This window comes from Aphelocoma coerulescens, chromosome 8, assembly GCF_041296385.1.
Source record: "Aphelocoma coerulescens isolate FSJ_1873_10779 chromosome 8, UR_Acoe_1.0, whole genome shotgun sequence".
Taxonomy (NCBI): Eukaryota; Metazoa; Chordata; class Aves; order Passeriformes; family Corvidae; genus Aphelocoma; species Aphelocoma coerulescens.
Window position 1 is genome coordinate 8978975 of NC_091022.1, and position 104175 is coordinate 9083149.

Below are 104175 nucleotides of genomic sequence, written 5' to 3' on the forward strand. Positions count from 1 at the left end.
TCCTTTTCGCCTGGCAGGAGTGCCTGACAAACAGGAAACTTGGTCTGCCATGTGGAGACAGGCTGGGGAAAATGGGGTGACAGGGACCTCATGCAGTTCAACACAGGGAAGGGCAGAGTCCTGCACCAGGGCAGAAACAGCCCGCACACCAGTATGTGCTGGGCCACCCAGCTGGAAAGCAACCTGTCAGAGAAGGCCCTGAGGGTGCTGGTAGGGAACAAACTGAACGGGAGCCAGGAACACCTTGGCAGGGAAGAAGGCAAATGGTGTCCTGGGTGCAATCAGATGAGGGCCGATAGCAGTCACAGGGGGGATCCTTCCCCTCTGCTCAGTGCTGCTCGGCCCACACCTGGAGGGCTGCATCCAGTGTGGGGCTGCCCAGCAACAGGAGAGACACTGGAGAGCTTCCAGTGGGGGGCCACTGCGATGGAGAAGACCCTGGAGCATCTCCTGAGAGGAAAGGTCGGGCGTGCTGGGGCTCGTCCCGCCTAGAGGAGGCTCGGGGGGTCGCGGGCAGGCCAGCACGGCTCGCTGGCCCCGGTAGGAAGCGTTTTAACTGCGAGGAGCTGTGAGGAGCAGCAGCCCCGAGCGCCCGGGTGTCCGGGCCGGGCGGTGCCGCGCGGGGGAGCTGCGCCCTCGCCAGCGGGACGGGGCCGCACCGGCCGGGAGAGCTGCCGGGCATCCCGGCGGGAGAGCTGCCGGGCACCTGCCGGGAGAGCTGCCGGGCACCCGCCGGGAGAGCTGCCGGGCATCCCGGCGGGAGAGCTGCCGGGCACCCGCCGGGAGAGCTGCCGGGCACCCGCCAGGAGAGCTGCCGGGCATCCCGGCGGGAGAGCTGCCGGGCACCTGCCGGGTCCGCCCGGGCACCCGCCCCCAGCCCCTGCATCCCTCGGGAGCGGTCTCCGGGCGAGGGCGGTCACCAGAGACCCCAGCTGTCCCCAAAGGGCAGGATGTGCCGCCGCCTGTGCTGTGTCTCTGCCCCGCCGATCTCAGCACGCCCTGACATCGCAGTGAATGGCTCCCCGCATCCAGTGCCGGGGGCATCCCGGGCCTTAAGCCTCCCACCGCCACACCCGTGGCCTGGTTTGACCCGCAGTGTCTCCCTGCTGCAGGGCCCCCGCACAAGGCTCTGCCCTCGAAGGGGCCCAGACAAGCACAGGAAGGTGAGGCACTAAGGACATGCTTTCAGGGGGCAGGTTTTTGCACTCACGGCTCCAGGCACAGACGTGCTCATTGCCTATCTAGAGACTGTTAAACTCCCTTTTCCCCATGGTGATGGTTTTTCTTGTAGCACTTTGTAGAGCACTGTCTACCTGCATTCTCGGGCAGCCCTGGCTTTGCTCAAGCCCAGTAACACAGAATGGGGTCAGGCATGGGGATACTGGGGCCTCCTGCTCAGAACAAAGTTTGGGCCAGCCTCCGTCAGCAAGACAGAAAAGCCAGAACCACACCTTCTTGTTCTGCTGTCCTCCTCAATTTGTGGATTTGTCTTGTTTTTTCTTGAAGGAGGAATGTTCAGACTCTAGAGATTACTGCTCTGAACCCAGAGTGTCTGTCACTTTCTCTCCTTGCCCCCAAAGGACAACCTTAACCCCATCTTTAGCCCAAACTAAATATCACCAGAAATGCTTTCTTCCCCTTAGAAAGAAAAGAAATCAACAGGGGATGTCAGTAATATATGAAATATTTCCTTTTAATTTTGAAATACTGTGGTTGATTTGTTTTCCATATTTCCAGCCTTTGAAAGTGATCATTAGGAAAAGGCCTCCACAGTTTTAGGCACTGTTTGCTGTGGCAGCTCTCAGGGCTGGTCTCACTGCCAGCCCTGGCAGTACCATGACTGCATGGGGGTCTGGTCCTCTGGGCCAGCTGGGCACAGGCTGGGGGCTCCAGAAGCCCTGGTCTGGCAGCCTCAGGACAGCCTGTGCTGACAGATGGAGTAGCTGCCCTCAGGCAAGTTGAGCCATGGAAACAGAAGTGAAGGAGCTGATGCTCAAGGGACCTATTGTCCTTGAGAGAGGCTGCTGGGGGGAGGCTTTTAGAAATGCCTTTTTCCTCCCACTGCTCTCCACTTGACCAAAGGTTGGCTGTCCTCCTCCCAGCCTCCCTGGTTGCTTCCCCTCCTGCTCTGCTCAGCTCAGCCTTGCTGCAGGAGCCCACACGGCCCTGCCCCCTTCTCTACAGGCTTCCCTTCCCAGGAAGGCCAGAGGAGAGGGAGGCACAGCGCCATCCCGCACGAATCCTGAGGTCAGCATCTTCTGCCATCTGCTGTGCCACAGCCGCTTCCTCTCTCACACAAGATGTTTTCTTCGTGTCTGGCAGCTCCATCCCCCCAGAGTGACCGTGGGAGACAGTGGTGGGATGGAGGAGCTGGAGTCCCCCTAAGGAGGGTGCCTGGTCCCAGGGCTGCAGGCACCAGGTTTGGGGTGGTTTTGGGACGTGGGTGCATTAGGGACTGGGGGTGCTTGGCTTGTGCACAGCCTTGCTTCAGCAAGAGCTTACGTGGCCTCTCGTGCCACTTGCTGTGTGTGTGACCTCTGCCTGTGACCCATGGGCATGTTCTGAGGAAAATGTGAGCCCATGCCATAGCTGGGACGTGGTGCTGGCCTGCATTGGTGTATTTATAGGAGCATCTCAGTCTTCCTTCCGCGTCAGAGAGGCCCAGCCATAGGCACGGCAGTGCAGACACCTCCGCAGCGGAAGATGCTGTGCCTGTGCTTTCCCTGGGAACAGCGTGTCCAGAACATTTCCGTTTGGCAGGAGGTGCAGAAGGATACAGGACTGCCAGAGCGCGGCCGCTTCCCGACGGCGTCAGCCTGAATTTCAGTGAGCACACAGAGGTCTGCACTCATGGCTGGGAGCCTGCCTTGGAATACGCTGCTTGTGTTACCCCTGTGTGTGCAGTGTGACTGGAGAGCCACGGTGTGCCGTGCCATGCCATCGGGAACACTTCCCTGTCACCCAGAGGATGGAGGGTGATAGAGAGGCTTTTCTGGAGATGGAAAAGGAGCCAGGCAGCCCCTAAGGATGGCTCTCCGTCCGCCCCCAGCTCGCTGGCACACAGCAGGAGGTGGGATGCACAGGTTGGCCGGCTGCTGACCGGCAGCGCAGGCCCTTTGGGGAAGTGGCTGGCGGCTCCCCAGAGCAGCCCCACGTGCGGGGGCTCCCCGCAGCCTGCTCCGGGCGGGCGATGCCCGAGTGCCCCGCAGGGCCAGCAGCGGGCTGGGGCCGCGAGGAGCCCCCGCCGCAGGTGGGAAGCGCCGCCCAGGGCAGCCCCGGTCCCGCCCCGCCGCCCGCTCGGCCCCGCCCGGGGCTCGTCCCGCCGCCGAAGGGGAAAGGACCGGGAGAGGAGCGGAGGGAGGATCGGAGGGTGGGAGGGAGGACCGGGAGGGACGGCAGGAGGAGGAGCGGGGCGGGAGCCCGGGCCGGCCCCGCCCGCCCCGCCGCTCCGCACCTGAGCGAGCAGCGGCGGCTCCGCGCCGGCCCCGGCCCCTCCGCCGCCCGCCCATGGCTCGGCCGCTGCCGCTGCTGCTCTGCTTGGCCGCGCTGGGCGCCGGCTGCCGGGCAGGGACCCCCCCCGCCGGCACGGCCGGGCCCTCCGCCGAGCCGCTGCAGGACGAGGCGGACAACCAGGAGAACATCCTCTCCCAGGTACCGCGGGGGCTGCGGGGCTGCGGGTACCTCGGGGGTGCTGCACCCGCGGCGTGGGGCTGGGCACTGCCGGGAGGTGCTGTGCGCACCCTGCGGGGTGCTGGGTGATGCTGGGTGTTGTACGTGCTCGACAGAGCTGGTGATGCTGAGTGTACGCTGCTGGCGGTGCTGGGCGATGCTGTGCTCGTCCTGGGTGGTGCTGGGTGTACACTCTCGGTGGGGCTGGGCGATGCTGTGCACTCACCCAGCACTACTGCTGAGCACTGGAGGAAGTTTATCACCCGGGGCGCAGTGAAATCACTGAAGCCCATCTGGGAGCACTTCACAGACTCCATCCTATCATTTTTCCGGGGAACTCAGAAAAAGGGGAACTCCTTGAGAGGAGAACTGGTGGAGCCTCTTTGTGTGCCGAGGGGAGGGATCCAGGCTCTTTCCCTGCCAGTGGGATGCGGTGGAGGTTTCTGTTAGATTTGGCTGATCAGGCTGTGTGTTATTATCTGCCCTCGGAAATGGCTAACTCAGAGACTATTGGAAACGTACCGCCAAAGTTATTTTTGTGCTTGGGCTTTCAGAAGCGCTGTCTGCAAATCTCCGTAAAGGAAATTCCTGGCATTGTATAGGGCTAATCAGAAGTCCTGCTTCACCACCAGGTTACGCTGCTTATATAGGGTGGCTTTCAGTCCCTCTTCCAATGTACCCTTACTCTGCTGGTAAAACAGTCTTGCTCTGGGTAGCAGGTGACTTATTTGGTCTTTTGGACACTGAGCATTAAAAGAAAGCAGGATGGGGGTTTGTATTTAAAATTATTGTATTTAAAATTGAAATTTTTCATTCTGCACATAGTGGAATAAAAAATACCCTGTTGGAAGAAGCCAGTTTTTATTCCCCTGGTAGGCAGTGATTAGCTCTGCGCTCTCTAGAAAGCTCCTTGGCTGGCAGATTCTGGAAAAGCTGGCCAGTTTCCTCAAGGTTCAGGGTATCCAGAGTGTCCTTGTTTGGACCTTGAGCTCTAGGCCGTGCTTGTCCCTGGCTGTGCAGGCAGAGGACGGCAGGTTTGCTAACTGCTGGTGACCTGTGCTCAGCTGTTAGGTGACTACGACAAGGTGAAGGCGGTGTCCGAAGGCTCCGACTGCCGGTGCAAATGCTTGGTCAGGCCCCTGGGCCGCGGCGCCTGCCAAAGGATTAACGAAGGCGCTTTCAGAGCCGAGGATTTTTACACGGTGGAAACCATCACGTCAGGACCCAGCTGCAAGTGTGCGTGCGTGGCCCCCCCCTCGGCCCTCAACCCTTGTGAGGGCGACTTCAGGCTGAAGAAGCTGCGAGAGGCAGACAGCAGCGACCTGAAGGTAGGAGAGCAGCTTGAGCTCCTGACCCTTTGGGGACAAGGAGATCTTCTGAAGCTTTTTCTTTCTGAGCTTTTTCTAAAAAAACCTTTATTTCCTAACATTTTTTTCCCTAAACCATCTCCTAGTTATATTTATATCTGTATGTTTGATATAAAAATCAAGCTCATCTTAAGGGATTGAGTCGAGCAGCTGCAGTGGATGATTCACTCAATTCATCCTGTGCTGCCTGGGGTTCACCGTGGCTTTCTGTGCTGAGAGCCCAGTAGGGACTGGGCTGCTCCCTGCCCTTTGTCCAGCTCCAAATGTCCCTGGAGGACAGCTCTGATCCGCTCAGCAGCTGCCAGGTCTTTTTTCTGTTGCAGAGAGGGATTCCCAAGGACCCACGCAAAAAAGCTGTTTTGGCTTCCATGGGCCAAAAGCTGCTGATGCGTCAGCATGAGGGTGTGATGCACAGCTGGCTGATGGCAGGATGGATTTGTTGTTTTAAATGCTGACACTTCTCTACTATTTAGTATTTTGTCTCTCTAGTAATGTATACCTCTTTTCCAAGCGTGACAGTGTTTGTTCTAAGTACTCCTGACTTTTACTGGATGCTGGTGTGGCAGCTGGCAGCAGACCCTGCTGAGTTTTCCAGTTTGCTACCAATGGAAGGCAGCAGAAAGTGCCACTGGCTTGGTCCAATCCTGGGGAGCCCCTAGAGCAGAAGGTTGAGTGCTGGTGGCACTGGCGGCCCCGGATCCCTCTCAGGTGGGAAGGCAGGCGGCACGCGAGGCGCTGTGGGGCAGCTGCCACCGGGGCCACCACGATGGGCTTGTTCTAATTAATTTGGAGCTTGATGATGTGTTTCATCTTGTCGGACTGCAGACAGTTAGCAGCTTCTTGTCCAAGCGCCCCTGCAGCTAGGGAAGATAAACAGACACAGGCAGACAATCCATCATTCCAGGGGAGGAGGAGTCCCAGTCTGGAGTTGTTTGGTGGTCCCTCGTCTGGGGAAAAGCCAGGAGGTCCCACGTGGCCTTAGATGAGAGTCGTGAGCTCTCTGCGGTTAGGGGAGGGACACCCCCCGAGGTGACAGAGGCACCGCTGTGGTCCCTTCCCGGAGGCAGGCAGAGCTCCTGCACCAGCAGCTCCCTGAGCTCTGCAGAGCCGGTCAGCCTGCAGGAGGAGCAGAGCGGTGTGCCTGGCTTCGCCCTTGGCTCCGGCTGCTCTTCCCACTGCGGAGCTGCTCACAGCCAGCTGTGGTGTGAAAGCCTGTCCTCTAGGAACTGGCCCCGGCTCCCCCGCTCATTTCGCAAGGACTCGTGGCCAGGCGATTTCACAAGGTTTATCCAAACACACACACATGAGGGTTTTGTTTTCTGTGCCACCAAGGTCCATCCCAGGAGCTGGGCAGCAGGACTGCTTTCCCTCCAAGCACAGAGCCCCTCCTGGGGTCGGGATCACTGGGAACAACTGCTTCTTGTAGGAGAAGCTGGGAAGTAGGAGAGGACACAGCTCCAGTTCTTACGCCACTCATGAGGAGCAGCTCCCACAACTCCTCAGTGAGGGGCTGGGTGAGGCTATTCCATAGCTCTGAGCAGTCCCAAAGGGTTTTACTTTCTTTGCTGGTCCAACCAGCATTGCTCTTGCCCAGTCCAGCAGCAGGAATGGCACAGGGTCATTTGTATGTTGTGTTTTACCAGACTTTCTTATGATCTGACACAAAAGCCCTGGGTACTCCACGTGTGGGAGAGCTGTGGGAAGTTCCCTCCCTTGGGTGGGCCAGAGGATGAGTCCCTGAGGGAATGGTGAGAAAGAGAGAAAAATCCAGGCAGCAGGAACATAGCCCTGGGCAACCAAACTCAGTTGAATGGCTGCACTGGTCTTCCCAGCTGAAGGTTTCAGTCCCTTTCAGACCTTTCGCAAGGTCCAGTGGGAATTCATGGACCATCAGACCACTGAGAGCCAAAGTCCACAGTGGGTGAAGGGAAGGCAGCAGTGAGTTGATAGGAACATCAGTGTGGTCTTTAGGGGAAGGTCAGCATGGTGCTGGCCGGGAGGAGCATAATCTCAGACCTATTTTTGTGAAATTGCAGCATGCTGCCTGTAGGCACAGCGGGTGTTGTGGGGGTCTTGGTGCAGAGTCAGTGCGAGGAGGCTGTGCTCAGGATCGTTTGGAAGGAGGTTAATGCAGTCTGCAACCTTTGTGCACTGATGGAAATTCTCCAGCCTGGAGGGAAAGTGCTGGTCTCCAGTGGCTGTCTGGCAGGCTCTGTGCATTGTATCGGTCGTCTCCATCCAGCTCTCAGTGGAAAGTGGATGCATAGCCATAAAACAGCTCTTGTCTCTTAATGCTGCCATTTTATCTGGCCCCAAAAAATCTTTCCTTTGCTGTCAGCTCCACAGGGAGACTGCAGAGGCCGGGGTGGAAACTCCAAGTGCTGCCAGCAGTGCTGCCTGTGATTCTCCCATATTTACGAAGCTCTGTTGATCAGTTTGTAGCTGCTGGGAGAAAATGTCACCGCCCTGTAGTAATTCCTATGCATTGAAAATCCTGCTCAGCCTTTGGGGTTGTGAAGTCTGCAGCACCACGCTGGACATGTGGGGACACATGGGACTAGGGGGAGGTGGCCCAGGAGCACTTCCCACCAGTCTTGCCATGCTCAGTGTTGTCCTCTGTGGAGCAGCACCAGAAACTGGACAAAACACAGAACAAGGGCATTGCTGTCCAGATCCCCAGGAATGGTGACCAAGGGCTGATGCTGGCAGGACACGGGCACAGGGCTGACTTAAATACAGAGTGTCTGTGAAATGGGTGGCTGCAGAAGAGGGCAGCATCCCTTTGATAAAATTGTTCTCCAGGAAGGGAACTGTTGCCAGGCTGGCACCGAATTTCTATTTCTTCACTCTTGCAATTTGGGAGTATTTTAAAATATTTTAACAAGTTTCTTCTTGTTCCAGGAAAAAGAGCACAGGATGGCACAAACTCAGAGTCTGATCTCAAACTGAGCTGCCTTTTTCTTGTTGCCTCTTTTGCTGGCAGTCACGTCACTGGTGGAGTAGTTAAGCCTTTGGGCTTGCAGGAGAGCCTGCCTAAAGCTGGCAAAGAGCAGCATTTTACCTTGCTCTGCTATTAATCCCCAGCACCCAAAGCGTGCTCCCGAAGCCCTGAGGCTCTGTAGAGGCGGCGTGCGTTGCTCTGCATGCCCTGTGTTGCTCTGCATGCTGTGCTCTGACCAGGGCAGCAATGCAACAGGGAAAACTTGCTTTCTAATCAAAAACCACTCAGATGGGTGCATCACCCTTGACTTTCCAGCTGAGGAAACTCTGTGGGGTGTGTTACAGCAAGTGCTGCCGCCTGACTGTGTTCTCTCCTTGCCTTGCAGCTCTCCTCCATCGTTGAGATGCTGGAAAGTGCCTTTTATGGCTTGGACCTTCTGAAGCTGCACTCAGTCACAACCAAGCTGGTGGGGCGGGTGGAGAAGCTCGAGGAGGTGGGTCCTGCTCTCCTTCAGTGTCCTTGCCCTTGGTGGGACAGGCCTCCTATCAAGTTCCTGCTGCCTTTGGTGCATTTAGAGCCGCGTTGCTTGGGAAGAAATGTTAATTAACCATTTGGCTGAAATTAAACCAGACCAGACTTGGATGTCTGAACTAGATCGGAGCACAGGCAGTGCCCAGTGCATCCCCACCGCGTCAGCCTCGCCTGACACTCTCCAGCTCCCCCAGTGCCTCAGGGCCCAGACTGGGAGCGGGATCCCAGCTGTGGCCTCACCAGGGGCAGCATCTCCTTTGGGTCAGAAGGCCCTGCTGTTCAGTTTTTCCTCCTCTCAGTTTTACTTGTGTGCTGGTGCGATGTTTGCTCTCAACCAGGAGCTTTTGTGCTGTTTGATGTGGGGGACGAGAGGTTCAGGACTGGTGCAGGGGTACACTCAGCAGGACTGTGGGGAGCCAAGGAGCTCAGATTCCTGAAGGACCAAGTTACGTCTTGGCCTGCGTTAAAAAAGAGCAGAACCCTCAACCTTCCATTTTATTTTAGAGCAGACTTCCAGTGAAATAATTTTCACTTCCATACAGTTTAATATTTCTTTGGCTAGCACAGCGTAGGGTTTGCAGTTTAAGCTGTGCTCAGCTATGTAGACACGGGTTGCCAGATTAAATACTGGAGTTTTCTCCCGTGGTCCGTATCTGGGACGGTAATTCCACATTCTTGTCGGAGTGGAGCAGTCCTGTTCATCTCCAGCCAGGAGGCGAGAGGCAATGATTTATAAAGCCAAAATTCCGCTTGCAAAGTGTTTTGGGAAGGCATGGCGTGCTCCATCCTGGGGTCAGGAAGGAGACAGCTGAGGGGAGCACGCTTGCCTGGGGGGCTCTGGATTTCCAAGCATGGAAATTGACCCAAAAGGGGTTTTGAGGTCTGAAAATAACAAAGCACCAATGTTCCCCTTTGCAATCCCACCCTCTTCCTGTGGTTCAGCGTGTTCTCCAGTTGTTACTTGGGTTTGCCAAGGGATTATTTCAGGTGGGGTTATCACTGCACTCTGCTACAGTACCACAGTGGCCCTGCCTACCAGCCAGTTTCTGCAGGGGGGTTCAGAGCCAGCAGTGCTGGTGGCACACTGGGCACGTGGAGTGACCTTTGCAGCTTGGTCACTCTGCTCACAGCCCGTTGCAGGGAGGCAGATGGGCAGAAAGCTCGGTGGGGCTGAAGTAGTTTGGCCAGAGATGGAGCTGTAGAGGTGTAGGAGCTGGGAATTCACAGGTTGGGATCTTTAATTTCCCAGAAGTGTGGCTGCAGGATCATATAAGAGCAGCTGAAGCTGCCTGCAGGCACTTGGATGGGATGCAGGAAGACAGGAAAGGCCTGGGTTAGAAGGAGATTGCCCAGTGCTCCTGGGCAGAGCCGAAGTGATGCAGGCAGCAGGTGTGAAATGCCTCCTGCTGCTGGCTTAGCATGGAAATTCCTGTTGGGAGGATGTGGAGGAGGATCACACCCTGCATCAGCCTTGGGGTCTGACACAGTGGACAGCTGAGATGCTGAACTGGAGCCTGGCATGGCTTCAAAGCATCGCCCTCCCAGGCGGGTGTGCTTTGGCAGCTGCTCCCCAGCGCAGCAGCTGAGCAGCCTCCAGCAGCATCACAGGCCAGGCTTTGGTGGTGCTTCTCCACTCAAGGGGAGGCAAATTCTATCCCTAAGCAGGTCATAAGCCAAACATTACACAGGAGAAGTGATAAGGGCACAAGGCTGTTGGAATCAGTCATCCTCTCCAAAGGAGGATGGTGTTGAAAGCTGCTCCTGCAGTGCTCCTGGGAGAGCATTGTAAGATCCCCTGTCGCTCTGCTTACTGAGGCAAAACGCTTGCTGAAGCATCCCTGCGTCATTGGACTCGGCCTCCAAATGTCCTGGTAAATCTGTGACTCATGACTCCTGGGTAAAGACTGGGAATTCAGATGCCTGTGGAGGGAGCTGGGGGTTAACCGCTCTGTTTTTGCAGAGATTAGAGGGTTTCATGAGTTCTATCCAGTATAACAAGGTATTTTAGACAGATGGTGTTGGTAGAGGGAAGGAACCCTCAATCCTTGGTCCATGGAGTGCCTTGTCTAGTGAGGCAGCTCCTCTGCTTTGTCTTTAGCTCACAGCTGTCACATCAGCTGGCAATTCTGAGGTCACAGATGGAGGTCACGGTGGGTTTTAGGAGAAATTAATGGCAAGACAGATTGTAAATGAAGGATCAGGGTAACCACCCCCAGTGTCTGTGATAAAGTGCTTTGACTGATGTGCCACTTATCTGAAGCAGTTGCTGTTTGATGTGTAGAAGCCCAAGGAGTGATGAGCAGAGACTGCAACAATCCTTTGGGTCCAGGGTGTGCCTGTACACCCTGCCTTGGGTCCAGGCTGGGGGACTGAGAAGGGCAAGGGGTTTTGCCTGCTGGATGAGCTGCAGCCAGCCCCAGCTCCCTCCTGGTCACTTGACAGCTCTCTGAGGGTCACTGGCTCTTGTCTTGTCCCTAGGTTCTCAGATTCTGTGGGAGCAGAGGGTGTTGAGGAGGAACAATCCCTGAGTGCAGGCACTGTGTGGCCAGGCCAGGAAATTGGGATTAATAAATGCAAGATGAACTTGCTGCCGCAGGCCAAGGACACCAGGATGACTTAAAGTGTTTCAGCTTATCTTTTCCTTCTGTGAGCTGGCGAATGTGGCTGAAGATGGGGGTTGAAGAACCTCAAGGCTACTCTCCTGCTCCATGGGAACCTGTAGCAAAGTGTGGATCTGGGATGTGCACACCAGGATGGAGTTCCTGAATCCCACTGGGGTCAGGGGCATCTTCTTAGCAGCTGAAGTGCCCAGCCCCGTGGAGAATCCCCAGCAGTGAGCCCAGGGTGGCAGCACAGAGCTCCAGAGCCGTGGTTGGGGGCCACAGAACATCCCTTGTGGTTAAGTGGGGTAAAGTCTCCTCTCTCGCTTTTCTAGGGCATGTCCAGGAACTTCACGCAGGAAGGCCAGCGGGCAGGAGCCAGCGGGGAGGAGGGTCTGCAGGATCCTGCTGGCAGGGAAAACTGTTCCAGCCTCCTCACCAACAGCCTGGCCGACATCGAGAGCTCTCTGCAGCGGGACGCTGAGGCTGCCTACACTCACTCAGAGGTACAGCCACGCAGGCACAGCTCGGTGTCACTGCTGCTGCTCAGGCCAGCCCTGGGCTGTCTCCTGGATGTGGCCACTAGCCCGGGGTGGTTTTCTCCGCGGCTAGAGCGACCCTGTTTGTGTGCCCCCGACTCCAGTCTGTGTGTCTCGGCACAGCCCAGCTGCTGCTGGGATGGGATGTAGGTGGAAGCAGAGGGAGGCTGCTCCCTCGGCCTCCCCCCTTCCCACGGGGCTGTTGGTTTTCGAGGTCAGCGGTGGCTGAGCTGCTTGGAAAGCGTGATGTCATTGCGGGGCCGGCTGGGAAGCGGTGGGAAACTCAGAGCCTTTGATTAGAAGGGCTTGGGGCTCGGTGGAGGGACAGCCTGTCGCCCGCCTTCCCTCCCTCCCTCCCTGCCAGGCAATTACCCCTCCACCGCCAGCCTCTGTGCCTGGCCGGCTCCGGGCAGAGGTTCGGGCATCCTCCTGGCCCTGGCATCCTCCTGGCTCGGGCACCCAGCACCAGCCCGTGGGGTGTGCCCAGCATGGGGACATCCTCTGCCTGCGGCAGCACTTTCTGTGCAGCCTCAGACAGGGGTGAGCGGGGTGTTTTGGGAAAAGTTCTGTCTAGGGTGTCCTGAAGTTCTTGCTGCTTCAGTGGTGCTATCTAGGATGGCCTGTGCTCCTCTGATCTCTGCTGGGCCGCTCCTGGAGCATCCTGCCCTCACCCCAGTGTCCCACTGCAGGGCAGTGGGAGGTGTCTGGCAGGGGGGGACAGTTAGTGTGTCATTTCCAGCTCAGACAGGGGTGCTCAGCTCCTGAGGATGGCAACCGCCTGCACTTGACCCCACCCCTGCACTGTGGATGCTGTGGGGATGGGCTCCCCGAGCCCTGGTGGGGTCAGGGCTGGGCTCCCACACGTGCACTGTGTGTCAGCAGGCAGGGAAGTGGCACCAGCCGTGCCATGCCGTGCCGTGCCAGTGCTCTCTGCCCCAGGGAGAGCTGTGCCCAGGCGGGGTGTCCGGCCATGCTCCCAGCCCCACTCCCCTGCTCCCCACGCCGTGAGCTGAGCAGCTGCTGCCTGCTGGAGAGGAGCCAGCCCCGGCCAGGCAGGGGAGCAGAGCGTGGGGCTTTTATTACCCCGAGTGACCTCATTTCCCAATATTCCCCTTTTCTCGCTGCTAATTGCAGCAGGGCCCATCTTCTCAGCCAAATGGGCACGGCTTCAACCCTCGGGCTGGCTTTCTGATTTCCTTTAATGAGATGAAATCCTTCAGACCTGAGCTGAGGCAGCTGGTCCCTGCCCCGGGGGCTTCCTGGTCCTTGCCTCGGGAGGTTCCCGCTCCTGCTGGGAAGGTGCCTTCAGCCTCTCTGCCCTGTGAGAGCTCAGTGCACATTGCACACTCTGCAGATCAGCTGCTGGAACTGGCCCCTGGCATGCCAGGGAGTGAGCCCTGCTCTGCCTGCCTGCCCTGCATCCCTGAATCCTACAGCCTGGGCCTTATGGACCCCTGAGTCCTGGAATGGCAGGGTGGCACCAAGGATATGGAGGAGCAGCTCTGCTGTCTCCTGGAGGGTTTCTCATGGCAGAATGGACTGAGGGAGACCCTGAGGAAGGAGGGAGCTCAGATCCTCCTACTCAGCATGGGGCTGCACAGCCTGACCTGCCCTGTCGCCAAAACGTGGCATTTCTGGTAACAACCTCCTGTGTCTCTTCCAGGGAAAATATGAAGAAAGATTCCTGAAGGATGAAACTATCTCCCAGCAGATCAACTCTGTAGAATCCCTCCCGGAGCTTCACCTCTCTCTGGAGGACAAGAAGCCTGAGCAGCTCTTGCAGAGGAAGCTGCGGGTGAGGAGCCGGCCTCCTTCCAAGCCCACCATTGTCCGAGGGGTCACCTACTACAAAGCCCAGTCCACCGAGTCAGAGAATGACATCGAGGAGCAACGTGAGTTGGGTATGCAGCCATGGTTGGTGGGATGGCTGGCTGCATCCCGCCACAAACCAGTGCCTCATCCCCTGGGAATGTGTGGGCAAAGCGAGTGGGAGCAGCAGGGGAAGGTGGGACAACTGGTACCTCACTGCTGTGCAGCCTTTGAGCTGTGTCTGTGGAGCAGTGCAGCATTGTTATTCCATGGAAAATCACTGCTAGCTAAGGAAATAGGTCACTGCTCTGGTTCAAAACACCCAGCATCAACACCTTTCCAGAAGTAAATGGAGGTTTATTAAATGTGTTCGTGTTTCAAATCCGCCTGCCCAATGGCATCCCGTGAGGTTTGTGCTGTGGAAGGCAGCTCGGAGCTCATAGCCCTGGCTGTGGTGGGAGCAGGGTCTGAGCCCTCAGGGACCAGCAGAGTGGGCAGCATGGGCAGAAGGACAAACGCCCTCGCTGTGCAAATTGACTTAGCAGCAAGGTCGTCCTGCCCTGCGGGGGGGGCTTTGTGAGCTCCTGGACATGAAGAGGAGCAAAGGGTGCCCGTCCTGGCTGGGGAGCCCCAGTGGTCCCCGTGGCCTGGCTGAGGTACCTGCTTTGGCATGTCGGGTTAGGTAGGTGGGATCTGGTTGGGAATGAAGCTGGGTCTCCATCCTGCCCAATCAGTCTCTGGGATGTGGCAAGGCAGAATTGCTCTCCATCACCTCCTGCTCTCCCAGCCTGAGGTGGTGGATGTGGCTGTGATGGTCTCGCTCACCTCCTGACATGGGAGCTGTCAGGCTGTGCAGTTCAGCCTTTCTCTGAGGGGACATGGAGAGGGATTTAGTACCAGACAGACTGCAGGGGTGGGCAAGGAGCCAGCTGGAGGGGCTGTGGGGGACTGGCTCCCCTCGCTGCGGGGCTGACCCCTGTGCCTGTGTTTGGCAGCGGACGAGCTGTTCAGCGGGGACAACACGGTGGACCTGCTGATCGAGGACCAGCTCCTGAGGCCCAGCAGCAGGGCGGGCGAGGCTGTGAGGAAGCCCTCCCCGGTGGGGTGGCCGCCCACCCCTGGCAGCACTCCCACCACCCTGCCAGCCGCTGGCACTGCTGTGACGGCCACAGTGCCCCCCTCCCCTGCCACACCGGACCCCACCGCTGTGAGCTGGCTGACCCCCACCCCAGAGACTGTGACTGCCCCGGCAGGGCTGGCGGAGGAGGGGACCCCACAGCTCGCAGCAGCCTTGGCCAGCACAGTGGTGGCCACAGCCACGGAGAACCTGCCCGTGGCCACCCCCCCTGGAGGCTGGAGTGACATGGAGAGCAGCCCAGGAGCTTGGGTACAGGCGAACACCCCCGTGACACCGGTCAGCCCGGCCATCCCTGCCACCCCAAAGGAGGGCCTGGAGGAGGAGGACATCAGGAACATCATTGGTGAGTGCTTGCAGGTCCTGCACCCATCCAGCTGTGTGTGGGGGGGCTGGCTGGTGCCCACAGTGTGTCCTGCTAAGCAAAGCATACCTGGATTTGGTTGCAGGTGGGAGGTGTCATGAAGATGGTGGCTGGGCAGCACTTCACTGGGGTGCCAGGTTTACTTATGAACTTTGGAACCTACTGGAGTTTCCTCCCACCTTTAGGGGCTGGGCTGGGCAGGGCAAAGAGACAGGACCTGAGGCAGGCAGCAGCCTCAGCTGGAGCAGGAACATGGCTGAGGCTGTGGGGAGATGTTTGCGGGGTCTGGCCACTGCTGCTGGGCCTCACGAAGCTGCACCAGGATGGCAGGGGGTACCTGCTGGGTGAGGAAGGGGCTGGAGGGGGGTGATGCCTCCAAGGTCAATGTGGCCACCCTGCCTCTGGCCTCACAAGCTGCCCACGCAGGGCGCTGCAAGGACACGCTGTCCACCATCTCGGGGCCCACCACCCAGAACACCTATGGGCGCAATGAGGGAGCCTGGATGAAGGACCCCCTGGCCCGGGAGGAGCGGATCTATGTCACCAACTACTACTACGGGAACACGCTGGTGGAGTTCAGGAACCTCGACAATTTCAAGCAAGGTGGGTTTGCACTGTCCCTGGCAGCATGCTAGCCACCGCTCAGCTGATCCAAGTAGCATGCTCATTCCTGGGGATGCTACATTGTGGGGGGATGATCTGCCTGGGGACCGTCCCCTCTAGGGTGCTGGCACCTGACATGGGGGGTTCAGAGCTGTGGCTGGTGGCCAGGGAGGGAGTGCAGGCAGAGCTGGGGGCAGAGGGTGCTGAGGCATGGCCACCTGCCCCACAGCAAAGGGAGGGTCTCACCAGCCAGTGTCTGCCCTGCAGGTCGCTGGAGCAACTCCTACAAGCTCCCGTACAGCTGGATTGGGACAGGGCACGTTGTCTACAACGGCTCCTTCTACTACAACCGGGCCTTCACACGCAACATCATCAAGTACGACCTGAAGCAGCGCTACGTGGCTGCCTGGGCCATGCTGCACGATGTGGCCTACGAGGAGTCCACCCCGTGGCGGTGGCGAGGCCACTCGGATGTGGACTTTGCTGTGGACGAGAATGGCCTGTGGGTTATCTACCCGGCCATCAGCTATGAGGGCTTCAACCAGGAGGTGATCGTGCTGAGCAAGCTGAACGCGGCTGACCTCAGCACCCAGAAGGAGACCACGTGGCGGACGGGGCTGCGGAAGAACTTCTACGGGAACTGCTTTGTCATCTGTGGGGTCCTTTATGCAGTCGACAGCTACAACAAGAGGAACGCCAACATCTCCTACGCCTTTGACACGCACACCAACACGCAGATCATCCCCAGGCTGCTCTTTGAGAACGAATACGCCTACACCACGCAGATAGACTATAACCCTAAGGACCGCCTGCTCTACGCCTGGGACAATGGCCACCAAGTCACCTACCATGTCATCTTTGCCTACTGAGACCCCCCACCACAGTGGGGCACTGCGAGCCAGGGGCCACCAGCACCTTTTATTATTATTTTTATTGTTATTATTGTTATTTTGTACAAATTGAAGAGTAAATGATGAGTTTTGTTTCAAGCTGGTTTTTCACGGCGGATTGTAGATCAATCCCCAGGCCAGAACCACCTCCTTCGTCTTTGCTGTATCCTTGCTTCTGATTTTCCTTCCCAGGGGAAGGAGGTTCTCCTTTGGAAGGGCAGCCCCAGCTCTCCTGCCCAGGGAAGAGGAGGTGGCCCAGCCACAGTCCTCCTGATGATGTTTTTAGCTAGAGATGATCAGCAAGACACCCTGAACCAGTGCAAAGCTGCACGCACCAGGTCCCAGCGGGATGCTGATGCCTGCCTGTCCTGGTGGAGGACCTGCATGTCCCATGGGAATGTCCCGTCTCTCAGGACCATCTTCCCAGCTGACAGCCAGCAGGCCCTTTGGAGATCCTGCTGTACAAGGGCCTGTGAGCACAGCTCCAGCAGCCCCTGGTGCTGTACTTACGCCAAGGACTGTCCCCTCCAGCCGGGGCTCTGCTCTTTGCAGGCCGCTCTGGGGGCCGGGTGCACCCCGAACCCTGACTCATGCCTGGAGGGAGCTGGTGGCGGGAGGGGGATGCTGTAAATACGTGTAGATGGCTTTTGTTTGTTCATTTTGTAACCCAAAATAGTCCCCCTTGGCATTTGCTGGATGAAGGCTCTACGCAGCTGGGTGCTGGGCTGCCTGGGCACGGGCTGGGGAGCCCTGGGGGCTGCTGGAGCCCTCGTTGTGCTGCTCCATCTCCTACATTCCCTCTCACATCCCTGCCCACCCTGGTCCTGGACCATCAGGATCCCCTCACCGGGGCACAGCCCTTGCCCTCCTGCCCAGCAGCATCTTGTATTTACCTGCTGTCAGTAATAAAGGATTCAGTACCTTCGCAGCTGTTCGGGGCGTTCTTTGGCTCTGGTTCACCCTCTGCGTGCATGAAAACACACAGGGCTTTTTGGGTGGGTTTTGGTTGGTTTGGGGAGAGCCAGTTTGCACACCAGATGGGGACAAACCCCAGAGGGCTTTAGGCTGCTTGGGACCGGCACTGGGGCAGGGTGACATGGCCATGTCCTGCCCTGAGCAGAGCTTGTCTCTGACACCTCAAGTTGTCCTCAGGTCACTCAGGCTGCAGTAAGACCCTCATGGGCTCCTCTGCCAGGCTCTGGGTGAGCAGCGTGTGTAGCGTGCCCCCTCTGCAGCAGCAGGAGGGGGACTGGGTACATGTGCCATGCACAGTGGTAACACTGCCAAGCAGAGCCACACTGCAGCCTAAGAGATGGCAGGCACAGGACAGGTGTCCTAGTAATTTGCCTAAGGAAAACAGCATTAACAAGCACAATAATAAATATTAATAATAAATAAAAGAAGGATTTTATTGCCTTCAGTACTAGGGACACAGAGAACAGAATTACACAGGATGAGAGATGCTCTCCACCACCAGAGCCCAAGGGTGCTGGCTGAGGATGTGGTGCCGCAGCAGTCCTGAGCCCCCAGCCCCACCAGCAGCCCTTCCCCAAATGCCAGGCTGTGCCACGCCCAGCCACCACCTCCAGCCCCTCCCCAGCTCCCTGGCAGCAAATGCCCTGCAGAGCAGCCAGCCGCCCCTACCCACGGCTGTGGGGGAGCTGCGTGCCTCTGGCTGGGGCACTGCTGGGGTTTTGGACTATTGTGTGAGCTGGCCCACAGTCAGGTGGGCTGGGGCCAGGAAAATGAACTGGTGCAAGGAGAGCAGCCAAACCCCTGGCCGAGCCCGGCTGCTTCCCAGCAGCGCGAGCGCCGAGAGGACGGGAGGCCTGCGCAGCCTGCGCCGAGGACGTGGCAAAGGGCACAGCTTTTCCATGGTGTTGCAAGGCACATACTTCACAGGGGTGTATTGCTCCTCATCCTCCTCCTCACTGCCCCTGGAGCTGTTTGTCTTGCTGCAGGATCAACCTTTATTTCCTAACAGCCACACATACACTAATAATAATAATAATAATTAAAAACCCCACATGAGCCAGTTAGTGCTCACACCATGAAGGAAAGGCAGCTGACTGGCAAACTGAAGCCCATCATATTCTGTGCAAACTGCAGAGGGGAAAAAAAATAATGTAACAACATGCTGAAGTCATTATGCAAGGCTGATCTCTGCTGGCGGCTCATCCCAGCTGAGCACCAGTGTGCTGGAGCTCCTGGGCCCAGCTCTGGCCTGGGGCTTGGCCAACAAACGTGGGATCAATGAACAGAGCTCCACAGACACTCTGGAATGGCAGCAGTTGGCTGCACTCAGTGTTTGGGGCAAATGGAATGTTGCCCCAGTGCCCAGCGGGTGGCTGTCAGTGCTGGCGAGGCAGAGAGGGGTGTGTGGGGCTTGAGTGTGTGACCTGTGTGGGGCTTCAGGAGAAGGTGCTGTGGCTGTGTCCCATGGAACTGAAGCAGCCCCTCTGCCCCAGCAGGGCCAGCGCTGCACCACAGGCTGTTGTTAGCGTGAAAAGTATTAAATAGCACAGACAAAAAACTCACTCAAACAAAAACCAGGAAGAAAAAAAAACAAACTCAAAAAACCTTAATTTCACAAATGCATCTGCTGTGTGAAATCACTTCCCTTGGGCCAAGCCTTCAGCCATGCAGCCACGAGGGCTGAGGCAGGCAGCAGCAGGATCCTGGAGAGCCAGGCAGGTGAGGGGTAGGCAGTGCCTCAGAGGCAGCCCAGGCCCCGGGGCAGTGCAGGTTGTTCTGTCTGTAGTGCTTTAGTGGTAAGTGCGGGCTCCCACTGCCCTCCTGGGTGGCTGGGGCTGGGCTGCCCCTCCACACCGCTGCATCCCAGGGCTTTCTGCTGAGGGAAGCTGCACAGGCAGGGATTTGGGCAGGGACTGACGAGGAGTGGGGCTGTCTGGTCAGGCCCAGCACCTGCAGGGGGGAGCTGGACACTGCTTCCTCCTGCTGCCAGGCACGCTGCAGTGAGAGAGGCCTGATCCGAAGCATGGGTATCTGCTGTGATGTCTCTGGCTCACCTCCGGCAGCCTAACAGGGACAAAAATTAAAAACAACCCACAATTTTGGACAGTGCATAAGTAGCAAGGATGGCCTGTGTCCCCCCATGCTGCATGGGGCCCCCAGGACTGTCCCTGGCAAGGAGCCAGATGAGCTGCATAATCCCAGGGCAGGATGTGGCCACTGGGGAGGGTGAGGCACAGGAATGGGCTAAAGGGGACTGTCCCTGCCGTGCCCACGTGCCAGGAGCCCCAGGACCTGCCAGGGAAGGGGCTCAGGCTGGCGGCAGGACCTGCTGCATGCCGGGTGCTCCCCTGTGCACTGTTACAGGAGCTACTGCAGGGATTTGACAATGGCCCTCAGGGCATGGGGCGTCTCTGGGACGGAGGGGGATGAGCTGTAGAAGGTGCCAGTGTGATTTCTGCGCTGCTCTCGGAGGTATGGAGGGACAGAGGAACTTTTGATGTGGAGGATCCTGGTGTCCATCACCTCGCAGTCAATCTGCATCATCACCTCGTAGTCCTGCCCATTGATCACGTTCTCTGCAAAAGTAAAGATTAAGAAAAAAGGTCAGAGGTAGCCCTGCAAGCCAGGGATCCAACAGCACTAAAAGCAGAGCTTTCTGGGCCTTTTTTCGTCTGGAGCAGGAGCTGCAGTGGGGGAACTCCCTTTCTGCAGCTGTGCACAGGGAGCTCCATCTCACACAGCAGAGCCCCAGACTGCTCGTGACATCTCAAAGATCCCAGACCACACTTAGCATGTGCAGTCACACCTAGAAATTAATCTTTTATTTCCCCTTCTTCATCTGCACATAATTACTGACGGAGTTTGCACTGTGTAACATTTATTACAGAACTGTTGTTCTTGAGCCACTAAAGTATGAGAGCGATTGAAGATACAGTTTATTTAAGAAAGCTGAATGTTTCACTTTCTGTAACCCTCTTGACACTGAGGATCTTGAGGAATTTCTTCACCAGTTTATTAATAAAAAAAAGCTAAAATGTGATCTCTCAAAAGAATTAACTGTGCCTCACTCCTGTCCTGACCTGGCTGTTGTACTTGAGTGATGTGGTGACATTGGGCAAGGCCATTCCCCTGACAGGCCGCTGGACACAGGAAGACCCAAACCAGCATGCGGGACCCCGGTGTGGCCCCAGGCCCGGCACATCTGCTGCCACAGGAGCTCCTGGGCTTACAGGCTGTGCACATGGCTAGCATCTGCTGCCTGGATTTAAAGGTGGGAGACTATTCCCTGCAAAGACAGTGTGCCCAGGAATGCAAGAGCTGAGATCGGATTTCCAGGCACGACCAATCCTTTCAGAGTCAGAAGACTGCCATTGGCAGGGTTTCCTTTCTGTGCAGAGGAGGATGGAAGATCACCTAATGGAAAGCGTATGGACTCGAGGAATGCAATATACATTACTAATTTTTACTGTTTTCCTGGATTAACTCTGACTCTGGATGACAGCTGACAACCGTGGCCGGACCCTCTTGTACCCCACGCCACCTGCAGAAGCCATTAGATCAACTATGTCTGGTATAGTAATGAAAAGCAGGAGCAAACCCTTGGTAAGGGGGCTGAGAGCCTGCAAGGGAAATCAAAGCTCCCACCTGCAAGAAATGAAATGGAAAAAGCTCTGTATGTGCCACAGAGAGATGGAAGCCAGGAGCAGCTGTGCAAGTCTCTGTGCCACTGACCCAAAACCCCTGACAAGCACCTCGTCCCTCCTGGATGCTGTGCTGCTGATAAAGCCCTGCTGTGACTTCAGGTGCCGTGTGCCCAGCCAGGACCCTTTTAGAGGCCATCCCTCCAGGTCACCCTTCCTCTCTGCCTTTGGATGTGCTCTTGCCTCCCATCCAACAGGCTCAGGACCAGTCAGCAGAGGGGGCTGGGCTGCTGGTGCCCCTCAGGAGAGGGGGGCTGGAAAGGGGAGCACAGGGGCACAAGGGGAAGCTGAGGGGCACAGAGCTTGGAGCCAGCAAATGGGCACACATGGGCTCCCTGTGACACAGCAAGCTGGAAACAGTTCCTCAGCCCTCATGCTGCAGTGATAGGACTCCAGCTATGTGAGAAACAGTGCTCCAAAGCCACAAGTGGGTGAGGTGGGATGGGATGGTGGCCAGGGCCAGGAAAACCTCTTGGAGTGAGTTTCCCTGACTGCCCGCAGCAGCCAGTACAGAGGGCTATCATCAGGTTCCTGGGCATTGCACAAGACAGAGGGAACAGCAATCCCAAGGGCTGCCCAGGCAAGGGAGGGAGCTGTGCTGTGTGGGTGGCACTGGGGAGCATGGGAACCAGCCCAGCCCATTCCGGCCAGCTGGGATCCCACTTCCCCCAGTGCTGACACAGCTCCCTCGCAACAAAGTGTGCCAGGATTAAGCAAGCCACAGCTCTGCTACCCCATGGCAAGAGGGGCTGTGTCTTCTGAGTCCACCACAGCAGAGGGAGCTGGGAGGAATCATGCTCACGATGAGCCTCTCTGGCCAGCAGGCACACAAGGGATGCACGCCCCCAAAGCAGACATTCACAAAAAGTACCCAAATCCTGCCCTGGGCCTCTGAGTTAGCCCAGGAATTAGAGGCAGGTTTAAAGCTGCCATCTGATTCTTTCCCTTTTTGGGGTGAGGGTATTGAACTGCTGCAGAAAGCCTCTGCAAAGGGATTGATCTCACAGGGGTGAGGTCAGTAGTGGGAATGGCTCAATGCCCACTACAGGCATTTCCAGCAGCCTTTCTCATTACCGTTAGCTCCCAGCTGACACAGGACAGGAGGTGGGATGTTCCCCAAAGACAGCAGTTACTGCTTGGTGCTGCTGCCAGGCACCTGGACCTGCTTCGTTGTAAGGAGGGGTCTGAAAGTGGTGACAGCCCCAGGACACCTGGTCCACCCCAGCCCAGGGAGGGGCTGATGCTCTGTGAACACCCAAAACAGCAGGCAAACGTGACCTGAGTGCAACTGGCACAATCCCCTGTTTGGGAAGACCAGCTCACTGTCATTGCAAAAAATGATTCCTCATGGCTCCATCCTGAGCTCCATGCCATTACACTGCTTCATGATCTGGATGAGCTGGATGAGGAATAGAGAGCATACTTAGAAGATTTCTGGAAGATACTAAACTGGAGAGATTTCAACCACCTTGGAGTGGCTAGATTGGATGAGACTGCAGTTTTGATAAAAGAGAGAAGCTGTCCAAAATCTTCAGAATGCATTTCAACCATGGCCAGAGCTGGAAAACATGAGTAAAAATGGGGCTGGGCAGAAGTACTACAGAAAAACCTTGAGGACTGCAGAGGATTGCTGTGGATAAGCCAGCAGAATGACAGGACTAGAAACAACAGCTCGACTTCAAGAGAAACATATTTAACTTTGACCGAGTTTGTAATGATAATGAAATACAAGCCCTGCATGAAAGTGCCTTGGGGAGATGAGAGGATCTCCATGATGGAGAGTTTTTAAGGAAAGGCTGGATGACCAGCTGCCCATCAGGCCCTCAGGTACCTTGCTCCACACAGGCATACTTGCATTCGCTCCTGGTCTCTCTGATCCTGCCCTTCTGTGAGTTCCAAGTGCCTGCTCATGACTACAGCTCCTGTCAGCACCTTCCCAAAACTCAGCACCTGCAGCTGTGGGCCCTCCACTGGACACCACGGTCTGATCTGATCCCCAGTACAAGCGAATGATTTTGCTTGGTGATTCCTGTGTCAGATCATTTAAAAACAGCCTTGTCAGGCTTTCTCTCCTCCCCCTCCCATGCAGTACCAATATCTGGGAGGCACCAGCGGGGCAGAGGGTGGGATTCCAGAGGGGGCCGTTCCCAGTTCCCAGCAGTGAGCTCAGCAGCCGTGTGTGGCTGATCCCTGGAGGGGTCAGTGTGTGCAACCAGTGCTCAGGCCAGCCTGCACTGCCCTGCCTGAGCACACACCCACCACCCTCCCAGGGAGGCACAGGTAGCAGGGTGTCTGTGAAGCAGGCCTGACAGCCCCAGGCTGCTGCCTGCTGCTCGTGCGCTGGCTGGAAGGTCAGCACGCATTACACAGGGCTGCCTAATGGCCCAGAGCAACGCTGACACCGACTGATTTCTAAAGTTTATTGTCTTGAATTACCTATGACTGATGTTTCGTGGGATTACGTAAGTGAAAACACAGGAACGGATCTCCTGTAGAGGTGTCTGGATTTATAAATAGATTTATTGCTCCTCTTTGAAGTTCAGAACATACAGTTTCTCACACAGTGCAGACTCAGGCTTAAAGAGCCATCCTTGCTGGACCAAGAGCCTGTGCCACAGTTAATTATTTGTTAACAGGTTTAAAAGTCATGCTTCAGATGATTGACTATTTCAAATTAATAGCAAAAGGTAATTGTGCCAAGCGTTGCTGCTCTGACTGCACTTTCCCAAAGAGCCTTGCTAGCTCCTGGGGGCTGTACCAAACTCCCAGCACAAGCCTGGTCTAGGGAACAGAAACCTAATTCCCAGTGCTGCTCTCCCCCTAAAAACAATCATGTTGCAATATCCAACAGATGAAAGCTGAAGTCTGCAGTCCAAACCAAAACCAAGTAAGGCTGAGGGTATTAACTACTGCTACAAATTACTGAGGATGACAGAAGATTGTCTTCATATTTGAAGCACTGGATTTTCAAAACTGTCTTACTGAAAAGGCCATAAAACCAAAATCCTCCTTCTTCCCTCAGCAGCACAGACATCCATCAATCAGCTGACTGTTCAAATGTCTGTCTGTGAGACTGAGCACCTACTTCTATGGGAGATGCTCTCTCAGAGAAAGGCAGAAGACAGGCAGAGGGCAGGCAATGAAACTTTTGTTCTGCAGTTAGTCAGAACAAATGGTGATGTCAACTGTCTCTCTAGACTTCAACTTTACACATATCGTCGGGCTGTTTGGCCCTACGGACACATCTGTCTTACAGATGCAATTTTGGTAATTTATCCTTTCCTGCTTACATACATCTTCCCCAAAAACCTTTGCTGCAGCAAATGTTCATTGTGAAAGGGGTGTATGCAGAGAAACTGAAACAGAGCTCCCCTGAAAGGCCACCTGAGCTTGCTGGAGCGTTTCAAGGCTGTAACCAAACACCATGGAAAAGCTCTACAGCTTTCTGAAGGTGTACTCACGCCATAGGTACATTTATAGAGCCTTATTCTACCAGAACTATGAATTTTACCTTACTCTGGGCAATATCACAGTGGATTACTAAAAAAATATTCTGTAGGAGCAATACTTCATCATTCAGTGAGATGCTCAGTCCTCAGACCCTCTCCTAAGGCCCCAGCTGCCTTTGAAGCAGACAACCTGTGTACCTACTGTCTGGTTTCTGAGTAGGTGACTTTAAAATGGTCAGAACCTGCCTGGCTCTGTATCTGCTGTGCTCACTGAACACACATTTAAGGTACTATCAGTCACACAGATCTGGACTACATGTCCTTGCTCCTCGTAAGGTACAGGGAGGGAAATGACTTGCCCCATCCTTACTTTAACTACCTGTCTTTGTCAGTAAGGCTGCAGAATCATCCCCTCCTTGTGGACAACAGCAGAGGGTGAATTTGCCCTTGGAACCAGCTTAATTGATGTCAAAACAGGAGCCGTTGAATCATCTGTGTGTAGGGTGATCCCAACCCACGAAATCGCTCAAAGCCATCTTTGCTGAACAGCTACTCACACTCTGTGCTTTCCGCAATTCCTTCTAAAGAGAAAGTTTTCAGTCTGTCTCAGTGTTAATTTACCCTCGGAGCCCCTTCTGCAGGCCCATCTCTCACAGCAGCAGGAACCAGGGCAGCTTTCAAAGAGCCACTGATGTGTTCCAGCGAGCTGCACCAAGCTGACAATGATAAAGTTTAGCTTTAAGAATGATTTAGCACCTAATTACCCAAATAGTTTTTATTGTAACCTGCCCTGGCCCAAACCAGAGCTTATGTTTAGGGTAGCAGGGTTCAGAAAGCGCGAGCTTCAGGAGTTGAAGGCACCAGCTGCACTCTGGCACTGGCCTGTTGAAGGGCTGCAGCTGTCCCCACACATAACTCAGGGGGCTTTCTCCACATTGTCACTTCTGCAATCTTCCATCTCATCTCCATTGAGAAGCCCTGACTGTCCTATCCAGCACATCTGGACAATGTTTCCATCTGAAGGGCTGGTATACACTACCAAATAAGTATATAAATGAAGCAGCATTACAGACTAAAAATACGCTCACTGCAACAACGCAGCAGGATTCCTAAAACATTTACAGATTGGCTTATTAGACAGGATTGTTTGAGGCAAGGGAGAAAGTTATAGTGTGACCCAAATAACTCCCCTTTTTAAAAGCAAATTCCCACTTGAAACTGCTTTCAAACAGAGCAGTTGCAATGGTGTCACCTCTGTGAACTCAGCTGTCCTCAGTTCCTGGCACAGGCTAAGTGAGATCCTGGCATTTCAGTCTCCAGGTCTCCTACCACCTCTCAGACTGTGAGACAGGCATCTCCAGGAGTACAGAAACAAGGCCATGGTCTGAAACACTGGATCCACATCATCAAAGTCACTTTGACAAGCCACAAGCTGACAGCAAAGAGACAGGGTCTCTCTCCATCTATTAGATGAGTCTCTCTCATCTATTGGAGCAGTGGTGTCAGGGGTTATCCAAGGGAGATATACACAGGCATGAGAGGCAAGCAAGCAAACTGGAGGAAACAAGCTCTCTGTGGCCTCTGAAGTAAATAATGGAGCTACTGGAGAGACTGGCACTGGCTGTGGGTGAGGAGCATCATGGGCCCTTAGCTTACACCACCGTGTGATTTTGGTCAGCAGCACCTGTGAGCAATGAGGTCAGTGGCCAATCTGTGCCAGCGGTGCTTTGTAGTACCTGGTCTAGACTGGGAGGTCTCAGGGAGAGGGAAGGAAAGCTGGCTCTTCCCAGGCACCATTTCCCACCTGACTGCCCACCTCTTCTTTCAATCTTCTTTCCTGCTGCAGTCACTTCCCTCTAAGGAAAGAACATGAGCTACAGAGGATATGGCCCAGTGTGGACTTAGTGTGACTGCTCTCATTTTGGAGAGGGAGCCAATGGTCATCTCAGGAAGAGAAGATCACATTCACCAGTGTTGACCCTTGCAGGCACTTCATTTAAAACTCCCTCGGATGGAGCATTTCTCGGAAAAACTGAGACATTTCTGACAGCTCTGGCTGTGCATATGTGTGTTGTTGGCAGGGTAGCATTGTTGCAGGATGACGATATTTAAAATCTAACCAGCTGTGACAATGCTAATGACAAGAGGAAAAAACCCAAAGAGAAAATAAAGACAAGGGTCAAAGGAGTTCTGCTGCACAGAAAACTCTTGGGAGTGAAGGAAAGAGGCTGGAGGAAGAGCAATGCACTTAGTCAGAACCATCCCATGCCCACTTGGGAGGCACTAAAAGGATAAACAAACATCCCCCACTGCCAGCAAATCCAGACATACCCACTTTACAAGACATAAAACTGCACACAGGAGAGTAGCCTGGAAAGGCATTCCAGTAAAGGCTTCTTTCAAGAACTAGGGCTGGAGGGCTTGGCCCAGGACGAGGGCACTGCTCCCTGTGAGTGCAGCAGGGAAGGACTGGGAGCCATGGCATCTCCCCAGAACAGACCTGCGTGTGAATAGACTGGTAACGACCCCTTCATTGCAAAATGAGGCCATCTGTTTCCACCTTCTAGAGAGACACTAATCTGTGAGTGAGCCTTCCCTCTTGCCTCACAAAAGCTTGCTTCCTTTTAGCAGTCTCAAAGAACTATCTTTTTCCAAGTTTTCTGAACACTCAGGTATGCTACTGTGCTGAAGAGATCACCCTTATCCTCACTCTGCCTCTGGGGCCTCCAATGGAGCACTAAGGTAGGACTTTCCTCTGCAGGAGCTGTGCTCTCTTCCCAATCTGTTGTGTGTGCCAGGACACACTCAACTCTCACAGATTCTGCCAACTTGTGCAAAACTGAGACTTCAGTTGAAGCAATTTTTTAAAAGTTTGCCTTGTCACCTGCCATTTTAGTGATATTTATACAACCTCAGTGGTTAACACCAGCACAAGAACACTTTACTCCTTCCTTTAGCAGTGCTGACTTCCACTTTAAGTGCTCCTTTACACCTTGGTCCTTCCCAGGCACTAGAGATTCCCTGGCAGGCTTACTCTGAAAAATATTTTTATTAATTTTTTTATGCCTCAGGCATGCTGTTCCTCAGTATCTTTTTCTGGCTTAACTTCTCATGGTTTGAAATTTAGTCTGCCAGAAATTATCCTCTTTTTCCCCCCTATTCCCTCATTTGGCTACAATGTCTATTGTTTAAAAGATATCTTCTTACTTCTATGAATTGACGTGAATGTGTTACTTAAACCCACTGGATATTTTAGTGTTCTTTTAAAGATTTTTGCAGTGAGCTTTTAATCTTTAATCAATCTTCATTTGCCAGCATTTTAACCCCACTCATTTTTCCTTTAATGTTTTCCTATTTTATTTAGCCCTTAGCTTTGAACTGTGGCACTTCAAGTTGTAGGCACTTATTGATAAAATTAATTTAACTACTGGACCTAATTTTTATTTTCAAGAGGCAGCATCACATTCTGATTGACATGGACCTTGACTGTCACCCAGTATCACTTGTATCCTGGTGTTAAAGTGTGTCACTGATTTAAGACAGAGGGCTTGTGGGAGACTCTATTCCCTTACAGTTGAAATGTCTTTATAGTTTGGACAGTATCCAAAGAATGAGCTGAATTTTCCACCTGTCTCACTTGGATACATAAAGTTACCTCATTTATTTAGATACTGCAATCAGCTCTTGCTCGTAGAAGAGATTTTTAACAGCATCTTCTGTCTGTGTGGGGCAAGCACTCTCCTCCCCATGAGCTTCTGTGATTCAGTGCACTTGTCAGTTAATTATGAAACTACTGCAGAGCCTGTCTGAATGCAGCACGCTAATAAAGAGAGACAGCCCTTGCAAACATTTGTGTCTCCCAGCTACAGCAACAGGAGATTTACAGCTTTAATGTACGAGTCCTGCTCTGAAACAGGGCTGCCTTCTTTCCCATGGAGAGGGGCAGCTGGGGCTGGCAGTCATTTCTTCATCCGCATTCACCCAAAGGCATTTGTGCTGCACGAGGATAAGGCACAGCCCCTTCCTCTGGGGCTGCTACAGAGTCAGGCAGGATGGAGGGAGATGATTTATTTAATGAAGTGGTGAATGACCCAAAATGTTCTTCAGGAGCCCAGGATGTGTTTTTCAAATACTTCCCAAGCCTAGAAGACGCCCAGGAAGCACACCAGGAAGCACTGGGGTAAGGTGGGCTGTATGAAGAGGTGAGAGAAGTGCAGCATGGAGGACAGACCCGGGATCTGAGGAGCAGGGAACAGCCTCCCAGCCCTGCTGACAAGGAGTCTCCTTAGAGACTGTGACCCAAACACTGAAACAGGCCCTCTCAGACTGCTGTGTTTTCACCAGTCTCTAGGTTTACTCCAGTGATGTCCTCAAGACACAACTCATAAATGTGAACCTCCTCTACCAGCTCTGTTGCAGCTTTTCATGTTTTTACAGGGTGAGCTCATTATGGATAATTATGCTTCAGATCAGTGCGGAAATAAAGGGCTACCAGAGTTGGCCCACGTATCACAAACATAAAACTGTGTTTGCCACCTGTAATTTCACACCAAGAGGAATTATATAATCTTGAATTTACGACATTTGAAGATATATTAAGGCAGATTGCCTAGGCTGGAGGCTAGAATTACAACACGCTGCACACAGCACAAGGTAGCCAGGACGGCAACAGTAACCTCACAGATTGGGGTGAAAGTTCCCTCTTTGCTTTGCAGCACAGTGCTCTCTGTGAAGCTTGGGAGAGCACATGTCCATGGCAGCACCAGCATGCAGGGCTAAGGAACATCCAGGAGTCACATACACGCTCAGTTCAAACCAATTCTGCGGCTCCACACTGGCGTTCCTGCTGCCAGCCTATGTCACAGGCTTCTTTTTAATTATACTTCGTGAATTTTATAGAAGTGTGTCATTTGTATGGAAAAACCAATCTGCTGTAATAAATCCACATTGGCATTGGAAACACTAAGTATGAAGCCCAATTAATTGATGACTAATTCTCTACCCCCTTGGTGAACGGCGCGTTCCCAACAAAATGCCATCTGCAGCAGTTATCCTGTCTGCACAGGGAACACCAGGCACACTGCTGCTTGGCCTGCTCTAGCAAAACCCATGAGATACTCTTTTCTGTATTAATTAACGGGCAAAAAGGCACTGAAGATCCTCTGAAATAACCTTCCTGTTATTTAATGCATAAAAATAGATTACTCATTTAGCAATTTAGGTAAACAGCTCGTTATGAAAACTCATTAGGGAATAAGCCTTCATGATTTCATTTCTTGATCGTTTCCTGTCCAAATAAATAAACATGAACTCAAGTGACACAGATTCCATTACTTTTGTGCACGGATTCTTGAATGATTTCTTTCATACTTTTTTGAATAATTTAATCTCCTCCTTTCTGTCAAAGGCAACATATTAACAAACATGGCTGGGGCGAGCAAAGTCTTTCAAAGATAACAAAAGCTGTTGAAAACTTCTATTTAAGATTTAATCTAGGCAATGATAAATTCTGATTCAAAGACATGTAGCAAAGTTTGAGGGAATATTTTGTTTTCACAAACTGCACTTCTACATGACTTTGAGAACAGAAATGCAAATATCAGCATCTTACAAGATTATTAAAATCTGTTGTTAAAATTCCTTGTTAAACTGTGTTCTGCCATCATTTCAATCCTGACCTCTGAAGCACAGCTGTACATGAGCAGGGGAGCAGAAGTACATCTCTGACATTAGCAAATCCTCCTAATTACAGGAGAACCACAGTACCCTGACATGCTGCTTGTCCATGGCTGCACACAGAAGACTGCAGGCTCTCCCTCTTTCTCAGCTGTCCTGGGTTGAGGTGTATTCTATTACCATCCTCATGAGCCATTGAAATCAGGTGGGGCAGTGTTTCCTTGCCTCCTCCCCCCAGACTATCTTGCTGTTAATGGCCCATCATTGTCCTGCCACAGGACTCAGAGATAACTCCCTCCGGACCATCTTCTGTTAACGAGCCTAATCAACACTTGGCCTCATGACTCATTACCCCATTGTGAGATGCTCCACCCAGAGGGAGGAACCAAGCATCCCATCGTGGATATAATCTGGGACTCTGAGCACCAAAGATACTGGCTCCACTGGATTTCCAGAGGACAGGAGCTACACAGCCACCGCTGGACTTTCTGAGGAAGAGCAGACCCCCTTACTGCAGGATCACCACTTCAGAGGATTGCAGCCACCATTCCACCAGACTGCTACCACTACCCTGCCTAATAGGGACTCCGGTTGTATCTTGACTCTGTCAGTGTTTTCTTTTACTTTCTTTTCCTTTCCTTTAATTTCTATTAAATTGTTATTCTGACTTGGTGCCTCTCACTGGTTTGTTTTCAAACTAGTACATCAGCCCAGGCTCAGTGATCAGCTGTTGCCGTGAGGTCTGACTGAGAGCTAACTACGGCTCTGATTCTTGCCTAGTCACACTTCACTGAACTACTCTTACTCCTCAACTGGCAGCTCAAGAAGCAAAAGAATGGCAGTTTCAAAATGACTGAAACAACAGCATTGGACACATTCTCAGATGTACTTCGCTACATCTTGGTGTAGAGAACTTGATGGACTCTCAGTGACTTTCCTGTAAAACCTTAGCAGTCACCCTTCTTTCATCTCACATCTAGGTTGTAATCCCACATACACAACTTCCAGAGCTTTCTACTCACACTACAGCTTGTAAGGCTGTGCTGAGTTCTCAGCACTTTCTGCTAAATGCAGACAGCAAGCAGAAACACTGAGGGAAGTATCTCTATAGCTCATGCTTGTGCAGCCAAGGGATGTGTTCTCTATACCTGGCAGAATGGCACGAGCTTCCCAGCCTGGTGCCAAGGACAGCAACTGTGAGAGGGAGCCATGGGCACTGAGACTTGGCTTTTAGGCACAAGGAGAACAACAAAGGACAACAGCTATGGATAACGGGGGCCATCACCCTCCTGGAAACTGTTCTGAAGCTATCCAAAGTGAGAGAGAGGCTTCCCAAGATGTCAAGCAGTAACCTCAAGGGAAGGCAGTTGCTGTTCAGTCAGACATGTATTGTTTTAGACCTTCCTCAGTGACTGACTGGGAATTCTACTTCTTGCTCTGAAAAATGGAAACAGCATCTTTTGTTTGCTTAACCCTGAAAGGCAGAGGAAGTTGAATTTTATTTATTCAACTTTATTTATTCAACCCTAAGACATGGGAACTTACAGACCATTGTCACTTCCCAAAGAGCTTTTGTTTTTATTTTGCTCCTCAGTCTGTGTGGGTTCTGTTTGCCTTACAGATTCTTCACAGACAGTTTGCTACCAGCCTTGGACATCTGTGACTTGCTTGCACATGGCTGTCAGTTGAAAGGAGGTTCTTTGTAGCTGCATGCAAATAATCATGCTGCTTGATGGCAGAAATTGCTCCAGTTTTGATCAAAAAGCCTCACCACTAGATTTGTTTTCCACCTTTATAATTAGAATGTGTATTTCTGAGCACTTTTGAAGTCTGTTACATCAGTATGATGATGGATGGCAAGAAGGGAAGCTGAGGGAACTGGTCACGATCAGAAGCTGGCCAACACAACAGAGCATGTGGACTTTGCTGAAGTCGTCATTCCATTCCATTTCTGCCTTTGGGAGATTATTTTGCTGTTGGATTTCATGGCAAAAAGCAACCCTTAAGAGAACAGGGCTCCTTAAGAACCCAGAAACATAGAGGTTATCAAGAGTCAGGCACACAAACAGCTACCTCAAAGGCAGACTGAAGACAAGCCCCACTGGGCTACATCAGACTAAGGATCCATCCAAAATATTTGTAAAAAATTCAAAACTCTCTCTCTCATGGTTGCCAATTCCAAGAAAATGAGCCTTAGATTTCACCAGGGGCTTTCTCATCAGGTCTCTCACTTTTGTTTTGGCTTAGAGCGCAGACACCAACCCTCAGTTTAAAGAGAGTGAATGATAGAAGGAATTTCACATATAGGGGAACTGTTTTGCACAGGCATCCTAAGAAGAAAAAAAAGGCCTTTTTGGTCTTTGTGCTGCTGCTAGGCCAGCAGTATACCTGGTGTACACACTGCACAGACACTTAGAGGCGCTCCTACCAAGAGCAAGTGCAAGCTGCAAGAGTCCCTCACCTAATCCTAGGGAGAGCTGCATTCCTGAAAGGGGCTTCTTGGGCCAAACATTGACCTGGTTCTCTGACACTGCCTCACTGCTGTGTGCTGCAGAGAGCAGTCCTGCTGGGCTGTGCTGGGCTGCAGAGCTGCAGGCATTCTGCAAACAAAAGGCTTGTGGGAAGAGTGGCTCAGCTATGCTGTTCTCTATAGGTTACTTGGATCCAAAGATCGACGTTGTAACCCACTGCATTTTTTACAGCAGTTAAATAAATAGAAGGCTAATGGCAGATGGTTTCACTTAAACTTCAAGAAAGGCACCGCCTATATGTCAATTTGGAATTAGTTTAATGAGCCAACAACATTCTGACTTACAATGAAAGCAAATTTAGGAATGAAACCTACTGGAGATTTAACTGGTCTCAAGTGCATAGTTAGATTTCTAAAATAATAGCTGCAATCCAGCATAACAAACATGACTTGCTTGAAAACAAAAGTCTGAGTTTAACTGTAGACTGCAGTTCGTTTTCATTCCCATGAGAAACTGCAAGACATTTCTTCTTGCAGTAACTTCTCAGGAAGGGATACCAATGGTGCCTTCAACTAGCACTCCCCAGTTCTGCTTTTTACCTTCCAGGCTTACCAATGCTGAGGTCCTTAGGTACCACCAGGCAGATTTTCTGTGAGTACTGCACGTGTCCACAAATGTTGGGGCTTTGACACTGGGCAGGGGTAGGTCAAAATTGGGCATGGCTGGCTGCAGGGGCCAAAGGGAGAGCTGTACCACAGGACAGCAGCCAGCAGGGGCATGGGACAAGGGCAAAGGGCTCTGAGCATCAGGGGAGGCAAAAAAGGATTGACTGGGAACTGGAGGATGGCCCAGCAAGCTTGGAAAGGGGCTATGACCAGGGGTGAAGAAGGAAAAGGAACTAAGAGGTGGAGGATTAACATGTACCAAATATGTAACAAGTTCCTATACTTAAAAAAATTTACACTTAAACGTATTTAACATATGTTAACATATTAAACATATTTAAATAGGCAAATACGTTCCTGTGCACCTGCACAGTGAGGATCTGGTTCTATCCTAAATGCTCACTGAGGGGCATGGGTGATTGAGGCTGACCCTGAGAAGGAGCATATGGCACAAGGTTACAAGGTAATGGCTGATTTTACTCTTTTCCTGATTTTACTCTTTTCCAACACAGAGCAACTGAACACTTGAAAGCAAGCCTGTATCTTGAAAATTAATAACACACTGCTATTGCCTTGAACAAGATCTTCTTTTAAACTTCCATCTTATTGACTGCACACATGTGCATGGACACATCAATCACAGGATTGTCTGTTGACATTTGTCACTACCTCACAGCACGAGGACTGCCTCTTTCCTCCCAGAAAAACTCTTCAGGCTGTAACCTTGACTCTGTTTTGTACACTGGTGAAAACTGCCAGATCAGTCTTGCAGAACCACATCAGGAACCACCATGCAGAGCCATGTAGGACAGCAGTGGACAACGCATTCTACTTCATACTCATCATCCATACCCCTGTTCTCTGTCCCTGCAGCCAGCAGCAGGAATGGCTCAAGCCAGCTAAACGCAGTCTCTAGTGGACCTCAGAAGGCACGAGAGCAATCAAAGTGTGATCAGAAAAGGGTGACTGTCCTGCTGGGAAAAGACTGTCCAAGTAGTTCAAATAGCTGGTTCTCAACTGCACTGTCAAGTATTTCATCTTTGGAAACAGCGTCATGGGTAAACTTTAGTACACAGAAAAAGACCCTGCAGAAGCAAGTGATGAAGTTCTGAAAACGTTTCAAAACAAAGACCCCTTCACTTGCGTTCCTGTCATCTCCTCTGCCAGGGCTGTGGCAGTAAAAAGGAAGGGCAAAGTAGTGGCAGTAGAAAAGGTTTCCCTTCTTGCACAGAGATCTGGCTGAGGCACAAGGAAAGAGGGGACAAGTTCTTTCACTGAAAGCTTTGCCAATTTCTCCAAAGGACTCGTTCTTTTCCAGCAGCCAACTCTCTGCAGGTGCACAAAGAATTAAGGTGGGTTTAAAAAAACAGCGGACAGCTGGGAGGAAAGCTTTGTTTTCAGCTAACTTCCAGATGCTTGTGCAGGACGTCTCCAGTCCCCACAGAGGCAGAACAGGGTGGAGAAGCAATGCTCTCAAAGGAGAGAAATGGGTTCCTCTCCAGGCAGAACATTTTAGGGAGTCATTTCCTCCAGGTTATCAATGGTCAAATTGAAAACCAAGCCAAGTTACCTACTGGCTCTTGTGTGTCTTGTAACTTTTGTCCTAACACCTGGCTGGGTGTCACAGAGGAATCATGTTTGGTGCCGTTGTTTACTTAATGCTATTCTTGTGTCTCATCTGTTTCGACATCTCTGCCCAATTCCCTGGACATTTTTTTTATTTCTTGGATTATGCTGATGTTCCAAAGAAAAATCCCAAAGAACTGAAGAAAATATTTCACGATGTTTCATTATTAATGAAGGATAAGATTTGTCACTGGATTCTGATGCTTATTTTCCAAATTATATTTACTCCAACAAATGAAAAGTTATTTCAAGTTAAACAGGACTCAGTAAAATGCTAAGAAATACTTTTGTAATTTAGAAACAGTGTTTGTACTTCAAGTGATAAAGTGCCCACTTGCACGTGATAATTCAGGTCAGCCAGAAAAGGATTTTTGTAATAGACATAAAAAGGGAGTTTCAGGCAGATAAATGCCAAAAATAATTCTGATACATCTAATAAAAATTCCCCTAGGACAGCTGTACAGATTATCACACTCGGCTGTACTGCATGGGAAAGTGCAATTATCAAAATGCCGAAAGCCTGAACTGATTCTTTTTTCTTAGTTTATGGAAATTCGCAACATCAGATAATGTTTTCGGCATGCTGGGATTTAACAATAACATTTGAGTTTATGATTCACATGTACTGTAAAACACAGATGTTTTAAAAAAGCATTATGTGCACAGTTATTCAGAAAGTAAAGTTTACACTGTTCTGGGGTTCTCAAAGCATTTGAGAGTGTGGCAGTGTGGCCACTCATGTGGCAGTGACCCTGTGCCCCAAACATGTCCTAATTTGGCAGTTCCTCACCATCTGAATTATTGATATATTTGTGCAAGTCATGTCCTGTCTCTCATGTGGGACTGAAATGCTGATCCAGAACATTGCTGTGCACTAATAAGCCTGTGCCCCAGTGCAAAGCTGTTTTTCTCTGCTTTTTTTTCTCTGCAGCACGGTAACATGATGATTATTAATCCTGACCATGCGGTGCTGAGAGGTCCCACTCACACTGAGTGTTGTATAACAGTGTGGTAAACAGCTGAGGAAGGCCATGGAAGGCAGTCAGCATCCTAACAAACCAGCAAGGCCAAGGAATTTGCCCTGCTAAGCAGGCGTAGGAGGAACCCAAATGAGGAGATGAGGACAGTCTCCACGGGCTCTGTAAGCAACCAAGTTAGAGAAGTTAAATCCCATTCATGTAACCCTTAATCAGCGGGGTACAAATCACCAGGACTGGACGACACCATCCATGTCCTTGAAGGAGCCAGAATGCACAACTGCTGGCCAAGTTCCCCACCTCTCCTCACAGTCTGGGTGACTAAGCATAGGGGATTTGCCAGTACCCCATCTCCAGTGGGGACCCTGGCAACTAAACCCCAGTAATGACCAGTTTTACTTCTTTTGCAAAGCTGTAATGACAGACATTTGGCCTAAGTCTGCTTTTCATGTACGAGTCAGGCACATCTCTTTGAAATTGTTTTCTTATCGTTCCCTTTGTTCTTTTGCACTTACCATTGATGTTTACAGCTGGCAGCACTATAGACATCTTTGGTCTCCTGGTCTTGTTATGTGTGGTAGCTGGCAGTAACAGGTGGTCCTGGAAAACAGCAGAAAAGATGTGTTAAATCTACTCTCAAAGTGGAGAGCTGGGAAAATGCCTTTCCATTCTCTCTTACTGGCAGTCCACACGGAACTGTTTACAACAGCTCAGAAAATTCATATTGTTGAGGGAGTCTTCCAAAAGTCACAGCAATTGCTCATGCTGTGTAACCAAGAAGAAATCCCTACTGCATGCAGCAGAACATGAAAAAGCCTTGATCATGTGGAAAGAGATAGAAACTACTATTAAGCCCTCATTCAGCAGAGTGCTTATGTGTATGATTAAAGTAATTTAACTTGACTTCAATGATATTTAAACATGTTAAGGACCTTGCTGAATCGAAGCTTTAACTTGCAGAGCTGTTTACTTTATATGTAAGTCATCTTGCTGTCTCTGTCAAGCTCTACAGCACGCCTCGTGCAGCAGGACTGCACTACTGCTCAGAGTTGGGATGGGGTGTGAAACACAAGCTCTGCTGACAAAACCTTCCAGGGAAGCTGGATGGTAAAGCTGTGCTTTAGTATCTTATCTTTAGTGGGTGCTGCTGTAAGGCAGCAGTGTTCAAACTGACTACCCTGGCTCTGACAGTGGAAGCTGCATCTGGAGGAAATGCTCTGGATACGGACCTGGCCTGCAAGGAAAAATGCAGCCTTTCTTCAGGGTTCTCTTGCTGTGCTGAACTCAAGTTGCTCAACTTGCAGCCTGGAAAAATATGGTTCTTCCCTTACCAATGGAACTTAAAAGCTCTGGTCCAGGCATCTCCCATATTATTAAGCCAGTTTGATGTTCTCCTTTCATGCTTTCCCATGCTTTTTCCACACAAACATCTCATACTTTTGGGCAAGGTTATCTTTTTGGCAGACTGAATGAGACTTCCTTCAGGACACACTAATTTATTAATGTCAGGGTAACTGTAATTTTGCCATTTTAAAATATAAACACTACACTGTTATATTTAAGATTCGGGGAACTGAGTTACACATAAAGTTAGGTGTTAAACGTATCAAGATATTCTGTAAATACATTGCAGAAATATCACTCTCTTTTTTTCCCATCAAAAATTTCCCCCCTCAAAACACCGAATGACTGACCATGAGAAGAAAACATTACTTAAATAAATGTCTGCAAAAACCATTTTGGTACCAAAATTATAAAACCACTCTGGTATAATTCTCAGATCACATATGTAATTCCCATTTCACTTCTGAACCACTTAAGACAACATTCACTAAGACAATGAACCTTACATAAAAACTGTTCTCGAAATCCAACGTTCCCAAAGGAACAGGCCAAAGATAAGATGTTCATTAAATTACATTTTGTAAAAATGCCCTTGTCATGATTTGATGACTATTTTTAGCAGAGCTTAAAAAATGTTTATACTGTTTGTTTTTTTTCTTTTTGAATGCTTCTGATAGTCCACATCATCATTACCTCCCAAACCACAAGTACTGCACAGATGATCACCTGAGAGTCATTACAAGCAGCAACTGCTTTTTGCTAACCTATCTGAAGATTGGTGCATTAATTTACACTGCCTTATAATGGCACCTTTATTTACTCTATGTATAAACTGTATTAAGAACTACCACAAGGACTTTACAGCTGTATCCAAATGTGCTTTGGAGTTGCTGCACAACCTCTGAGTGATTCAACACCAACTCTGGAGAAGACAGACAAACAAAAAGCTCTAAACCCAGACTGCTCCCAGGAGCTGATGTGCAGGATGCACAGACTGTCTGGAAGCTGCCCAGCTACAGTGAGATGTTTTACAAATCTGGAATTGGTGAAATGTATCTATCTCTCTAATCATCTTTATCTTTAATATGCACTGTGACAATCAGTGCAAACTTGCAAAGTTACCTAACTACCCTCACTCTACTTTGAAGTCAAAAGGGTATGCTGCAGAATATCAGATATTTTGACCACAGTTAGCCACCCACAACATTCTCAAGCCTGAAAGTCTTCAAATAGTCCAAACCTTTATTTGAAAGCAATACATAATTAATTCTATGCCACAGAAATGAGTGTACAGATGAGTGATTTGAAAGAAATTAGACATTTAGAAACATAATTTAGAATGTATTTCTAAAATGTCCTGTACTGTTCTGAAGGATGCTGAATTGCATCCCAGAGGGGGGTGACACTATTACTCATCACTAATTTTAAACAGTAGGCAAAAACCCCCCCCCTAAATTAAAATGCTGTTTGTGATATTAACACATGGTATAAAACTGAAAACGAATAAAAGCAAATTTTGCAAGTCAGCATCTGGCTCAGGAGCATGAGTGTCAACGAGAGGCAGAGTAAGTCAGAACTATTACCCAACAACAGATGGCTTTGGCTGGGACCAGGAGTTACACTCAGACGACAGTTTAAACAGACAAAGCAGACCTGAGACTGCTGGCAGAATGACTGGAAAAATATCAGCCTGGAAGAATATTCCAAACGAGCCCTTGCTTCTGCATTGTCATTTTGCTTTTGATCATCTCTACAGCTCTGTGATACTGAAGCCAGATGAGATGGTCTGACAGATAAATATAGACACAGATACTAAAAATCCAGCCACGAACACATTACCTTCATTTAGTAAGTCTCAACAACACATGGAACTGCAATAAGGATTCTGAGGTTTCTTGCATATCACATCAGTGTTATCAGGACTCTAGCAGGAATTAAGCTTTAGAGCCTCATGTATCTCTAACCCCTACAGCCAAAATGGCAGTGGAAATCCTGCTCCACTGTGCTAGAATATTCCAAAAGTCCTGCTGCTCTTGCAGCTTCAGCCTCAGACTCATGACATGTGGTTTGGTACTCAAAGTCCCTCCTACCTAGATGCATGAAAAGTTGCAGACATTTTAGCTTTTATTAAAAAAACCTGGTTTTAACTCCTGTAGTTTAAGGACGTAAACAAAACATCATCACTGCATACCATGAGGTTTCATTAGAGGAAAAAAATACTAGTCATGGGTCTTTTTGATTTCATTTTGTTTCTTAAACTATCATCACTTCTAAGCTGGACTCTTGGCTTTTAAATTAGTAGAACTAGCAATGCTGCTTGTTTTGGCTTTTGCAATGCATATCCCATCAGCCACAGCACCTCCCAGGGAACAGTCCTGCACCTCCTCCATTCCTGTTCCATTGTGTGACAGAAACACATAGGAATTAATCCTCGCAGTATGCCCACGATGGAGGAAAATATTACAGGGACTGTTTGGAGGAGAGGTGCACGCATCTGAGGGAAGCCCGCGTGACACGGGACACAAAGGAGCGGATTTCCAGCCCCGCAAGGCTCTGCACTCTCAGCATGAGCTGTCTTTCCTCCTGTCCCAGAGGTTACTATCTGTCAAATCAATTCCCCCAGATTTTTCTTACCTTCTTAGCTGTTGGGCTTAGGTATGGGTAAGTATTTTTCAGAAGGCTTTTCTGAGGTCTTAATTAACGACACTTGATGTAAATGTGCTTTGTTAGAGCATATTTAGCACATCTGCCTGTGTGAACGCTGCTGGTCGTGCTGCTGCAGGGCAGGCCGAGCCTCTGACCCTTCCCAGTGGCTTGGAGCATGTACCCTGCAAGGTACAGATGTGATCCATGCGGGAGCCAAGGCTCCAGGAACACAGCCCCCAGCCCACTTCCCACGAAGGCTTTGTCAAGATGTCCCAACGAGCCCTGCTCTTCGTTAAGAGATCCATCTCTGACAAACCAAGGATAATATTTTGCAAAAACCAGTGACATTTGTTGCTTTACAGCAATAAAAGCTCTGAGGAGACTGGATTAAAATACCAAAGGAAAACTTAAATGTGCTGTTCTGGCAATTTGCCTTGATGAGGAGATTCGATCTTTACCATTGCCTTGGAGACCACCTCCGTGCTAGAATATTGCAACCAACAAAGGCAGCTGCCAGAGCAGAGGGGGCAAATGGAGCCAGGCGCCTCGGCATGCCAAAGGGCACTCTGTCCAGCAGCTTCCCAAGGCTTCTTACAGCAAACAAACACTGGAGCTGGGCATTTTTTCATCTCTGTTTATGACTAAGAAGTCTCCCAGGGAATTGTGTGCCTCAACCTCTTCCAGCCTGACTCTTCCTGCTGTGATTCTAGGACCACATTACAGCCACCGCCAACCCAGGCTGAGGAGCTCCCCACATCCCACTGAGGGGACATTTTTCTTTAATGGCACTGCTTCTGCAGTGTTCAACATCTCCTGACAGCTTAAAAGATTATCTGTTAATCTGACCACACCTAGTGAACTCAAGATAAAGCAGATAGAAAAAAAGTGCTTTTTCGATCATACAAAAATTGTGCATCAAATCCATGCATTGTCTTTCGAATCTATTTTTTCTGAACCTCTTCAGGGATTTTGAGTCAATGACATGGCACTGGACCTTCTTTACAGGTATGCTTTTGGCAATACAAAGAATGTGCAACAAAAATGTGCTCTCCCAGGCCCAAAAAACTGCATGCTGCTTCAGAGACTCATCCAGAGTACATATACTCCAAGGAGCTAGACTTCTTAAACCCCTGAGCTGACAGAGCCCACGAGCCAGCTTTTTGTCCCACAAACAACAGATATAACACTTCTAAAAAATTTCAAGATCATTGTTTCAGGCTTTCTGCTGTTGCCGGAGATGTGATGCTTCTGTCCTGTTCCCCTACACAGACCACTGACCTGGCCCTGAACAGCATCACAGCCTTTGGCACACAACTCCTGGCCAAGAAATGGTACCTGAGAACTTCATTCTCAAGGAATCCAGGGCTGGATCTCAGCAGCTCTCCGAATACAAACGGAGGTTGTTCCCCAGGGAAGAGAATTCACCAAGGTGCACTCAGAGCCAAGGGGCTGATTCTCATCTACCCCAGCAGTTCCCAATACCGCAAAGAGCAGAGAGCACAGATCAGGATGTAAATGGGAGTCAGGTCTTGGCATTTCTGGTTTCCTCTGCCAGTTCAAAAAGGATGTGTATGAAAGTTTACAAATTTGTAGAGGAAATGGCTGTATAATTTCATTATGGATTAATTTGGGTGACGGCAACCATATGGTCCCCTGAGGTTACACCACACTGGAGGCAGCACTGGTCCATCTGAAAATGCTAGAAGTTCCTGAAACACTGCCTTCACTATCAGTGGATGTTAAACAGGGCAGAAATGCAGAGGGGAGAGTGCCTCTGGAAACACTTCTGACCCTTGTATCTGAAAAGCATGGGGATAGTTTTGAGAACAGATAAAAAAAAAGGAGAGGAAACCAATTAAAACCTCTACACAAACTGTGACTCATAGCCACCACTCTTTGCTCATCATATCATGAACTTAGTAAAGCTGACTTGTTTTTAAAGTTGATGCATTGAGTTTGTTTGCTTGGTTTCTGTGGTTCTTTTTTAAAGATAGACCTTAGAAATCCAAGGAGGTCTACTCACCTCCTCATGGATCCTTACAGGGAATCCATGACATGAAGAGTAGGGGAGCAGGTGAAAGATGGGATAATGACTGCAAGGAACCCACAGAAAACCCACAACAGAATTTCACACAGCATCAGCCTCTCTGCACCACTCTTGACAGCCCACCCTGAGAGGTCCCAGTAGCTTTTACCAGTTTAACAATAATCATTTAACTTGGTTTGAAATTGTACCAGTTCTACCTGTATTAACCTTGACATTAGCCAGCACACATTAACAGTTTGATTTTGCAGCACAATTAAAGAAGACAGTTTGCAATTGAGAATTTAACCCCTAATCATAGCATCTAATTACTTTTCTAGGTTTTAAGCCCATTTTGAGGGATGGGGAGAAGACTGTCCCAGAACAAGAAAGCTCCAAAAAGTGGTGGGAATAGAGATTTTTTTTCCGCTTTTATTTTTGTCAAAATTGCTCCTTTTCACGCCAGTGCTGTTCCAGTCCCTGTGTTTCTGTGCACAGGTGGTTTTTACAGCCTATACTTTGTGCACAGAGATGGAATGAAGTGAAGAGATATGATTTTTATTTAAGTGTTTTACCAGAAATAGCTCAATCCCACAGTCAATAAAATGTCCTGTAGCGTAAGATTACACCTTTCTGCCATTCCCAGACAAATTTTCATAAATAAAACCTAACTGCACTCTGGAACAGTTTCTAGTCACTGTCCCTGCAGAAGAAGGAGTTGCTATCCAGTTTAGTTTCCACATGAGGGACCTTTTAATGAAGAAGTCTTTAGCCTTTTATTGTAAATTGTGCTACTGCCAGATGTGATATGGCCTGGGCTCTAAAAGCAAACTAACTGGAAAGCACCTCGCTGTGAGTCAGAGAGCCTTGTGAAAATCCCAGAGACCTCAGAGGAATGGAAAATTCACTCTGTCACAAGCTTCCTCTGGAAGAGCTTCCCCCACTCCCTCCAAAGGCAGCACTGCTGCTTGTCCACGAGCAGGGCTCAGCTTTGGAGTGCTTTCTCAGTGTAAAGGAGAACCAGCAGCAAAGGATCTCTCCTGGATTAAGAACTAGAAAGGTTATGGAGACTACTAAGAATAACAGAGACCTGCTGGGAACTGTGTCCTTTGCAGTTCACAACCATGCAAAGCACTGTGGAGGTGCACAAAAGGCAGCTGTAAAGCACGTGTCACACAAAGATGGAAAATATTGATACACTATTCCGTTTTTCTATTTTCATGGCTTATAATCCCTTTATTCAACATACAAGGCTGAAGAGGAGGAACCAATTAAAACCTCTACACAAACTGTGACTCATAGCCACCACTCTTTGCTCATCATACCATGAACTTAGTAAAGCTGACTTGTTTTTAAAGTTGATGCATTGAGTTTTTTTGTTTGCTTGGTGTCTGAGTTTTTTTTTTAAAGGTAGACATTAGAAATCCAAGGAGATCTACTCACCTCCTCATGGATCCTTACAGGGAATCCATGACATGAAGAGTAGGGGAGCAGGTGAAAGATGGGATAATGACTGCAAGGAACCCACAGAAAAGCCACAATAGAATTTCACACGGCATCAGCCTCTCTGCTATCAGTCTTGAGATAACACTGAAATATGCTGGTTATCAGGTATCTATTGACTCTACCCAGTGGGCCTCTGAGAAGGCACTGTGTCTCCCTCCAGGAAGTGGAACATGAGCACACCTCCAAAGACACGCTCATTAACCTTCTGTCCTACTGAAACATCTATCTTCATCCTGTTAACCAAGTAACACCAGAGCTGCAAAATTACCAGCTTCTCGCAAGATCCCCATTCCTTTGCAAATCCCTCACTCTGGAATTACCCAAGATGAACTGCCTCATTTCTACCCAAGCTATTTGAATATCTTTTTTGACTTTGACATCCTAAATAAGAGGCACTAAATACCATCATCCTTGCCCTGTGGGTAGGGAATGCCCCAGGAAATCACAGTTTGCGGAAGATTGAATGAGGCACAGCAACTCCAGTCCAATTGCAAGAGAGAATGAGGTGAAGGCACCCCATTTGGACTTTATATCTATCATAAATGTACTTTTCCTTGTAGTTTTGACTTTTTTTTATCTGAATAGGAAGGAAAAAGGCCATGTGAACAAGGAGGGCACAGGACAGAGACTAGACAGAAATCCAGCCAATTAAACTTGTCTGCAGAACTGCTCTGCAGGCCCAAAAGTAAAGAACAATGCATGCATTTGCTATGATGTAATTTTGGTTTGGCAGCAGATTAAAAAAAAAATTCCTAAATGCGAAGTAAGAGGATGTGAGGGACAGAATTCTATGCTTAAGTAAACAGTTTTGGTTAAAATCATATAGGAAGGTTCTAAAGGACTTGAAAATGCTTTGATAATTTGTGTGTGTGTTATTTGTGGAAATTAGCTGAGTTTCAAAACAAATTGGAAAAGGTATGTCTATCTGACTCAGTTCTGTGCCTCTGTGAAAGGTAAAAAATCCCAGCTTGTACTGGTGGAAAAGTTCCTCAGTTATGTTTGATAAAGATCAAATTTTCTTCTAAAGGCTCTCTCAATCAAACCAGCATCATAAAATTAAAAATGTTTGCTTCAAATTACTTGAAAATAATGTTTCTCTGCCATCTTCTGTCCTTCCCAGGGGCTATAGGAGCACAGAAATGCAGTTTGTCTGTAACTCCCAGCTGAGTCTGTCAACTATCTTTGCAGATTTTACAAAGTTGTAAGACCCAAAAGGAATTAATTGTTTTATTACTACTACCCATAAAAAGAAATTCCCCTCCTTCTATAATTCACTGCAGCAGAGCTCTGCCTGTGCATAGCATCTGTAGGCTATTAGTTTTGCAACTGCAATCTGTAATTGCAAAAACATGTCATTTAGGTAGGGCATGTGAATCCAGCCCAGTAAAACCAAAAAGGATATAATCCAGATTCTTTGCTTCTCTCACAAAACATTAACCCAAAGTTGCTATACTTGTCACCAAGACCTCAGGTCTTCTACAGAAGACAAATCCTGGATTCCCAGAATTACTGCTCAGCTGGAGACTGCCCCAAAAAGCACAGCCAACCCGAACTGCAGTGGAGAATGTTACTATCAGCAAACACCATTTTTCTGCTGGTCTGCCTCTTGCAGCCCAGCCCCACAAGCACAGAGCCAGCCAGGGCATAAAAACGATGCAGTTTCATGGGCACGCTCCTTAGAGTGGGGCGTGATCTCTTCAGATCACATTCCCAAGAAACAGAAGTTGGATGGATAAAAAGAAATTTATGCCAGGCTTCCTCCAAATGCTGGATCAATGTAACACTGTGGTTCCAAACCCATTTGCTAATACAGCTGTCCTCTGCTTTCTCTTCCAGCTGACTTCAAAGCACAGTGAAGTACTAGAACGCTTTGATCTCGCTTTGTGGTGACATCTCCATCCTGAGAGCTCTTCAGAGCCCACTTGACAATGCCACAGCCAACCTCACTCACTGTCAGCAATAGCCTTCCTCCACACAGGAGGGTGGACCACAAGGCTCTTCAAGCAGCATTTCTAAGATCCATAAGGACCTGGGCTCAAATTTGGAAGTCTGTCAAGATCATACTTCTACCTCACCTTTTCCTTGTCTTGCGAACCGGCAGACCTCTCATGAAAAGACTGTATGAGAAAGATGCTGATAGCAATCAGGGTTACAAAGATACCAAAGATAGCAATCAGGGTTAAATACACATGAGAAGCGTTCAGGAATAGCTACACAAGTCCAGGAAAGGTCACACAGCTTGTGACTGAATGCTCTTCTGGCAGAACAACTTAATTTCAAAGCAGCAGAAAGGATGCCTTCTTACAGAGCAAAAATGCCCACACATGCAGACAGCTGGGAATGCAAGAGAACTTTAAAATCCTAACCAGAAACAACTGTTAAGTAGAGTCAAGACTTCAATCTTTTTTAAATCAAGGCAACTAATCTGATCACAGTGTGTTCATTCCTACAACACATATGGCACAAGATCCAGCCCTGATGTGAAGTTACTGTCTTCTTGCCTTCTGCAGCAACAGAAAGAATTTGAATCTCCCATTCAAGCTCCACACTATGTAAGACAGCTGCAAGCCAAGAAGTAGAGTACCTGCAGTTGTCAATGCAACAGACTCAGCATCTTGGACAGCTCAGCTAAAGAAGCTGAGACACTCAGAATTTGGACAAAATGCAGGATTCAGTCTGAAGGGCAACTTTCATTAAGTGGATCCAAACATGCTCCCAGGCAAAGAAAAATTATATATATGTTACTGGTGTACAGGTTGAAGATACATTTAAAGCTGTGAATAAAAATACTACTAGACTGCAAAACTCCATTTCACAGAAGCTGCTAATGATTCTAAAAAGTGTGCACCTGGTCCGTCATATGGCACAATAGGACCCAACTGTTCATCAGCCCAAAAACTGAGTGTGCACAGATGCATTTCTGAGTTGAACACCTGCTATTTACCTTAAAACATGTTTTAGTGTCTGCAAAGAGAACATACATGCCCTTTGCAGGCAGGAGATCAGGTACTGGATTCAGATCTGGTTTGAGGGAATAAAATGACAACTGCAGCGTACATCTCGCGGTGTGACATCCTCCCTTTCTGGATCCATGCGCTGATCTGTGATTGCTGCCAACTTGCTGGAAATATATTCACTGGGGAGGCTAAGCAAACAAACTGAAAGCAAGGCTAATGACAGGAGGGAATAAAGTAAGTCTAAATTCAGACCAAACCCAGTGGGAGCCAAATTCAGGGTGCTCCTCTCTCTTCTCCCTGCTGGGACAGCCCCAGCTTGCTGCTGCTTGTCCTTGAGTGCCTGTCCTGGTTTCAACTGGAAGAGAGTTAATTTTCTTCTTAGCAGCTGGCATGGTGCCTGTTTTGAATTTATGTAAGAATAAAGTTGATAACACTGATGCTTTGGCTGGTGCTGAGAAGAGCCTACCATAAATCAAGGACTTTTGGCTCTCCCATGATCTGCCAGTGAGCAGGTGCACTGCTGGGAGCCTGGATAGCTGACCCAAACTGGACAAAGGGATATCCCATACCACAGAATGTTGTGTCCAGTACACAAACTGGGGAGAAATGGCTGGGATTGCTGCTTGGGACAGGCTGGGCGTAAGTCAGCAACTGTACTGTGCACCACTTGCTCCTCTCCTCTCCTCTCCTCTCCTCTCCTCTCCTCTCCTCTCCTCTCCTCTCCTCTCCTCTCCTCTCCTCTCCTCTCCTCTCCTCTCCTCTCCTCTCCTCTCCTCTCCTCTCCTCTCCTCTCCTCTCCTCTCCTCTCCTTTTCATTATAATTGTTACTACTTTAATTATTATCATATTGCTTTTATTTTAATTATTAAACTGGTTTTATCTTACAAGGTGTACTTTTTTTTCCCCAGTTGTCCTCCTCACTGGTGGGGAGACAGGGAGTGAGCAAGTGGCTGCATTACTAGATGAGGTTAAACCATGGTACTGCCCAAGAGCAGACAGTGGCAGCTTGATTCTCATCTGCAGCCAGAGAGATGCTGCTTCTGAGACCACAGCAGATGTACAGGAAATTAGTAACAAATTTTTCCTAATTGTGGAAGTTGCATCAGTTACACAGAAATACATCAGAGGACTGGAAAGTCTGGGTTAGAAGAGTTTGTTATCCCTCAAATTCTTGGAAAAAGCAACTGGCCATGAGTTACGTTTCTGGGGATCTCCTCCTGCCCTCCATCCTTTAGCCTCATATGCTCAGGGTATCTGAATCTCCCTCTAAACCTCTATGAAGCTAACTCCTCTTCATGGAGATGGAGGTAATCACCTCCCAAGCAGCAGGAAGAAATGATGTTTTAGGTCACAGGCAGAAAGCGGTTTTATAAACACAGGCATGTGTTTATTACTTTTACTAAACTGCCTTTGACCTGGTTTTAAAAAGATAGGTCTCATTTGCATTGTCAGTATCTGCTGGGTAAAGTGGCTTTGAAAGCACCTTTCTATGGAACCTAAAGAATTGGGTGCTCTTTCTTCTCTACCAATTTCTCTCCTCTGATTATAGTACTGAAAGTGGTTTCCCCCTCCTTCCACATTATGTCAAAGTTGAATAAAATAATACCTTTATATAAATATAATCACCCACAATGCAAGTGCCACTGCCAAACCCCCAAGAATAAAGCAACATGGGACATAAGGAAAGAAACACACCCAGGTATTACAGAAATAAAAGCTCTTCTCAGTGAGCAGTCGGTTGCACTTTTGCCTGAACCCCCCAGATTTACCCAGAGCTCTGCAATGACTTCAGCTCAGACCTGGGTGGGTCTCTGCACATCCTGGCAGCAGGGACAGGCAAAGTTCCTGGGCTGCCGATGGCTGGATGGTGGTCTGGCACACTCAGGCCATGGCTGGGGCTCCAAATCCAAGCTGCCTTCTGTTTTCCCCAAAATGTTGGTGTACAGAAGACAAAGTTTTCCTATTAGGATGCAGTGGGCTGAATCCAAATTTGATGGCAGCGTTTTAAGCTGTGCAATGTGTATTGCATTCCAGCTGCTTGTTGGAAAGATGTTTCTCATTCTGCAGATCCCGGGACATCTGTATGGCTAAGGATTCATCAACTATTAATATCTTCTTCTAATTAAAGAGATATTCAATATAATGATGTTAAAGAAGTTATTGCCTCTGTTACTAATAATCTCAGTTAAGAGAGTATGAAGATGAACTTTCCTTTATTTTTTTTGCCCACGGGTTTGTATTTAGCCTAGCCTGATGAGCTTTCTCCTTTTCACATTTGTATCTAAGTTTCACTTCTAAATCTCAATTCTGAGTCCAGATTTTTTGCCAAATGTCTGCACTGTTTGAATTTCTAGTCTTGCTGAGGAAGACTTAAATCAGTTTTAGAACCAGAGATCATTTTATAAGGGAAAAAGGACTATAAACACTTAGCATTTCCCCCTTAAAAGAACCCCCTCAAACCAAAACAAGAAAACAATCTGATGGAAAATGGTCTTAAAAGCATCTAGAAGGTATGTGATTAACTCATACTTGGAAGCAAAAAGGATCTTGGATGCCTTACATTGAGGATTCTTCCTTAATCACCCCCAAACTACCTTAAGTGCACTTCAGAATGGCATAGCCTGAGCAATCTGATCCCCATGACCACCTAAAACAGGAGGGTTCCTTCTCCTTCCCTGCCATCCTCTGGCAATTGTCAGACTCTCCTGACAGTCCCCCAGATTCCTCAAGCTGTTTTCCCACCAAGACAATAAAACGGCCCAAGGAGGGATCTGACCAGAGTATGAACAGCCAAGGAACTGGCATGGACAACAGGAACCCTCCTTTCTGGTGGTGGTAAACCATGTAAATGACTCACTGGTCTTTACCCTCAAAAAGTCCTGGGATCTGCTCATGTAGCTAGGGAAGAAATCATCCAGTTTTGAACAGTGTGAGAGTACTACAGTGCTGTACAAGCCATCATACAAGCCACCTGTACTTGTCCATTGTACAGCTTGTAGAAAACAGCAGTTTCCATAGAAAAAGGCTTCTCTTGTGACAATAGTTTGCTTGGATCCTGGTCTGAAGCCTGATAATGGACAAACAGAGCTGTAAACTGGTGCATGAGCATCACACTCCTTGTCCATCTTGTGACTGTGCATGTGAGTAACTGCCTGTCTGCCACAGCAATTGAATTAGCAAGATCACAGGCACCAGATTAAATAAAAGAGAGGGAAAGGTCAGCTTTGGGCAGATAAAAACGTGGAGATTCTTGCTTGCATGCTACTCAGAAGACATGAGGCTATGGCTTTCAGGCTGGGCCTGGCTCTCTTCCTGGAGAGTAATATGTTTTCTTCTATCAGTACTTGCCAGTTCTCCACCACATTTAGAACATAACGACTCAAGCAAATAGAAGCCTTTCATCTCCCCACTCAGGGTGAGATCAATTTTTTCCAGCTTTAGCTGTCTCACAGAGCTGTCTGGGCTCCCTTGAAAACCTACAGAAGGAAAGGCACCTCCGGAAGGAAATCCAGTCCATGCAAAGGTAGGTGTTTGGGATAGGTGGGGAAAATTGAGAAGAGCTTTTCTGCCTCCATTAAGCAGAGAAGGAGCCGTGAGTGGTGCTTGAGAATTTGTGGTGCCTGTAGTCCATAAAGTAGCAACAACAATCTGTGAAATGATTTAAGAAAGAAGCCAGATGAAATGAAATTAAGGAAGAAAAACAGAAGTATGAGAGGAACACTGCAAATTAAGCAAACCTAAGCCTTTATCAGTGCACTTCTCACTTGACATGTGCCAATAACTTAAGACATCTAGAAGTACAGAAAAATGCTTTTGCCTTCAAGTGTTCTAATGGTGTACATTTTTCTTGTGGAACAAGAAGTCTCAAGCTAATTTCAACATTTTCTACAAATATTCTACAAAGTATGATGCAACTGTATCAGCTTCTGTGTAACCACAGAAGCTCTGTTTTCATAAATGTGGGTTTTAAAAATGAAATGCCCCATTGACAACGTTTCACCAAACCACTGGAGTTTCCAGCTTTTTTATTTCAAAATACAGGGGACTTTCAGGTCAAAGAAAGCTCTACCAGAATTCTTATCATAGAATAAAGATGTGAGAAATGATGCATGAAAGGTTTTAGGTGAGGACATGCATCAGTGTTTTCTTAGACACTGAGGGTACAAATAATAAGGCAAAATAATTGATTTCACTACACAGATAGCATCAATTGCACGGGCACTTTTTAAATCACCTGAATTACATATGAGCCCTCCCCTCTTTTCTTGCTCCTGTACTGGTTTTAATTCTACACAAAAAGATTGAACATCTTAGACACACCATGATTTCTGCAAAATTACAGAGGTACTGAGCAGCCTGAAGGCACCAATCCAAATCCTCTCTTCTAGCTGGAGGGTCACTCAGCTTGCCATTAACCAGTTTAATATGTGTAGTCACAACTCTCTTTATTACCTCAACTCATCAACAAAAATACCTTATCAGGCTCTTAATGTGCAGGTCTACAGAAGAGCAAGAGCCTGAGGCTACTTCCTCCTGGTGGATGTGTTCCCTTTCATTTCCATTCCCTCTCGCCCTCTGAACCTCTTCTGGCTCTGCAGAGCTACCCCTGACCCACACAAAGGCAAGTGAACTCCAGACAGTCCCCAGGCTGCAGATCATTTCCCCCTCTCCCTCTGATCCCACACAGATCTGTTTGTAAGCACACCAAGAGCACACACAGCCCTGTTAACAACTGCACATGCCATTACTGGGAGGGAAACCCAGACCAGGAGCACAGCAACACATCATCTGATGGGCCAGATTGAACACTGTAACTTCCTGCAAGCCAAGGCAGCTGCATCAGGGCTTTGTCAGGACATTTTCAAACAGAAAAAGTGCTACAAGGAGGTAGAGGTGATTTGTAACAGAATCGGACAGAAGGTGCCACAGCTGAGGTACAGGGTCCTGGTTTCCTTCTTTTAATCCACACCAGTCTTGTTCTTAGATGCCTATTTCCTATGAGAATTAAGGTACTGGAAGTGACTTTTACAAGCAAACAGGTAAATTCTCAAATCAACCATCAAGATTTGGAAAGACTAAGTCATAAGGGTGTCAGTTTTGATCCATGTAAAGGGTTTCTACTCTGCTGGACAGTGATGGTTAGAACTGCCAGGAGAGCAGAAGAGGGATGGAGTGCTGTAGGGAATTAAAAGGTAATTATTTGAGAACTTACAGGAAGTCAGGTTCTTCTCTCTGGCCTATCCTGCACTCCTTACACGCCTGTGTGCATGACAATGAGACTGAGGGACATACATTCTTTTAAAATGCATTTCTTACATCCTTTTGACAAATGCCATGGTGTGGGCAGTATCCTCCTCCTGGACTGCCATACCAAGCCAACACTAACCAACTCTACCCTGAAATGGAAATACCCTGTCATGACATTGCCGTTTACCCAGCTAGCTTCACAACCTTTTTTCAGCATTTGTAGAACCACACCAGTGTTTAGCCTGAACCCCAAGTTCCTTTCTGCTTGTGTAAATGTAGTTCTTTACACTTATTCACCTAGAGCTGCAATTACCTACTTTTGCCAAAATTTTACACCAAGCAAACTGCTGCATCTGTTGCTTTTCTCCAAATGACGGCATGTTTACATCCAGTTTCATTTTTGTACATGTTTCTCTATGTTGGCACTTCGGAAACTGAGCTTCAGAAGTGAGGAAAGCTCATGCCTGGATTGTATGCAGCACCTCTGCTGCCTGCTGGAGAGTTAAAGCTTACAGCTGGTTAGCAAATGCCAAACAGATGGTCCAGCTAGAGCAAAGAGAAAACCACAGTGTTACTTCCCTGATGTCAAGGAGATGCCCTTCTGGAGATGCTGGTCCCAGAGACAGCAAAATGGTTTCTTTTCAGTCACCTTTTCCAGGAGTCACCTGCCCACTGATTACTCACTGAGTCCCTGAGTCCAGGTTCGAGGGCTCAGCACTGTTCTTAGAAAGAAGAGCTCCATGCTGATTTCCTGAAAAGGAGATTAAACAAAGGCCTCCCAGATGCTAACAAGTGACTCAACCTAAGAATCTCCACACTGAGGAACAGCTTGGGAATGTGCACTTCTAGAATCTGTAGAGCATTGTTTAACACACAGGAGCCTGGTGGGGCACAGATCCAAAGGCCTGTGTTCCTTCCTCACACGGCGCGACTCTCTGAGCACAGCTCAGACTGCCTTCCTCATATTGGATATAACCCTCTTGGAGACAGCTGACACTTGAAACCTTATTTTGGATAGTCATGAAACCAAGGAGTAACAACAATCACTTATGCAATGCTTGGTGGCACTTTGCCAACCAGTTCCAAGGGCAGTGGCCCATGGCATTTAACAGGAAGTCCACTTCTCCATGGCATCCTCATTGTGTAACGTGCTGTTCAAGCTGTGCGCGTGCCCCTCCTGCACAGCTTTGCCTTCTCTCCATGAAAAGCACTTTCCAGCACCAGAATTATTCACAGGCACATTTTAACATTTGCAATCAAAACACAAAGAGGATTTCCTGAACAGTGGTTTCCAGCGTGAAGGATCTCTCAGCTTAGCCCACGGCATTCCAAATTCTTAATCACTAATGCAAAGCCTGACAGCCTCTACCAAATGTGCTGGCAAAACTGGAGTTTATCCAACTGCATGGTGAGGAGCAAGCCAAGCCAGGCCAGGCATGAGGCAAAATGAGCTCTTCTCACATCCATTACCATCCCAGTAGATAGACCACAAGCAACTAAGAGACACAGAAGCTGAAAACAAGTTTTATGTTCCACTTTGAAGCAGTTTCAAAGCCAGTTTAAAGATAAAAATGTACAGTTAATTCTATCACACTTCTTGTCCTAGGAGTGTCAGCTATTTAAAAATAAAACCTGGAAGCTGCAAGAGTTCTGTTCAGTCCAGTGGGAGGTGATGATAATCTGCACACACTCATAACAGCACCTGGGCTCTTACTTCATAAAATAAGCTTTGTGTGCTGTCCAGCTAAAAATCTGGCAGAAGGATTAACTCAAACTGGAAGCAAATAACTTCATCTGACCAGAATTAACTCTAAAAGTGTGCCTAAGATTTTAAATAATGGTCTCAAATGTAATACTGTAATGATTAACATTCACTAAAATGTAGGACACTATCTAATGAAACCAAAACCACCTCAATTCTGCATGCTTTACTTTTCTACAGACCCTATCTAGAGTGTCAGATAAATAAACTGAAAATGAACAGCAAAAATCACTAGTCTTAAGCTGTGGAAGTGTGAAGTACAACTAAAAAAGCAAGCACAAGTATTTTAAAGTGCTCTCTTCATGTACTATCATTCAAGGCAAACAAAGTATCATGAAGGTCATTTTTTCAAGCAGTTCATTCCCACCAAATTCAAGTCAATGTCTTACTGGCTACTGCAGTTCCAGGGCTGAAGATATCATTTATGTCTCTGTAAAGTTAGGGCTCGGCCAACATCGATCCCATAATTAAATACTGCTACAGATTGTAAGCAAGAACCCATCGTTCCCTTCTGGGAACTGTTCAGAATATTCTGAGCAAAATTTTCTTCAATGAATACCACGGTATCACTAAAGAAAGATGCATTATCATCTGGTATAATTAAAGTATTACTAATGCATTATTGAACTTGGGTTACTTCCTGAAGGAAGAGAACTGCTTCAGAGCTTCATATTTTCACCACCTGCTCTAACTGAACACACATTGTTTGTGGATAAACTTGTGCTCCTGCTTACTTTGTTGATAGCAGTGTCTGTTCTGTACTCTTCTAAATGCTGTTCTGTACTCATTAAGTGAGATACTGCTGACACTTCCTTCACTGAGACCATTCCCACTTTATAATCACATATTCCTCCCATGCTTCTCAATTATACTTCTCTAGCCTATGCCCACACCAATTTCATAAGCAGTGGGTTTTTACGGAGGTTTTCCAAAACCAACAATCTTTCTTTCCTTCTTGCCCACAACTCTTTGTCTCTCACGAATGCAGCACATTTTAAATACATGTATGCTATTACTGGTCACGTCTGCCTGCAACCACTTTGGGTTCTGGAGACATTTTTTGCAGCATGTTTTATTTTCACTGTAATTATCTGCAGTATATGTTGTCCTTCCAAATACTAGTTTAAAAATAACGAAGTATTAGTTAGATCTGGAAGATGTAAAGCTGAAAGAAGTTCAGTGACGGCATTAATATGATTCATGACGTTCCAGCAACCATAGAGAGGACCAACTAATCAAGACTATACACACAAAATCCAAGAGGAGCTTTGCTTCATGCCAGACATATTCGAGTTGACTTTTCTGCCTCTGCTTATACATTTGTCCTCAACACCACATCCATTCTCGATTTTATTGGGAGGACACTGGGGTTCAAAGGGACCCAAGGAGATAAAAATCAGAGCGACTAAGACTTTGCTTCCAAAATGCCTTGGAATAGATTCCCAAGTAGGAGCAGCTCTCCAAGTAGGAGCAAAGAACAGAACAAAGGAAACAAAACCCCACTTGATATGACAGGCATTACCTCCCTTCTCAGAAACACCATTCTGCATTGCTCTTCTGGCCCCTCCTACCCACTGTTTGCATCTGGCTGAGCCAGGAGGCTGCAGGAGATGCTGCACTGCAGCTGGCACTTGTGGCTGCTCCTCTCTGCCTTCCACCCCTACACATCTGGGGTCTCTCACTGCCTGGCTGCTTCTCTTCTCCCTCCTCTCAGCCCGCCTGCTCTCCACAGCACACACACAGCTCTTTGCTGCTTCACTCCCCAAAGGATGTCCTTACGGTGACAAATGATGACACAGTCAGGTTTGCTGGAAAATACTAGAAGGTGTTGATAGAAACACTTTTTAAGGAACTGCTAGCCTTAAGCTGCAAATCTAAATTAACTTCTTTTGAGCTTCCCTTTACCCAACTGCAGTTGTATTGTTCTCATACACAAGTATTTTGAGAATCCCAGGCCTGAGTGAGGCTATTTGTGTTAGTAGACCAACACACATTTTTAGACTTAATTTTAGATTATTAGATTTCTCTCTGGAGGTTTTTAGAGGAAGCTCTAAGATGCTACCAAAGACACCATCTTCCCCAGCTGAGTAAGAGGAAGAGCACAGAGAAACCTTCTCCCCACCACCTCTCAGGCCCTTTGAAAGTCACCTCTCCCTGATCCCCACCTACCTGAAATATTCCATATCAGAAAGGAAGACAGTTCAAGAAGGACCAGAAAGAAAGCTGGCTTCATTGTTTTCATATGGACCAGGGATTTGGAAGGAAAAAATTCCCTGACACTGAAAGAATCCAAAGTTTAGCCAGAAAAGAGGGAATGTGTAACAAAGAATGCAGCAGGCCAGACTAAATTTTCACTATCAACACTTAGATGGAAACAGGAGGTTTTCATAATGGATTTTCAAATTTGAAAGTCAAATACAGCTGTAGTTTGACAGAGGCTGACTCACTGAGCTTCAGGGCATGGTGAAGCACAATCACACACACTGTTTGCTTCCTCAAATTCTCCCACAGAGGCAAGAACTGGCCTCACAGAGAAGACAGGCTAAAGGGTGACCTCTGCTCTGAAAAAGAAAGGCAATTTTATCATGGATACTATGCCCTGAGCCTCAGTTCTTTTACTACATATTATTCTCAGCTTGTGTATAAAATATAGGACAAGATCTTAAAATCCTACAGTCCTGGGATAAAGTAACTTTTTTCCTCTGAATAGCTAAGGTCAGGCTCCCCTGGAAAAAGGGCATTTTGTAAAATTTTTCAAAAATCTGCATGTTAACTTGCAACAGTTGCAAACCCACAGGACTCAAACACAGAGACTAGTTGCTCTATCTCTAGGGGCAGCAGGACTATGTGGGTCTAATCAATTTATCTGAATGAAACACCAAATTACACGTCCCAGCCTGCAGAAATCCGCAAAAAAAGTTAACAGCAGAAAACTCCGTGTTCAGTAAAAACCACCCATTGTCAAGTACAACAAAGTAGGAGGAAAGTATATGTTAGGACTGAATTTCTGGCTGTGAAACACCATCTGAAGCCAACTTTATCTTATAAAGTTTTGCCTGCAGGATGTAGACGGCACCAGGAGTGCAGTGAGTTGGAACCTGCCTCGTGCTCTCGGAATACACTCAGATTGTTGTTGCTAGAAGTGTGTGCAGCACAGCAAACTGCTGCTGCACAAGCATGTCAAAGCCAGACTTTATAATCTTGCTTCCTGAAAGTAATATAACATCCCAAATACAATTATATCATCCCAAATACAATTAGCACAGCACAGGCTCATTACCAACAGAAGCACATAACAACCTAGACATTTTTATTCCTAGTAAACAAAGAAAGAAGTTCTGATTAAAATTTGACTTAATAATTTCAGAAAAAAATTGTTTGCAGAACTTGAGAAACCCTTTAATGCTTACTGCAGATGTTGGCCTGTAGGACCAGAAATTCACTTTCATAATAAGAGGTTTCCCTGAAGCTCTATGGTTTATGGCACAGAAGCAGAAATTTGTAAAGCAAAATCCTGGTCTTACAGAAGTTGGTAAAGGCTTTGCCATTGATTCCCATAGGGTCAGCATCACTCTTGCCCTAACAAACAGAATCACCTTTTATTATCTACTTTTTACTGCATTCTACTGAAGATGCTGTATATGCACTGCAATAAATGCAAGTGGCAAACTTTGATATTAGGAGACATTTGTGCTTTGAAATAGAGAAAGTAGTGAGAGGAAATGCCCAAAGTCCTCTGAATTTCCCAAGTGAATCAAACTTTAAACTGTGTTTTCCTTAAGAACAGTAATTACATTCTTAACTTAAAAAATGTCACTGTCCTTAAATAAACCTGCAGAGATGTCATCAAAGGGTCACTGAGTGAACCTTCCAGGATGGGAAAATCTACTGCTTAATCATTCCAAGTTGTGGGGACTCTGATCCTAACCACACAAGAGTGGAATGATCTGAAGCAGCACTGACAGGCCAAAGTAAATTGGAAGGGATTTGTTTTCTCCAGTGATTTACTTAATTACTTTTCAAATTAAGCTAGCTATTCAGGTAATTCTAGAAACAATCTCAAGGCCTGTACTCTGTGGCAAAACAGATGTGAGCTCTGAGAGACAGCTGTGTGGGTGCCAGGCTTACAGAGAGGCAGCCAGGTGTCTGTTCCCTGCAAACAGAGCACCTCAGATCCACCAACCCGAGTTTTGTATCCATGCTCCTCTGGGGTTTTAGAAGACATTAAGCAGACTTGGTATCACAGATGTTACAGAGCAGAAATCAAAGGTGTTGGCAGAGCAGCAGACTCTTCCTGTTTAAAAATGACATTACAGACTCCCCTGATAATAGCAGTAAATTAATTTCTTTAGACACCCAGAGCAAAAGCCCTGCTTCTTGTATGGACTCAGCTGATCCAAATGCTATTTTCCTCCCTCCTCCTTAAAAAGGAAAAAAATCCCATGTAATCCTCAACTGTAAATATGTAGATCTGCAAGCCTTCCAAGGCAAGGAAAGAAAATAACATCGATGAGATCATGGGAATCTCAGTTTTACAGGTATCAAGCATCACCAGAACAACATGCAGCGTGCAAGAGCTTTACTTCCCAACCCTGCACTTCCAGAAGCCTTGGCTGAGTCCTACCGTGTAAGAGGCATGGGTAGCCCTAGCAAATCCAAGGAACTCAGGGCAGAGCTCCTGTACTGCAAGTGAGAACACACAAAAAATGTTACATTTTATCACATGCATCCAGGAGAAATGCCAGGGTTTGTGAGGCTGCACACGGAGCAGAAAACGGCAACAGATGATCCAGGGACATCAGCAGGAAGGGATCTCCTGAGATCCACAGTCCCACCTTCCACTCAGAGAAGATACCACCAGAACCACCCACTCCCTGGAACTTTTCACTGGATGATTCTTGTTCTACTATGTTATAGGGCTGTTAACAGCTTATTAAGTATGTGGGAGTGTCTGCATGGCAAACTGTGAATGAGGAGAACAAAACTTTTAATCTCCAGGCCTTGGCTCCTCACTTGGACAAGCCAAGCAACACCAGTGAACTGTGGAACAAACTGGTGAGGAATCAGTCCCCTCTCAGCTCCTAATCATCAGTGAAAAGGGAGCTGTGGTCCAGAGAAAATGAAGTCAGCAATCCCCAGGAGGAGGTGAAAGGGCACCTCCCAGGCTGGGGCCCTGCTGATGGCACCCCTCGGGCTGTGCAGGAGTCCTTTCTTCTGCACTCACAAAAGAATCCAAGCAAGTCATTTAAAAGTGCCTCAGGGCAGAGCTTGCTGCTAGATCAGGTCTGCCCTGTTAAAACAATAAATGAGGTAATGTATGAAACTGCCTTCTATTTGAGGACATTTCATTCATAAAACAGAAATACCAAAAGCTTTGCTACCAAATAAACTTCGCAGATGGGTTTAAAAGGCCTCCGCACCTCTTCCTGCAGGAGCGCAGGGCCAAGCTGTAGGGATTCTGTGGCACAAGGCACACAGATTCCAAGGACAGCTCTGCAACTTGAAATGGGAGCTGACAACTTCCGGGTCATTACTCCGACAGCGTAAACAGGACCTATGGACACGTACATGCACTCAGGTGGGTGTACTGGGGTGTATTTGGGGCTGGAGCAATGGCCCCAAATGCAGACCTCTACAAACACTGTTCTGCTTTGTGTTCTGAGTTTCCAGGAAAACTTTTATTCTCTGCTCCCTTCTCCTCATCCTCAGGATATGTGGAGCCTGGTGTTGGCTATATTTGTGTTGCTAGCTGAAAGAACAGCAGAACATGCCAAGCATTTAATAACAAAATTCCAGCCTTGTGACACAACCCAGTAATCCCAAGACTGGAAACTAACCTCATAGTTCTACTCAGCGCAAAAACTTAATCCTAAGAAGAGCACCACTATTTTCATTTTGCCTGAACCTTTCCTACAGACATGCATCTCACAAATTAAGAAACTTGCTGTGTACCAGGTGGAACAGAGTCGTATTACCTGTGTACCTATGGCATGTAGAGATTGGTAGAGTTATGACAACACAGAAACTGCTAAAACTAGTTAAAACTGTGTGCTCTTACACAGAACTGGCTATAGCTGGATGAGCTGTTGTTGTGGCCACTACTGGTTCCCCACTACCTTGGGACCCCTCTCAGGACACTCCTACAAAGAGGAAACAAATGGAGCTTTGTAGGCTCCTGGGAGGATCATGACTGGGTGTGAACATGCACAGAACAATTCTCATCTAACACCCCAAATGCAAAATGGCAGGGCAGGAGGCTCAGCAAGCCAAGAGACCAGGTTCAGCCCAGGGACAGATGTGCATTATAGACGTACCTAATGACTCACCAAGACCTCTGCAAAAGGGAGGAAAAAAACTCCTCCAACCCCAGGTTGGTGTTTCAAGCACTGTTTGCCTTGATCATTTCCACCACCAGACCCTAATCAGCTTCGCACTACTGCAGCTGTCCTGGCTTCAGCACCAGTCAGGGTTTCAGTGCAGAAAGTGCCATCAGACACCTGAAATTCCATTTTATAACAGCTTTTACTGTCACTGACTGCGCTGCAGATGTGAGGCTGTGCCTGACAAAGCTGCAGCACAAGCCTCTGCCGTATCTCAGCACAGAAAGCAGACCTGCTCATCTGTCTCAACTTACAAGTCACAAAACAGCAGAAAAACTGTGGCCCTACACACAGTCCTGTACAGCTGCAATAAGTGACACATAAAACTGCAAATGCAGGAGTTTTAGGGGAAGATAGAAACTGTATTATGTTAACAGTAATAATTTGTGCAGAGGGTACATTTATTTCGATACCCAGAAGCACAAAAGGTTTGTACTGCTATTTCATAGCTGTAATGTGCATTTAACCACAGGGTTCATGAAATTTTGGGCTGTCTTGCCCTGGAACTACAATGTTTTCTGCAAAGCTCTTTCCATTCCCAATGTGACGGGCACATTGGCATATTTTGCGAAGACCATGATTTGGCCATGTTACTGTAAAGGATATACAGAAGCATCATTTCAAAAGAAACAAATTTACCTGCAACTTTGATTAAGTCATCCTTTGGATCTCTGTTAGAAGCAGTCTTAAGGACACACATAAAAGGCCAGTATCACCCACTGCTACACTTACTCTGCGGAATGACACCACATAGAATGTATCTTCCCTTCGGTGAATTGCTTCAAAAAAGTCTTGATAGCTCCTCGGAGAGGCGTAATACACTTGCAGCTCATTCCCTGAGTTCCTGCTGAAATAAAGAAAAGCAAAGGTAATTATTTCAGATAAGACAGTTAATTCCAGTGAGACAGTGACTTTGAAGACCTGCTTTTTAAAGTAACCGCAGCAAGCTCTTCATCCACTAAGAGGAGCATGAGGAACACAGAACACAGGTGAAGACAATGAAACTACTCAGTACTTTTTGAAAGTTCAAAGTGCTTCAAAGGTCTAACTATGGCAAAGATTTCCAGATTTTTGTTCGTGCTTCTGAGGCCAGCAAAAACCTGTTTGCTAGCTCAACAGGAAAAAAAGCTTCAACCTAAAGCGTCTGAAAAATTGTGATGACTTCTGAAAATAAATTTTAGGATGAAATGTCATTCTGAAATAAAATATAAAACCATTTAATAATTTAATAAATTAATTTTTCTGCTAAGAATCCAAACCCCTGAAATTGAAAGAAGTGCAAAGGTAAGCATAAACAGAGCTTTTAATTTACTGTCAGATGACAAATCCACCTTCTTTCTCACCCACCCTTTTTTTTTCCACGCTATGTCCTCTGGTCAACTCAAAGATTTGCTCTTGATTTTCAATTTAGACAGAGGAGCAAAAATAAGATACTCACATAATTCTGGCTTATCTTTTCCACGGTTCTCATCTTACACATATCAGACACAAGGAAAAGATGCTCTAAACCATTCTAAGCCAAAACACTGGCAAGTCCTACAATCATGGTACTTATCCACTGTTTATCTTGGAAAGGTGAGAAGTTCCTAGCATGTACTGCTATCATTTAGACTTTCCCAATCCCACTCCAAAATAACTTATTTATTTAACACTGGAAAGCTGTACTCAGGGAAACCATTAGCTGGACTTTCAACCTGTCATTTTAATTTCCCCCACTTTAATAGCACACTGTGTTTGTGGCAAGGACACTGATCTGGCTATCCCTCCCCTCCCAAGCTGTCTTCTGCTGACCCGGGTTTTGAACTAGGGAGGTTAATTTAGACTATTTTAGTACATTTCTAAAATATAACATGATACAAATCTATCATCAAGTGACTTTCTCAAGCAGCAATAATAGTAGGCTGTCATTATCTTCTCCTCCACTGCTAACAGAGCCCTGTTGCAAGCAAAGGACTGCAGCTGCCAGGCCAGTTGCCCTTTCACAGGATTGGGGGTGTAAGTCCTGGGGGATCAGGAGCAGGCAACTCTACACTACACATCCCCTTCTGCACAACTGTGCAAGAGAGGAATCAGCTCCCATCCTTCACACACAGGAAACAAAGACTGGAGCTAATCTGAGCTTGATTACTCATTCATGAAAACACGTAGGCCCACCAAGATGGAGCCCTGAAGCTGGGCTGTGATGAAAGGCACGGCGCCCACGCACTGCTCGGTACAACACATCCTGAAAGCTGACCCGGGGCCCACAGATCTGTGTGCTCGCCCACACTCCACGAGATACAGAGAGACCTAAAAACCAGCTATGGGAGAAAACTGTTCCAAAGCTCTTGGAAACCACTGGGCCTTTATAAAGCTGTCCTGGTCACGTAACAAATCAAACACAAAGTGATATCGGGAGTTACAGGCAGTACATTGCATCTACCTTTGAACACCATCTGATAACCACCTCTCCATCAAAGGAAGGGAGGAACTTCTGAGCCAAAGCCAGGTGTGAAACTACCAGTTGTTTCAGTAACATCTTTGCATCTTACAAAAAAGCATCATATTAAACTGTGTATGCCAAACAATGGTGCTGAACCTGGCCATTTATTGGGAGATCAATAAGTCTTTTGTTTAAGAACTTTGAAGGACACTCTGTTACGCACCACAGAGCACCGGGATGTTGCACATGGGCTTGTTTTGGGAAGAAATGAGGCAGGACACAGTGCTTTATGCATCAAAACCCACAATATTAAGTGCAAAACTTAGGAAAACAACTGCAGAGTCTCATTTTGATACCTGAAGCCTTAAGAAACACACTTACAGAAGCCCTCAACAAAATCACCTCTGAAGAAAGCTACATAGACTATAAAGACATTAGGCGTGAAGATTTTCTTTGAAATCACCTTAAAATTTATCTTCTCCACTGCTTTGACTTCCCTGAAATTCTTTTCAATCCTCAGCTTCCTGATGGAGATTACAATGGAGATGGAGACCACCTCTTCTAACAGAGACATTCAGTAAACCTGAAGTTAAGCCTACTTTGAGCGGGAAGTTGCACTAGGGATCTCCTGAGGTCCTTTACAACCTAAACTACTCCGTGATTCTATGATTTCATGGAGCACCTAATAGCTGATGGCTCTGGGAGGAACTGGAAGTCTGTTCTATGTTCTTAGCAGTTCCAGGACAGTCATAGCATGCAGCTGCCATGACTCACTGGTCCTGTTCATATAAACACCATTAATCTGAAAAAAAAACCCAAAAAAATCTCACTTCCTTCAGAGCACAACAGATTATTCCATGCAGAGCTACATGATGTTGCACACTGTTTCCAATAATCCACTTTTTTTTTTTCAGAGTAACGCAAGCATGTATATTAAACTGCTTTATGCCATGAGCCTTGTTCATCAGTGTTCAGTTAAAACAGCTATCCTTCATCTGCCTGTAGAATTCAAAAAGCTTTTTCTTTTTTTTTTTTTTCTTGTAAGTCAAGACATATCAAGATTTGACAGCCTGGTTTCTGTAACGTTTGCCTGCAGCTTGCTCTTTTCCTCCAGGCTGATCCTGCTTTCAAAGCAGCAATGCAAATGGAAAGGCCACAGCTGTCTTTCTTTCCACGGCAACATTTCAGGTGGTGTTCTCACCAAAAAGTTTCATTTATACTCCATTCTGCTCTTACACTCCTCTTTGGCACCTTAAAGCAGACAGCCTCCTCAACAGTCTCACACAGAATTCAGGAGAGAGACATTTTGTTTCCCTAATCTTTTCTCTCCAGTACTTCCTGCCACCAGGAAGAGGGACAAGATGGTTATGGGGAGGGGTGGGCAGGGGACAACAGGAAACTCTGCATTAATGTGCTCCAATAATCAGCAGAGAAAAATCACCAGATGGAGACAAAGAATGTCAATGAGACATAATAGTACTTTAAGTTCATCATAATAACTTGTCGATAGCTGTAATGGCTCTACTTCTGAAGACAAAGAGAGAAACCTTTCCCTTACCAGATTCATGGCCCTTTGAAACCTTCTTACAAACTAACGATGCTCTCACAGATAGCCCCAAGTTAGTTCCCCCTGTTTTTCCCTAAATATTCAGATCTGTTTAGAAAGGGATTCTGGAGAGCAAAGTAAGGATTTTCTTAAAACTCATGGCTAGAAAGACCCTGTAAGAGTGGAGCTGTGATACAGGGGTCCATTTAAGCGTAATATAAATTGTTAGAAGCAGTTATTTGCTAAGGGACAGAAATTAGTCCAAGAAAAGTAGCTGCATTTGGCTTAAGAATCCTGACAAGATGAAAATGGGCATTCTTTACCAACTGTTGGTGAAAAACTAGGTTAAGTAGAAAGCAGTAACAAAGGAACTGTTCCGCTTTACCTGAGACTGGTGTCTGTGTAAGGCATGGCCATCAGCTGGGAATCTGCTTTGTCACTGAGGGAGCTCTGAAAAAGGGAAGAAGGAAAAAACGACACAAGGTGAAACCTATAAGCATTTCCTTGGTTTGCCACTACATAGAATATAACACACAGAATGGGGTGCAGAGGTTAATCAGTGCTCTGCACCAGAAATGTGGATTTTCCCACTGGTGAAACATGAGAAACTGAAATGGTCAGCAATCAAGCTGGAACAACAAAACCAGCAGGATTTTAATACAGCCAAATTTGAAGTCAACATTCAGAGACAAGAAAGGGAGCTTGGCACCATACACAACAGTTCTAAATGTTCTACCATTCTGCTTTGGACACCAGTGAGAAGCATTTGAAGTTTAACACACAACACTTCTTCCCTAGAAGACTGCATTATTTCCCACATTGTAACATTCAATTCCTTTTAAAGCTGGTACTACCCCTAATCAAATTAAATACCTTGAAAATTCATTGCCTTAATTTCAGCTTTGGTATCAGTATACCAAGTAGATAAAAGACTTTTAAAAATGGGAAATATGAGCACAAGTCTCATATATATATATAAAAATATGAGCACAAGTCTCATATATATATATAGCCATATAGATATATACATATATCTATATGGCTACAATTCTGTAGCCTTACCAAAAAAAAAAGAATCACTCTAGCTAAAATTTAAACAATAGAAATATTTCAACAAAACCAATCAGCTGTGGCCCTTAACAGCGAGTCAGATAAATGTGCTGTAGGTTGTATTTCTCTCCGTTGAGCAATTGCTTATCCTTACAGAAAAGCCACAAAAAGGGTAACTATTTATTTCATTTTAGAAAATGTAGAAGCTATTTTGATGGCTGCCAAAAAAATTCAAAACCCTGAATCCAAGAGCAGGAATGGAAGAACAACTTTGACAACGTAATAATCAACCAAACCCAGCAATTTCAAATGGGAAGTGTTGGCTGCCCTAATTACAGGCACGATGGCTACTTTTGTCTATAATGACAAGTGCAAACGAGTCAGGGAACACGTTTCATGAAATTATCTTGTCAGGCCACGGAGGCAGGAGCAGGAAGGGGCACCTGCGTGACTCGCGCTTTCTGCTGCTGGGTGTTGGACAGCCTTCGGGATCTGGTTCGCTCCACCTCGTGCCTGTGCACCCATCCTCGGAGCTCATGGGTCAGCCTAGGAAAACACACAGCATCAACACAGATTTCAAACAAGGCTGCCAGAATATTTGTATACAACAGTTTAGCCACTATACAGACACTGAAGATTACTATTATTTTACCTTACGATAACTTATTTTTAATACCACAGTAAGAAAATATAATTTTAAGATTAAATGTGTAAGGGATTATCTATAAAGTATTAGATTCATGGATGTTTCCACACAAAGTAGATACAGTCCATTCTTTTGTCCAACAAACAGTAATTTTGAAATTACTGGAAGGACTACTGAAATTTAAAATCAAAAGTTGATGAATTCAGGACAAATTATTGGTTAAGGCTAAATTATGGCACATAAATCTGAGAGGAAGAATGGACAGAGAATGGAGATAAGGTTAGTGACTCATATCTATGGAAAAAGTGGAGCTAGGTGTTTCCTAACAGTGAACAAAGAACATCTGCAATGTCAGGTTAAGTCTGCTTCTATCAGAAGGTGAAGAATACAAGACCATCTCTAATATAATTCAGATGAAAATGGCTTTTAGCTGGACTTGATTTCCAAACAATTAACATTTCTACATATGAAGTAATTTCTCTTTTAAGACATGAAAACCCCCCAGACAATCAGAAAACTGTTATTTGGTTACTGCAAATGACCAGTGTGAAAAGAGAGTGGTGAAAATCATTACTTAAACCATGGAAAGATTACAAAGATCCAAGTGGGTCTGTCCTTACGGCAGCAGACACTTATGAGACACTGGTCACGTACTGGATGAACACCATGAATGGACAACAACATCATTCACAGCAGTCCAGCAGCACTCAGCCAACACAGAATTTATATCTCCACTCCTAATAAACTTTAAATGCTCACAAAAGGCGGTTTGCTCACCTCAGTGACTCTGTCCTGTTGATCAGAGGCCGGCAGGGGGGCGGCGGTGGTGAAATATATAACAGAGGTTCTTCTGAGACTATCATTAGTGCTTTGTTATCAGACACAGAATGGTCATACCTGGGAAAAATCAAGAAAAGCACATCAAGAAGTCCCTTAAAAAACTTCTTCATGACCCTTTGACCAAATCCAGAGAATGAGCACTAACACCAGCAGATCCACGAATATTACAGCTGCTCCTGTGAGACCTTTGATGCAGGTGAGTAACAATTCCTATCAAACATCCAATGTTCTCAGTCAATCCCTCAAAGGGGGCTGACAGCTCTCAACACAGGGAAGACAGATGAGCATTAGCAGATGTTGGATCTCTTCCCAAGAAGGCCAGATATTGATAGAATATGTAGTCTGTAAAATATTCCTCACAGAATGCAAACTATGTGATCTCTGTAGACACAACTTTCTTTTTCATTCCAGAGCTGTGCAAGATTTGCTACAGAAATATTACATTTATTATCCACTAAAACCACGCAGATAGACAGACCATAAGCTATATGACAGCCGAGTAGCCACAAACTATATTACAACTGAGTGGAGAGGATTTACATCTCTGTCTCCAGAATCTAGCTTGGTTTTGATAAAAAGTGAAAAGGAGCATGTATTTCTCAGTACAAAAACCTGTAATACTCTCAGGGCCTCCTGAGGGGTTAACTACTTATCACCAAATACCTAATGTAGTTCTCTCTCTTGATAGGTTATCAATGTAACAGCCTCAGTCCTCTTGGTTTTGACAGACTTGTAGCTCCTGAACCTCAACTTCTTTCTGAAAAATCAGGTATAAGAGCTTATGAAAGCCTTATTCATATCCCCTCTCTTTCCCAGCTTTCTCTCCAACTTCATGTCTGCTTCTCATGTCTGCTGCATCCAGGACTGATAAAGGAGAATATGCAGCAAAGAGCAAACAGTTTGCCAAACCCAGGGTGAAACAGTGAAAGAGAAGGAGGTACAGGCACAAGCACACCCTCCTAAGAGAACCACTCTACTCTTCTGTCCCATAGGTCATGGTCTAAAATGTACCACACAGGATACAAAGCCCTCACCATGGCTACAGCCTTAAAATGCTCCTGATTTATTGCCTTCTTTCTGCATGGCAAAATACATTAGGGCTTTCTGCACATCTGTGCCTAGCTTTGTTCAACCAGCCAAAACACTCCACTGGAAAGGGACAGTCTAATAGGATAAATCTTGTAAGGGGAAAACATGAGCTGTATTAGCCAGACTTCAATCTGGAGACAATTATATGTTCACTTATGCACTGCATGCTAGAGATCTAGGAAGTCTGAAAGCCAGTATTTAATTAAAAAATGGATAAGCACAAGGATGGACTCGGACTTTTTAAAATGAAAAAGTACAGTGCTAAGTTCAGAGTGTGTTCTTAGTCGTGAACTTCCCCAGTCTTCTCTTGAGCAACTAAGAGAATAAATATTCCAGCTTAAAAAGTAAGAAGAGATAGATAATACGACAAATATCACAACTATGCAAGCTAAAATATAGATCAGAGGGAAAAAGCAAACAGATGAACTGAAGAAGGTCCTGAAAATCTCGGTGACAAGCACTTGTGGATATGCTCTCTTCCCTAACACTGTGCAGCAGAGCCACGTGTACACTTCTGAAGCTCTATGTGTTGGGTACTCTGGCAGATAAAACACCATATTCATTTGAAAAGCAAACTGTGCAGCTTTCAAAACACTGTGTTTAAAACGCAGGTACTCTGTAAAAGAAGCAAGAGCACTGGCCAAAAAGGTGAGCAAGGCAGTGAGGGCTAAAAGCACCACTGCCCTCTGCCACCTAAAATGTTAAAGGTTTTCATCTCACCTATTAATCTTCTCGGGAATGATGCCCTCAGGTATTTTCTGATCTGTGCTGGACTCCTGGACAGCTGAGAACTCCAGAAGATTTCTGGTCCGGTGGTTAGAACTCACAGTGGAATCAACTCCATTGGGATCCTTTTCAAATACACTGAAAAACACAATAAACATAGTAAAATGTACCACACACATAAGGGGTCTGCAAGGCACTTTCCTGTAAGGCATTAAATACCCAGGTGGGGAAGTTTCTAGCTGCTGTTACATTACATGGATAAGGTGCATGTCATATCTAATGTAAAAGCTGATGTGTCATTACAATATCATCGTTCAAAGCAGTAGCAGTCAGAAAATCAATTCTGTTCTCTTTTTCAGTTTTAGCTGTTTGAAAGACTACGATGCTCTGGTTTTCACATTCCCCCACATAAGCTTTACCTGATGAAACTAAGAATACTCTGCTTGTAACCCAGGTCTACAGGCATAAGAAAATTACCTACGTTCAAATCAAAGCACTACCAAACTTTAACTTTCATCAGCCTCAAAGTACAATTTACATAGTTTATATGAATACAACATGTAAGAAAAACTTAGCTATCAAATTCCGTGCAGCTGCAAGCCTGGAATGTTATGCCAGACATCTACCAGAACTGTACACAAATATGTTCAATTCTACTTGGATTTAGAACAAGTGGCAGGGCCAACAGCCCCATCGGCAGCAGGCCATGGTGCCAGACACCCTGTGGTTCTGGTGTGTACTCACATGGATGGAAGGAGCCTGGCCTGGGGGCTGCTCAGCCAGCCAGCCATGCAGCACAGGAGTGTCTGTGCTGCTCTCCATGCAAAGAGAGGGAGCAGCACTGCACACGTGAGCTGGAAACACAACCACACCATTGCTGTACCAGATCTGCATCCTTGGTCACAAGGGTGAGTTACAAGGGAGAACTCTCAGAAGCAATACTTCAATTTCTCCTCTCCAGAGGCTGGCTTTCCTCTTTCATAACACGGTTGCTTCCTGAAATATGCATGTTTACAAACCCAAGTCCTAACTTCTTGGCTGACAACAGCAGAGCATCACCAGCAGCAACACAGCGAAAACAGAAGTGCAACAAGCCCCCAGCATGCTGATGAGATCTCTGCCATTCATGCTGATCACATGATAAGGTGGCCCACAGAGGATATTTTAATTCATGCCCCACCCCTCCTGTGCAGCAGAGCGTAAACCCTGCAGGGGAGTAATTCCTGGTTTTACATGGCATCACTTTGCAACAGGCAACAAATACAAATAGAGACAGGCAAAACCTAGCAAGGAGGGCAGATTAAATACTCCACAAGTATGCAGAAGGCAGACAGAATTGCCCAGAAATTCCCTCTCTTTTGCCAACACTTTTGCACTCCTGTTAGTAGTAACCCAGGTGTCCGTGTGTGTAATTGTGCCATGTTCTGAACCACAGGAGTCAGAACAATCCTAGACCCAGGCTGACGTTGCCTTGATTACCTGCTCTTCTCTGGGTTTCTAGGCAGCAGCATGGAATGAGGGCAGCAGAAATGCTCTAGGCTCTGCTTTCACTTGTGCCAATGGGCAGAAAAATACTTAAGAGTTTCCTTACTGCCTGTGCACACTGGTATCCAAATGTCTTGCTGCTTCTACTGCATGGAAAGCTGGATGGTTTATTCATAACCTCCTATCAGGCAACACCATATCTATCCAATTTTACAGAAACAATCTCCACTACCCACTAGGTTTTATGAGATCACGTTTCTTCTCTGCCAATGAAAGCATCAGCACAACTGGCAGCGTCTCAAGCCCAAGAACCAGAGCTCAAAACTAAGGCTGATGCTTAAACAGATACCTCATGTTCCTGCTGGAAGCCACCCACCTGTGAAATGCCCTTACTGCACTTAATCTGGAGTCATGACAGCCAGAAGTACATGGTAGTTTATTCACTAGACCAAGAATATCCCTCAGAAGATCTGAAAGCTGTTAACTCTCCTGCAAATCCTTCTCCCCAGCCTGAAGTATATTAGCCATCCAGTTGCTGGACCTCCTGGATCTGGTGTTTCAGCCTATCCTACTTCTCTCCCTTCCCATTCAAAATGACACACGGAACCAGAGAAACTTCCCATGTAATTAGTTAAAGCTGAGAAAAATCTAAGCAGAAGAACTGTAACAAATTGCATTTTTCCATTATGCTTCTTCCTTCCTATTTGTCTCATTCTGCAAAAACGATCCTTGTTATTTCGGGTTCCAGCCTGGAGAGGTGAAATGTCACATGCAATACATTCCTACTGCAGTTCACCCTGAACTCTGCACAACAGAGACAAATCCAAACCAAGGATAAAGACACACACTGCTCTACAATCACAGCTAATCTTCCCTTTTTGTGATTGAGTTGTTTTAGCTACACACCCATGCTAAACCACACACACCTCACTTTACTGCATCAGCTCTAGAAGAGAGGAAATGTTTATTTTCCCTCTTCTCGAGTGTAAAACATCTTTTTCTTTTCATCAAAAATCAGCTGAGCATGGGATGTTTCCACCTGAAAGCAGATACCTTCAGCAGCAAAAGACAAAGAAGGAGGTAAACAGAGTATGTTTTGCCACCCTTACAGGCAGAAACCATGGCTCCCACTTCTGACAATGTGAACACAAACTTGAGAACAAAATATGGTATTAGGGTAATTTTTCCAATGCCCCTTCCTTTATCAGGATTGTTATTTTTCTTTTGAAGCAGGGCTAGCAGCAATTTCTGCTATATGGGCCACTTCTGTGCCTGCCCTTTCCCATTCTTTTTCTAGGACCTTGAAGATGACTGAAAGTTTCCTTCTCAATGTCTACAATATGTCTGAGAAAAAAAAAAAAAAAAAAAAAAAGGAAAAATCCCCTTTGGTGCTGCTTTGGTTTGTGGCAATGACCCAAAACCAAAATAACTATAGTTTTGGATAAGGAAAAGCCCCACAAATTGAAATCCTGCCCCACTTCCACCTTCTAATTACTTGGGGAGTTTTGTTAGTTTTTTCCCATCTGAATAGAAGATGATGTTGTTCTGTTGTATCATTTCCTTCTCTTCCCTTCTCCCAGGAGGGAACACCAGTGAAGTTTGTCTATAAATAGGGCTCCATCTTCAGGAAACAAACAGGAGAGGACATGCAGGTAATGGTCCATATCCTCCAGATTCTCCAGGGCCTTTCCTTGCCAAACGGGTACCTGAGGGTCTGAGACAGGGTATCAGAAATATTCCTCCTTTGACATCTCAAACTAATATGAGAGAAAAGGCATAACTTAGGAGCAGGAATCCCTTCAAGCAGCTGGCATGAGGATGGACTTCTCCTGCAGACCTGCATCTGGAAACATCTGCCGACCTCAGGCATGCTGAGCTTTACAAGTGCCAAGCAAAACAGCAACAATACAAGCTGCAACAGGAAGGGTCTACAGAGCACATCCCAACACCATGACACTGAAGAGGAAGCAAATATTGGGCATTTAAAAACACCAGGCAGAAGAGGCTAGAAAACATGAAAAAGAAAGGTAGAAGATCCCACTCTGAGGGAAAAAAGTTTCAGGAAAACAGTATTTTCAACTAAGATATCAACAGTGAGTTTAAGAACTGGTTTAATATGACAGATGGCAAAAGCATGGACAGTTTTTTCATTCTGTTGAACTATAAGATGAGAAGTCAGAAAAGGAAGAGCACTTTGGCATACCTGCCCTAAGCAAGCCCCACTATTTGCAGGAACTGAGTTACTGTCCCACATCAAAAGTCACAAAAGACTGAAGCTGAGAATTGGCACTACTGGACAAGACAGTCTTTTAGAAATTGGAATCTTTCCTGTTTGGCTCACTCACACACCTGGGGTGCCTAGCAAGGCTTTAGAGCCTGCATTTGGACATCCCAGATACCGTAAGCATGAAAGGGTTTTCACAAGCCACAAAGACCCTGTCCAAGCTGGCTGAGCTCTCAGCTTGTTTCAGATGAAAAACCAGATCCAAGGGAAAAAAGAAAGAACCACTAAATACTTCATGCAGATGTTTGTTCAGAAGTGTAGATAAATTTGATTATAAGAGGGAAAGAAAAGCAGCAGTCCTGCCATGGCTTCTCCAGGCATTCAACAGCACCTGATATTTTAGCTGTATTTTTACTTCTTTGGTTTGAATGTCAGTTTGATGAATGTGAAAGCGAGTCTTGCCAGGAACCCGAACTAAATTTCATTTGTGCTTCTGGCTGAACAAATCCTGTGCACTTCAAGTTTTGAATACTGACATTTAAGTTGTACAGTAATTTGTAGACGAAAGCCAATAGTGATATCATAACAAAGAGTTTTCTGGGGACAGAACCATCTCTGAGTATGAGCTGGGAGGTTTCCAACCAGCTAAAGTTGACATTGCAAGGAGACACCAACCAAAGCCCTCGTCCTCTTCCTAACTGATTCCAGACAAGGCTGCCATAGTGCCAGACACTCTCTGGAAAGTATTTCTTGTTTCTATTCCCGATGAGTGCACCATCTGCTGACAGCAAGGCTCTGCCTTCTCCTGAGGGCTGCTCCACAGCTACCCTCTCTGAGTGCTGAGCTGGAGAGAGCAGCTCAGCTTCTTCCCTGCAGGGGAAGAGAAGAAAAGCAACCCAAAGTGGAGATTTTTGTGTGGTTTTGTTGTGTTTTGCATGTTTAAAAAACAATTTGTCTTTAATAAAGCCCCTGGAAAAGAAAGGAAGAAAGAAAATATTGACACCCAGAGCACTTTATTTTTTGCTTGTACTCTGTACCATTATCTGGCCTTTAATGCCAAAGCTTGCGGCTGTGATCAGCAGAAGAAAGAGGAACGAATCCCTTCCTGCTCCCAGAGTTGTAGTTTGTAAGAAAATCAAAGGAATCCTGTTTTCCTTAAGCAACAACCCATCAAGAGAGGTATTGAAAGGTCTGGAACCTAGACCCAAGTCCAATTTACTCAGCCTGTCCTTTTCCTCTCGATTTCTCCCTCTCTCTTCAAGAAGAAACTACAACTCAAGACCAAAGGTGTGCTGCAGAAGCAGTTTTTTATCTTTGGGCCATCTCCAACACAAATGTACACTTAACTCAGCACTGAAACATGTTCTTTCAGTGCCACAAATGTTACATTAAGTTTCCTGTATTACAGGTGTTAAGAGCCACAAATGTCTTCCTATGCTTCTGCTGTTTTTGCTAAAATACCCAGAGGGCTTCATCTTTCCTTGGCAGACAGAAGACATGGAGCTGGCTAACATGGCACTCTTTCATGCCTCTTGCACTCATCTCAGTTTTTTCTTCGCATTTCACCAGTTCCTCTCCGCTAGTGAGTAAGAAATTAACAGGCATTTGACTGTCATCATTTGTATGTAGGTTTATTATACTTAAGGCTTGCAAAAAGCAGAAAACCAATCCTTTTCTATCCTTCACTAAGGGCAAAAAAAGCCCAGGATTGGATGAACTGAGAAAAAGAAACTGACAGCCCATGATCTGTGGTTCTCTGTCCTCAGAACATCTCTTAGAAATGCTTCAAGCAATCATTGCAAGTTTGGGAATTCCTCTTCCATCCCTCCTGCAAGCCATCGGTGGTTCCAACTAACCTGCCCCACTTTGCTCTGGAAAGGAGGGAGGAAGGGAAGAATTGTTAAGGAAACAAACTAATGTAAGGCAAAAGTAACCGTGTGTTTGAGTTGTTAATCACTGCCCTCCACTTTGGGCAGGTGCCAGACACATGGCTTTAGTCTACTTAGCACATGTTACTCAGTGGGACATTTGGGATGTTTCTGAACATACCAGGACACTGCTTGGGGTCACTGCTTGGGCAGCACAGAGGTGACTCCAGGCCACATCGAGACCTCGGCGTGGCTGTTGTGGGTGGGATCTGCACTGACAAACCCCAGCACACAACAGACAGCTCCAACACCTCTGCAGCAACACAACACTTGCTGCATGTGATGACACATGAACAAGATCAGCTCCTTTGCCCACACAGAAAATGCTTCCTGTAAGGGAACAACAGCTCTGTTTCTCTAACTTTCCAACACCCCATCACTGAGGTATCCCTACACTCCTGCTTGCCATAAGATGGGTCTGTTTCTTTACTCACAGAGTCCAGCACAAAGTCTCAAACAACAGAAAACTTGCACAAAAGCACTGCTGAATGCACCAGGCCTCAGAATAATCCTGCTTTCCCACACACCAACTCAAGATTCCTCAGCTTGAGTAAGGGCACTAGACCATAGTGACACCAGTACAGGTGTGCTCAATGGATGGTGCTGTCAGCAGCCCAAATCCTTCATGCTCCAAAAGCTTAGCACACCCCAGTAGTGCTGACTAGCATCCTGCAGGCTAAGTGGGATGCTCATCTGGTGAAAGACTTGTGTGTTTATTACTTTATCCTTACAAGTGGCACATTGTGATTGCAAGCTGAACAATCCTTGGGCAATTTCCTCATTTTTAGTTAAAGATGATTAATCTTAGCACTTCTGGGATTTTTTTTCCTGTTTGTGCTACCAATTTAAGAAATGAGACACACCCCTAAATCTTTCAGCAATCAAGAGCCACTGCTTCTTCATTTGCTGTAGTCTGTGACAACAGCAGACAAATCACACTTCTCAGCCAGCCAGGCCAGTGTCTTTATTTGCAGACTGCTCAGTGGATCTAAATTTTTACTAGATTATTCAGTTTCCAGGACAGTCCTGGAAAGTAGAGGAAAATCCATGAGGACACCCTAGAGAGGAGCTGCAATGAAGTCTCCACAAGAGGCCAGCTATTCTAGCACAGCTGCTTGAGGTCAACAGGACACAAGAGGTTTTGAAGCAGCAGCAGCTTTACTGAGCTACATCAATCACCACCTCAGTCATCCTCCACAAATACAGCTTTCTTTATATCACCAAGTCTGTTTTCCAGTTTGAAAGGGGTTCCAGCCATACAGAGGTAGCCAAATTGTAAGAAAACACAAAATTAATAATAATACTAAAAAAATAGTATCACATCACCCTCTCAAATCTCCTGTTCCAATCTCTTTGCAAGTCTGCCTTTCTTCTCTCCAACTTCATATCTTTCCTTGTTTTCTGTCCACTACATATCTAAAGTGGTAGTTAGGACACATTCTGGCTGGCTGACATCCTAATAAATGCTCTAAGACTGCTGCTAGGTGACATACACCATGTAAGCTTAAGCAGACTGATTATGGGGAAAAAAATAACTAGTTGAACACTTCTTACAGTCAAAAATATAATGCTACAGCCACCAGCAAATACTTGCCTTACATGCTTTGCTTCTACTGGCATAAGAAGAGATGCAGAAAATTTATCTTTTGCATCTTCTGTGATCATTCTCCTTTTCCTGCTTTTTACACATTAGTTGGGTTACTTTCCTGCAAATATTTTACAATCACATGTAGGATTTGCATTAAAAAAAACCAAACCAAACACACAAGACAATTTATATTCAAATGAGAACAGGGAAAAGAATCAAAATAAAAATATTCCCAAAATAAATACACTGATTGTTTAGACTAGAACATGTGTACTTGGTTTCCATTTGTTTCAGCCTTGTTCGTGCTTGTTTAACACATTTTCAGATCTGGTTACTCTACAGGCACAGTCCAACACAAACGTGGAAATCAAAGAAGGAGAAAAAGGCATGTAGGAACTGCAATAATTTGCAAATGACCAGATTTCATGTTGTAAGTGCTAAAAACCCAGCACAGCTAATTAGATGTTTGTCAATGCCAGAAGTCAGCCATGTCTCAGGGATGCCATGCCAGCTGGGAATGCAACCAAGGCAGGCTCCACAGAAGGCACATGTGGAGGCAGGAGAGCCTGGCTCCCCGGGATACCTGGCTCCCTGGGATACCTGCCTCCAGATACCCTGGTTCCAGCTCCCAGCCCTGCTGAGTGCCAAGGCCTGTGTGCTCACTGCCTTTTGTGCAAACACTCCTGGTTGCCAGTTCCTGTCTTGCACCTCATGGAATGCAAGGCTGGGGCAAGGGGGTGACCTCTGCAACGAACTGAACCCAAATGTACCCTTTTCCCTTCACACACCTCACCAATCACTCTTTAATAATAATAATAAAAGGAAGTTTTTATACATGTTGAATTCAAATCCAAACAACTCACGGAGATTACAGAATAGTTCACTGACACACAGATGGGAAATTCCTGGGCGCCTTTCTTCCAGCATAAAACAAATGGATAAAATAGAAACACTACTAGAATTCCTACTAAATTACTTCTGCTTTTAATAACTGAAAGTTTCAGTTTTCAATACAAAGCAGCAACAAACCCAGAAGAGTTTAGTAACACAGTACTACCTGATGCAGAGTGACCACTAACTCCACACAAGCCACTTTCACATCCTCAATTCACACTGGCATTCAATTTAATTAGACTTGCATTCTTTTCTTAGAGATACCATGGTGCTGTGTCAAAGACTGAAGGATGTTCTGAAAGGCTTGTTGGTAATTAACCAGATCGGACTGCACTCTCCCTCCAGTATTTTCAAGCAGATTTCGTGTGTCATCAGGCCAGCTTCCCTCCCAGACTTTCACTCCCACCCCTAAATTCCCAAGTTCAACGTTACAGATCACCCCCACACATATCTGTCAGCATGAAAAAATGTGTCAGCAGAATAACTTTATCTGCTAAACTTGTTTGCCAAGGGCTGCCACATCCTGGACTGCTTCCCATAATCTTAAAACAGCTGAACAGCAGTCCTCGGAGCCCTCCATGAAACATCACAAAAATCTCACCACTCACACAGTCAACAAGACTTAGGACCAATTTAAAAAATTGTGTGTTAGTCTTTATTAGAGCAACACACATCCATTAATGCAGAGGAAAACAAAGAACTAACTACACAGCCACCCATCCAGATGGGATTCTTCTGTGGGACGGCCCAAACACTGCACCTTCACTGATCCACTGCAAGCCATGGAGGGTTTGCAGGACTCCCTCTTCTTCAGCTTCACATCCCCATCCCTAAACCATCCAACTGCTTCCCTGCTTTCTCTGATTTGACAGAAATAGGTAACCTGTACACCTGCCCTTTCGTTTTACATCTAGTCTTCCAAGAATGCTATCACTTCCAACAAGAACCTAAGAAGCATCTTACAATAAGGCCAGCTAGGGGAATTTCAAAGTCTGCTACAGAATTTAGGGGCTGAATTTCCCATGATTTTGCTTTTTTTGGATGTCACTCTATCTTTGCAATGGTTCATTGGTTTTAAGTAACAAAATATTCACTGCTAATGTGCTTGGATGAAAACATCCTGAGCCTGAATGCTGGCACACCTCCATTCAGGTGTGCAAATGAAACGATTTCTTACACAGAAAAAACAGCAATGCAAGGTTTCAGAACATATTTACCTCCAGCTGACCACTGCACGGAAATCAGGGATTCCACACTTAGCTAATTTCGGAGAAAAGAGTGTTTTTGCTTTAGTGTAAGCTAGCACGGATATTATCTCAAAAAATTCCTTATTTCTGTAAGAAGTTGCAGGGACCGAAAAAAAGCACATATATCAGAAGCTTCTGTTCTTAAGGACATGACAGAACAGCAATCCTGTATTTGTGGAGCTACCATTCAGTGACACCTTTATAAAACGGAAGAAAATGTGTATGGGAGGAGTGAAATCTAAAGAAATGGTTTGTATATCCCACGTTCTGGGTATTCTGAAGAATATTGCACAACCAAACATTCACATCACCTTGATACAGCCTAGAATTTTAATTGCAGTGCAAGCATTTATTCTGCTAGGGAAAAAAAAAAAAAAAAACAAACCAGAAAGAGTAATTCCTTGCAAACTTGCAATTACATTTCTCTTCATTGCCTAAATCCAGTACTGATGCAAACCACCTGGTTCAGGCACAGCAGTTATACTGGCATGCTCAGCTACTGTACTGGCCAGGAACAGTCAGACACCCAAGGATTTCTTTTTGCTTTATCTACTTTATTAAACATCAAACATGTCAAGAAGTTAACCCTGTCACATTCCTGTAGTTATTGACTGCTGCAAAGATATGAACACAACCTGACCTTTCAGCCTACTTTGACAGCAGTGCCTTGCCATCAAGCTCAACACCTTACTCATTCCTGGGGGTCGGGAAGATGCCACAGGAACTTCAGGGCACTGTGGTAGAAGTCTTCCCACCCATCTCACTGTGATTCCAAGCCTTTCATCACTAACAAGAGTTTCATGCATTCCATCATCTCACTGCAATGCAGACACAAGTAAATTTTCCCCCAGCTTTGGAAAGATGACCTAGCAATTCTCACCAAGTGTCTCTCCCAAGTGAGTGGTAATGTTTGAAATGCAGACAAGATTTGCAAATCAATCCCTTAGTATCTGGAAGCTGATTTCTCTGCCTAATAGTCAAAAATCACAGTATAAACCCTAAATACACTAAGAAATGGTCTACCTTAACACTGTCCACATTGAAGCAAAATTATCAGCTGTATTTCACGTCCTGAGATAAACAATATTTGCAATAAGTGCAAACACTTAAGAAGTCATTTCAGCTTTAGCAAATTTTCTAATAATAAAAATATAAACCTCACTTCCTAAAAATTTATCACGGTCAGAAACAAAGTCTTCCTCCATATTAATCCCATTCCTTTAATTTGACTGGGATTTTGAGGAGAAATGGAGACACTACTGACTGGCATCCTACTGAAATATTATCCCCTTTTGAAAGAGCAAACAGCTCCATCTAAAAGGTCTTTATGCTCCAAAGCCAAGTTAAATGGACAGGTATGTGCAAGAAGTATTAGAGTAAAAAGATTCTCCTTTCTTCCATAGATTTCTTTATAAAGTGTCTGGGAAGTGATGTAGCTTTTCCCTGCTGCTCTCTGGCTCCTCTGGCCTACTGATAACGGTTCAAATAAGAGAGGTTTCTGATTACCACTCCAACTAAACAAGGAGGGGGAACAACCTCTTCACCAGACCCACAAGACAAGTAATACAGGGCTTACACTGTAATGAGGGAGATTGCAGCTGGACACATCTAAGGGTCAGGACTGCAAGGCATGGAATGTACAGCTGGATTTTGAGTACTAAAGCACAGTACAGTATTTTGAGTACTAAAGCAGCTTCAAGTCATAGCTACTGAAATTAGCACAGGTATGAACATGCAGATAAGCTCTCCAAGTCTGACTTTTTTTCCTACAAGGTTTCTAAACACAGTTCTTAATCTCTGCAGGTATAAATGGAGCAGACAAACTGCTGTATGCTGCACTGAATAAAAAAATCCCAAACCAGGAGAAATTACAAGTACAAAATCTGGCTCTTATTGCCAGGATTCCAAAAGAGGAACCATTATACAGATGCATCTTCCCCTAAGCAGGAGAAGAATAAAGGACAGATTTCAGATTTCAAGCTCAAGGCTTTAAAACACAACACTGGCTGTTGTTAATGATTCAAACAAAAACCTCAGGACAGTAAACTTGCTAGGCGAAGAGGAATTTCTAAGCAGCTTACCTCAATGGACCATAATTCAACATTATAAAGGCCAGTATCACCATCACACACAGCGTCCTTCTCTTTGGAGATGATACTTTGAGCTTCTGGTTCTAGACAGAGAAAACAGAAGACATTGAGTAAAAGAGGGGCACAGATATGCAGAGGTATGTCAGAAGCTAAGTACACCAAATTATACTAGCTTTTTAGATGTATATTTGCCTAATTATGTGTGAATATATTCCTGAACTACTTAAAAATAAAACTTTGGTTTATACATTATATTCACCTTCTATCCAGTGAAATATTCAGAAGCACCATGAAGAACTAAAAGTCTACCAGATAATGTGTCAGCTGTCCTGACCTACAGTTGGTGAAAGTCATGCTTGGAATGGGATGCTGGCCTAGAAACCCTCAAAGGTCCTCCAGTCACCATTCCCCTAATTCTGTTCTAGCATCTTCCACCTGAACAACTGTTTTCATATAGAAGCAGACTTTCATCACAATGTCTTACCTCTAATACCACTTCATCCAGCTGCCTCTTCAGTGTGCTGTTTTCTTTCTTGAGTTTCTCATTCTCCAGCAAGGCTGCCTCCAGCCTGGCCTCGAGTCCCAACATGTATTCCTTCTTTTTCTTGCGTGACTGAAAGGCTGACTCACGGTTTTTGATCATGCGCTGCTGCCGCCTCAAGACATTGACCTGAACACACAATAGACAGGCCTGCTAACAATCCACAAGTTAAAAGTGCCTCCACTTCATGCAGAATTTCTACTTCTCTGCTTTGTCAAAGGTGTGCACAGATAGTTTCCCACACTCTGCTTCAAATGAGCTGGAATAGTCAGGACACAAGCACCTCGGGATCATGATACACCCAAGGAAAAAACAGCTCCTGCACAGTCTCAGTTTTCTTCTGCATTCTCAACATTCTACATGCAGGGATCACCAAACGTATACTTGAGTTTGATTTGGTCAATCAAATCACAAAGACAGAAAATACCTATCTTCAGGTCTGCAAGAATGTCTTTCACCTTCACTTTTCCCTGCACCATTTTACAGGCTAGGATCAGTCAGCTGCTTTCCTAACAGGAAATTTCTAGGGTTTCCAGTCTGTTCTGTACGGAAGTCATTTCCACACTGATTACACCTGCTTCTGTACCTTTTCCACCTATGCTACACAGCTTTTGAGATTTTGAACAGTGTTCCTGATCTCAGACTGCACATTCTATGTGTCTCAAGGACTTACAGGGCAGTTTAAATGCAGTCTCTGCATTCAGATCAGGAGTGTGGCTTGGATTCACATTTCCAGATTGTCCCACTAAATGTGCTTCGCTTCACATCACAGAACAGTCTGAGAGCACACACACTGGATTCCTTCAGGATGAAGCTCAACCAGCAAACATACTGCAGGAGAGCACATAATTCACTCTAACCACTAGCAGGCATTTAGTCTGCAAGACCAGACTGGGACAGCTCAAAGCAACCCCTCCCCATCCTCCAACAGTCCCGATGACTGATTTTTTTCCCAAGCAGGAACACTCCATCATCTTTTACCACTTACTCATTTTGTGGTTTGCACCGAGTGGGACGACCCAGACCGAAAGCATCTTGCTGCTGACAAGGATAACAATGATGGATACTGCAGAACTATACAAAACTACTTGAAATTCTAAGTTTAAACACTAGTCTGTTGATTTCCTTTCCCTCACAGGTTAACAAGTGTTTTCATTAAGAACAGAAGACTTCCATCACATTATTAAGCTACAACTGGATGTGCCTTAATGACAATTACACTGACAGATAACTGAATGATCCATCTTACACAGACCTGAACATCCTTCAGTACCTACCACCACATGCACTGGTGTAACCTGTATCTCTCAGAGCAGGAACATTAAAGAAAAAAGATGAGAACTATTCCAGAAGTATTATTCTAGGGAAATAGTGTAATCACACAACAGTAACATTAACTAACTCAGATTTTGAGTCCAGCTATGTAAAAACCTTAACCACAGCTTTTCAACTCTCTCCTTGTATCTACCTGCACACAGACAATATGTTGTTCTAGGGCACTGGTGTCTGCAAAAAAAAGTGGCCACAAGCTGTCTGAAGACAACATTCTTCTTCATAATGCTGCAGTCTGGTGACAAAGATGAAGAAAACATATTACAGTGCATTAGCATTCTGGGCTTTTTATAAATTCTAATTGCTTTTTATGAAGATCATTTATTGTATGTCTAGTCTGCTGCCACCAACAAAAGTCTGTGAAAACAAAGCTGTTTGTACTTACTCCAGTTTCTCTCTTTAGCAGAGTGGAGAAGGAAAAGATTTTAACACATTTTCATTAACACTAAGCTCTGTCTTGAATTTTTTAAGTACTACAACATTTAACATAAAAAAGCTTCTGCAGACATATAAAAACTGGACCAAAAAAAAGATTCAGGCTAGCCAAGAACTGCAGTGTATAGAACACACCAATTCAGGGCCAGGATCACTTAAACCGTTCAGAGATGAAAAAACAAGGAATGAGTTCATGCAGCAGCTTTGGCTCAAGTTGTGTGCTATTCCAAACAAGGAGTTCCATTCTCCTTTTTAAAAAGAGGTTTTACATCATGGAGCTGAACAGAGAAGACCAAATTGTTTACATCCATTCTTGTTTGCAGACCTGTTGAGGATTATTCATTACAGGATAGCTTTTAATTACGTGTCTGGAACTTCTGGCAAATCTACATGCTTCCCTGAAGAAAATAAGGTGTTAGAGGACCAGTGCAGTGCCACTACACTAAAAGTAGATCCTAAGGTACATCTGCCACTGTTTCAGATGCTGCCATCGAGATTTTATGTGTTATTTATCCAGACTGCCGTCTTTTACTCACAGTTCTCCAAATGCTGTGAGGAACAGCAGCTCTTCCAGCCTGATTCCAGGTACTTTGTGCAGTATCTGCATTTCAGTCTGTGCCACACCAGCTACATTTTGACTCATTTTCTAAGCTTGCTTAACTGAAATCCAGTATTTGTGTCCCTAGGTTATTTTGTTTTAATTTACAATCTGTAAACAGCTTAAGGTCCTTGGTCAACCCTCCAGGTCTTGCCTGGCTCTTCTTGGGGAATGCCACAACTGCACACCTGATCTCACCTAAATCTGATGCAGGAAATGGAAAGAGTTGTGTGAGTGAAGTGATGCAAGATTGCTGTACCTGGAAGCAGTATGGCCATCAGCATTACACAGCTGGCCTGGCATCAAGATAAACATGCCCCCTGCTCAAGCACTTTGATAATCAGGAGAAAGAGGAATTAATTTATAATGTCAGTCTGCTTGAGCAACATTGCTTTGCGCAAGTGCTGAACCAAGATTACAGGCAGCAAACACCTCTGCCAACTTCTTCTGCAGCCTCCAATTTTTTAAGTTACATTGTATTGATGTTCCGCTCCAGATAGCAACTACTGGTTCTAAGGAAACACAGACCATAGAGGGAGAACATTGGCCTTAAAAACAATCAGTCATCAGTGATGTAACTTCTGCTTTCTAGCTTTGAAAATTATACCACCACTAGCACGGATACACACAAAAATGCTGTAAATATGGAGAACTGGAAGGGTCATTGCAAACCTTTGCTTCAAACAGCACTAACCAGATTCAGATTGTCCTCTATCTTCAGAGGTTTTATAAAGAGTCATGCACTTTACAAATAAACACTGCTACCTCAATTTACTTCCAAAGAAAACTCAATTCTGAGCAAAATTTAACGTCCCTTCCAACACAAGCTGTACTTCTAGAAATAAGAATGTGTCTCATACTCCACAGAGATTTTTGTACACATGCTGGGAAAGTTAACAAACAGCTAAAAGTACAAACCATTCAACTTAGCATTTGCTGGCTTCTTATCTCAGCTTATGAAAGCTGCTGCCTTTGAAGATGCATCTTTAATTGCAGGAATACAAAACATATGCAAGGTTTTTTTTATTCTTATGGAAGTTCTGGGTTTTGTTGTCTCTAACTCAACAGAACACAACTTGCCTAATGAGTTTATGTTATACAAATATTAGACAATGTACAGCACAGAAAAGAGGATTCTCCAACAGAAATCCACACTTATGCTGAAGATATTTTGCATAATTAATATTTTCTAGATTTTCAGTATTCTGGCAGTTCCCCACAGCTGGCAGGCTGCACATGTGTGCTACCAGGGTCTCACACCTACAGTTTGCCATCAGCCCATCTCAGTGTAATCCCCTGGATGTCTGAGTGTTAAGCTAACAGTTTATCCCTCCTAAGCCCAAAAGAAAGTCCTGCAGTGTTTCTTTTTATCCTGCAACATCTGCTTAGATTAGCAAACAAAAACACGTGTTCCAGAGCTCAAATGTCAGCTCCATCTGTGCAGCTCTGAGCACCACATACAGTGTCCAAGGCAGTCGGGAGATGTTTTAACCCTGCTGGCACCAGCTGAATCCCAAAGCATTTGTTCTTTTTCAAAGCACTTTTTCACAGTATGTGCCAAAGAGCAGTTGCAACTGTTTTTTCATGTTGTAACTAACACAGGTAAGATGTGCAGCATTTCACAAGTCTTAAAATTGCCTCCCTAAAACAGCTTTGGGTGGAAATACCCACACAACCATTCTGGAAATCACACACCTCTTTGTTACACCAGCTACACATGTGAGTACTGATGTCACAGGTATGGAGTACGGTGACAATAAGGAGGTTTTGTCAAATAAACCTTATATTCAGACAATGCCATGCTAGCCCTGCTTATAGGGAGTCCTAAATCCAATGACTGCTGGCAGGTCTCTTGAGTTAACTTTGCATGACAGGGAATTATAATTTTAAAATGCAGCACACTCAACTGCTCTGCCCACTGACAGACCTTTGTTTGCTTCTGGTACACTGAATATCAAGTTTCCACTGTACTCTGGCTGCTGAGCTATTTGTAGCACAGTATTTTCATTATAAAATGCAGCCCACACACAAACATGATTAGTGAGGAAAAGTTACCATCAAGCCTGAGTGGCAATCCCAGACACTAGGAAACCATACAGCAACATCCCTCCAAAGAAGCTGAACAGGCTTCCCACTGCTTTTGGGAAACAGTGACCTGCACTGCTAATAAGCAGGTGCCTATACAGCAAAATTCCATGTGTTTTCACCAGTGTTTTCTCCCTTACACTGAGATATGATAGGACCCTCAGCTCACAACTGTGCTTGGAATACCACACTAGAGAATGACACTCAGAATTTTAAAGTTACCAACAAGAAGCTTTGGGCCTTTCCACAAGCATGTCTTCTTTGGACAACACAATGCAATCAAAGCAGCTCCAGATTACTAGGAGCTAAATCAAGTTAACACTCAGCTTGCTAGCTGGTTAAGATGTCAAAGCTGAAGAGGGGAACAAAAACCTCCACACACCTCAAAAGCTACTGTTTACACCTACTGCTTACTGTGAGCTACTATGGAAAAACTTATTTATTTGCACTGTAATTGTTGAGAGCTTAACCCCCTTCTACTCATTCAGTACATGATCAAAAGGGAGCCTGAAGAGATTAGGATCACATGGAACTCAGTAACTGAAGTTTCTAAAAATCATGAGTAAAATCTGGGGAGATAAAGATGTATGGAAAAAGAATTAGGCTTTGAAATTTCCAGTTCATCTACTTCCAAAGAAATGTTTTTATTATATAGATTAGAAAAATGATTTAGCACTGATCAAAAATCAGATATATCAGATCTTCCTGTATGTAAGAGAGCTCCAGCCACTGAGAGCTTGCACTTGAAAAGACAAGTGATGGAAATTATCTATTAGCACTGTCTTCTGCCACTATGCTTGCACACCTGGTCTGCAACTCCAGGCAGGTCAGCAGATATTTAGCTGTTCCTCCCTGTTCTGTTCCAAGCTGCTAAATTCCCTATTTACAGTTGGAAATCCTATTAGCAGTTTTCCTGAGACTCAGAAGGGACCTGGCTATTCCATTAAGGCCCATATGCAGGTAACTGTGTCCAAGCCTTGGTTAGCAGCTATCACACAGAGTCAGAACTTACATCCAGCCCCATGGACGGGGTGCTGCTCTGAAGCAAGGGCTTTGTCACTGGGATTTTGCTGCTGGCTGAGCCGTTCCCAGCAGCTGCAGGCAGCGCATTCACTGTGTGGTTCTGAAGTGGTGTGGCCCCTCCAGTCACAGCAATGACTGGCTGGGAAGCAGGAAGCACCCCAGAAGCCTGGAGCTGTACCACAGCAGGCTGGGGCAGCACCACGGATTGACCTGGAACACAAGAACAGCAATGCTCAGCACGGATGAAACGGATTTGTACACCACTATTCTGCAGGGGCATACTCATATCCTCTCCTGCCCCACACAGTTTATCTCAAATCCATTACATTCCACAGAACAGGAATGGAAAAAAGAAGTTCTAAAGTTTACAGGACTCTTAATCCATCTTGCAAACCAAAACTACAGATACTAAAGGAATCCAATAAACCAAGCTCTGTCCCTAAAGCTCTTCAAAGTTAATAACATTCAACACTTTGTTATATACATTACTCAGTATTGCTAATACTTGAAACACTCTGAACAACTTTTTAAAGGAATTTAGCCAACTTACCTCAATCCTCCTTCTGCCTTTTGTCTATACCTACTTTATTGTTGCATTCAATGGAAAACTTACTACACAGAAGTGACTCATACCACACAGATCAATTCAAACTAGCAGAGAGATGGAAGATGAACAAAAAAGAACAATGCAAGTTACACTTTCAAAACTTACGCTGAAGCTTCAACTCACACTAAGACCAGTTTTTTAGAAAAATGTCTTATGCAAGAAAGTTTATACACAAGCTGAATAGAGCTTAAAGAAAAGCAGGCAGAAAAAATGAGGTAATTTTGACAGAGATTGAAATGGAATTAAAAACAGTCACTTCCAAGAAATTTCAGTCCAACAACTACATTTAACTAAAGCAGGTGCTTGAGTAATATTTTGTTAATGTCTCTCTAATCCTCTGTAAAAGGATGACCTCGGCAGCTTTCAGAAAGAGCACATTCCAGCTGAGCATTCCAAACAAAATGCACGACAATGGATTACAGCATTTATCCAGCCTTCTACAAGGTGAAAAGTGAAGTAATTTACCCAGCGCCAAGATCTTTTATGTATGGAATAAAACTACACCCTTTCTTGTTGCAGACATAATCTTGAAGACATCCTAAGTTAGTACAACCCTATTTGAGAATCTTAAATGATGAATTTGAGACTATTTCAACATTTTTTTAATGTATAAAGGGCATGATGCTTTAAGACCATGCTTTCTCCTTTAAGCTTTTATAAAAGGGACTGTGAAAATATAATTTCTCATGCTTCTTTGAAGATAATGGCATATTTCAAACTGGTAGTTCAAGTTCAACTTGTCATATGCAGGGGATTTTGACTGATGAAAAAAGATCCTTATGGTTTTTGTTATGGAAGCTGCACAAGAGAATTTTTAAACATGCCATCAGTTAAAGTAAATGGAAAGCATGGAAATACTGTCTCAAAAGTATTTCCTCTATACTGTCTCACAGAAACTACTGTCCTGACTTTTCTTCAAGGAAGAGGAGAGGCTGATCTTCAGAGAATTAGACTGATATCCAAAGAAATCCATATCCCCAGCATTCCTTATTCCAGATGGTATTTTATCAGCTGGAACATCAGAAGGAATAAGAATTAGGTCATGCTGACTGTGCTGACCTGTGTTTTAAGCAGTCCAACAATCTTAGGCACGTTATAACAAATGTCAGCATCTCCAGATTTGGCTGAACCCCTGATGGAAGAGAAATTAGTAATGGAGACAAATTTTTCATCATTGCAATAACTTCTAGATACGTGCCCTTAAGAATTTGTCTCCTTTTCGTTCCATGCCTCAGTGCCTGTGCAATCAACCGCAAGGGACTGTGGCCATCAGCTGGTGAAACGAGCAACTGCAGCTGACAATTCCTGCAAGGCAAGCAGTGTCCCTGCTGCCTCGGCTGGAGAGTGAAACAATGCTTTGGATTTTGAACTCCAAAAATCGATTACAGGGTATTACTGCAGGCCTGGGCCCTAGGGTATGTCACCGTGTCCCGCAGCCATAGGGAGGAGGAGGAGAGAAGATCCAGCAGGCAGGAACTGTGCATCAAGATTGATTTATTTAATTATTTTACAAACTCTTTTATAGACTTTTTTCTTCATAGTCTAATTGGACAAAGGACCAGCCACCCCTTGGGGGGTGATTGGCTAAAATCCTAAAACATCCATTGTCAACATATTTTCCCTCTATACCATAAACAAGACTTTTCAAGGTTGCAGGTGGCTTGGTTGTTTACATTCCCTGCTACCTCTTCTGTGAGAGAGAAAAGTCTCTCACGGACTTAGAAACTAGCAAGAAAATCCTTGCTAGCAGCATTTTTGTATCTACAACAGGGTACCTGCAGGACTGAAGAATTATCACAGGGCAGGAAGTCACTTTCCTCTTGGTAACATCAGCAGCTTTTCTAACCTCTGACACAGCTCTCAATTTTTAGCAGATTTCCCAACATTCTCTTTAATGCTGTTTAGTGAGCTAACAAGCCATAAACTCATGCTCCCACCATCCTGTGGAAGAGTTACATGTGGGCAAAAAAAAGGTTGTATCACTTCTCCCAAGCTTTCCAGCTTCCTTCAAGCCACCCTAACTGATTCTGCTGGATCTTCCTTCGGTTATGACAGAACAGCACTGTAATCACCTTATGCACCACCTGACACTGCAAGCAGAACAGGGCAAAGCATCCTTAGAGATCCTTCCAAATCAGCAGTTTTATCTCCACAGCTGCCAGTGCTCGGCACAGCCTCCGTCTTCCATTCCAAATAATGGAATTACATAACCCACTCTTCCATTTTACACAATGCTCGTGTGAGTGCTGTTTCTCACAGGACTGGATGAGAGGAGTAAAGCAATCTTCTCAACCTAAAGCTTTTCCAGGAAAGCACGTAGGACCCTTTTTTCTCCTATTCCTCCTCTTCCATGCACCAAACCTAACTTCATCCTATCAGCCATCCCAAACAGACAATGCCACCACCAAGACCTGGCCCAGTCAAGACAATTCACCTACCTTTAGGAGGTGCTGGCTGGATGTTAACAACTGGCTGATTCTTTGGCAGTGGCACAAGCGTGGGAAGAGTCTGAATAATGATGGTTTTAGCTGGGATGCCAATGTTAGCCTGAGCTTCAGGTACAGCAGGCAAAAGGGGTTTGGGTTGTATCAAAGGCCTGGACACAGTCTGACCACACCTCTTCAGGCCCCTTGCAGAATTATTTGCTAGAAAAGGAAAAAGAGAGTTGGGCCAAAAGGTATAAAATACATAACTCGAGCAATAATGAAGTGGCTTTTAATGTGGGGGTTTTTACCCATCTATAATATTTGTTAAAAATAAACATACCTGATCAAATATCCAAGTCATAAATGATAGGACATCTAGTGTTAGTTAATAATTTGGATGCAAGACAACACACATATTACCTATAGGATGAAAGTAACTCAAGCTGCCAAACCACGACGGTGTCTCATACCAGATCGAGAAGAGATGCTCACAGCAGGCTTCTTCCCTCCACCTCCTTCAGGGGATGCAGGGCTTCTGCAGCTCTTGCTGTAGAGAGAGATGGGAGACATCTGGGAGCTACAGCTGAAGTCCACATCATCCTGCAGACAGAAAGCACGTGAGATTAATGCTTCAGAAACTCAGAGAAGTGTCTACTAGCAGTTCAGAGTACATCTGCTTTTCATCATGGCTGTGTTGCTGCTGCAGCCAACAGGAAAATGGTTTTGTTCTGCAGTTTGATTCTGGTCAGCGCCGGGTGACACTAAAAAAACCCAACAAGTACTTCTCCCCATCAGCAGAGCAACAGGAGGCAGAGTCCAGCAGCTGCCAGACTCAGAACCCTTTAGCAGGCATTTTGTTTGGCAACACAGCTAATGAACATAGCTGAGGAAGAGAGCTGAACATGCTCTTATTCAAATGGGTCACAGAGAAGAGGTAAGAAAACACCACTGACGGGTTTTTGCAAGGGTTGGGAAAATAAACTGTTTCCTCTTGTGCCATGAATTGGGTCAGAGAAGTGAATCACAGGGCTTTTTGTTTGTCAGAGCTGTTGCTGTCTGTGTTACAGGTTGGTTTTTGCATACAGGCACATTTTGCACTGGAGAGTCCACAGATGATGGAGAAGGGACCGAGCAGCTGGAAGTGGCCGGTGATAAAGGTTCTGTCTTCACGTCTGCATCTGCAAGAGGCAGGTAAAGACATTTTACTGCACAAGTTTTTGGCAATGGGATATCAGTAAAGGACACACTGTCCTACACCAGCTATTTAATTCCTGAAGCAAGGCACAGCAGAAAACACAGCAAGATTAAAGGTACTGAGCAGCTTGGCTTGTAGGGCAGCCCTTGCCAGCTGTACCCATCCTACAGAAGCACAGCATGATTCTCATCACAGAGCAAAAGGCTGTAGGGCATCAAATAGTTCCACACAAGTTTTAAGAGCTCACCCTTGTGGGACAGGGGGGGAAGAGCAACACCTGCAAAATATAGGTTAATTACCTGCATAAGCATGGCCTGTAATATTCCAAAGGTCTGAATCCCAAGACATCAAATCCAAGTCAAAATGAAAGTTATAGAGATCATTTTCCTGAAATGACAGTTCAGAAACAGAGACAAGACAAAAAGAAAGATACACTGACACCATCAGCCATTATGTTCACATTCTCACAGCTCCAGAAAACCAACCAAACAACATAACTATCAATCACTTCAGGTGCCTTAAGGTATGCAGAGATGAAAGTCCTTAAAGGAGAGTTCTCAACTGGAACACACAAAACAAGGCTCCTTTTAAACTTAGACCTGTAGGAAGGGACAGGTCAGTTTAAGACCACCACTAATTATCGTACCCTTACTGATAATTCATAAAGCAAAATTCTAAGTTCAGTCATTGAACCATCTCACATAAAACATAAGTTTCAGCAACTTGGGGCTAGCCTGTCCTTCATCTGCCTTGAAAAATGTATTTAATGCTCTTGCACCATTACCTCTCGAAGCGCTTTACAAACAAAAGCAGCACAGGGACAGTTTACCAGCAGGAAAAGAGACACAAGATTGATTTGTTCAAGACCTGATGAACAGTATGTATTAGGTCTCCCTATACTTGAATACACTGATGTCAACATCTAAAGCCAAGGACACCAGTTTCCTTTTCCAACAAAAATTAAAACAAACAGGCTAAAATCATTTCATACATATTATTTATCATACGACCTTTAAAACAACAATTGGGGTTTCTTCTCCATTTTTTGGTTTTGCATCTGTAAGTCTCAGTTCCCTATGCAAATGTGGCGCTTTATGAGCACTTGCATGAAAAGTATAAACATCACGTACCCAGCTTATACAACTATACAACAAAGATTTTCCTAAAAACCATCCTGCAATTGGATGGACTCTTAAATTCTCAACTTGCCTTCTGAAGGGAGGCTCAAAAAGCCTGCAGACTGCATAGATATTGGTACTTACAAGTTAGAATGAAGAGAAAGATAATCAGAGCACATTTAAAGGACAAATGACTAAAAAACCACAATGTGAGCTGTGCATTAAGAGCCTTCACCCAGACAACTAATGCTGACCAGCTAATGGGGAATATCTCTGCCTTGTACAATCAGTCTGTTCCCACATTTTCTCCAGTGACTGGTCCTACACGTGTAGGAATGCTCTTAGAACCTGAGGTTTACACTGGATGATAACCCAGGTGTTGGACTGGAGGCGTTAGGACACAGTGGGCAGAGAGAAGGCAGGGGGAAGATCAGGGAGAGGAGAATCCACGAGGCAAATGCCCTGGGAGAGAAAAAGCAGTTTGAACAAATGGACAGTGAAAAATATGGGGATTAAGGCATAAAGTTGCAAGCAAAGGTTTTTGGAGAAAATCTTACATTAAAGAAGTAAACAAGAAGCCATCTAATAGGCAAGGAGCTATAGCACAGCCCCAGTGGATGCAGATGTCACATACCCAGCCTTCTCCTCTCAGGTGGCCCTGAACAAGCGCTCCCTCAGCGCTGCCCTGCGGGGTTCACCTTCACCGGGGCACTGACAACACCGCTCCTCCTCCACGGCGCCTCACACGCTCACCCTGAACCCTCCCCTTTGCACTCTCCGCTTCGCTGTCCGGCCGTGACGCCCGCAGTGTGTTTAAGCGGTCGATATCTCTAGCGCTGACGCAGGGTGAAGGCCGGGCAGCCACGCTCTCCTGCCAGGCTGCCCCGGGGGTTCCCCGAGCCGGGCCGGGGCTCACCCCGCGGGCAGAGCGCGGAGCCCGGCGCCCGCCATCCCCGCCATCCCCGGTACTCACGTCGGGCTCGTCCCTCGGGGCCGCGGCGCCCAGCAGCTCGCTCAGCTCCTCGCCCAGCACAGCCTCTGCGGGAGAGAGAGCGGGCTCAGCGCCGGCCCGGCCCGGCCCCGCCGGAGAGCTCCGCGCCGGCCCGGCCCAGCCCCAGCCCCAGCCGCGCTCCCGGCCCCCCAAAGCCGCGCTCACCCCAGTCCAGGCCGCCCCCCGGGGCGGGCAGCAACCCCGCCGGCTCCCACTCGGCCTCGGCCGCCGCCATCGCTTCCCCTTCCTCCCGAAACACACGTCTGCTTCCGGCCAGGGCCCGCCCCCGACGGCGGCTGCCGGCGGACACTCGGCGGGGCGGGGCGGGGTCCCGGTGGCGGTGGCTGCGCTCCGAGTTCCCGGAGAGAATCAGAGAGTCAGTTCGGTTGTAAAGGACCTCTGAGATCAGCGAGTCCAAGCTCTGACCCAACATGATCCTGTCAACCAGACCGTGACACTGACTTCCACGTCTCGTCTTTCCTTAAACACTTCCAGGGGCGTGACTCCACCACCTCCCAGGGCAGCCCATTCCAATGCCCAGTCGCCCTTTCTCTGAAGAAATTTCTCCGAATGGCCAACCTGAACCTCCCCTGGCACAGCTTAAGACTGTGTCCCCTTGTCCTATCACAAGGACAAGCCTGGGAGAAGAGGCCGATCCCCACCTGCTTACAACCTCTGATCCGGGAGTTGTAGAGTGGTAAGGTCAGCCCTGAGCCCTGTTTATCCTTTCAGGATAAACAACACCAGCTCCCTCACCTGCTCCTCAGGGGACTTGTGCTCCAGCTCCTTCACCACCCTTTGTTGCCTTCTCTGGACATGCTCCAGCACCTCAATGTCCTTCCTGAACTGAGGGTCCCCAAACCGGACACAGCACTTGAGGTGTGGCCTCACCAGTGCCAAATACAGGGGAAGAATCACTTCCCTAGTCCTGTTGGCCACATTATTTAATGAAGACTTCTCCCCCCCACCCCAGGCACACAAGAGCCATTGGTTGGACAAAAGTGTTTATTTGGATCCTGCTGACACAAGCTTGTTGGTGGAAGCACTAGTGGAGCAGATACCGGGGAATGTCCAAATTCCCAGTGGGAGAATGTCCAAGAGTTGTGTGGCAGGCTGCCCCCAGCAGATGGCCCTCAGCCCCTGGTGGGTCTCCAGCTGTCTTCCCTGGAGCCACCTCCCCTACTCAGGAGAATGCTGTACATGCAGCATGGTGGCAGTGTCCATGGGCAGCGCTGGTCCGGGCTACAGCCACAGCCATGGAGCCCCTCTGCTCCAGCAGCAGCTCCTGCTGGGCCTGCAGCCCTGGGGGACATGGTGGGTTTCAGTCTCAGGCAGGCTGGAAGCAGAGGAGAGATGGAGCTGGTGTTACGCACTTCAGTCCCAAGAGGTGTCCCCACCCAGGAGTACCCCAGCCAGGAGGATGGCCACCCAGGTGAATTTTGAACAGGGTGCTGGGAGGGTCTTGCCAGCACTCACCTCATAGGTTAGCATCATATGCTGCATTGGTGAAGGTGCCTGGCGCTCCTAGGTCACTGGAAGGCAAACACAAGGGTGTCACCTTGGAGAGTGCAGGAGTGTGTGAAGGGCAGGGGTTGGCATGGCCCTGTCAGCCCCAGAGATGCCCCCACATAAAAACAGCCTCACACAGGGAGATCTGGGTGTCAGCAGGGAGAACACAGGGCTGTGACAGTGACAGCCACCCTCCTGCAGAGCACAACTCTCACCTGGTGGGTTTCAGGAGCTTCCTCTTCTCCTCTGATAACGGTGTTGAAATGTCCATGGGGATAAAGCACATAGAACAGAAAAAAACAGATCTGTTTAGTGAAAGTCATGAGAAGCTGCATCAGCAGCATCTGAAATTGAGCAGAGTTTGACAAGCATGGGATGGAGCCGGGAGAGGGCTGAAGTATTTGCTGCTTTCTTCAGGGTGATGGTGTTTATCTGGCTCTGCCCTCCAAACCTGGCTGCTGACGCTTTCAGCTGGACAAACTGCCAAGGACCCAAGCAACTCAGCCAATAAAACACGTGATTGGAAGCAGTCACACTGTTAAACTCTTCTGATCAACCCAACCTCCCCTGGGACTGTCACCACCTTGCCTGAGAGCCCCTGGCCAAAGCTAGGGTGGGCTGCAGGAAGCATTTCTGTACCTCTGTCACTGAGCCTCTTGGCAAGGAGGGCAATGAGCCCCCCAGAGAGCACAACACCAGCTACTGCCAGGGCTGAGCCACTGCTGTAAGCCAGGACTTGCTTTAAGAAGGCACCATCCTCTGAAACAAAGCCACAGAGCCACACATTAGAAAGTTGTCAGCCCCCCACCACATTCAAGATGTGCTTGGAGGAAAGTTGGAACCTTCACAGTGCTAGAGGAGCTGGGGGGTCCCACCGTACCTGCACACACAGGGGGCTCCCTGGTCCAGTTTCCCGTGGCCTCACACTGGAGCATCTCTGCTCCCATCCGAACAAACCCCTCCTCGCAGGAAAAGGTGCACGTGGAGTTGTAGGTGAAGTTCCCATGCACGTGAGAGCAGCTCAGCTGGCCTCTGCTTGGGGGGGCCAGCACCGGGCAGCTGATGGCTGGAGATAAAGCACAGCAGGAGCATCAAGAGGACAGGACTGATGGCAGTGGGATGGGGACATGTGGGTTGGCAAGCCAGGGGATGAACTGACATAGCCTGGGGTGCTAAGGAGAGCACTCTGCTACAACAGGGCCCTCCCAGACACATGTGAGATCACAAGATGCACCTTTACAATGTGTGGGGCCGCCAGTCCAGGTCCCCGTGGCTGTGCACTCACGGCTCTCTGGCCCCATCAGCACAAACCCCTTGTGGCAGGAGAAGGCACATGTGGAGCCAAAGGCGAAGTCCCCGTGGAGATGGGAGCACGCAGCCTGGCCCATCTTGGGGATGGTCAGTGCTGAGCATTTGATGGCTGCAAGGGTGAAGAGGCACATGTCAAAAAGGAGCCTGGGAGATCACACTGCTGGGACCAAGGGGCTGGGGAACATCGTAGTGTCACCCCAAGGCAAATGACTCCCTGAGCTGTAGCAGCAGCTCTACCTTCACAGCGTGGGGCATCCCCTGTCCACGTCCCCGTGGCTGTGCACTCGCGACTGTCTGACCCCATCAGTGCAAACCCCATCTGGCAGGAGAAGGCACACGTGGAGCCAAAGGTGAAGTCTCCATGGAGGTGGGAGCAGTTTATCTCTCCGTGTTCTGGAGCACTGAGCACTGGACAGGCGATGGCTGCAGAGACAGAGATACATTTTGAAGCTGGAATCTGTGGACTATGAGGCTAAACTGCTGGAACAAGAGGACCAAGAAGGTCCTCTGGGGAACATCCTATGGTCAACACATGATCTGTGACACCTTGAGCAGCAGCTCTACCTTTGCACTGTGGTGTGTCTCCAGTCCACGTCCCTGTGGCTGTGCACTCGCGGCTCTGTGGCCCCATCAGAGCAAACCCCTTCTGACAGGAGAAGGCACACGTGGAGCCAAAGGTGAAGTTCCCATGGAGGTGGGAACAGTTCAGCTCTCCTTGGTCTGGAGCATGGAGCTCTGGGCAGCTGATGGCTGCAAGGCAAAGAAGCACACTTCAGGCAGGAGTCTAGGGACTACAAGGCTAAACTCTCGTAATGAGAGGACCAAAAAGAGAACATCCTGGTGTCTGGCCAAGGCCTGTGACACCTTGAGCAGCAGCTCTACCTTCACATCTTGTTGCATCCCCTGTCCATGTCCCTGTGGCTGTGCACTCACGGCTCTTTGGCCCCATCAGCACAAACCCCTTGTGGCAGGAGAAGGCACACGTGGAGCCAAAGGTGAAGTTCCCATGGAGGTGGGAGCAGTTCAGCTCTCCTTGGTCTGGAGCATGGAGCACTGGACAGGCAACAGCTGCAGGGATGGAAAAACAGTTTGAGCAGGAGTCTGAGCACTGTAAGGCTGAACTGTTCAGTCTGAGAGGCTTCAGGGGAACCCTAGTGTTACCCCATGGCCAGTGACACCCTGAGTTGTAGCAGCAGCTCTACCTTCACAGTGTGGGGTATCTTCAGTCCAGGTCCCCGTGACTGTGCACTCACGGCTCTCTGGCCCCATCAGCACAAACCCCTTGTGGCAGGAGAAGGCACAGGTGGAGCCAAAGGTGAAGCCCCCATGGAGATGGGAGCAGTTCAGCTCTCCTTGGTCTGGAGCACTGAGCACTGGACAAGTGATGGCTGCAGGGACAGAGAAACACTTCAAGGAGGAGCCTGGATACTACAAGGCTGAACTATTTGGTCTGAGAGACACTGGGAAAACCTTAGTGTCACCCCATGGCCAGTGACACCCTGAGTTGTAGCAGTAGCTCTACCTTCACAGTGTGGGGTATCTTCAGTCCAGGTCCCCGTGGCTGTGCACTCACGGCTCTCTGGCCCCATCAGCACAAACCCCTTGTGGCAGGAGAAGGCACATACAGAGCCAAAGGTGAAGTCCCCGTGGAGATGGGAGCAGTTCAGGTCTCCCTGGTCTGGTGCTCTGAGCACTGGGCAGGCGATGGCTGTGGGGACAGAGAAACACTTTGAGCAGGAGTCTGGGGACTACAAGGCTAAACTCTTGGAATTAAAGAACCAAGACGATGGAGAACATTTCAGGGTCAACCAGAGGCCTGTGACACCTTGAGCAGCAGCTCTACCTTCACAGTGTGGTATGTCCCCAGTCCAGGTCCCTGTGGCTGTGCACTCACGGCTCTCTGGCCCCATCAGTGCAAATCCCTTCTGGCAGGAGAAGGCACACGTGGAGCCAAAGGTGAAGTTGCCATGGAAGTGGGAGCAGTGCATCTCTCCCTGGTCTGGAGCACTGAGCACTGGGCAGACAACGGCTGCAGAGTGAAGGGGTACACGTCAAGAAGCAGGTTGGGAACTGGGAGACTAAAATTCTGGGAGCAAGGGGCTGGGGAACACCACAGTGTCACCCCAAGGCTCAGTAAGAGCCTGCACTCCAGCAGCAGCTCTACCTTCACAGCGTGGGGCATCCCCTGTCCATTTCCCTGTGGCTGTGCACTCACGGCTCTCCGGCCCCACCAGTGCAAACCCCATCTGGCAGGAGAAGGCACATGTGGAGCCAAAGGCAAAGTCTCCATGGAGGTGGGAGCAGTTAAGTTCTCCTTGTTCTGGAGCACTGAGCACTGGACAGGTGATGGCTGCAATGGGAGAGCAGATCTCACAGATGGTATAGATAGATAGGTTAAATCTAACGATTCAGGCTGAATCCAAATCAAATCTTACTCAGACTCACCTCTTCAAAACTGTAGTTAGTACAATGATTTTTCTGCCGTACAAGTGACTTTCTGGCAGGGATGCAGCTGCTGCTCTGCCAGAGCCCTGTTTATCCCTTGCACTACTACGGGCCAAAGCCCCTGGGAGGAAGGACCACAGCTGCTGCAGTCCTACTCACCTCCCTCCCCTTACTGGAGCAGAGACCAGCATCCATCCTTGTCACAGAGGCAGGAGGATGGCTTTGGGACTGTAAATAACTGCAGTGGCCACGGGGTTTTGTGCCAGCCTCCCCAGCCTGTGCCCAGGGTATGTTTTGCTGCATGCCAGGGCAGCACCCAAGGTTTGTTGGGGTGAGTGGCTCTGCTGCCTGCAGGACCACCACAGGTCAGTGCCAGCAGGGCATTAACACCACCCAGCCCAGCTGAAACAGACTCCATTCGCTGCACCTTCTGCTTTCAGACTGATGCCAAGCACTTTCCTAGGTAGGTTTTTCCTTTCACAGCTATTTTACAGGCATTCTGGTTTCCCAGAGAATCCCCAGAGGTGAACATGCTGTGTGGGTGGGAGCAGTTGACCCAGCCCCTTTTGGGACCAGCCAGCAATGGGCACTTAATGGCTGCAGGCAGGCAGAGTTTGAGGCAGGGCAGGCAGCCTTGTCCTACACAGTCCTTGCAGCACCATCAGCCTTGCTTGCAGCCTTGCTCTGCTCGTTCTTGGAGTAAGCCCAGGTGGCAGCGCTTGCTAACACCACTTCGTTATCAGCACAGGTGACCAACTGACTCATCTGATTGTTTGCAATAAAACAAAGATCAGTCATATTGCAGCCAGCAGAAAGAAAACAAGCTGGGAAAGCAAGGCCTTGAGAACCTGAAAAGCCTGGAGCACACAGGCTCAGCCCAGCTTGCCTGTGGGGATTTTCACAAAACTGGGAGCCTGCCCCTGCCGGGATACTGGTTACGGAACAGTCACACCACATCTCCATGTCTGTTCCCCTTAACTGCAGAAAGTTTTGCTGGTCTCAGCTGCCTAAGGCAAGTCCTGGGTTGGACCACAGGCCCACCCCACACAGGCAGCAGCAGCACTAACTTCAAGGCAGGCTTTTTTAAAAAAGAATATAGATGCAAAGATGCTGCCCACTCCCCACCCTTCCCAATACAGAGGGCCCCCAGTTGTGTCCCATGTCTGCTCCAGTCCTCGACTCATCCCGTTCTTGTGCAAGGCTGCAGGTATACCACACAGCAGCACAAGAAAGGTGGAGCAAGGCTCTTGCACCCCCGGCACTTCTCTGGGATGCCTGGTGCCTGGCTGCAAACCCTCAAGCCACTGACAGGAAGACTTTCTCTGCCCCTGCAGCATAACATACCACAGCTTTCTCTCCTTTGTTATTTCCTGCCACGCTCTGTACCTCCCAGCTGGTATGTAACCTCATTTCATGAGTCCTTGTCCCCTTTCAAGGTGGCCCATCCCTGCCAGGATAGACCCTTCCCCTGGCTGTGGGACAGCAGCCCCTCTTTCCTCTTTCCCAAGATACCAAACACCTTCCCAAGGCAGATCAGGGTGGGCTTTGGGAGGTAAGAGACAGTGCCATGGGGTTGACAGAGGAGCCAAGACACCCTCCTGGCCCTGCACTTGGTGCACACAGGGCGCTGACATCTGAGTGGGATTCAAGACAGTGAGCATGGGCACTGGGACAGCCAGGCAGAACGGGGGGCTTATCCAGAGCTCACAGCTGCTCTGCCCATTGTAGTCTCCTCAGGGAATCCCACCCCACATGCAGCACCAGGAGATGCTTCCACAATAGGTAAAGGCACAGCAAGACTTCCCTGAGCAGCATTGGGCACACAGGGCTGGTCCCTGCAAAGCATCAATGCCAGCCCAGCCCCTGCCAGGCCCTACCTGTGCAGATGGGGATGTTTGCTGACCACTCCTGGGAAGGCAGGCACCGCAGTATGCCCATCCCTTGCCGCTCAAACCCCTCCTGGCACCCAAACTCGCAGGTGGAGTTGTAGCTGAAGTCTCCATAGGGGTGGCTGCAGTTCATGTGCACTCCCTTGGGCTCCAGCTTGGCACACTGCACAACTGGGAGAGACACGGTACCACAGCCCGTTAGGAGCACAGGAACCCTGCTTTGTCACCAGGGTTTGGACTCTCCAGCAGGGAGGGATGGGGATGGATGTCTCACCCTCCGCGCACTCAGGGCCGTGGAAGCCGGGGTAGCACTCGCAGCGGTAGCTCCCTATGGTCTCCACGCACTCGCCGCGCTGGCTGCACGGGAAGGGCTGGCAGGAGGCTGCACACACAGGGGACGGTCATCAGGAGCTGCTGGCCACCCTGCTGAGGTCCCCAGCCTACCCAATCCAGCTCTGGTCTGCAGTCCCCCTGCTCACCCTGGTAGCACAGCGCCTTTTTCTTCCGGTTGCAGGGCTCGTCGTTCCACTTGCCAGACTGCTGCGGCCGCTGGATGTAGATCTCCACGCAGTCCTGGTTGGAGCGGCGGTTGTTGGGCTCCCCGAGTGCCCAGTTCTCCGCCTCCTTGGTCAGTGCCTTCCTGGTGCCCACCCAGGTCCAGATGCCGCCCAGCTTGCGGATGCCGATCCAGTAGTAGCGCGCATGGTAGGGCAGGCTCTTGTTGAGGTACTCGATCTCCTGCTTGTTCTGGATCGCCACCAGGTCAGTAAAGAAGGTCTGGCAGTAATTCCTGGCCTGCTCCCACGTGTAGTCCCCTTGGTCGCTGTAGTGGTACGTCCAGGCACCCACCTCCACCCACAGCACCATGCCTGTGGGAGAGGATGAGGTCTGGGATTGATGCAGAAAGGATGGGAGCCGGGTCAGGGGGGGGATCCCTTGGGATGTGAGGGTGGGCTAAGCCTGGCATCATGGCCAAGAGATGCCAGTGACCAGCTGGGTGAAGGGATCGGATGAAGGGACAAGTGTGGATGAGAATGGGGCTCTATGGGTACACAAAGACCTGGGTGGATCAGGCATGGCAGAAGGAGCTGAGGACAGAGGGGGATGGCACTGGGATGAGGAAGGTGGAGGTGATAGGTTGAAGGCTGAGATGGGGCAGCACGGGATGGGGCAGGCAGAGCACAGGAAGCAGAAGAGCCATAAGCAGTGATGCCAACCCTGTCTCCAGCGTAAGGATTGAAAGCTCAGCCCCATGGCCCTGTTCCCCTGCTCACAAAGGCTTCCCTAAGGGGAAAGCCCCACTTCAAGATGGTTCCATAAATACAGTTCCTTCCTTGAGTGCCGATGTGTACCACTTCGGTTTTCTTGCTTTACCCTGCTACAGGAGAGTCAGATTGCAGCAAGGCAGAGCAGCCAGTATACCCTCACCCCCAAAAGCACTTGGACCCCAACCTGCTCATCTGAGCCAGAGATGGTCTAAAGAGTCTTGTAAAACTCAGTGTCGCAAAACAAGGTCTTACAAAAGTCAAGCTCACATCATGGTCATGCCCACCAGGCAGGGCAAAGCCAGAAAGTAACTGGAACCCACACCCAGAAGTGAAGGGCACTTTGCTGAAACCCTGCTCTTATTTACAGCATTTCACACCACAACTTTATGCAATCAAAGGGTTTTAGCCACAGAAAGAAGCTTCCTCCATTCTCCCCAGAAGCAGCTATCTCCACAACTGCAGAAAGCGATGTGTGGATAGCGTATCTCCATCTGTGCAGAAAGTGAAATGGGGATCAAAGTCTGCTCCAAACAACCAGCCTGGCTTACCCTGTATCTCAGGAGAGCACTATCACACTGTGGTTATGCAGACAAAGATCTGGGCATTGCAGATTAGATGCAAATATAGGTCTTCTAAAGTCTAATTAGGACTGTTGTTTGGTCCATTATTATACATTTTCCTAAGTAATTTCCCATAATTTGTCTGGTTTTCCCTGTGAAAGAGCAAACTCTTCTCTTTGCTCAACAGAACTGAAGCTGAGGAAAATGCAGTTCCCTCCTTACCTTTCAGGAATTCGGGGCTGCAGGACAGGAACTCAGGGCACCTTTGGGAGCCTGCCCCACCCTCAGCTCCCACCACCCTCCTCCTGGTCCTTGCTGCTCCCCAGCACAGCTCAGGGCAGCCACCTGCTACCCTCACACAAAGTAGCCCATCTTCTCCATGTCCATCCTCCACATGTTCTCCTACCTCTTTCCTCCAGCTCCACCAGTAACACCCTCTCCATGGCACAGCTCATCTGCCCTGTCTTATGCTACCTCTTGCTGCCCCACCTAGTGCTGAGCCCCAAGTGGGCACTGTTTTCCTTTTTGACCCCTTGGCTCCCTTGGCAGCCTTGATACCTCTTTCCCAGGGTAGTGCTCAGCACCCACTGCAGTTGAGGTGCCTTTGTCTTTTTGGTTTTTTCTCAGAGCCAAATCTCAGCCTCCTCCTGACACTTCTGCACTTGCCTCATTTCTATTTCTTAGCTTGTTCACTAAGGTTCTTAGGAAAATAATTCAACTCACAGAGGATTGCCAGAGACAGAGCAGGCACCAGTAGGTTTTGATCTGTGCAATGCCAGTACGTGAAGGAAATATCCTACAGGCAGGAGACCCAAATTAGCTTCTATACTCCTGATGTCAGTTAGCAGCTTTAACTTTCCCTGATGCTGCCCCAGCCGTGCTCTGAACCCTTACACCTGTGGGTCCTGTGCCTATGTCTATGCCCCAGTCCCCAACACGGGTGTGGGTGTAGCAGGGGGTAGAGCTGCCTTTCCCCGGTTCACAGTACAGTGCCCCAGCTGCCACGCTGCATTTGGGGAACCAAACACCCTGCAGGGACCCCAGGCATGGCCTGGCCCTCCCTGGGGGAGCACGGTCTGCCTGGAGGGAGCTGGCACAAGCAGGGGCAACCCCCTCTCAGGCCAGGAGGATCCAGCCCTGGGGGGAGTGTGACTGATGAGCCCCCAAAATAACAATGCTGCCTTTCTCCAGTTCCCCAGACCTGCAGACTGCTTGGCAGCAGGGTCACACTGGGCTTACTGAGCGGGTGGTGGGTGGCTTACCCCATGTGATGGCAGCGATGCCCAGGCAGATGCCAGGAGAGCCCAGAGTCCGTGTCCTCCCAGCAGACCGCAGTCCCACAGCAGAGCCCTGACAGGGAGGGAGACGTGAGCATGCACATCCCAAGGGGCTCACACATGCACCCGCCGCTGCCAGGCAGTCCTGGCACACACAAGGGCACATTGCTTGTGGCAGCTGACACGCAGGCACACATGTGAGGCACCCGGGGGAGCTGTGCCTACAGCCCAGCTGGACAGTGGGGGAGACACTGCCAGCAACGCACTTCACTCCTGGGGAGCCCCTAAGTCCAGGCCGTGTCCTGTGCCCCCGAGCCCCTTCCTCCCCAGCCAGGACTGGCAGCTGCCTCTGCAGTAGCAGTGCCCTGTGTCCCTGGCAGTGTCCTGTGAGCCTGGGGTCGCTCGGGCAGGGTGTCTCTGGGACAGGCTATGTGTCCCACAGCCCCCAGCAGCGGCACTGGTTCCTGTTAGTGCCTGCCCACAGCCCTGCGCTCCCCTACTCCCCTTTTCTAGGCAGACCCTGAGTCATCCCCAAGGAAAAGAGCGGGACGTACCATGCCGGCGCCGCAGCCGCACCGTGCCCAGCCAGCGGCAGCTGTCCCGCGGTGGGCAGTGCTGCTCACGCTTCCTCCGAGCGTGCAGCGCATCGCTCCCTGCCCCTGGCCTCTTCCCCTCCCATCCCAGCCCCGCTGCCAGCCCACATCCTGCCCCACACCCCTGCCTCCCCCACCACAGAGCTCTCCAGCCCCGAAAAACCCTGCTCTCAGCCCGGGGCTGGAGGGGAACAGTGGGGTCAGCTCTGGCCACGGTCCTGATGGGACCTAGCTCGGCAGCAGCCCCATGGCATGGGAGCTGGTCCATCCCCACGCTGCCCTGGGGACATGACAGCCATAGGAGATGACCCACAATGAGCCAGGCTTTCCCGAGCACCCCAGGAGGTGGCAAAAGGCCCTCCAGGAAGTGTCCAGCCCTAGTCTGTGGTGCCCAGAGCACCGAGAACTCTCTGACTCACCATGTCCATGTGGCAGTGCCTACACTGGTGGTCGGAGGACAGGGGAGGGCTGAGGGGTGATGAGGTCCCTCGTGGGTGAGTGGGAGTGTGGCTCACAGCCTCGCAGCTCCTGTGCCAGATGCTCTCCTCGCATGCAGGCGTTTTGCTCTGGCTGTGAATCTTCATACACCGTTTATAAACAGTTACTTACACAATGTATTTTTCTGTGTTTACCTTTAAGTCTTTATGAGAAAGGTCCAAGAACATGCCAGAGGAACTTCCCCCTTACTTATTAACAACATCCGTTAGGAATTTCCACCAGTGTTTCAAGAACATGTCTAATTGTGTCCACCGCCCCTTGAATCATTATAATCATAATAAATCTTTTCTTACCCTGTCCTGCTCGTAAGTAGAATTGCCTTGGCCAGGTTTTCTGCAGAAATTACTCTGCCCACTTCCAGCTAAAGCCAAACAAGAGCCATGCAGGTTACTTGTATTTTCCAGTTCCAGAGAAATTGATACTGCTCCACCAGGACTCATTCTAGACAAAAGGAGGAACCCATCCCACAAAGAGCCATAACCCACTACAATTGCTTTATCGTTGGCCAATATAAATGAACCTTGTTTCCTGTCTCTGGATATCTTCCTTGAAAAATGTTTTACTGCAGTTTTCTCTTTTTATGGAATTGCTGAGTCTGCACATCCAGTAATTCAGGAGCCCTCACTTTTTAGCAGCTCATCTGCTGAGAGCAGTCAGTTATGGGAAGGGAAGAAGCAGCCAGGCAGGCAGAGAGGCTGAGGGGCAGCTGCTGGGGCAGGAGAGCAGCTCCAGATGTTGAGGGTAACCTGGTCAGGGTGAGAGCTGCCTCTCTACTGGTGAGACCGCTGGGACTCAGAGGGATGTTCATGGGTACACCGCCCCAGGGCAGAGCACACTGTGCCCCTG

The 104175-nt window shown here is 47.6% G+C and overlaps 3 protein-coding genes across 8 annotated transcripts; 1 reads left to right on the top strand and 2 right to left on the bottom strand.

Moving 5' to 3' along the window:
- The first annotated feature begins 3432 nt into the window (after nucleotides 1-3432).
- Nucleotides 3433-16547, top strand: OLFML2B (olfactomedin like 2B). Of its 2 annotated transcripts, none has more exons than XM_069023038.1 (8): nucleotides 3433-3651; nucleotides 4734-4997; nucleotides 8363-8470; nucleotides 11444-11614; nucleotides 13311-13548; nucleotides 14452-14937; nucleotides 15382-15558; nucleotides 15826-16547. In XM_069023038.1, exons 1-8 carry the CDS (start codon nucleotides 3508-3510, stop codon nucleotides 16425-16427), a joined length of 2190 nt encoding a protein of 729 aa, XP_068879139.1. In that variant the 5' UTR covers nucleotides 3433-3507; the 3' UTR covers nucleotides 16428-16547. The 2 variants fall into 2 exon arrangements, with proteins under 2 accessions (XP_068879139.1, XP_068879140.1); XM_069023039.1 differs by having other exon boundaries at nucleotides 13311-13539.
- A 1283-nt stretch (nucleotides 16548-17830) lies between these two features.
- ATF6 (activating transcription factor 6) lies at nucleotides 17831-92258 on the bottom strand. 3 transcript variants are annotated; one of them, XM_069022674.1, is made up of 16 exons: nucleotides 92145-92258; nucleotides 91962-92026; nucleotides 90170-90257; nucleotides 89759-89853; nucleotides 89146-89275; nucleotides 88688-88894; nucleotides 85632-85852; nucleotides 80113-80298; nucleotides 79620-79711; nucleotides 68167-68310; nucleotides 66295-66414; nucleotides 65315-65417; nucleotides 64207-64271; nucleotides 60586-60697; nucleotides 36504-36588; nucleotides 17831-19999 (listed from the first exon to the last, which is right to left on the bottom strand). In XM_069022674.1, the coding sequence occupies exons 1-16, from the start codon at nucleotides 92212-92214 to the stop codon at nucleotides 19791-19793; spliced, it is 1992 nt and encodes a 663-aa protein (XP_068878775.1). In that variant the 5' UTR covers nucleotides 92215-92258; the 3' UTR covers nucleotides 17831-19790. The 3 variants fall into 3 exon arrangements, with proteins under 3 accessions (XP_068878775.1, XP_068878774.1, XP_068878776.1); XM_069022673.1 differs by having other exon boundaries at nucleotides 60586-60700; XM_069022675.1 differs by lacking the exons at nucleotides 91962-92026; nucleotides 92145-92258 and adding an exon at nucleotides 91623-91902 and having other exon boundaries at nucleotides 60586-60700.
- A 717-nt stretch (nucleotides 92259-92975) lies between these two features.
- On the bottom strand, nucleotides 92976-103769 carry LOC138113814 (P-selectin-like). Of its 3 annotated transcripts, XM_069022620.1 has the most exons (19): nucleotides 103623-103769; nucleotides 103251-103409; nucleotides 102224-102311; nucleotides 99613-100002; nucleotides 99408-99515; nucleotides 99122-99304; nucleotides 96964-97149; nucleotides 96643-96828; nucleotides 96322-96507; nucleotides 96002-96187; nucleotides 95682-95867; nucleotides 95364-95549; nucleotides 95037-95222; nucleotides 94723-94908; nucleotides 94369-94554; nucleotides 94128-94247; nucleotides 93704-93734; nucleotides 93456-93511; nucleotides 92976-93315 (listed from the first exon to the last, which is right to left on the bottom strand). In XM_069022620.1, exons 1-18 carry the CDS (start codon nucleotides 103767-103769, stop codon nucleotides 93457-93459), a joined length of 2955 nt encoding a protein of 984 aa, XP_068878721.1. In that variant the 3' UTR covers nucleotides 92976-93315; nucleotide 93456. The 3 variants fall into 3 exon arrangements, with proteins under 3 accessions (XP_068878721.1, XP_068878722.1, XP_068878723.1); XM_069022621.1 differs by lacking the exons at nucleotides 103251-103409; nucleotides 103623-103769 and adding an exon at nucleotides 102793-102872; XM_069022622.1 differs by lacking the exons at nucleotides 102224-102311; nucleotides 103251-103409; nucleotides 103623-103769 and adding an exon at nucleotides 101685-101750.
- Nucleotides 103770-104175: the final 406 nt, after the last annotated feature.

Bases quoted from the DNA above. Each gene is read 5' to 3' on its own strand.
- OLFML2B (XM_069023038.1), top strand. From the start codon at position 3,508: ATGGCTCGGCCGCTGCCGCTGCTGCTCTGCTTGGCCGCGCTGGGCGCC. The intron at 11,615-13,310 runs GTACAGCCACGC...TGTCTCTTCCAG, and splicing joins CTGCCTACACTCACTCAGAG to GGAAAATATGAAGAAAGATT. The intron at 15,559-15,825 runs GTGGGTTTGCAC...TCTGCCCTGCAG, and splicing joins CCTCGACAATTTCAAGCAAG to GTCGCTGGAGCAACTCCTAC.
- ATF6 (XM_069022673.1), bottom strand. From the start codon at position 92,214: ATGGCGGCGGCCGAGGCCGAGTGGGAGCCGGCGGGGTTGCTGCCCGCC. The intron at 60,701-64,206 runs GTAAAGCGGAAC...TCTTTATTTCAG, and splicing joins TACACAGACACCAGTCTCAG to CAGGAACTCAGGGAATGAGC. The intron at 36,589-60,585 runs GTAAGTGTAGCA...GCTGTTTTCCAG, and splicing joins ATGTGGTGTCATTCCGCAGA to GACCACCTGTTACTGCCAGC.
- LOC138113814 (XM_069022620.1), bottom strand. From the start codon at position 103,769: ATGAGTCCTGGTGGAGCAGTATCAATTTCTCTGGAACTGGAAAATACA. The intron at 95,223-95,363 runs GTAGAGCTGCTG...CTGTCTCTGCAG, and splicing joins AGACACACCACAGTGCAAAG to CCATCGCCTGTCCAGTGCTC. The intron at 94,248-94,368 runs GTACGGTGGGAC...GCTTTGTTTCAG, and splicing joins GGAGCCCCCTGTGTGTGCAG to AGGATGGTGCCTTCTTAAAG.